Below are 117,943 nucleotides of genomic sequence, written 5' to 3'. Positions count from 1 at the left end.
TTCCAGAAGTCATTCTGGTTGTGATGTCACAACCAGAATTTGACAATCACGTCTAGTTATTTAATGCTGCACTAACTAAATACTTTTTACATAACTTTTTGATAGTTGACTGCAAAAATCTGCAGCTTATTCTCGATGTGACATCAACTTCTTATTAGCAATTTAAAAATAAATACATAAAATTGTATTTAGTGACCACTGAGAAAAATAGCCTGCCATCATTTTAAATTGTATATCATATTGTTAGATTGTTTTTCATAGCGTCTTTAGCAATCACAACAATAACAGCGCACTTATGAAAAGTACACTCCAATGCATTTACAGTCCTTACATTGAATTGCCTTTGGACCACATGCTGGGGTTCGTTTTTGCAGCCAGGTACTAGCCTAGCAACAGTGTCATACTGCCACTGGTTGTCATGGTAGTGAAATAAGCCTTCACCATTGGCTTCGTAGTCCTTTGTATTACAAAACGTCATTATTTCCCGCTCAATATTTCTTGGGGCAATTTGCTCCCAAGGAAGAGTGAGTAGAGTATGTACTCCTGTTTCTTTAACCCAGGGCAGAAGCAGTTTAAATTCCACCTACATTCGGTTAGGCTTCTCATCGATAACCCTTGATGGAGCTCAGGGCTCAAAAAAATGTTGAAATCGATCTAAGAAACCATTCAAAATGTACTTATTTTAGGTCTAAATAACTAAAATGACACTAAAAAAATCCTATTTAATAAACTGAGCTTTTTTAGTGGTAATGTAGTCTTGAAAAACATTAATAGTGCATAAAAGCTTCAAGATAATGAATAAATTCTAGAATTTTTTATTGCAAAAGCATGCAAAACGAACATTTTTTAATAATTTGTACTCCTCCCCCGAGCTTGCATAAAAATTCTAGACTAAACGTGAATTTTGACACTGTGTAAGCACACAGTATAGAAACGCTTTCCACAAATTAAGGGGGAATTGTACGCATCATCAACGCCTTCGTTGAGTGAATAAATGATGAAGGAGGGGGTGTTTTTAGTAGTTGGACGTGCTAGCTTTCTCCCATTATTTATTCCACTCACATGTTACATAGAAAAGTCAACGGGAATGCAAATGAAGGAGGAGGAGAGGAGTAATCTACAGCTGAGATTTATCACATCTCTACGGATTGTGGAGAAGGAAAAATCAGTTTTATTCTACGCTGGAAATTAGCGCTAATGGACGACATTTGGTTCAAAGCATAGTAAATGTTTAGAAACGTTTGAGAATGCAGATTCAAAACTAAATGATGCCTGCAAGAGACAAAAAAATTGCTTGTTGTCATTGAAAACAATGAACAAATTAGTAATTATTCAAATTTGGTAACCTCGGTCAATTGCCTCCCTTATTAGTGACTGCAATTATTCTTATTAAGCGATAAATAAATAAAAATGTACATATTTACTCACATAGAGAGCACTTAAAACTCTAAAATGTTCTCCAAAGTGGACAGAGTACCCAATTAGTTTACACTAAATTCAAGATTCTGTTGATGTTCTTGTATTACATTGCTTGCTGACTCACTATATCTATATAGTGAAAAGGCAATGCGCATGTGCATATAATTTTTAAGGCATGAAAATATTAGCTGTTGCAAAATGAGATCGGTTTTACATAAAAACATACTTTAAAAAATCCAGTACAAAAGTTGTATACACACTTTGAAATGATCAAAATACTTATAAAATACAGGAAAAACGCATAAATTACCAGGTATGATTATTGTTTAATCACACTATAATTGATAGAATCACCACTAATCCTACAGTCGAATTGAATTCAATGTTTTTATTGTCTTTATCCAACTCTAAAAACATTTCTTGTTTGTCTGCACATAACAAATTAGAGTACAGAACTCTGTGTTGATAATGTAACCTAGCTTCGGGGTTGGAATTAAAAAAAAAAACGATAATAAAATTGTGAGCATGCTGCCTTTTATAGCACGTCGTTAAAACAAAGTAAAATCAGCTCTGACCTTGTGCCGCTGAGTTATTCGATTTTTGTTTGATAGCAAGCCATCAAATTTCTCTACCACGCTTTGTCCACGCATAATTACCCAAACTTTTTTTCCCCCATTTAGTGTTGTCCATCTGTTATGGTAAGTACTTAATTAGTGCAATTTGTTATCTATTGTACATAGGACCAATAATAATAGCAATTGGTAAGCATCCCTAATGTTGTTTTGATTGATGCATGCATACAAACTCATTACATAGTATCTTTTTTACCCATCAATGACATTTCAACAAAAGGCTCCGCCAAACTAAAACAAAATGTCATCCCATAGCTACCGTTATACATTCTTTCCGCAGAGATAAAACACAAACACAGATTGTGAGATGACTTTAAATTAAATGCGTACATTTCCTAGCAGTATCTTTTTAAAAAACCTTCGGGATAGGCGAGCTTTTTTTTTGCAGATTGCCGACGTAAAAACCGAGACAGACGAGCGGTACAAAAGTCCCATAGATCAATACGCCGAGAGCCAGCGTGAAGATTGCAATCACTACATTTGCAGCTTCTATGTTATCGCGGATGAAGTTACACAAAGCCTTTTTTTTTTACAGAGATATTGGCTATACACCCAGCTTACAATGATGTTTCTCTACAGTGTTTTTCTTTACAGATGACAGCCAATCGCAAACTAAAAAAAACCCAAAGGATTTTAGTCAGGAGATATGCTGTTAACTGGGCTTAGGGGTGCTTGTTTTACCCATTTACTCGTCTTTGTTTTGAGGGGAAGATAGTTCTAAAGGTGGTTAAACTAATTGGAGGAGAGGGGAGGACGTCCTGAAGCGGTGGACTTTAGTTCAGGCAATAACGGAGGAAATCTAATATGGTGGAACTTTTTGGGTCCCAGTTGGATCACAAACCACATTTGTAGGTTTCCCTGCCCTACGCACACACACATAGTGATAAGTTCTTTCTGCCATTGCGCGGTAACTTGATTTCGATTTTTATTGGGTAGTGCCTCTGTCGAGCTAACCTTGTTTTGGCTGCTGGAAGAGCGAGTCAGCAATTTGTTCAGGGCGACATAGAACAGCTCTTTTTTTTGTTTGTTTACGTTCCCTAATAATTTGTAAGCATACCTCAAACAGTTACATTGATAATTTACATCATATGCGTCAAAGTGGCGGCCTAGGGGCCAAATTTGGCCGGTTATATCATTTTTTGTGGCCTGGGAAGGTAAATTGAGTGCTGACTTTCTGTTTTAGGATCAAATTAAAATGAAGAGTATAGATGTATGTTAAATAACCTGATTTTACCTCTTTTAAATCCATAATTGTAATTTTTTAATCATATTTTTCAGTTTTTAGCTCAAAAATCATTTTTAAAAATCTAAAAATATATTAAAAAAAAGCTAAATGAAACATTGTTTTATATCTATAAAAAAACTGAATATTCAGGGATTTTAATCCAGTTCTTTTAATCCATTTATTGCAAAAAAAAAATAGAAATATTATATCTAAAACACACAAAATCAAGTTAATATCAAAACAGCCCGTGAACCAACAGCCTTGATCTACATTGTGCATCGTTTTCAGTCACATAAATGACCATAAAATGAATCTGTTCAATTCATGTTGCCAAAAGTAACTTCTGTGCAGGGCTACATTTTCTGAAAGCCGATCTACTGGCATAGAAAAGGTGAAAAGGATTTTTTTTCCGTTAGGTCATACGCCTCTTCCTCTCTCGTCACACATGTTATTGTCACTTAAACACGAATTGATGTAGTCGCAAGCGGAAAGCAGCCTTAATGACTTACTATTGCATAATAGGAAGAGGGTGAACTGATATAATTTAATTCTCCGTGCTACATTTGGAAGCCGCTGGCCTTTGCGCTGATGCCCGTCACGCTTCATCAGCATGTCTGCCATGTAAGCACGGGACGTTGAAATTTGAAAATCCACCAATTTTTGCACTTGGCAGCAGATTGGATCTTAAGCAAAAAAATCCGTCTATTTTCTCCAAATCTCAGAAGATGATCCAGAATGTTCTCTTGTTTTTATTCCAGAAAACTGAAGGAGTGCTGAAATTGCCAATCACCATTGAATGGCAACATAGTCTCTTTAAGTTAAATTAAATTGCAGACTCCAAACAAAAACAACAAAAAGAATGCTTCTAAAATGCTTCTACTTTACCAATATATCCCCAAAATGCATAAATCGGTACAATATCAGTGTGGTTTAACCCAAAAATTAAAAAAAGGGAAGAAAAGGACATTCTCTGCTGTAATTGAGCGAAACAAATGATGCAACTGAAGCGCTATATCCACCCTTGATAAGAGAAAGTGCAGGTCACAACAACAGAAATTGAGACGATGAATATTTATTCTTGTTAGTACTCCATCTGGCGCACATTTAATACAGCCCACTGGCTTCACATTGCGAGGGCCTGTTTTGTAACTTTGGTTTCGGTATTAATAGCGACTCTTTGGATTGATGTGCAGAGTGCAGTATAAAGTCTATTGCAGCACAGATGTACTAATGTTGTCATTATAGTCATTGTCATGACTTAAAATGAAGACCTGGCAGAATAATAGGGACAAACTGTCCACGAACAGTCTTCTAGGCTAGCGGTGACTGGACATGTACGGAATATTTTCTGGCAGTGAGTAGACATCCTAATCAGATACTTTGCGGTGACAAAGACTGTGTGAGTTTGACATAAAGCACAAAGGAACAACTGTTGCAGGAAAAGGTCAGACGTGGAAGAAAAAAAATTCTCTGATTTGTAGTTTGAACTTTATTCGTGAGAAGGGCTGCAGATTTTGACTCAAATATCAGGATTAACACACTGGAAAAAAAACTGAGGCTTTAGAAAACCTGCAGACATTTTGTCGAAACATTCAGAACAATTCAGTTATATATATATGTATATAGTATATATGTATGCATGTAAATATGTTTATAGTATATATGTATGCATGTAAATATGTATACAGTATATATGTATGCATGGAAATATGTATATAGTATATATGTATGCATGGAAATATGTATATAGTATATACGTATGCATGTAAATATGTATATAGATAATATCTATGCATGTAAATATGTATATAGTATATATGTATGCATGTATATATGTATATAGTATATATATATGCATGTAAATTTTATATAGTATATATGTATGCATGAATATATGTATGTAGTATATATGTATGCATGTATATATGTATATAGTATATATGTATGCATGTATATATGTATATAGTATATATGTATGCATTTATATATGTATATAGTATATATGTATGCATGTATAAATGTTTATAGTATATATGTATGCGTGTATATATGTATATAGTATATATATGCATGTATATATGTATATAGTATATATATGCATGTATATATGTATATAGTATATATGTATGCATTTATATATGTATATAGTATATATGTACGCATGTATAAATGTTTATAGTATATATGTATGCATGTATATATGTTTATAGTATATATGTATGCATGTATATATGTATATAGTATATATATGCATGTATATATGTATATAGTATATATATGCATGTATATATGTATATAGTATATATGTATGCATGTATATGCGTGTATAGTATATATCTAGTCTTCACAGAACCTACCTGCTCTGGTCTTTTCTTCTAGACTTATTCCAGAATAAAACTTTGATTGTAGCATTGCGACGGGAAACTGATTACAAAGTACAACATAGTCCTTCTGTTTGTGTTTACAAAGATGACCCAATCATTTGAACCCTCTTGAATTGTCAGCCTGTCTCAATAATTGGCTTTTATAAACTTTATCCGGGTTGGCAAATGTTCCGGATGAGAGGAAGGCCCTACAGGGGGGATGGCGGAGGACGGACGAGGTGGGCCGCCCAGCATTTGGCCCGCTTTTCAATCGCTTCCCGCAGGAAAACAATTAGAAAGCATCACAGCTGCGACCGGCTGCCTGCGAGACGCTTCGCGGCTCTCGACGATCGGCGTAATGAACAGACGGGCGCTCGTGCATAAATCACAGCCATTTCAGCACTTTTCTACCATTTGTCAAAATGCCAATAACCATGTGAAAATGTTCTTTTAAAACTACTTTCTCCCCAGCTGCAATGCGTTCTTTAGGGTGCATTAGAGATGATTGGATTCCATAATTGATGGTAGTCTGTTTCCTTATGAGGAAATATTGGGCTTTGTTTTCACTCCAGATATTTTTTAAAGATTTGTTTTTAATGTACTGTATTTTCACGACTATGAGGTGCACTTAATAGTCTTAAATTTTCTCCAAAATAGGTCAATAAAGTCTTTCATTGAGGGTGCGCCTTATAATGCAGTGCGCCTTATAATGGGGTGCGCTTTACAGTCGTGAAAATACATTGAATGATGGCAGTTTTACATAGAAATATTCACATTTCAGGTTCTGGACAAAATATTACATGTAAATGTCAACTTTTGGTTGACTGACTGAGCCAATCATGTTTTTTTATAGGACTTGTTGATCAGTTAGTTTATCAATAGAGGACTTTTAACAAAAACTTATTGTATAATCGCCTTAAACAAGATCTACTAATATCATAACTTTTTTATGCTTCATAGGGCTAGTATGCACTGTATTTTGGATATAATTATATTATGACTGGCTAGAATTTTGTTTTGGATTCAAACTACCATTTTATGAACCAAATTGTTGTCATATGTCATTCAAATTGGCCTATTTTGACGTCAATATCAGAAAATTGTGTTGGGCAAATGCCATTTAGAATAAAATACTGTGTATGAGCCTTTGGCAACACACAACAGATTCTTAACATTTAAAAAAATGTTTAGTTGGCCATTAAGGAAACTCACTTTGACTTTACGCACTAAAGTGTTGTTTGCTTGGGTATAAAGAACAATCTGCCTTTTTAAATGAAGATTATGTTTGCTTACAAGCACATAAAAGATGAAATATGATAAAATGGAATGAAAGCTTGGAAGCCAAAAACGTTAGAAATAAATTACTACAATTCAGTCAATGTTGGCTTCAACAGAAAAGGTTCACAAGTCCCCTAGGTGACACTACATATAAAAAAAAAAAAACATGAATAAATTAAATGTTTTTTTTATGCCTGGATACACTTTTTGCCTTCTAGGAAATTTGCCTGTCCAGAGATGATATGGAAGAAAAATGCCAGCCTCCAAGTACAACAAACAGGTAAAATGCCACATTTATTCTCTTATTACAACATTTTTTCAAAATGGCTTTAGTTTTAGGCTATTAGTGCAAAGCATTTCTTCATCATCAAGTTTTTTTCGAGCACCTTTTCCAGTTGAGAAGCCTCCCAGGAGGTCTTAACCGTCTGTCATGTTAAAGTGAAAATGAAAAGGTCTCCCGCAGTGCTCATGAAGTGTACAGGTCTTGGGTCAATATGTGATTGGCCAGCGCTCTTCTTCCCGGCTGGTGTGAGCACCATTTTGTTGTAATTTCCACCTCATCCTGTTTGCCTAAAGCTCCATTTCCGCCGGCTGACATTTGTCAGTCAGGGGTTCCCAGCGGGCGTGCCGGGGCCGTTCTATCCGTCCACATTTGTAAAGCAGCAGATTAGCTTCCTCTACGTCTCTCAGGGATAATATTAGACCGGCTCTGGCACCGGGTCCCAGCGGGGCCTTCCACCTCGCGCTTTCATCAAGGCGCTAATGTACGATGAAGTTTTCTGTACGACAGCATACGGAGGTCACGTGGCGGGCTTGGCGTGACTCGCTCGTGATGTTTGCGTGTCAGAAAAATATGGGCAAGTCGTTTAAGTCTGGCAGACAGGCAGCGTATTATGTGGCCATCAAGAGAGAGTATTTTTCAACATGCATGCAACAGTACACATAGGGGCTGTTTTATTTAACAACATAATTGGTGGATGTTACTGTCATGAAGAGATACACAAAATAAAAGGGTCAGCTTTCAATTTGAACATTTCCACGAGTATATATGTGTACTATCTATGCGTGTATATGTGTATATATACATGTAAGTGTACGTATATATGTATATGTATACATATATAGACATATATATGCATATATACACACATATAGACATATATATGCATATATACACACATATATACACACATGTATACATACATGTATACACATATACATTTATGTATAAACATGTATACACAGGTATACATTTATGTATACACATGTATACACAGGTATACACATGTATACACATGTATACACATGTATACACATGTATACACAATTATGCACATGTATACACATGTTTACACGTGTATACACATGTATACACAATTATGCACATGTATATACATGTATACACATGTATACACATGTATACACGTATATACACATGTATACACATGTATACACCTGTGTACACACATGTACACACATATACACCTGTGTACACACATGTACACACATGTATACACATGTACACACATGTATAAACATGTATACACAGGTATACATTTATGTATACACATGTATACACAGGTATACATTTATGTATACACATGTATACACATGTATACATGTGAATACACATGTATACACATGTATACACATGTATACACATGTATACACAACTATGCACATGTTTACACATGTTTACACGTGTATACACATGTATACACAATTATGCACATGTATATACATGTATACACATGTATACACATGTATACATGTATATACACATGTATACACATGTATACACCTGTGTACACATGTATACACATGTACACACATGTATACATGTGTATACACATGTATACACATGTATACACATGTACACACATGTATACACATGTATACACACATATATATACTCATACATGTAACACAAACGGTAACAGATTAGGGTTTTGCAGTACTCATAAGATTTGTGGATTACTTATGAAAAAGGTATAAGACTAACAAAATATTCATAAGAATTTTCTTAAAGCAAGCAAGCTAACATCTTAATGTAATGCCTCGAACTTGTGGAAGAAGCTCCAAGATACCTTTTGGTGGGCTCAGCACTGGGCTTTTTTTTGGCTGCCGGTTGTGGCTAATTGTCCCGGCAAGTTGTGATCTCTTCTAGAAGATTATGGAAGACTTATTCAGAACGGCTCTTCGATTATCACTCCACAGTCCGTTGAAGAAATAAGCACTTGCAATGGCGGATGATGATAATATCAAGATTTCACGGGTGCAGGACCGAGCAATGGAGTGACATTATGAAGGGGCCATCCAGGCACATGATGGTCACATCCATCGTCTTTGCTTTCCTTTCACCGTTGATTAAATGAGCGTGATGGATCCCACCGCTATTAGGCGAATTGAGGGCTGCCACAAATCACTTTTATGCGCCACCATGGCGGCAAGGCGGCGACACTTTTACGGCTCCCGCAGTATTAATGGAGTGCCGCGTTTTACATGACGAGCCCACCCCACAACCCCACTGCTCTTTCAGTTTGTCGGACTCTGTCCGTTGGTTCTCTAGACCTTAGTCAGCACATTCCTCAGTCTTCCAGTGACTCATCATGACAATGTTTGCTTTATTTTGAAGAAGATCGAAGCCTCAGAAATAGCCCTAACTTTTGTTAGCGATAACAACTGTGAGTAATGAGCTTACCATATTTTCACGATTATCAGGCGCACTTAAAAGTCTTAAATTTCTTACAAAATACACAGGGCGTCTTATAATCCAGTGTGCTTTATATATCGAAAAAAAATTAAATGTGTCATTCATTGACACTGCGCCCAATAATGTGGTGCACCTTATAGTTGTGAAAATATGTTAATAATGGTGTTTCAAGGCCTAAACAATAGTTGTTGTAGTGTTTTAGTCTTTCTAGCAAAAAAACACGGTTAGTCCATTGGAAAAAATCAATTTGAAAGTCTACTTTAATTTTTTAAGTCACAGTCCATTACAGTAGTGGTCGATTGGGTTGCAATCTATAGAAATTAATGTTTTTTTTGCCTTGCCAAATGCTTCTACTGATTAATAAGTAATGTCAAACAGGAAATCAGCGCCCTATCTTGACCAACTCAACAGAAAATTCCTAGTCTGGCACTTAAGCTTAATTAGAATTTAATGTTTAGTAGTTTTGTGCTGAAAACCGAGACAGAAACCAAGACTTAGTCCTTAAAAATGTTTATATTTACTAATATTTTCTTAGTTATACAACAATTTATGTATCAAAATATTCTGACAATGCAAAAACAAGACTTTACAACATTTTTATTGCATCCAGATGTTATTTAGGGTAGAATGTGACCTGATATTGAAAGTTTAGCAAATCACAAAGGACTTGCAAAATACATTTTGTACTCAATTTAGTTTTAACGAGCCTTGTAACAAAATATGAACTAAATGTTACTTAGCGCCAACGATTGAATGATTTGAGGATGAGTGCCCAAGGTAATTGGATTTTTTTTTTAGTTTGTTTTCGTAGCAATTTAAAACGTCTTCCATTATTCTGAAGGTCATTCCACTTGTTTGCTTCTATTAGACTTGATACAAATGCATCCCATTTTTTTTCGTTAGTCTTCAGTTTGGCCCATTCATTCTCTATTTATAGGCTTCATTAACTTACTCTCAGTTTAGGCCACCAAAAAAAAAACTGCGACAGATTCATCACTGTAGGGAGTCAGGTCACCTTTCCAGGGGAAAATAGCATTACGCTTGCAATAAATTTACACCAAAAGCTCTATTTGCACACCACAGAGAACTACGTAAAGTAAGATAATGGCGCAATGGGTAGTCTTGACGTTAAGTGATGCCAAGCCAGGATTCCTTTGAGGAATCACACCCTCCACCTTTGTTGATTTGTAGCACGCTTGTAACATGTAAGACTTAAAATAGAAGATAAAAACTTTGCTGAAAACCCACTCAAGAATCATCCAAAAATACTACAATAGCTTCATTAATTGCAAAACCAACTTGCCAAACGTCAGGATGACTTCATATTTCCACCTTTACTTCAAATATTTTTACACAAACATTAATAACTAAGCCCATTTTCTTATTCTACTGTTCTTTGCGCTGTTTTTTGGGTACAATTTGCCTTTGGCTTGAATTTTTGGCCGCCATTGCTGGTTAGCCATGAATGATGATATTCCACTGTTGTTTACAGCAATACATGTTTTTATTACCTTTATATAAAAGTCTCAAACTTGCACCTAGGGTGCAAATTAATTACCTTTACGCAGAACAATTAGTTTCCATTAGCACATTTTATTTACTACAACATAACATATTATATTGTCTCTGAAATTATATATATATTAAATGCTATACACTGAAAACCATTGTATTTACTTTAACTGATTTAGACACCTTAAATACCACCTTGGCAAAAGCCCTCCTTTAATCAAATAATTTTTTCCACCTTTTTAATCAATGTGATCGCTCTGGAATTGCTTTTAAGCATTTAAATTTCCCTCTCTAAACAACACCTTTATTTTTACCTTTAATTGATTGTATGCTATAATGCTTTTTTGTGTTGTTGGTGGAAATGTGAGTTGGATTAAAATAGTGTAAATCCCCCCCTGAAATCCAAGCGAACGTATTCACAACCCGCCACTGCATATTAAAGCGTCAAGGGCAACAAAAACACAGCAGCCTTGTGAAGCAAATGAAAGACTAATAAGTGCCTTCAGGGCCCAGGGTACAAAAAAACGGTGACGGAAACGCTACATCACTGCAGACGGTACAAGCCAAACACCCACTGAGCCTATCTTGACTAAACATGACATCCGTCACCTCCCACGCCGCCGATCTTACGTCCCCAAAGACGCCAACCTGGGACGACCTGAGTCCTTTTTTTAAACGTTAGAAAAGAGCGGAGTAGATGTGGAGGCATAGCCATACGGAAGTCGGAAATAGATGGAAGTCGTTAAGAGAGTCAGTCATCAAAAATGAATGTTATTTTAGACATGGCAAGGATGGAATTCAAAAGAATGAGACTGGAGGTTTAGTTAGTTGATCGGAGACTGTGGTTTAGGGAAAAATACCTTGCGGGGATACATGATTTTTTTTATTTTTTTTTTAAATATTTGTTTGGTTTTGTGCATATGCGCATTTATTTCTGGGATGCTTATGCCTTCGAGGGTAAAGCAGTAAATAATTGACAGTAAATGGGAAAAAAGTCTTGGGAAAGTCGACTTTCTTTACAGTTATCATATTTTCACGACTATAAGGCGCACCCTCAATGAATGACATTTTTCTATATATAAGGCGCACTGTATTATAAGGCGCACTGTCTATTTTGGAGAAAATTTAAGACTTAAGTGTGCCTTATAGTCGTGAAAATACAGTAATTGCTATTGACTTCCAGGTATGAAGCACAGTCGCCTCTAGAGCCAGGCATTGTTGATGTTTTGGATTTTTTTTGGATAAAATCTTGCAGTGGGGTAGGAGCTATATGATGGAAGATGCTGTAAACTGAAATGGCATTTGCATATTTAACAGTATTGTTTCAGTTCAGGCGTTTTTGTTTTTTTTAATATCTGACAGTGTTCGTTTTTTGGTTTTCTGTTTTTTTTTATCCTTATATAAGGCGCACTGTCTATTTTGGAGAAAATGTAAGACTTTTAAGTGCGCCTTGTAGTCGTGAAAATACGGTAGTTTTTTTTTAACCTTATAAATAAGCAGAAGATGATAACATTATCTGTATGCATATTTCAAGATAATGAATAATATTATGTTTTGGTTAAAAGAATTCTTCTGGTTTTACAAGTGCTTGACAACATCAACTATTATTTTCTTAGCAAGAGTAATACAAATTTGTCACAAGATGCACCCCACATGCCAGCGTGACCCTTGATCAGAGTCATTATCGACCAAAACAAATACAATTTATCTTCCCTTAATCCTGCGTAAAGATCTGGTTGGTGGATTACTGAGGAATGGCCCTCGTTTTATTTCTTTCTTTTTTGTTTTTTTTCTTTACTCTTTTCTTCCCCTCTGCCCCGCTGGCAGTTCTTTCTCGTCTGTAATCCTCGCTTCGGCATCCGGGCTAGCGCGAAGACTGATGCAAGCGCCTCCTGCGCTGACAGGGCCGAGCATGTTTCCAGACAAGATATCGGGAGCCTCCATCGTTTATTTATCAGGCCTCGCTTCCAAGTCCTTGAGTGTCTTTTGTAGACTTTTTTGTTGGGAGAGGACAAGTAGCAAACTGTGTGGAGAAGATATTGCTGATTAGGGGTGAGTCTCTTTAGAGTTTGTTTCAGTTTAAATGATTTGGATGTCCACTGTTGTCAATGGCAGGTAGTTACTTAATTTTAAGGTATAGAATGGTTACTTATTACATATTTTGGGGCATTCCAGTGTTAGTTTTTGTCCATGTTGGATTGTTTCCAGTTCATTTTAAGGCTTTTCTGTGTAGTTATACTTTTATTTGTCATTTTTTGTAGATTTTAAGGCATTTCTGAGTAGTTTCACTTTTATTTGTCATTTTTTTGTAGATTTTAAGGCAATTCTGAGTAGTTTCACATTTATTTGTCACTTTTTGTAGATTTTAAGGCATTGTTTTAGTTCTTTGTAGTTTAGATCAAGTCTGGTTTTCTCTCAATTGGAAATGAATATGGTAATTTGGGGATGTTTTGAGCTAAAAACTGAGCAATTTTTGTCCACTGTGATCTGATATATATTTTTATTTTGAATAGAACATATTTGTTGTATTTTCTTAGCTCATTTCTGCATAATCAACAAGGACAAAACAAAAGCTGAGTTTTTTTGGAAGCAAAAACACTGACATTTTTTTTTGTCAATTAGAAACATGAAGGACCTCTTTCTTCTTCTTCTTCTTATATTTTTGCATTTTTTAGTTTTTTTCATCCATCTGAAAGCCAGTCATTTGCCTGGAAGAAATAGGAAATTGAAATATTTGTTTGTTTATTGAACAGGGTCAACTTCTATTAAAAAAAACATGTCTGTCCATCTACATTCCCTCTTAAAATGTTAATAAGCCATCCTTATTTATTCAACAACTGCAAATAAGCTAACCATGAATGAAATGGAGATTGAAGAACATATTTTATTAAAAAAAGCATTAAGGGGAAAATGTATTTTGTTGCACAGTCTGGTAACTAAACAATGTCACAGAGTCCATTAACGTCAAGCAAGGAAGGAAGCACTTTTTGTTCTTGGGTGGTAGTTTGAGGCAGCTGAATACCGAATTTAATGCTGATGTCATGGAGACATGATGCTAGTTAGGCTGCAGTCAGCAAAAAGCAAACATTTTTTCATAAGTGACAGATATAAACAAGAGAGAGTGAAAAGCCTTCGATTTTTCTCTCAATCTACACGTTTTCCAGATGCTTTGATTATTTTCAGGTTGGTGTAGAAATGGCTTTGCTGTTCCCTGCCGCTGACTTATGTCGACATTATTATCAAGTATGAATCATAATTCTATACTTGGATAAGGCTTGTCTACTTCATCGTTTTGCGAGCTGATGGTATTTTAGGATTTGGTCAAGTGGCATTAATGGAGTTAAGCATCTGCTCAATAAACTTAAAATCTAAATCCATAATTCCGACTAAGTATAGGATTTGGAGAAGTTCAATTTCTCAAAAAAATGAATCTATTACTTAATTAATTTCACAATTGATGATATAGCTGCTATCACCTCTCCAAAGAATATTTAAAATCAAAATGAAGTACCACATTTGTATCAACGCTATCCACTTTATATGTTGGAGTGATACTTCTTAAGAGACTATTAAAACTGTATTTTTTAAAGTATAAATCACACTTTTGTCATAGTTTGGCTGGGCCTGTAGTTTTTTTTTCTTCACTCTGGCTGCTAACAGATTGTTGTTTTTTAAAGGTTAAAAAGCTGTTAATGTGTTAAATTATCAGGTTCATATTTTCCTGTTCCTTATTTTACAACTACACTAGTTTATAATGTTGTATAATTTATACTCCAGTCTGATTTGTATATTTTCTTTTCCCCTTTCTTTGTGGATTCTTTGGCTACTGCGGCTTATACTCGGGTGCAACTTATATACCAAAAATGCAGTACTCCTACTCTAACATGTAATGTTGTAGAATTTATACTCTAGTGTGACTTATATATATATTCTTTTCCCTTTTATTGCGCATTCTTTGGCTACTGTGGCTCATACTCAGGTGCGACTTATATACAAAAAAATGCAGTACTCCTACCCTAACGTGTAATGTTGTATAATTTATACTTCAGTGTGACTTATATATTTTATTTTCTCCTTTTATTGCACATTTTATGGCTACTGCGACTTATACTCAGGTGCGATTTATAGTCCGAAAAAATACAGTACTTGAAATAATCTTTAACCTATTCTTTTTCAACAAAAAATGAGTTTGAAAGTAAAATACAAATGCATATTATTGCACCTAAACATGCAGAATCATTGCAGCAATAGAACCAAACACCTCCAAGATGAATTCCCCCACCTTCCTTGTAACTTTTCCCGCATAACACCCATGTGGCTTCCAGCCAAGTCGTTGCGGCGAATAATCGTCGAGCTGTGACATTTTTACTAGTGAATCTTGTGACTCTTCAGCTCCCTTTGGGAAAAAAAGCCGGTGTTTCGTTTTGTGGTCGGTGAATCCCGCTTTCCCCAGGCCATCTGTCGAATTTTTTTCCCCCCCGCCCTCATCTATATGGACAAGAGGGCACGAATTAGCATGGCTAATACAAGAGGCCTCATATAGGGCACATGCCCTTACAAAGTAGGGGGCGTGGTGCACCCAGGTTTTGTTGAGTTGGGGTAAAAGGATTCACGGGAAAGGGCATCATTATGTCCGTCAGCTTAACCTTGGCTTGTTTGATATTAACCCGCACAGCTGTGCGAATTCTGCCTAGAAACGTAAAGTGGCCAATCTCGGTGGAAATGGATTGGACGTCCATGGCAACCAATGAGTTCTAATGGATTGCTGCCATACATTAGTCTTTAATGCCTTGCCTTTTAGGATTAATTGATATTGTTGACTTGTAAACAGATTAAGCAACTCTTTGACCATGGGACCTGCTACTTTTGGCAAAATATTAATGGTAAATTTGCTTTTATTTGAAGTTCTTTTATCATTAGAGTTAGTTGTTGTACCTTGAATCAGAGAGGATGCCAAGGCACTAAAAAATATGCCAGTTTTTGAATGGATTATGCATTTTGGCCATTCACTTTTAGCTGAAATCCCATGTTACCTACTTTAAAATTCTGGAAGAAGTACCCTTTTCCAAACCATCTCATTCTGAAACTGCAGATGGCAAAATCGCCTTTGGTATAATCCAAGTCAGCGACATCTTGAGCCTGACAACAACACCAGGTTTAGACACATGGATGGATTTCTGCCATATGAAAAAAAAAATCCTCCTTCCCAAAGACTAGAAGCCACTCGGGATGGAAGTCCAATGTACCAACGCGGCCATCCGGCGGGAATGACTGCCCATATCCAGATGTTAGCGGTGTGGCTGCTGGCTGACGGATGAAAAAAAATGGGGGAAACGCCATGACTGCGAGCGTAGTTGTCAAGAATTCCTGCTAAATTTTTCAAAGGGCCAAGGGAAGGAGACAAAACAAAGTGGATATCAGAATCTAGAACAGCATTCCCCAGAGATAGCACCCCCCCCCCCCCCAACAAACCCAACTCCTGCTCCTTCTGCTGGTTACAACTGAAATAAAACCGTTTGAACTCAGAAACTTTGCTTCCTATTATCTCGACAGAATGAGCTGTTAAATAAAGAGCGTAAATATCATTAGTGGACGAATCTAACGCTAATTTGAATTATTTTTGTAAGCCTTTGCACTTTAATAGGAGGAACTGTTTGTTAAAATCTGTAAAGATTTTAGTTGCTAAGGGCGCTGTAAAAATAGATAATGTTGACTCCATGTTTTGGGAAGAGAGTAAAGCTATTTGCGTGTTGTTTTGGTAGTTTTAAAACTGACAAGACGCAAATACAGATAATGACTGAAATGCTTGACTATCCGTAAAATGTTTTTGATCAAAATCGTAAGGAATGTAATGGTTTAAATGTACACTAAGTAATAACAGGTTATGATCAGTTACCTGGCGTCAATTTTGGAAAAAAGATCACATAAGATGGGCAAAAAAAAAGCTATAAAAGAAAAATCCAATTGCTCAGTTCGGGAACTTATGACAAAGCCCAGAAAAAAGAGAATAGAAAAAATCATTATCAAAAGATGAACCTTGTCAAGGCAACACATTCTCACTCCACCATTGAGAAGACACTCACAAAATAGTACGAAATAAAATTGAATCAAAAATTAGCATGCAGAGCGAAGGTCACAAAAAATGTGACTAAAAAGTAACAATTTCTTTTCCATTTGGAAAGTAAAACACATTTCAGACAAGCTTGGAAATATGGTCTACTTATCCCCCCCTCACTCCCCAACGAATTACCATATATTACATTTTTCAAAAAGTATAATCAAATACACGCTTGGAAACTTGAGGGTAAACTGAAAACCCAACACGGCATCATAAAGCCAACACCTGTTTCCACATTGTTGTGAAATCTCGGAATAAGCACAAGAAACATCGCAAAAACACAACAATGGTGAAATCGAGAGGATAAATGAGAAGAAAAGACAAAGTAAAAAGGCTGTAAGCAAAGAACACATCTGTTTGAACCTGAGGATAAATGGCAGGACTCCAGACTATTGCTATATGTTCTCTTTCCAACCATAAAATTCAAGGTAGACATCATGTTTTTGGTTTTATCTGCTCACAAATGTGCATTGGTTAAATTAGTTGATGAAATGTTGTTTTATTTTTGGAAGGGAAACAAATTAAGTTAAGTTTTGATTTGGTTTGGACATGCAAAGGAACTTGAGTCTTGGTTTTTACATTGTATTGATTGTGTATTAAACTTAACTGTCAAAATAGTCAGTTTTGGATGGTTTTGAGATTGGTTTCCAGAAATATGGACGTAGACTCAGGATGAATGATGGGGAAAGTCGGGTTTTTGTTCTGTTTTGGTCAGTTTCCTTGTCTTGTTTTGGTCTTGACTCCCAAAAGTCTTGTTGACTTGATATTAGCAATTTCTCATTTGGGTCAAGTTTTGGTCTGGTCATTTTTCTGTCTTGGTTTCAGTCTTGGTCTTGATATAAGGTGACTTAACTCTTCATCCTGAACATAAATTCCCAAAGAAGAAAGTATTGCTTTGCAGGTCAGACCAGTCTTGTTTGGGGACCACATTTTGAAGGTCTGGTCCGAGTCTTGATTGTCTAAAGTGATTGACCGTTCTTGACTTTATCTCTGTAGTTTCCAGTTTCTGGCAAGTATAGATCTGGTTTTAATAGTAGTCTTGTTCACAAAATTGAAATATACTAATGTTGTTTGTTGCAAAGTCAAGATTGTCACTTGCCACAAAGTAATTTGTATCTCAAGTTTTCAATCAATAGGTCAAAGTCAAAAATAACTTGGACAATAGTTCATGTTTCATAAAAGTCGGGACAGTGAACTAAAACCTGTTTCCCAAAGAGTCATTCCCAATCAAAACATGTTTCCTTACTAATCACCAATTTCCCTGATTATGCATTATCGGCATTGCTTAGCTGCTTACTTCCCCTCAATCAATGACCCAGTAATTATAACCCCACTTCCTTAAACATTAACCTGTTTATCGACTAATCTCCCAAGAGGTCCAAGATTCACACTTTCCCCGTTTCCTTATCACGGATCAATCGGTTTATCAATATTGATTGCAGTTGCAAAGGCTGTTTTAAATCAGGAGAGCTACTTTTTCGCTCCCCTTTCTTTCGTTTTTAGTCCTACCCTTGGCTTGAAAGGGATTTCTTCTGGCGGTTAAGCTCTTGTTAATTGTCGGCAGCCGTTGGAGGTTATCGGCCGTACTGTGAAAAGAGGCTGAATAATAAGAAGAGCTCAACCGAGGGTGAAAAACAATTAATCCAAGAGAAGAAGAAACACAGTTCTTCGTTCTTGGTGAAAAGAACCGAGAGGCAGATGGAAAGGGATTTTAAAATATACAATTTGAAGCAAAGATAGGGCTGTAAAAATAGATCCATGTTATGTTTTTCATATGGTGGAGTTTGTAGGCTCTATGTGGGTTTTCTTTGGGTATTTCTTCAAAAAACTACATGCTTTGATTGAACACACCAAATTATCTGGAGTTATATATACGTGTTTTTTAGTCTCTCTTCTGCCTTGTGATTGGTTGTAGACCAAATCAAGGTTAAACTACCTATTGTTGGGTAGGATAGGCTCCAGCACCCCCTCTTTGGTGAAGATAAGCAGCTCCCATACTGAATGAATGAAGTACAAAGTATGCCTTTTTTGGGTAAATATGTATTTAGGATGAAATGTACTGTATATGCTATGTGGAGTACTTCTTTTTAAATATTGGAATACTGCTGGGTTATTTTGAGATGTTTTAGGGTTTTTTCTATGTGAAAGGGATTTTCTTTTAATGTTGAGGGGGATTTTTGTGGTTTTTTTTGGTCTGTATTTGATTTTTTTGTGGTTGTTTTGGTGTTTGGTGCATTTGAAAGGTATTTGTGAGAATGTGTGTGTGTGTGGGTATGTTTCTATGTTATTTTTGCCTAAAAAAGCACCTCCTAGTTTAGTGTATTTTGCTCACTCTGGCTTCTTTTCTTCCGCCTTCCAACAAGTCTAGGGAAAAAAGGGATGAAAAGGCCCGAGTTCATCGTTTTCTCTATTTTTTTCTCCATTTTTTTTGTCCTCAAGGATTGCCGAAAGATTCTTTTTTTGCCTTCCTGCTCTTTCATGCTTTTGTCAAAGAAGGCAATGCTCCTGTACTCATTCTTATTTATTTATTATTATATTCCCACTCCCCAAGCCATGAGAGACGGTCTTAAAACGCTTTATACCGAGCTTTTGGATATGAACATTTTGCCTGGGTTGCTAAGCCAACGTAGTAAATACTTTACGTAGGTAATCTTTGCAGTTCTCCCTGGAGTCGGCTAGAGAAATAAACGGCATGACATTCCCATTTTTTTTCTTCTGATAAATGGCCGTTTTTGTTGTGACTTTGAGGGCAGAGGGGAAGAAAGAAGGTGCAGATCGAAGAGCGGAATTGAGGCAAGATGACAAGATATGCTGTTTGTCTGATCCCTGAGAGGGGAGAGGTTTCATTACTCCGGGGAGGACTTTGGCACTTTTTTGCTCCGCCATGCCGTTCTCATTTCTTCTTGTCAGGCCCTGGAATTCGTGCATTTTGCTGTTTTGAGGCGATGATGGAGTGAAAAGTCCTCCCAATGCACCTGAGAGTCATTCCAGACTGCAAAAGCTTGCGACGTGTGGTGTGTGTGGGTCTTTGATGTCTGCAAAATAGGGCAGCCGCCAGCCAAAGTCGATTCGCCATCTATTATTATGATGACGACTTGACTAATCAGGGCACCCAGACCATGTTATTCACTTCTATTTTCAGCTAGGGCTTTACAATTTAGTTGAAAAAGTTGAAATATGAATACAGGGTGTCTCTCAAAAAAATGTAGTGACTTTTAGAATAAAATGTACTCACTTCACGTCACTCTGTGTTCATAAGGAAAGGTTTTCTGGTCATTCTAAAAGGGAGTAGATTTTATTCTAAAAGTGAGTAAATTTTATTCTAAAAGTGAGTAACTTTTATTCTAAAAGTGAGTACATTTTATTGTAAAAGTGAGTACATTTTATTCTAAAAGTGAGTACATTTTATTCTAAAAGTGAGTACATTTTATTCTAAAAGTGAGTAACTTTTATTCTAAAAGGGAGTACATTTTATCCCAAAAGTGAGTAACTTTTATTCTAAAAGTGAGTACATTTTATTCTAAAAGTGAGTAACTTTTATTCTAAAAGTGAGTAACTTTTATTCTAAAAGGGAGTACATTTTATCCCAAAAGTGAGTAACTTTTATTCTAAAAGTGAGTACATTTTATTCTAAAAGTGAGTACATTTTTTGAGACACCCTGTAGTATGGGATGGAATTATTTTGGAAATATCTTTTGCAAATATCTCAAAAATACAGGAATCTGGATCTGGCATGTTTTTTCAGGCTATGATAGTTCGTAATTATATATCTTCAAGCATGAAACATTTAAATATTGTTTTTTCTTTGTTTGAGTCACATTCTTTAAGTTTTCATCATATTCATTAGAAAATATCACTCATCTTCTGAACTGCTTTATCCTTATTAGGTTGGTGGGGGTGCTGGAGTCTATCCCATCTGACTTGGACACCCTGAATTGGTGGCCAGCCAATCACAGGGCACAAGGAGACGAATAACTTGTTGCTAGGGGCAATTTAAAGTGTCCAATCAGCCTATTATGCATGTCTTTGGAATGTGGGAGTACCCGGAGAAAACCCACACAGGCCAGGGGTGAACATGCAAACTCCGCACAGGTGGACCAACTTGGATTTGAACCCAGTTCCCCGACTATGACGTTTAAAAATACAATTATTAATCATTGTGCTTTGTGATTGGCTGGCCACCAATTCAGGGTAGCTACTACTGGGATAGGATAGTCTCCAGCACCCCTGGGGAGGTTATTGAATGAATTTAGCTACTCCCACTGACAACCCTGTTGTAACTTCATTTTTTTTTGTTAATGAGCCTCTTGGGGAGTTCATTGTCGCCCATCTTTGGAATAAAGTGTCTTCCAGGCGGGTTATGCGACCTGAGGGGTTCTTCGATGGTTTTGAGATGGCGGTGGGAAAATGACACGCTGGAAACGGGATGACTCGGAAGTGGAGCGAGCCCCTTGGTGCTTCCACTCTCCGTGACCTCGCTTTTGAATGTTCGCATGCATCACTCAAGTCTTAACGGCGACCTCTTTGCACTGCATTATGGGCTGCCGGGATGTTTGGAAATTACATGCCAACGTAGAGCAAGGGATACAGATGGGAAGCGCGCCGGGGTGCTTTTATGGGAAAAATACTTCACTCAAATAGCTTGGTAGAATTGGCGATATTTGCTACGCTGGGGTCACTCCAGACGGGAAATTGTCTTCGGTGTCAGTGGGTTACTGATTTGTTGATAAGGGTATGGTTTGTTACATTTGAAGGTAAATGTGTCTTGGGGTCTTTGATGTTTTGGAACTGGTTAGTTTTGGTTGTTGGAGATGTGTTAGAGGAGGTGATGGTGTTTTGTTGGGTTTGTTTACAAGATGTAAGATGTTTATTGGATTTTTGCATTGAAAATGAGTAAGTTGGATGGTGACTTAAGGGTCTTTGATGTTTTCAAAATTTCTTCGTAATGTTGTATAGTGAAAATACTTAATTTGCAAAAAATGCCATTTCTCAAATCCGCTACTGACCATTTTTTTATTTTAAACATTAAATTAATCAAATATATTTCCCCCCGTATGTTAATTGATTACTTGCATCTTTAATGTTTGCATGATTTTCGATTCATTGCATCTAAACTGCTTATTATGTTCTTGTCAGGTTATTAGTTATGAAAGGAAATCGGAGTATCCATCCAATCAAATCAAAGGAAACAAAAATTGTGCTTTTTGTTCAAAAGAATGACAAATAATTCAAATATTTGAATAGCAAAATTGCCAACAATACCAACATTGCGTTGTATTTTAGACGGATGAAACTGTCTAAAAAAATTAGTTTTTTCACTACCTGCCCTCCCAGCTGGACACATGTTCTTAACAAAAGTCAATTAATTTAAGTCTGATGATTTAAAAAAACATAATAATTAAACAAAAATATTAAATTGAAGCTCCAATTTGTTGTGCAAAACCAACCAGGCTAAGAAAATAATCCATTTTCACTTGCCTGTAATTTCCCGTTGATGTTAACAAACGATGCATATTCCCTTCCTAAAATGAATCCTCCTCTGAATTTTCCCTTTCATCAGCGCTATTTTCAAGTCATTTTTCACCACGAATATCCATTGGTTTTTAAACAGCCCAAACGGAGATTAATGACATATTTGTGGATGAGCTTTTCCTGCCCAAGATGTAACCAGCCGGGCAAATGAAAGGAAGCCATCGAAGAAGGAGATAAATTATCTTTCAAAGTCTCCAGGAAAGAGAGGCCACCTGTTGCTTGTAGCCTCGGCATTGGACCGTAGCGTCTCGTTATGCAGACCGATATTGCTTAAAAATATGACTATAAATATGTGCTTAATGTTCTGTAGATTCTGGTGTGGGGCAATGTGTATTTATGTGTGTTTTGCATAGACAAGTCATATGATGTTGCAGAATTAACATTTTATTTTCACCATATTTTCATGAGTTTACAAGGCGCACCACATTTTTAGGCGCACCGTCAATGAATGACATATTTTAATTTTTTTCCATATATAAAGCTCACTGGATTATAAGTCGCCCTGTCTATTTTGTAGTAAATTTAAGACTTTCAAGTGCACCTTATAGTTGTGAAAATACAGTATTTGTTTCCATGTGCTAAATGAACAGTCCACTGATAGTTAAAGAATTGAACTTGGTATTATTGGAGGAGAAAGACATGGAGCCATGGCGCCCCCTATGTTTGTCATTTAAACAGTTTGTGGATTAATCTGAGATTGGTTTTAGCTTTTAATTTGGAGTTTTGGTTTTAAGATAGTGGAATAAATAAGTAGTGGAATAAGTAGTATACAACTCTAATATTGGGCTCTGAAATATGTTTTTTATGAAAATAAACTGTCTTTATGATATATATCTTTGAAGTCGATATGGAAAAGACTTATTCTGGTTATTTTTTAAATCTCTAACTTGGCATTTACAATTATTGAGATGGTGGCGCTCTCTGCTGTTTGTCCTTTAGAAATGCAGCAGTCTTCCCAAATGACTATTTGGTAATATATGAATTACCTCGTTTTTATTAAAATATGTTTAGATTATTTCAATGTATGCAGTTTTTATTTGCATTTTTATTTCTTGCAGACATTTGCCTTAGACTTGCAATGTTGTTTATTTTATGCAAAATATACTTTGCTATTCAATTGAACCCAGCTTTCACTGACAGAAATGAACATTTAAATCCATTCGGAGTTGAAATGCTCGTCAAAGTGAGTTGAATCCACTGACCCTCTTAGTTTCCATAGAAACCAGGACTTGTAATTACAAGTACGTTTCCATCACGCAAAGAACTTGCTTGGCCTGCTTTTGAAGCGGTGACACGCGTGGATTAGCAATCGTGTTCCTGCTTGAGTGCCAAATAGACGAGGACGGAGACAAGCCTGATGGGCGGATAGACATCACACTTGGCTTTGATGGGTTTTTTTCGGGGGGTGGGAGAACAGGGCTAGCCTTCTTTGCGTGTCACTTAACATGTTAAACCCAAAAATATAGTTGTCTATCATTCTAGTTAATACATGTCGGATGTTTATTTTTCTGTCATTGGCGATGAATTCATTAACTAAAAGAGGATTTTTGGTGTGTTTTTTTTGGGGTTAGTCAAACAGTTTTTATGTGGGTTTTGTGGCAATGAATTAATTAATTAAAAGGGGATTTTTGGTGTGTTTTTTGGTTAGTTAAACACAGTTTTAATGTGGGTTTTATGGCAATGAATTAATTAACTAAAAGAGGACTTTTTTGTGTGTTTTTGGTTCGTCAAACATAGTTTTTAATGTGTTTTTTTCTGGAATGTATGAGAGGATTTTGATAAGGTTGTCCTTTCAGTTATATTTCGCTTTTTTACTATATTTTTTAGTGTTTTACTGTGATATGAAGTGATTTTGTGAAAATTGGGTGACATTTTAGGACTTTTTTAATGTCTGAGATTTATTTTATAGTATATTAGTGGTCTTTTAGTGCATGTTTGTTTCTGCACATCCTTATTTAGTGTTTGTGAGAGCTAATGAGATTTGAAGCCTTTTTGCGAGATCTTGTTTACTTCCTCTGAGGTCCCTCCCTCCTCTTCCTCGGCACCCCCCGCGCTCCCCCGGACTTCACACACACTCTACATTTGTGTCAGACTCACTTTGCGTACAACGACAACACACAGTGGAAGTGGCTGGGAGACGCTCACACTTTCCTCATGGCTCGTCATTATCGTTGCTCACTCAGCTGACGCACACGTAATACACACGGATATACGCACATAGAGTTGGAGGCAAAGGATGGGGATGCAGCCACAAGATAGTGTGTTGTCTGATTACCTGTCAGGTGAGAGCTTGTATCTATTATCTAGCTGTCCATTTGTGTCCATCCATTCTGGCATACTTCAGTTTTGTTGTGTGTAGTATTTTCGAGCTTTTGTTTTTGAATGAATGTGTCGTATTGTAACATTGAAGTGGGACTTCAAAAATATGATTTTGGGGGTTGGGATTGTGGATTTTAAAGTTTTTTGGGATATTGGGATTGTTACTAATAACTGATATACTGGTTTGAAGTATGAAATAATGGGATGATTGTTTGTAAACTTAAAAATTTTGGTCAAAAAGTCAGTTAAAGAAACTTGAAATCTAAGATAAAGGCTTTAAAAATAATATTATAGTTAAATAATTTGATCAGATTTTATGTTTTGTTCCTGCTTATCATTTTTATAGGGTTTTTTTTCTATAAACTTTGTAATTTTGCAGGAATTTGATTTGATCATTTAATCAAAAAAAATTTGTTATTCTAACAAAATGAAGTACTTTTTAAGTAGTTTTATGACACAAAATGCTTTAAAAAAGTACATAAAATATTTCTTTATTGCTTTTCTCACTGAATTTTAGGGGTTTATATTGTATCATTCAAAAAAATATATTTCATAGTTAATAATTCTTCAAAAAACAACTGAAAAAAGTTAAAAGAAGCTAATGTCCGTACTCAAATGTTCATGATTTTATTATTTATTTAGCCCTTTAAATCAGAGTTACAGTTAACAATGCTAGCTCAGCATTTTCTTTCTGCTCAAGCGTGTCGCTTGGCTGCCAGCAGCAACAAAGCAGGTGGCCAGGAAGATTACATAACTAATGTGGGGAACAGAGCGAGTATAACATTGCAAAGAGAATGGAAAAAAGGGCCATCACTGCTATGATCTTTGAGATGAAATCCATTATTCTATCAACTCAAAATACTCACAAAAGTAAGTTTCCCTCTTATAAAAATATTAGGAATACCATCAAAGATTGTAAAGCAAAAAATAATAATAAAATAAACCAAAACGAACTTGAAATTTGTGGGGCATTCGTATGTAAATTGTCAAAAATGTCCCAAACATGGCACCTTGAAACAGAAAAGGCACTTATTGATCTTGACGCCGAGAGTTCCGAGGCCCGGGGGCACCGCGTCACGCTCCGAAGAGCATCGCCACGGCAACCGTAGCCCTGTCAGCTGATTTCAGGTCAGCTCATTAGCTTGGCATTTCATTTTCTGATACAATTGAGTCGATCTTGACTGAAGCCGAAAAAATGGGACTTGAAAAATTCAATCGTTTTGATTACAAAGTTATTATACTTTTTAACTATTTAACTTGGTATTTTTTTGTATTCTATACACAATGTCTTCTTAATTATTATATCCATCTTCAAAAGTTAATGCACAAAGACATTTGCCACAATAGTTAAACATAGTTTTGGTCATGTGATTTTAATGGGCTGCTTTGACGCTTCTTGACCTGGACAATTTTTATTTTTACTTTTTCAGTTTGAAAACTCTTCTTCACTCGAAAATATAATTATTTCTGACTACTTCCCGAGCAAAACAGCTTAATTTTGCAAAACCTCCGTATTTAAAACTTTTATGGCAAAAGATGAGTCTATTTTTAGTATAATTGTTGAAGAATCCTCTCGCTCTGCAGTCTTTTGACAATTCCAGCCTGAGTTGATCATATTTAATATTTTAAACATTTGGAAGTATGTTTTCTTGTTCCAGCCTGGGAAGTATATTTATTTCATTGCTGTAGCTTTGTTTATAAGCAGCCTATAACAACACATACACTTTTCTGGGCGCACTTTCGACAGCAGGGGCGAATAAAATGTACATATTTGAACACCCAACTCAGAAAACATCTGCTTTTGCCTTACTAAAACATTTTTTTTAAGTCATAATGAGCTACAAAGTGTCTATGGCCCAAATCAGACCACCCAGTGGACCATTTCCGGCCCACGAGCCACATATGATAAATAAAAATTACAAAAAATCAGATCAAAACTCCCACCCAGATGCTCTCACCCAAAAAAAAACCCATCCAGGACAGGAAAAAGTAAAAAATCTACATAGCAACTGTGAGACATTTTCTCAAGCAAGGCCTGCGGTCCGGTATCTGATTGGAGTAGCGCTTATCTTTCCCACGCAGCGTAGCACAAACGTGCTCATGCATGACAGCAACACTGACATGCACAAGGCCAATGAATAGCCTGGCGTATCTCTCCTTGCATGCTTACCGTTGTTGAATTGCAGATTGGCCACGACAGAAAGCACACTTGAAAGCTCCATGTATGACACAGCAAAGCGCCTTGCAGTCAGATTAGACCAATGAAATGATATCTTAGAAAATGTTTGACTACAATCACACAGATGCATTTTTTTTGTCAATTCTTATCCTTTTTGTAGTTATTCACGTTGCCCGAACAGAATCATGTTTACGGAAAGTCGATCTGATAACTTTGGGAGGTCTTAGTTATTATTTTAGGCCATTTTTGGTGGAATTTATGATACTGGAAACACATTTATGGGGTTGAGGGTTCGATCCCAAGTAAGTCCTCACTATATGGTGTTTGCATGTTGTCCCCTGGGCTTGCGTGGGTTTTCTCCAGGTACTCCAGTTTCCTCCTACATCCCAAAAACATCCATGCTAAGCCTTTTTAACAGTAAATTTGCCCCTAACTATGACTGGTTGGTCTTTGTCTCCATGTGCCCTGCGATTGGTTGGCTTGTAGTTGACTAGGATAGGCTCCAGCACCTCCTGGGACCCTTGTGAGGATAAGCATTTGAGAAAATCAATGTATGCTGGTTTTGATGGAGTGGAATTATTATTATCTTATGACAAAAGTGTAGAAAACTTCGCTAAATGTCGCAAAAGAGCAAAAATATCTGCATTTTTGTCTATCTCATTGTGAACTTGGCTTATTTCTTGGCGTTCTCTCCACAGATGTGCGAACGCCATCGAGGCCCCGGTTGTCCAGAGGCAGATCTTTTGACGAGAGGAACGTGTCGAAAATTCGACGTGGCGCCGTTCGAAATGGTCACGATACGCTCATTAATGGAGAACAGGTATTTGGGGAGATAAGTAGTTGCAACACAGAGTTGTATTGTCGTACTTCTTTAGCATTTTTTAGAATTGTCATTCATTTTTGCAGTTTAAACAAGGGTTTGTCGATAATTGCCAAAGGATGGATTTGACAATGGTTTTCTTAGATATTCTACCAAGATGGTAGAAGACGTGCTACGAGTGGGGCTCGTCTTTTACGGCGTACCATCAGCGTGCCGGCCGAAACGAACTTCAACGAGCTGCTCAGCCACCCGTCCACTGAAAGCGGTAAGCTTAAACTCTTCAATCATTTAATATGCACTCTTAAATATTCAACGCGCTTGGTTATGTCATAGATTAAACTTCCACTGCTGGTGTTCAGCTGGAAGAAATAAGCATTTTGAGACAGCTTTGCTTTTTTATTAGTCAAAGGGGTTTTTAGCATTGGTTGACATTGATGACGGTAGGTGACCAATCCATTTTTTTTAAGATGAGACAAACTGGTAGTGTAATTTTGGGGTAGAAATTCTTACATACTTAGTTTTTCGCCATTTATGGGAAAGTGGTCAATCGAGGGCATGTTTGTTCAAAAGTTAATATTAGATATACTCATTTAGTACTCAAAGTATGTGCTGTGGTAGTTAATTTCCATTGTTATAACTATTTTATGTATTATTTAAACAGACGTTATAATCATTCAAAACTGGCACACATCAATATTCATGTTTTTGTTTGTTTTTGGTAGAAAAGTCAAGATATTTTTGTGGATTGGGTGAATTATATTTACTAGTATTCATGTATTAACCAGTAGAGGGAGACGTATAATTCTAAAACAAAAAAGTAAGGCGGCGTGCTGTGGTATTTAGGATTGTGTGGGTGTTTTTTAACACAGCCTAAAAAATCTTATCCATCACGCAATGGAAAAGCTACTTATGATACAAATTGCATGTGCAAATCTTTTTAAATAAAAATAGACACACTGCGTTCTAATCAAGGCCAAAAAACAAAGGAAATAATGTTTACCCTTCTGCACAACTTGCTCACATACGGGCTCGAATATAAGTCATATTTCCTTGTACAAAAGTACACAATAGAGGAGCATGTTTTGAGCAAAAATGAGGGCTATTTAGAACTGATATAACATCCAATAAATAAAAGACCGATATATTATTATTTTTTTTCTAGAATAGCCATCAGTGGATATATAGTTATCTATTTTTTATGACAATTTACCAACATATTGACCTAATAAATGCTCCTTTTCAACCAAAAAATAATAATAAACACCAGCTTAAAAAAATGTGAGTATAACCAATACATAAAATAAATAAATTCTTCTTCCAAAATCCTTCATCAGTTTAATCATATTAACTATTAATTCAACCCAAAAATCTCCCAAAAATATTTCCCTTAACCGTCTGCCCTTGTTAATGTAATCCAACAAAATCTGCCAAAAGTGACACCCCTTTTCCTTCAATTTCCCGGCGGCTAAATTTTCCCGTCGAAGGGAAAAAAATGTGCTGATCGGCATCAGAGTTTCAACCACCGGGCCAAAAACCACAAGCCACTCGTTCGCTCTCTCTTTCGCTTTCTCTCTCCACCCCCTTTACATGGGGAAACCACATTGTTGCCTCCTCCCTCCCTGGTTTTTCTCTCACACTGATACAAGTCGAGTTAGAACAGTTTAGTCCGCTGATCCCAACAAACCAACCCTCCAAAAAACCCACAAAAAAGTTGCATTTAGCAGGACATTTAGCCCTTTTTTTTAACCATGGATGTATGAGTTAACTATGGAGCCTGAAGTGGATGATCAGCATGGTGAGTGATTTGGAATACTACAAAAAACTCGAGAAAAAACTCAGATAGATCCGTAAAATACTTTTTAGGTCGCAGAAAACTAACATTGGGATGAAGAAATGATTTATAAGGCTATTTAAGTTCATTTTGTTCTAAAAGTTAAGATAAAAGTTCAGTTAATTTTAACTGGTAGCGACTATTCAAAATACTTCCCACTTTAAATAACAATGCAACTTATACTCCAGTGTGCCATATACTCCAGTGCGACTTATACTCCAGTGCGACTTATACTCCAGTGCGACTTATACTTCAGTGCGACTTATACTCCAGTGCGACTTATATATTGCCTTTACCCGTTTGTTGTGTATTCTTGGGCTAGAGCCACTTATACTCTAAAAAATATGGTGTGTCTTTAGTAGTATTTAATGAGAGTTCTGCTGATTTTAGATAGTTTCTTCCCCCTAGCCGTTGTTTTAAAATCAGTGTGACTTATGTATAGTTTTCTTGGGATGGTGCGACTTATAGTCCAAAAAATACTGCATGTTTTTGAGTTGTTGCGAGTGAGAATGTTGCTGATGCTGGATATTTTCCTGCACATGGCCTATATTTTGAAGCCAGTGCGACTTATATACTGTTTTTATCTTTTTTATGTTTTCTTGGCTCGGTGCGATTTATAGTCCGAAAAATATAGCAAGTTTTTGTGTTGCTGTGAGTAAGATTTCTCCTGATTTTAGACATTTTCCTTCACTTAGCTTATATTTTGAAGCCAGTGCGACTTATATATTGTGTTTTTCTGTTCGTTGTGTTTTCTTGGCCTAGTGCGACTTATACTCCGAAAAATACAGTATTTTTTGAGTTGCCACAAGTGAGATTTTTGCTGATTCTGGACATTTTCTTGCCCTTAGCCTATGTTTGTCCTCCAGCAGTATTGCTTCACGGTCTCTCATCCCTATTTGGATGCCACTCCCGCCCATTCATCAATTTTGTTCGGAACTAACGGGAATCCTGTGAGGTGTGTTACTCCTTACAAGCTTGTTTTGAAGCTTCGAGGGCGAAAAAAAGGTCATTGAACAGATTTTGGGGGTGACAAAAGAACACCTTTTTGTTCACGCGGTTGTTCTTTCGTTTGAACTTTACAGATTTTCCCAGATTTCATCCAGATGTGACGTACTGGTTACAAAGCACCGTCGGCACTTTTTCTTTGAGATTGTGCCAAGGAAGAATGCGCGTGGCTTTTTTTTTATGAGCGTGGCCTCGCTTGTTTTGTCATGTGCTAACCATCTACCAGTTTACTGCCGCGTGGAACGGGGCGTGTGTATTTTAAGGAGCAGGCCTGTCGTTTTTTGTATGTTTTTTTTTTTTTTTTTTAAAGCTGTAATCTGCTTTTAAAAGAGGGAAGACCATTTTGTGGCAGGCCGCAGAGTTAAATATAGCCTAACCAACTTGGGAGTCGTGAACTTTGTGAGGTCATAATCATTGCCGTCAATTTGGAGCAAAAACTCTACTTTACAGCCCTTCATTTTTTATCTGTCATATAATGTGAAATTAGGTGGGATTTTTAGGCTCTTCTTATTATGTATTTGTTGTTAATTCCGGTACAAGCATATTTATATATATTTATAAAATATATTCTTCCTGAAGTTAGCCTTAATATGTGCAATATCTTAATTTTGAATCAGGATTTTTTTTATATATAATAACATTATATAAAATATATTTTTTAATATATAAATTATTCAGACAAAATAAAATAAGTATAATTTAGATATTTGAACATCACATATGTATTTATGTAAGACACATGATATAGTAAATGTTAATATTGTTTATGTTAAATAACCTCAAAAGTTATACGCATATGAATGCTTCATCATTAAAAAAATATTTTTTTAAATTTTTACTTATCAATTTAGTCACTTTAAAAATTAACAAGTATAAAAATAAACGCAGGGTGAGACTGATAATAAGAAAAAATATAATGAAGCGTATGGAGAGGTAAAAAAAACAATATAAAACAGCCTAATAAATTAAACCATCATTTCACATGTCAATTACACTGACAAACCAATTTTTTTCCAGAAATATAATAATAATAATAATAATAATAAGAGACAATAAAAGTGCTTTTACAGTAACCAAGCCATCATCCAATGAGTTGTGTCCAATATAGAAATCAATTACATTAGTTAGATTCCCAGCTTGTTACTTTTCCCACACCTTCTCAGGCGTGACAAAATCATCGAGTGTGCGACAAGCGCTGCGGGATTAAGGGCAGGGCGAGGGCGGGGGACGAGGACGGGCGAGGAGGGGTAAAAAAGGGGCGTACCCGCCAACTCCGCCGCTACACTTTTGTGGCTTTTTGTAATTCTATAGGCTGCATACCACAACGTATTTGCTCACCATTGCGGCGGTCTTTTGTGGGTCTGCAACTTTAAACTTTTTGCCCCTTGGGGGTTTATTTTTCAAGTTATTTTTATATTGATTCATTTTCTTTTTAAATAATTTGGGTTTCATATACTGTTTTTCAAATTTGGAGCACCCAATGTTTTTCTGGATAATTCTAATTATAACAAAATACCAAAATATTAGCAATCATACCCTTCATTTAAAAAAATATGTACTTTTCCTTATGCTTATCCTTTTATATTTAATAATCAATATTTTAAAAGTAAAGTTGCAGGTATACATGAATGATATATATACATAATAATTCATATTTTGCCTCCCTGTTCATTGACAGTTTGATGGATTATAATCCATTGGTCTCAGTATATAGATTATAAATTATAAATTCCCCATGTTAAACTTTTCAGTCCCATGTAGCCAACTTTTAAACCCTGCTATGTTATCATTTTAATCTCCAATATTATAGTTTGTTTAAGTTTTGTGATGGACTGAGTGTTTCTGCTTGTCCCCGCGGTTTTTCACTCCAGCCGCAACAAAGCCTCCCATTGGCTGGACGCCGGTGTTGGAATTTGGCTGGCAACTCCTCCTCCTCCCACCTCCTGCTCCTTTAGCCCCGAGGAACGACACGACGTTCCCTCTACCTTCTTTCAACAATAAGGGAGGGACGCAGGGGGGGGTTTAGTGAATGGTTTTACTTCCTAACCGAAATCAGCAAGGACCCAAAGAAAGGAACAAGACGCTCCTGCTTTGTGAGAAAGTGTGTAGGAGGAGGAGGTGGTGGAATGGTAGAGGGGGGTAGGGAGGGTGAGCCCTGCAGGAGTCCTCAGTCAGGACACACATGCACTCTCTCTCTTTCAAACACTCTACCACACGGCCGAGGAGTTGCTGGCTTGGTCAACTCGCGGCCAGGAGTCTGCATGAGGGGCAAAAGGGACCAGAAGGAGAGAAAAATCCCATCCGGAGCTCCGATTCGTTGCCCGGTTTGGGATTTCGTCCTCGAGATGAGACCCTGAGGTAAGGCGAAAACCTCCCACGGGTCTGGCGCCGTCATCTTTTCCCCCCGCTGCTGACGTGTGTTTACATGTCACACTCAGGGCGAGAAAATCTGTACGGGACTTTAGACTGGAAGTTACTTTTTGGGGTTTTGCGGCGTAAAGTTTTTTTGGAGTGGTGGTGGTTGTAGTAAGTGTCTGTGAATGCGTGTCTGGGGGCATTGTTGTCCTATTATTAGAGCACCGGCAGCTGTGGGGAAGGAAGGAAGGCAGAGAAGAGGGATTATCGTTGGGGAAGGGGGTGGAAGAAAAGGGGGTGAATAAGAGGGTGGTCCGGAGTTGGGATTGGGTTTTTGGGGGATATGCTCATGGAATTGGGGAGAGTCAGAATGGAAGTTGAGATTTAGTGTTTGGAATTGAAGCTAGGTTTGGGAGATTGAGGATGGTAGAGTGGGTTGTGGTCTTTATCAAACAAACAAAGTTTATCACTTGAAATGGTGAACTGGGGTTGCTTTTATCCTCAGCAACTGGGGTGCTTTGTGTCAGAATTGTTGACGTTTGATGAATTGTTCGGGTGAGTTCCATCTGAAAGGTAAATAAATGTCAACTGTATGTTACACACCTTACTGCAAACATAGTGAAAGGACTGACAAAGTTTGAAAGGACTGAATTATCCGTCTAGTTATGTTATAGAATACCTGTTTGTTTTGATTGACCCTAATGTCTTTGTGATGGGGATTTGGACATGTCAAAACGTTCAAGGGTCTGAGTCCAAGTCCATGTATTGAAATACTTCACAAGCTCTCAGACTTGGTTGCAAAAAGACTCAGTTTTGGTTTCTGTTTTGAAGTCAACTTGGTCTCATTGGTTTCTGCCTTTAGGCAAGTCTTTCGACAATACTTTTTGTTAGGGGGCGTGTTCCGAAAATTGATAAGATATACTTTCATTTGCAAAGTTTTCAGCTTTCATGCTAACGTTAGGGGTCAAGAACTCTTTGACATCTACTGTATTATGTCGTAAGTCTTCAAATTCCTAAGTTGACTTGTTGAACTTGTATTAAAGCTTGATTACGACTTGACAGCTGCCACTCACGTTGGCGTCACTCGCGTCTGCAATCAAACAATTGTTTGTGCCATGGTTCAAAAAGTTGTGAACAGGGAACACTACATTACTTGTGTCAATAGAGGAATTTGAAAAAGTTGAAGTATTTAATAGACTTTAATTGGGTAGAAGGTGACATAATGTCGCTCAGTGTTTCTCCTTGTGGAGGTCTGGCCTCGGTTTCCCTCAGATTTCTTTCCAGGTTTTGACTAGCGCTTGTGTAATTAACCACTCGTAAATCCGGAGGCAAGTGAGGGTGTCTGACAACAGTATTTTGGTAAAAGCACGTCGTGGAAGGGCGGCATTTGTGAAGGCGTCAGGCGATTGCGTGCTAAGCATGTCTGGGCTGAAGACTTAGTATCTAGAAGTTGCTATAATTTGTTTTTTTCACAGTTTTTCGTCGTATCAAATGACTTTAGTGGTTTTTATTTTCAGGGCACTTGTTTAGGCTATAACACGATAACATGCCAGACGACAATGAAGACTTTTGTCTGAGTGGGAGCTGTTTTTAGGAGCTCACTGCCTGTTTGCAGTCAGGAAATCAACAGTTTTAAGGGTGTTTTACCAGACTTACTTGTCACTTTCCCGTTCGTTTTAGACGAATGTTGTGCTGTTGGATCAATGTGGTGGGTTGCCAGGTTTGGACAGGAAAGGAAAGGACAGACATTGGAGTGGAAGCCAAACAGAAAACAGGAAAGAAGGGAACATAAACTCAACTCCCTAAAGTTCCTCATACTCCCAACAAACTTACCTCATGTCCCGTCATGTGACCAGACAACAAGGGCAGTATTTAAAAAAATATGCAAAAACTGTAAAAACCTTCCAGTGAACTCTTTTATGATTAAATCATTACCTGGAATTGACGATGGAATCCATTTTGAACTCATTAGTCTTCCCAATTTAAAAAGAAAGCTAAGACAGCTATTGTGATGATTGGCAGTAGATATTTTATTTGTTTTTTTATTGCTAATTGGGTGTGCGATTGCACTTTTACTGGCTAGAGACCACTTAAAATGCACATGGCCATTTAGTAAATTACAGCTATTGATTTTGTCCACAATGGAGCCTCTGTTACTGCATGAGAAATGAAGAATTCCTCAAATTCCGACATAAGAATGCAGAGTATTACTCAATACAGTGAGTGGACATCTAAATCCACTATAATGCGACACCAGTCTTTTTTGCTTCAATGTCAACCTTGTGAGGGAAATCTTGCTGTTATGCAAGACTAGATGAAAGTACTACATGATAAATTATGTGCTCATAGTACTTTGTCAAGAAGTCAGAATGTTTGTAGTATTTTTACAAATATCTGCAGAAATTCCCCAATTATGTTCATTCTTTATTCCATCCCTAATTTTTTACATATTTTTTATTCATTTTATTGATATACATTACATTTATTTACCGTATTTTCAGTATACAAGGCACACCACATTATAAGGTGCACTGCATTATAAGGCGCAACCTCAATGAATGACACATTTTAGTTTTTTTTACATATATAAGGCGCACTGTCTATTTTGGAGAAAATTTAAGACTTTTAACTGCGCCTTATAGTCGTGAAAATACGGTAAATTAACATTATCCAAGTAATTTTGAGGTATTTTCTGATTTTCACATATTTTCTATTGCAAAACTGTCCTATTAGTTGTGTGAGATTATGCGTTTATGGTCAAAAAACATGAAGATTTTGATCAAGTTAAAGAAAAATCAGCTAAGGTGATTTTTTTTTAAGGAAAAAGCCAAGTTTCTGTTGTTTGGATGGTGACGTAAATGCATGGCATTGGGTTAAACTAGTGACATAATGAAGGCTGTGATCACAAATGTCCTTGGAACGACTTAAAAAATGACGTCAAATGAATGGCAATTAAAAAATAATGCTTTCCAGTTTGCATCAATCAATCAACCATCTTAAAGTGGCAAACTCTCCATATCTTCCCCTTCATTTTAAAGCAAGACTTTCTCTTTCTTCTTCCTTTTATGCCACGATGTCGTCTACCAGGGGCGGGGGGATTTACAAGGCACTTGGCTGCTAGATTAAAAAGGAACAGGATTACCAGGAGGAGGCGGAGGATGGCAGCTTTTATTTTTAAAGCGTGTACGAACATGCGTGAGCTCTCCGTGGGGATCAATGAGGTCCCGGCTCATCTGATTGGAGTAGAGATGCGCTATTGTCATCTTGTGTCACGTGTTGGTTTGATTGAAACACATTTGTAAGCATTCTCAATGTAATCCAGACATTGTGATGGAGTTGCTTTGCATGTGACTGACTTTGATTACATCTATTCAATAGTCAGTGTATTGTAGTGAATGCCTCACTTTTTTTTGCAGTTATTTGTGCATAGTAATGACATTTTGGTGGGCTTTTTAACTCCCCTGCAAAATTTCTCATTGCCATTAACAGCCATCCAAATTAGTTTTGTATATATTTTGGGGGAATTTAAAAAATAAGGGGATATTTCTTAAAATCTAAATATAAGTATCTGGTATATACTCACATGAGGCCAACCGGAATTCATTAATTATAAAATTTTCTTACACACTAACTTCCTAAGTCTCAAAATACTCCAAATAGCCTAAATATATTTCTTTAAAAATACAGAATATACATTTTTAAATGTTTCATTTGTTGGATTTTTTAAAATTCTGACTTTTAGATGACTAATAAAGATGAAATTTAAGTTTTTTAGCAACACAAGATGCAAATATTATACAACATTTAGACATCTATTGATAAAGTGACACCAAAAAAACATAATGTTGCATTTCAGACATTTTTTAAGCCACCAAACTGACCCACATTTGGGTTTTATACAGTTAATGACATAAAAACCATGTTTGACCTTAATTTTCAATATATGCCTGCTTTTGCTTAACCATTCCCATCTATCACTTGCCAAAAAACATTTAATCTTACTAATATAACATAACTTAATATTTTTTTCCTCTGATGGTTGGTAGGAAATTTAGGCATTACTAGTTAAAATGACCCAAAAACCTTTATATTATTGTTGCTGGTAAAAAGAAGCAAACAGGAGGCAGCTTAATGGTTAAGATTAGAAAAGCCCACCAAGGAGGGAGTGGAAAAGTAATGCCGGGTTACTATTCAGTGATCTTGAGCTTAACGCTTTAATCCCCCAGGCAGCCATTCTGTCATTTTTGCATTCGACTAAAATTTATCATGGACGATTAAGATGGGCTTGCAGTCTGTCAAATATCCTTTTAGGATCCATCTTTTCACAATTACAATCTATACTAAGTCCATTGGAGAAGATTCAGTTGTGCAATGCCAGCTTTTCCACAAGAGGGAAGTAGGAGACTGCATTCTTTATGCTAATTTATCGTGGTGGTGTTGTCAGGGATACTTTCCATTAAGGTTTTTAGACTTGTTGTTTTTGGTGCTTCTGTTTTGGGTGCTCAAACCACTTATTTTCAACTTTTTACTCTTCAATTTGCAAATAATCGTAATAGTTAGTCAATTAAATCATTGTTTACCGCAATACTGACCTTTTTTGTGGCTATAAATTGTATTTTTCCTCAATTTAATCCTTGACAATTCCCAGTTCTACTTTGGTAATTGTCCAAAACTTCCAGGTTTTCCAGGTTTTTAAAAAGTGACCTTATTTATTTTTTAAATTCCAAAAAAATGCAAACAGTAAACTCTGCTTATATACTGTACTTCAATTTTGTTGTTCACAATATTCAATTGACAGAATCGACATCAATATCAAGTATTCATTCATTTTAAAACAAAACAATCACCATTTTGGATAAAATTCTGCATGCCAACCACATTCATTGATAATATCCTATTTTTTTAAAGTATCTTTGTCCAGTAAAAGCAGGTAAACAGTGTAGTAGAGCCAAAATACTTTGAATTTTCAGAAACCCTGCACTAAAAAGCACTACGTCTCATTTGCTTCATTTTCCTTATCATGTGTCCACTTCCAGCCGGTCGATAGCTGAATAAACAATAGCAAGCCCATTTTGCAAAAGGCTTTCTTATTGATACAGGGAGAATAGAGCTGAGTGTTGCCAATCGATACTGCTCTTTTATTTATTTATTTTTAAATAAGATCCTAATCCGTGCTGTGGTAAGACCTCCATTTACATTATCCTGTGTGTAGGAAAACAAACCTTCTTAATTACAGATTAGTTGGAGTTAAACCTAGTGTGAAAACTCGAGGAACTTCATTAAATTGACATGTATTCGTGTTTTTGTGTAAATTTAGTGGCTAAGTTGAGGGTGTTGTGATAAGGTGAGTGGTTTATTTTGTAGAAATGAAGTCAAAATTCAGATTTTTTTAGGGGAATTGTGATATTTATTCATCCTAATCATTCCAGTTAGTTTGATCCGGAATAAGAAAAGACTACAATCCCGAAACATGTGATGCATGAGGGATTACTGTAAAATAAGAACATGTTTTTAAAGACTTAATGGTTGTTTAAAGGGAAGCTGTGAAGTACTATGAAACTCAATTTCAGTTGAACTTTGACCTTATCCATTGTTTTGTCTTGTTTTTGGTGTCGACCAGCTAAATAGTTTACTTAATCGATCTCATGGGTTTCAAGGCGCTTTCCTCCAAATCCGTTCCCCTTCTTTATTGAAGAAACATGACCTGATGAACTTAAAAGCGCCCTTAAGCAAAACCAGTCTCAATTCAACCTGGTAACCAACCCGTTTTACACCCATGCGGAAAACCACGCTGTTCTTTGATACCTCATGTCATCTCTTTCATGTCTTTATCTGCACTTGTTTGCTTTTTGTTCGCCATCTGCTACACTCCACAGTGGCTTTTTTATATACTTTCACTGCACCACAATGGGATCTTTCTATGTTGTATCCAACAGGAAACACTGTCTTTTTTTGTCCGTTTTTTTGCGATAAAATTCCTACGGTCTAAAACACTGGGAAGCTTTCCTGCTCGCCAGGATACACGCTCACACATGCGGTATTCCGGACTACCCGGATCATGTTGTGGGAAACTTTTTTTTGAAGAGTAAAGAGGGGGGTGGGAGTGTTTTTAAAAAGGTGGAGCTGTGTGGACAAGCAGGACCGACCTAGGCAGTTTGCAATCTCCTCACTCTTCCCTGTGGAATGTTAGGGACAATGGAGGAGTTTGAAAACAGGAGTGCTTTTTTATTAGAAGTTTGGACTTGAGGACTTGAATTTGGAGCGAGTGTTTCGGGTGTAGTGGCTAAAAGATGGCCGGGATTACAAGGAAGGGATCTGGAAGACGGTCTTACTACTACAGATTCTTGGGAAAGTCTCGGTTGCAGAGACAGCGTAGTCGATCCCGCAGTCGAACCCGGCCGGCTGCAAGCAGGGGTAATAAACGCCGCTTAGTAAATAAATGACAATTACAGGTCACTGCATTGATGTTCGACAGTTATCACTCGAGTAAAGTAGTCGTAAAAGTGTAGATATGTGGATTATAAGGACTAGTGAATGTGTGTAACAGCCATTTGGGATAATAGTGTGCTTTGTATTGGGAAAATATCAGTGTTGGTGTTTTGAGTGTTGGGTAAAACTAACTTTGTAGGGGGAAAATGTTCTTTTGCCGTCTGTTGTTGTTCTGGTAGATGTTCCTCAGTCAACAACATATTGCAAGGCAGGACATCTGTAGCCTAATGTTGCTTTGCACTGTTTGTTTTATGGAATAGCCACAAGGCATTTTCTGTTGTTTACTTAATTTGCTGCATGTGAGAGCTCATTATGGTACAGTAAATGTGCTTACAGAAAATAAATAGTACAATTACAGACCGAGTTATGTTTCTGATGTAATAAGTCGCTGTATTCACTTTACGGATTTGTCTCAAAATTAGAGAAATGCTTTGGTTATTCCCAGTTGTAAACAGAAACATTTTTACACCCACTTTTTGATGCAAACATTTGAAATGGCAATAGTTCCAAGAACATTTATTAAAATAATTTTGTTTGATTGATTTAAAGGCACACATGATCATTTTCTTCTCTGTAGTTGAGGTCGGTTTGCCATTGGCATTCACATACTGATGCTAGTAGGTTCATGTCGTCGTGGTAACAGTTGACAGACCATTGCTTGGGGTCAAACTGCCAATTGGAGGAGAAGGGGGAAGGGTTGGCATGGTTGGCCTTTTCGTTTTGGAGGATTTCAAGCTTTTAACAAATAATTTTGTTTAAAAGATGGCATTTTTCAATGATGATTTCACATAATGGGAGCTTGTTGACAGAAGGAATTCATTCCTAACAGAATATTGTCGTTAGGAAATGAGCATTTGTACTTTAGAGATGAGTAGATAGGAGATTAATGCCATTAATCGCGCCATTGGTTGGTCAGAACTTGGATTTTCATGGAAAAGTACAAAATCCAGGGTGTTATTAAGTGTTGGTGAATGAAAGATGTCATTTTTTACGGCTAAAGGTGATCATCCGTTCAGAAAAATATCCTTTTCTTTATCTTAGACCACCATTAGTGTATTAAATGGTCTTGACATGCTCATTGTCATGTGAGCTCATTGTTTTGTTTTGTATGTGGATGGAAACTCTGCTATCAGTCAGCTCCATTTCCCCTTTCTATCTCTTGCCACTTTGACAATATTTGCATGGGAAGTGTAAGTAAAAAAATGGCTTCAATAACAAAAGCTTAAATTGTAATACTATCTATCTGGTTGATTGAATCCTGAATTTTTTGGTGCTTGATTGCTGTGAGTCAGTAAATTCAACCAACTATCCTTTCCGGGTATTTTGGTGCTTAAGCCTTGAGTAAATGATGGAGAAGGTCCAGATGACTCAGTGCTTCTTCTGGGCTTGGAAATAAAGGAGACAGGTGGAGGCTGATCCTGCCTGTAATCCATAAATATGGACTCAGAATACACAGACGTGCTTCCGATCATGATGCATTTTCTGTAAATATAAACCTCCTTAGGCTAAAATCCACCACTTCTTCCAACGCCTGAAAAATTATCGAGTCTTGGACCTAATTCTGGTGTTTAATGTGATTCTCCACATATTTACTCATACTTAAAAGTCTTAAATTTCCTCCAATCAGAATGAACTAAATTCAAGATTTTGTAGATGTCACTGTATGACAATGACAGCTTGACTGTCTTAGTACATTGCTTGCTGACGAGCTATATACTTATATATTAGAGCCGAAATTGGTAAAACGAGATCGGTTTTACAATAATTATACTTAAAAAATCCCGTACAAAAGTTGTTATACGACGTACACAATTCTAAATTGTCAAAAAAGTGTATACAATTCAGGAAAAAGGTATGTAACTACAACCAAATCATAGTTTTTTCATAGTTTTTTTTTCTACCAACATGACTTTTAACATTAATCCTTACCACAATACTATTAAATTATCTCGACCCATTGTATTCAGTCAATGATTCAGTACAACTGAGTTATCATCTACCAGCCCCAAAAACTTTAACTCCGAAATTCAACACTCACTCAACCAATCAAGACTCATCATTTTTCGTCAACTGTCTTTTAATGGACGAGTCTTTTCCCCTGTTTTCCAGCCTATTGTCTTACATAACTCATAAATCTCTACGGTCAAGGGTTCATTTAGTTATCAAGAACACAAAAAATCTATTTTCCACTCACATGATCATGTTTTTCTTATTTAAAATGGCCGCGAGCATCAAAGCGGGACTAAAGCGTGCCCGAAATAAGCGCTACTTGTCTGACGAGCTCCATTACACGGATCACCGTTCAAGCCATGAGTTGCTAACGAGAGCGGCCAAATCGCATCGCATTGCATTGTTCCGTGCTTGACATTAATTCGAAGCATTTCAATTCAAGAGACGACGCACAAACCCGTCGAGGCGGGTCGTCTCGCGCCTGAAGGGTGGGCAGAAATTGTGGTGGGTTGGGGGGGGTTGTAAGGAATCTAGCTGACAGCAATTTGATTGTTTTATTTTAGTTTTCCAACCACGCATCCCTTGGGCCGCCTGCAGACGATCTAAACAACACAAGTTTTGACACTTTTTCAAGTTATTCTGTCAGGTGGACTGATTTGGAAATATGTTGCTGTTTTGGTCAACTTATATTTCTTTATCACCGCATCAGGTGGTGTAAAACAGGGTGGTCCAAACTTTTTGAACGTTTTCAGGATGCAAGGTCTTAACTTTGCTGTCACTCACAGTGGAAGTGAATTATGCAATGGGAGTGTTCACAGTTTAAATGGATGTGGTGTCTACAATTGTCAATGTTTGGGCTATAGATAGTGTTATGGTATTGTAAAATTAACAATGGAAATTGTAGAATTCTCTTGTTGTTTTTAAGTTGATTTAAACATGTTAAATCCCCAAAAAAGTGAACTAAACTTATTTAAACTCAATGATATTTTTAGAATTCGCTGTTCTACTGGCTGTAGTATTGACACTGTTGGTGTACACAGTAGAATATATACATTTCATATTGTCCAACTTATATGTTTAAGTGCATTTTATAAGTTTTTAATAATTTCAAATTGTGTAGGCTGTATAAAAAAAATTTGTACTGGATTTTTTTAAAGTATTTTTTGTAAAACTGATCTGGTTTTACCCATTTAGGCTCTAATCTGGATCATCTCGGTCACTATTTGCAAACAAAAACTGCTAATATTGTCATTTTTTAAGCATGGTATATGCATACACATTCCCCTTTTCATTATAAAAGTATATAGTGCGTCAGCAAGCAATGTACCAAATATATATTTTTTATCATTTAAGTAGAATTGCAATCATTAATAAGGGACTCAATTATCTGAAGTTAACAGGTATGCAATTTAGAACTAATAATTAAAAGAATATGAAAATGGAATGAAATATCATGAATGATTGACAACTCAAATAAAGCCAAATTTGTACTTAGTTGATACAAAACTTAAATTTTGAGGAATATCTCTCCAAAGTATTTTTCCTGCACCCTAGATCGTTGCCCTGGAAAAAAAATATAACCCAACAGGGATGCTTTGAATGTGTTTTATCAGTTCAGGCATAAAAAAAACTTGAAGTAATACGGAGAAAAGCTTAGTCACTCCAGTGTCTATTTAAAGATGTATCTTAAGATCCAAGTCTAACAACTTCAAAGTGTGCATGTCTGTATTCCTGTCACAACACAAGACTTCTCATTCTGCATTTTTCATTTTTTTTTGGTCCTGAGGGTGTCGGTTTCCGTCATTGCAAAGAATCTCAACTCAGACCTTGTTGTTCATTATCTTCTGGTATGTTATTTTCTTCATATAGCGTGCAACCATCTTTTTTTCCCCCCCAGCATTTGAAATTTTGCCTTCTTTTGCTCTAAATTTAGTCTTTTTCTCGTTTTTTTTTTGTTTGTTTTTCCGATGAGACGGGACAGCTGTTGTTGGTTATAAGCAGAAAATGGGCATGTAAATACAAGAAAAAAATAAAAAACGGCATAAAAACCTGTTTATGCAAATTAAATTAGCATTTTTAGATTTAAATAAGTACTCCATTCAAGTGCAAAACATCTACTTAAAATGGTTTGGCTATGATAACACATGCTAAATATGTTTAAGAATCAAAAAGTATCGGATATATTTTTAAATAGTTAAATATAAGAAATAACTGTTTTTGTAGAGGAAGAAATATGTTATAAAACCTAATAGAAAAAAGGGATTTTATGAAATGACAAAAATGTCATATTCACTCATTTATTATGCATACATTGTAAACTTAATTAGAAAAAGTTGCAGTCCATTTTTTAATTTTTAGGGCATTCTGTTTGCATATTGTAATTTTTCTCTTTTTGGTATAAAGCTAAGATAAATTTACCATATTTTCACGACTATAAAGCGCACTTAAAAGTCTTAAATTTTCTTCAAAATAGACAGGGCGCCTTATAATCCAGTGTGCTTTATATATGGGAAAAAAATGTGTCATTCATTGACAGTGCGCCTTATAATGTGGTGCGCCTTATAGTCGTGAAAATACGGTAGTTGTATAGTATTAGTAGTCACTGTATACTTGTTAAAAAACATTTATTTTAAACATGGACGTCTAAGGCAGCCGGGTTAAGCAAAAGGCATCGTCAATAAAGTACTACACAAAAACAGTAAACTTTTATTCCAAAGTAAAGAAGTCCATGTACTCGTAAAGAAGCGACAACATGAAGATAGCCAAGGGCTACTTGCGTTTCCAGCCCACGCCGCCCGCCGCCTCTCGTCTTTTCCCCTCCGCTTCCTTCCCTCCATTAACATTCACTAATATAGGTCACGCCGCACATTTCCTGTGTGTACAACGCCGGTTAATCCCCCTGGAGGCGGAGCCGACACGGGACATTCCCCTTTGCGAGGACCGTAGACGGAAAAGGTCGAGGGCCGTGAACGAGTCTCTTCAGCAATCAGACCCAAAAAACTGCAAACCAGCTTGTCTGGACTTGTTGCAAAATTGTCACAGTGACGAATCAGGCATACTTTTGGAATGACGAGTCGGAGGAATTGAGCTGGAATCTTTTTGACGTTCATGGAGATGTCCGTTCCATTTGAACTGGGAGGGTTGGCAGACAATTATTTCAATGTTGGGTCAGTTTTAGGTGGCCTTATGTGGAACAACAATTACAAAAAGATCTGTACTGTAGATATTTTATGATATATTATTTACACTGGTCTGGTGTGTGAGTGGTTTGCGAGTTTGCCTCGCAGTTCTGTGGTCGAGGGTTCGATCCTAGGTTACATTTTCTCAAATGGATTACGTGAGATAGCAAAACATGCACGTTAGGCTGCTTGAAGACTTTAAATTGCCTTGTGATTGGTTGTTTGTCTTCTTGGCATAGATTCTGGACGTTCTGTAGTCGTCTGGGATAGGCTCCAGCACCCCTTGCGACCCGTGTGAGAATATGTCTTCAGGAAATGAATGAAAAATCAAATAGGGACATTTTTGGGGGGTTTCCGCTTTGTGTGTGTAATTAACATAGCAACATATTTGCATGATTGGTCTTTAAATACACAATTTTAATTGATAAAAAAATCAGTCTTTGCAGATATTTTCATATTTTCCATGTAAAATTTGGAATGACACAACAAAAACGGCCCCAAGCTGCTGTCTGGGTTTGAATGAACCATTTTAAGTCTTGTTATGATGCCCATGAAATCTCCATGCATCTCGATTCAATTGAAGTAAGAAGAAAACCGTATTTCACAGTTCTAAATACTGCACAATCCAGATGGTCCAAATAGGGAAAAAAATGAGTTGTAAATGGCGTGGTTGGAGAATAAATCTGTTCCGTCTCGCATTTGCTGTCGTGTTTACGTTGACGCCAAACGAAGTGGGCGTTTTGCGACGGAAGGCGGCAAGCTGCGCAATCGGTAGCAGCCATTCATTTGCTCACTTTGCCAAATTACGCCCATTAAATGATACAATTTTTGTTGTCTTTTTTTGCGCAGAGTCGCCTCCTGAAAAGTCAGGGCACCGACGCAGCATGCCGGGCAGCCCACCGGACAAAACAGCGCCAACTATGGACGTCACGTCCGCCAGCAACGCTGCAGCCACGCCTTTTCGAGTAACCGTGAGTACTGTGAGTCCGTATATCGATATTTGTCGGCATGCTTTTTTAACAAAAATCAGATTCACCTTGTTTTTGACGGAAGTGGAGCCACCAAAATTTGACAAAAGCATCCCCATTTTTTTACAAATTACCCACATTTTTCCAATAAGAAATAAAACTATTAAAAACTAATAGATTGTCGATTATAGACCCCAAAATGCCTCAAATTTTAGAGAAAATTACCCAAAATATGCAGACTGAAAGCCAGAACTACCCAAAAAATCAACTAGACTCGATCCCAAATCACAAAATAATAAATTATAGCTACCATGAAATCGGTATTTAGTTTTTTTAACTAGATCTACAATGTCTTCTGTGTCTGTCTTGCTATTGCAACCAAAAAAAATCCCGAATATGGAGTCAAATGAAGTTCTAACCTAACCAAACTTAAAGAAATTTTGCTCCCATCTATGCTTCGTTTTAACCAACACATATTTGCTGCCATCTGGTGGAATCGCCAACCAATTTTAAACGTTTTTGCGGAGTTCAATGTCATTTTTTTAAGTGCAAACCACCTCTACTACCCTCAACCTCTTCGTCTGGCATCCAGATGGACACGATACGGCCCTCGACTAGCTTTGATGATGTCCAAAACGCGTCTTTTTGATGTTCACCGCCCAGAATTTGCGTTCGAGCGTGTCGGGGCAAGCCGGACGCCGATTCCGCTTTCATTCCTCGACATCAAAGCCGGTTTAATCCAGTCCATCCTGGCCTGCACGTATAAACGTACACATCGTGTTTATCATTCCAATTTCACAACAATATGCAAAGTGCCACATTTAATTCTGTCGACAAACAGGCGGTTAATTGTGCGTAAAATTCCGTGATGAGTCATCAATTTAAAACTAATTAGCAATTAGTGTTGGATATTTGCATAAATAACAAATGAGCAGGGAGGCGAACTAGAGGTGAAGTATAAATACTGGAAAGTGTATACTTAGGGGATGTGGAAATTTATTTATAAACCCATTGCTAATTTAAAAAATGCCCTTGAAAATGGCACGCACAATAAGCTTGAGTTTACTGTGAATTGTTATTAGTTTCCTGATGATCTGTGATTGGCTGGCCACTGCCTGTTGCCTGTAATGAACTGTGGTAGGCCTAATCATCTTTGATTTGAGTTAATATGAAAATAATACAAATGAATAATTAGGTTAAAAAAATATTTTTTTAAAAATCAACCAAAATTTTGAGTCAAATGACATTATTTCCGACCTAGTTGTCGATCATGGACATTCCGAACATGTAATTTTAACTATTTACCTCCTATTGACAGTGATAGACGTCCATGAAAATAATACAAATGAATAATTAGGTTAAAAAAAACAGTTTTTAAATTCCACCAAATTTTGTGTCAATGATAGACGTCCACCAAATTTCCATCAGTAGGTTTGATAGTCAACTTCTATAAAAATAAGCAGTATTTATTGACTTTAACTATTCGTAATGTATACACATTTGCATTGTAATGAACTTGGGCAACTTTATACAGGCGTTCTATAAAAACAATGGTGTATTTCTACTTTTAGCCAACAGCGATGGGGGCGGGGCAACTCATTTCGTCTTATTCTCTCCTCGCGGAAGAGTCGGCGGTAACATCTAAAGTACTCTTGAGCTAAATCTGTCAAAATGTTTTTCCGTCATCTTGTTGGTGGAGACGCTCGGCAAAAAAAAAAAAAAAAGCGGCGCCTCCTTCACTTTCTTCAAAACTTCGCATTCCTAAATTCGGATGGAAATTTAAATCACTCACGGTTAAGAAACATAGAATTGAATGTCAGAAAATGTCCGACAAAATACACAAACTGTAAATCTAGCAAAAATACCACAGCAAAAACCAAAGATTATTAAAAACTTAACATTTTATTGATCATTATTACATCATTTAATGTGTACCATCAATTATTTCCCATTACTTTTAATGTGATTCTTTTTCCATTAACTTTTTGCAATCAATTTTTCATTTATCTTTCTATTTCTGTCCTCTATTCCTTGTCCATTTCCCCAGCATGATTCTTTCCCCTCATTTCCATCCTCTTTTTTTCACTCCACTTGTTTCAGCCCTTTGACGAAAGCTAATTAAATGCACTTTGCAGCGTTACCCATCTAGCGTGGCGATGGCCTCCCCCGCCGGCGCCCCAGGGGTGCACGTGGGGTTAATGTAGGTGTCAGTCATCGGTTTTTAAGCCATTGAAAGTTAGAGGATAGGATAGTGACAGTTAATCATTGTCCATAGTCTGAAGGTAGGTTTTTGACATCGAAAAATAGGATGATGATGATGAGAAAATATCATGTCGGTAAAGTGATATCAGTGTCAGAAAATGGTGTTGCCATGTTGTGGATTTTAGAATTAAAGTATTCGAATAATTTAGATTAATATCAACAGCAAATGAATCAAGACTAGTATTGGCAAATCAGATCATTTGAGATCAATTTTATTAAACCTATTTTCATTTTAGATGTCTTTCCATGTTGTTTGGCAGAAAATAAATTAAGACTCTTTATCAAGTGAATTGAGATTAATCTCATTGTTTGAGTTAAACATATTTGTGACCAAAATAGCTTTATTTCCAGTTCAATTGTAGTCAATAAGATAAAACTTTTTGTAATGAGTAGATCACTGATTAATCTCCTCACCTATTAGAGATTAATCACTAACTACAAATAAATTAAGATTGTCAGCGATCACATGAATAGAGATTATTCTCATTGTGCATCTATGATTTAAACATAGTTGTGACCCAGATAGCTTTATTTCAAGTTCACTTGTAGCCAATAAAATAAAACTTTTTGTGATGAGAATAATGCTGATTAATCTCATCACCTATCAGAGATTAATCACTAACTACAAATAAATTGAAACTCTGCGATCACATGAATTGAGATTAATCTCATCAACAACTGGGAATCCACCTGGATTTCACGTTGAATTATAGCCAATAAAATAAAACTTTTTGTAATGAGAATAACGCTGATTAATCTCATCACCTATCAGAGATTAATCACTAACTACAAATGAATTAAAACTGTTAGCAATCACATCAACCAAGATTAATCTCATCAACCAATGGAGTCAATCACTGCAAAAATACTACAACATCGACAAGGCGTCTCCAAAAGTTCGCGCCACCTGTCATAACGTTGCTCTCTAATTACCTCCCGAGGCGACCTATCTCCAAGGCGACCATGACAAATCGAGGCCATTTGACTGCCATGTAACAACAACACAAAAAAAACAACAACAAAAGAGAAAATATGCAAGCAGAGACCTGACGGCGAGGCGAAAACCTCTCAAAATGCAGGAAGAACATGTCACCTTGCATTTTGAAAGCCACCTTTTTCACCATTTTAAATTCTTACAAACTAACCACTGCTAACAGCATTTTTTAACAAACAACACGTGACAAATTGCCAAATTTTGAGAGGTGTTTTGATCTACTCCAGGACCAAAAATAGTCATCTTTTGCACACGCTTACATAAACGTGCTACATTTAATTAGCGCTCACAATCATCCTTCGTTTTTTTAACCCAACCCACTTCATTCGCCCCAAAAAAAACAGGCGCCTGGTGTATCGGGTAATGTTGGCGTCGTCCTGACAGTTTGTTTTATTTATTATATATATTTTTTTTTAATATTCTTCCCATTCCAAATGCCTGCTGCTGACAGTTGCCATGGCGACGGGCAGGCGCTTGGGGAGCGCTATTGCAGATGTTGGACGCGGTGAAAGCGAACATATTCGAAGAAAGGCAGAGGGGGGATAAAAGAAGGAGAAGGGAAATTAGCCCCCCAATTACTGTGTTTGAATAGTAACCAGTTTGGGAAGAGATGGTGATGACATTAGCTGGGAAGTACAACATGCAATCAGCCAATAATGGAGATAGTAGGGAATTGAGTTGGATCTATTTTGTGTCCTATTTACATTTTTAATTTGCTGCCAGAGACGATGTTAGACGTTTAATTCAACCTTTTTTGAGCTGTGATTTAATTTTTTCTTTGAAAAAATCTGAAGGTACACCATTGACTGAAAATCTGATGTAAAATTGTATTGCTTATATTCAAAATATAGTCGTTTTAGTCAAAGTTATATCAATAGGAATCATATAAAGCCCAAAAATACTCCAAAATCTTACCAAAAAAAATTTCACTGACCTAATGTCACCAAAAGTTGATTTTTACAGACCTGGCACAACTAAATAAGTAATGTAACGGTTTTAATCTAATAATAGAATGACTTTTTGTTCCAATATTTCTTAAATCTTTTAATTTGATGACCTTCAAACCAAACATTTTACAATTCTAATATTGTAATAGTGCAATCTATGTATAAATTTCAATTTCAATCTCATTGTGGTCCAATTTTAATCATTTAAAATTAAGAATATTTCAACTCATGAACAACTTGTATGTTAAAAACTCATCCTCAGTTCAGATTTGAATATGATAACCATAATTTACCTTGAATCAGACATTTTATAACAGTTTTTTTGTTTGTTTTTTATTCTTTTAGGGCTTCCTAAGTCGACGTCTCAAGGGTTCCATCAAGCGTACCAAAAGTCAACCCAAGCTGGATCGCAACTCCAGTTTCCGACACATCCTGCCTGGTTTCAGGAACCTGGACAATGACAGGTACTTACACGGGTTAAAATCTGAGAATTGCTGTTGTCAAATTCATATAAAATTGCTGGGAACCATTTATGCTATTTGAGGAGATAAGCAGCAAAAAATCCAGACATTTTGACATGCGCCGTTTGTTCATTTGCCTCCCTTATGTGATGATAAAAATCACCCGAGAGGGGTTCACCCACCCACGCTGGGAAATGGGACACTTGCAAAATGGGAGGCAGCGTCACCCCGCTGGGCGACAATTGCACTCGTTGGGGTGATGAAATGTGAGAGGAGAAATGGAGGGAATTTTGTAACTAGGCATAAAAAAATGCTTGCTGTTTTGTGGATACGTCAGGGCATTTGATGGCTCATAATTTGCTTATTCATGCAAAAAGTGGGATTAGAAAATGATGAAAATCCAAGGTCAGAAATTGTATGTAGTATTTGCTTAACTGAACACACATTTTTTATATCAAAAAACATAAAATTGACCCCCAAATATATTTAAAAATTATATACCCCATATTTGTAATGGTATAAAACATGCAAAACAGAAATCTGTCCTTATTTAAAACCACAAAAATATGTTTTCTTCATTTTCTACTTATAGAATACCAAATTAATCTTACAATAACAAGTATTTATAGCATTAGTTTTCTGGATGCACAGAACACATAAATAAACATAAATATAAATATTTTCTTCCAGAAACCCCATCGCACTCCATTAACGATTAATTCCTTTTCTTTTGTTCTCAAAATACATAAAAAAATGATAAAACATTCCTCAAGATAGTCATTTTTTTAATGAAAACCTTGTTTTAGCTCCATTATACATGTCCCCCACCATGTAGTTAGTTTTATTCCATTTTTTTTCGTGCCTGGAACACATTTCTACTGCGTCAGTTTGCAATTTGTTGTTTCTCTCTCTCTTTCTGCCAAGCTATCGGAGCGTTGCCATGTTGTTTTCTGACGTGTAGCGGCACACCAATCAAGCATTTCTCCAGGCGCTGCGTTATTATGCAAAGGGGATAATATTTGTTTGTCGGCTCTGCAGCAGTTGATTGGAACTCATTTCGGCTTTGATGTGATTGGGCGCTTGCGTCGACTCCAGTTCCCTGGAGATTTTATTCCTTTTCTCCGTCACTTTGAAAAGTAAAACTCACCCACCCGCAAATGATCAAAAAATAATGTAGATTAACACATTTCTCATAGATTTTGGCATCAATTTGGCCATAAACAACTTTTACGATTTTATTTGGCAACCCAAACCAATCCAATATGGACCAACCAATCACAGCGCTTATAACAGGACTTTGTGATTGGTTTAAAAAAGGGGAGTGGCTTCCAATATGGGGCGTTTCCCATGAGCAATGGTCAGGTGTTGTCAGGTGGGCAATGTCATATTCCGAGAGAAAAATTGTAATATTATGAGATTGAAATTATATAATATGACGAAAAATGAGTTTATATTGGAATATTGCAAGATTCTAATTGCGATATTGGCAATTATGTAGCTTATTTTTAATGTAACGTGACCAGAAAATCACATTCAATCTGGAAATATCCAATAATGTGATGACATTTAGAGTTATTAAAATTGCTGTAAACACACTCCAGGTGCTGTGACCGCAATATGCAGGACTGAAGCGCCCCCAAATCCTGATTAATCCTTCATGCCCAGTTTTATTGACATATTTTATAGCATGATTTAGGAATATTGAGAAAGCAAAGATGCAGATTTTATACATACTAGTGTTTATCGTTTTGAAAATGTTTAGTTTTTGAAAGTATGTCGTTATTTAATTATCAATGAATATTGAAAGACTATTCATCTATTAATTTATCTTCAGGGTCGTTAAAAAACATTTAAATGAAGCTTGTTTTTTTGCAGTCTTTGAAGAGTGGTACTCAATTCCCTTTGAAAGTCTTAAAAATTACATAATAATAATTAATCTGGGAACTGAAAAGGTTAGCGGTGATTATTCACTATTTTAATCATTAGAAATCTCCCAAAAAATAAATAGCTTTCTTCAACAAACCCATGTTACAGTTTTTAAGAGCATGTATTTGTTATTTCCCGGGAACATCAAAGACGATTTAGTCATTTTTAGTCATAACTTCCTAACATTTTTTTTCCAATCCTTCCACAAAATCTGCTAGTGAAGCAATTTCGTAAACATCAAAAATAACCTTCAAATACCCTCCTAACATGCAGTATTTTTGGTGCAGTTATTTTACTCATATATCTTCTACCCCCAACCACAAGATGGGGGCAGTGTAATTAAACAAATACTGTAAATTTAAGGAAAAAAATGAAGAATGAAAACAGGGTATATTTTCACCCAACCCAGATTTTGCATTAATAACCTCTATACATATACACCTATACATATATACATATATACCTATACATAAATACCTATACATATACATATATACATATACCTATACATATACCTATACATATATACCTATACATATACATTGGCATATATACCTATACCTTTACATATATACCTATACCTTTACATATATACCTATACATATACATAGGCATATATACCTATACCTATACATATATACCTATACATATATACCTATACTTATATACCTATACATATATACCTATACTTATATACCTATACATATACATATATTTATACTTATACTGATACATATACATATATTTATACTTATACTGATACATATACTTATACATATATGGCGATATGTTAAAAATAAAAATATTGTTATTGATCATCACATACTGTAATTTCACATTTATCATACACATACTCATAATTCCATTACCAAATCATATATTCTTTTATTATTCTTGCCCCCTCAAAAACTGAATTATTAAATGAGTCATCTGTCTTAGACGTTTGTGTTCCAGATGTATTGACAACACTTTACATGGTGGATAACTTTTATCATCAGCAGTGACTCAGAAAGTGCTTCCAAAATTGTAGATTCACGATGTAAGGATGTAGTGGAGATGGAGTCATAACGGAATCTGAACGCACTCTTTCATCACCATCATTAAAATGTGAAAAGACACCACCATATCGCCATCACAGTCTTCAGAAGCGCGATGGGGGCTGTTGTGGTGATGGAGCATTTATTAAGCTTCAAACGGCGTTTTTTTTATCTCTCATCCTTCCCCTTCCGGAGCTCCATGTCTTTTTAACCGTCCTTTTAAATTTGTACTTTCCGAGAAGTGACTTTTAAAGGATAAAAAAAAATGAAAAAACACAGAAAGTTATAGCTTGAGTGCTACTATAAGAGAACTAATCCATTTTGAAGTCAATGGTCTATAAAATAAGTTATTTATTCATTATCCAACACCAAAAATGGGCAATATTTATTTATTATTTACTACAAATATGTATTTGTTCATTTAATTATAGTAGCCTCTGATTTTTGAATGAAATTAAAGCCTTTACAGCTTATTGCAGAGCCGTTGATTTGCAGCTTTCATTTTCTTAAGTTATGCATTTATTTTATGCTATTTCAACAAATAGTCTTGAATATACTTTAGCCATGTTTTAACACTAAGAGGCCATTTGTTAGCAGATCCTTTCAGGTTTTAATTATTTTTGTAAATTATTTCTTCTTCCCTCACATTCAGTCATAGCCTGGTTTATAAAGTCAGTATTTTCCTTTAAAAAAAATTAATACAATAAAACCAGTAAGCTGTTGTCCCTGTTGGGATACCATGTTTTATACTTATATGTTTTCCTGTATTTTATGCATTTTTTTTTGTCATTTCAAATTGTGTACGCCGTAAAACAACTACGGGAATTTTCCAAGTACATTTTTTTTTTTGTAAAACCGATCTTTTTTTACCCATTTTGCCTCTAAACCGGATCGTATCGGTCACTTGTAGCACACAAAAACATAATCGTCAACTCCTAATATTGTCTCGCTTTAAGCCTGATATGCACATTCGTCTTTTACAGGTCCTTATATAAATATAGCATGTCAGCAAGCAATGTACCCAGATGTAAGTGTCATACAGTACAGTACTTTGCATTTTTGACAGTATTAACTTATGCAAAAAGACTTTAAATCGATCTCCTGGATAACCATAAATCGACCTTAGTCGTCTTCTTCTTCCTAAATTGCTTAAATCTGCTCTACTATAGCAGAAAGTAGTACTACACTAACAGTCACAATTCCAAATTGGGTCTAGCCTTTAAACTACGTATGAGACACCATATAAATCACTCAAAAATATAGTGTGTGTCCCAATGATTTAACAAGATGCCTATTGTATTTTTATGTGAGCTCCTCCCATTGCTGCTTGCATTGTGTTGGTGTGCATACTCGTACTGTTTGTCCAGAAAAGAATGGGTTGGGTGATGTCATGTTTGATGACATCATTCAGCACGGACGTGCAGGGAGTAGAGATTAGCAGGGCCAGAGATTTTGTTTGTAACTGCCTTTCATCCGCCGGGTGGTGCTTCTACAAATAGCCATTGTCGACTTAGTTGGTTTTTTTTCACTCAACTTTTCAAATTGGATCTTGATACTTGCATTCTATTGAATTTAAATAACAACAGTTGACTGGAGAAGGGGCGGATTGACACTTGACAGGACAAAGAACACCAGTAGAGGGGGATGCTTGAGGGTTAGTTCTAGTATTGTGGCACATAGACGTGGATTTATAGATTTTAATTAGATTTTACGATGGCGGATCAGTTTTGGAACAGTTGGCATTGATTAATATAAAAGTACATTATAGAAGGAATAGTTGTGGAGTCTAGCTATTTAATAGTAAAGAGCAATTTTGTACTAGTTCTAGTTTGTGCTTTTCTGTGGCATGTTTAGACCACCTTGGCTCTTTAAATCAGGTGATCCATGCGATTGGCTGGCTACCAATTCAGGGTGTTTTCCACCTGGTGCCCAAATCTAGGCTCCATGTCATTTTGTCATACTGTTGTTGGGCTTTTAAGGGGAATATAAATAAATCATTTTACATTTTAAAAGCATACACTTATGACTTCACCTTACATGGCCACATCCAACATGGTGCAAACGTTCAATCCACTGCACAAAAAGGCATCTCTGCGTATTTGTCTATCACCTAGCCTGCACCACACATATATACCCATGTGATAGAATAGAAACACACCACGCCTCCCCCTTTTTTGCCTCCCAGCCTGCCCGTATACCACATCCAGGCTCCTCCCTGCACGAGGAGACAGCGATGGCGAGGTGCAGTCAATCACTGACAAGAGAAGGGAGAGGTTGAATCCGACCAGAGGACAAAAGACAAACCAACGCCGCCGGAATTTAAGAAAAAAGCGGGGTATGTTGAACGCGGGACTGGGTGGGGGGAGTCGTGGTAGCTTTTCAGCCGGGTAAGGAACCGCTAGGGAGGAGGAAGTCGAGCAACAAGAGAGGGGGAGAGGACGGACAAACAAAAAAAAGCATCCATTCCTCCCTCACGGGGGTTCTTCTTCTTCTTCTATCTCTCTCTTGCTCTCCCTTTTTTCTGCAACCCTCCTTCTTCTTGTCCAGCTTCACAGTGGCTCGCTCTTGGAATTCTAACGATGCCTGGTGAGTTTCATCCCGTCGCTTTGCTTTGCTTGCTTTTGGGTCTTTTTATTTTTTTTTAAGGGAGGGACTGTATTCCGTCTGTGTGTGTCAATATTATATAATTCCCAAGGGAAGGATTTTTTTCTAAGGGATTGTTTTTAATTGAAGTGGAGTCTGAAAAGGCATTTGACTGCAGCTGATAAGGGTTTTGCTTGCTATCCGTTCTTCTGGTGGTGCTAGCGGGCCGATAGGCATGGCACGTCACCTTATGTCCGTAGGGATGATTTTACTAGTGTTTGTCTTTGTGGTTTGTCAAGGTTTTTTTTTCTGGGTACCGATGATGAGTCACTCTAACATTTATAGATTTGTTATCTTCCGATTTGTATTTAGAGACAACTTTTGACTGTTCTAGTCATCATACCGCACCAAAACCCAATATTCTGTCCTTAGTCACCAGGTCAAGCATCGTCAAATAGACCATAAGACTTAAGTATTCTAGTTGGGAGTCAGTAAAATGACTCTTGTCATCAAATCGTCTAAATATTTGACAGAAAACTCAACAAAATGAGACATTTTTCCTCCCTTTAGCCGGACAGAGTCCACTTAAGGCGTCAATGTCTTGTCCTTAGAAATATGGTCCTCTAAAGAAGACTATAATCCTTAGAGACGTTGTAATATGTAGTTGCCTTTTGTGATGACGCTACCCGTCTTCCATACAGCAAAAATAATCACCCGCGAAACTAGACAAAGTGACGCAATTACATCATGCAAACCACACCAAGTTATGCTTACAAACAGATGCTACTTAAGAGAACTGAAACAAACAAACCAAAGTCTTAAAAAGGCTTTTTTATTGCCTCCTGTTCTGGCTAAGACATTTTTTTTAAAACTAGTACCCATTTCTTTTCTGTTCCTCGAACAATTGTACATTTCTTTAATCCAATCTGTCTTTATTCCAGTCTGTTCAAGTCACAGGTGTCTACAATTCCCTTTTTTCTAAAACAAAACCTTCTAGTAGACATTCCAAAGCTGTCAGAATCCCAAATTAGCAATCCACATCTTTAAAAAATGCTCTTTCTCGGCACTATGTCAATGTAACACCTTATATAAATATACATGAATCTGCAGGAGTAAACCTTGAGTCTAAAGGTCGAGTTCCTTTCGTTCCCGGGCCAAGCTGAGTGACTGAATCCTTATCTCCGATTACTGTGTACGCGTTGTTGTGTCTCAGTTCATTCCAACTTGGAATCGAAGTGAAGGAAGACGACGGTGCAGTCGTCCGTGTAAAAGCGGGAGTAATTGCTTGTAAGGTTCTGTTATGCTGTAATGGAATAGTCACTATAACAGGCAGTGTGCTGCAAATGTGCTGCCGATTACTTGAAGAACTGTTTGTACTCTAGTCTTTATGGGATTGAAGTATATTCACGCTAAAATAACGATATTTTATGGACAGTTTTTTTGAAATTGACTTCCGATATTTAATCTAAGTTGGTTGTTTTTGCCTGTGGATCCAATCCAATCTAAATTCATTCCTAAATTGTTTTTAAGGGTTTTGAAGTCGAGATTTAATCATGAAGGATCTTCCCAAACCCAACATTACAGACCTGGTAAATGTAGATGAGTCCCAAGGACTTTTACCAAGTCATCTCTTTGCATTGATTCCAATGGAAGCTAGCATTTGTATCAGGCTATTTGTATGCAGTACACCCCTCTGTACCTCCCCTTCCCCCTTTTCTCTCTTCACTGCCAGCCTTGGGGGTGAGGGGGGGTGTAGCGGGGCGCGTGAGAAAATGCTTGTATGCACATGAATGGATGTGTACAAGCTAAACGCTTACATGGCGTCCTTAGTCGGACACGGGGATGTGATGCGATCGCGCCTGGCGTTAAAGGGGGAGGGATGAGGACCACGGAAAATGAGGATGGCGATGAGATGCGAGTGACAAAGCAGAAAAAAAATGAAGGCGAGGCACACAAAGCAGCGATTCCATCACGACAGTTTTTCGGTTTGTCTGACTGGTGTTGTTATGCAACCTCTGTCCTCTAGGTTTATGCTATTTACTGTTTATAATTGGGTTCAGGATGGGATACAACAGTTTTTCTTTTAATATACTAGAGCCTGGCCTAATTGTCTTTGTGTGAGAATGACTAGGGATGTTCTGGATTGGTGTTTAGCCAATCACAGTCTGAAAAGAATTGCATTAATATACTGTATACAATGATGGATTGTTTAAACTAAGATGGTTTTGGGTTGGATTGGTTTCAAACCATTGGTAATTAGGTATGGTATGACCTTGGATTGGTTGCCAGTTGAACCTCTATTCAAGCTGTAAAACATTTATATCTGTAAAATGGCATTGAGTTCCAGGTATGAAGAGAGAAGGGAACTACATAGTCACCTCTAGAGCCAGCTCTTGTTATTGTGTTGGATTTTTTTGGTAGCTGGAAGTGAAGAAAACATGTTCCTACAGTACCAATTGATCAAATTGATCAGGTTTTTTCAGGATAAGCAACTGGACACCAGTATTGCAGTGACTATACTGATCGTTGGTATTGATAAGTGCTTTGCAAGGGGGTATTAAGTGATTTTATTTTTCGCCTTACATAGTCTCCTCCGAGTCTTAAATGTCATCTTAGGGCTCATTTGACCTTCAATGCTTGAGGATCAGGAGATGGCTAGATATTTGTTTTTATCTAGGTTTAAAAGCTATGTAGAACAGTTAATACTCTCTCATTGGTTTGTGATTTTCTTCCTTGCCGTTCAGATGAAGCAGTCAACTAGATTGCGTAAACGGGAGAAAGCAGTATGTGGGCCACTAAACTCCTATGAGTTAGCTTTTAATATTGTGACGTTTTAGAATTTAACCCCAATGTCATTTTTACCACTTCCACCATATCCCCGCCCCCATTTAATCCTCCCAGCAGCTGCACTGCCAAACAAGCCCTGTATAATCTATGACATCATCACAGAATGGGATGGAATGAGGAAATCCCCCTCACAACATAACAAAACACCCTTTTTAAATTACGGGCCTGTGTAGTTAACCAATAACCAGTCACTCTTCCACGCCAACATTTGTTTACCGACAACTCCAGAAAGCTGTAATTCGGTTTTTTTTTGCTTGGTTCTCCGGACATGTTTTCCCTGGCTGTTTCCTGCTGTGGCGGAACTATGGAGGGAGGGGCCCCACTTCCTGCAAGGCTGACTCGCGCTCCATATATGTCCTTGAGATCCACTGGTGCGTAGTGAACAGCTTTTGTAGGACTAGTTTTGAAAAAAGAGAGAAAACTTTGAGGTTGATTTATTTAATTAGAGGATAGCACATATTAATGAACATATTTATATTTATGATGATGGACATATATCTAAATATATAAGATTGTAGTCAAGGGCTATTTTCCATCTTTAATTTCTTGTTTAGGTTGAAGATAGATGATGGTATTTACAGTTTTAGACATAATTGGAATCGTAATTTTGTTTGTCTAATAGACAGGCTTTACGATGATTGGCCAAGTGGTTCAGATCGTATGTTAATGTGTATTGAGTTCCAGGTATGAAGAGAGAAGGCACTTTTTTGGAAGGGAATTACACAGTCACCTCTAGAGCCAGCTCTTGTTAATGTATTGGATTTTTTTGGTACAACATCTTGCAGTGTAGTAGGAGCTTTATGATCGAATATTTTGTAAACTAAGGTGGCATCTGTATATTTACCTGTATTCTACAATTTTCTGTACTTTCCCCAGTTGGTAATTTTGTGGAAAAACCGTCAAACATTGACCTACAAATTTGCCGTCTTTAAAGTTAAAGTAGTTGGATGATAAAGGGTTAGTAGACACTTGCAAATGTTAAATTTAGGGCCTTCTTTTTCTAGACATAGAAATCTGATGATGTTGCCAATTATAATGCCAATATTTTATGTTGGTATGGACCATAATAGCAGCTTACTGTAAACACTACCACCCTGAAATGCTCTTCTTCATTACATTTTTAGATATTAACATGCCCTGTCATGTGTTACATTAATATCAGTCATAGTTCCCTCTTTCACCTGTGAAAACATTGGCTTTTTTCCAGCTTTTTTTTCCTTCTTCCCGTAGTCAAACCATTTGGAGTGCTGTCTTTTTAAATGTTGAGAGGAGTGTTGTGTTGCTAGCAACGCACAACCTTTTGGGAACTGGCGTTTAGAAGGATAGAGGTTCTCTCTCTCTCTCTCTCTCTCTCACCCGTTGCTTTTCCCAGGACTCTTTGGAAGGCGAAAAAAAGCGGAAGCGAAAATACCAAACAACAGACATCTGTTTTTTTTGTTTTTTTTCTGAGGAATGAAAGCCACAAGAGCGACGCGGGAGTCGCGCTTCCATCCTGGAAACACTCCGCCGAACCATGTTTCATTTGTTCAGCAGCAGGGTGTAAGTGTACCTTCGTGTCGAGAGTTCATCTCGGGGTGTGGGAATCTATCGGGAGTTGAGGGAAAAATGTCAGTTCTTAGTCTGGAGGGTCGTATACTTGTATTTTTTTGTGTTGTATCGAGTTTTGTGCAAAAGAGCTAACAGGCTTTACAGCAGAAGGGAAAAAAACATGGCATGTTTGGACTTGATGGCAGAAATATTCAGCGCTTCAGGCCGTACTGAATAGAAAATCAGCTTGCTTAGCCGAATCGCACTTGTTGTCGATTCGTAACGTCATACCGAATCGGGAAACAGGGGGTTCGAGTTCCACGTTAACCCAGATCCTGCGAATCCTCTGGACAGCTGCCGTTACAGATGCGAGACCAGTTAATGCATTCAGGATATCTCTGCACAATCACATCATTCCACTCGCCTTGGCAATGGCAGTAGATTCAGACCATGAGGTTTGCTCACTCCAGTTATCCGATTCAGATGAAAATTCTTGACCTGAGCACAGTTTGACTCGTGATTTAACTCGTAAGAAAGAACAGTTTTCTTTCTCTGACTCAAGTTGGGTGGAGTCCAGGTTTTTGTAGACTTACATGGAAGAACTGTTGTTTTAACTTGAAAGACTTTTGAAATATTCCACTCATTTGACTCAATCCAGAAGTCAATTAATGACTGACTTTGATTTGACATTAACAGATTTTCATTAGAAACTACATTCTCCTTTGTTTTGCATAAAATACCCAGAAAATTACTACCATTTCTTGACTTAAGGGCATAAAGCAAAGTCCGATAATTCTGCACGTGGGTGTCCATACCGGAATAGTGAATGCATTAAGAGGTCAAAGATCACACTAATGACTGCACGCTTAAGTAGTGCACTAAGGCCAGAGGTCAAAGGTTAGGTTACTGATGCAACGTACCAATGATTGGCGCCATGGTAACAAGGTCGAGTTATATTCAGCATTAAAACAGCTTAGTAGATAATTTTTGGTTTGCATCTATTATTGCAATAGGTTTAGGACTATTTCTTCTAAGAACAAGGACGGAAAAAACCCAAACAAATGTTTTATTGTTGCATAAAACTTCACTTTTGCAACTTACCAGAAAGTGCTGTTGTAATGACAGCATTATAGCTTGAGGCTAGCACAAAGCGATTGGAAAGAAGAACGGAAATACTGCTTCTCACTTCTTGACCTGAATATTCAATCAGCCCTGTGGCACTGGACAAAGACAAAGAGACGAAAATATAAGCAGGACAGGCGAAAAGGAGGACACTGAATATCTTCCCACGCAATAGCAAAGGCACAAGACAAGTGCTCCATTTATTTGCGACTTTTACCATTTTATTCATGCTCTGCTTGTTGGCTTTTCTGACAATTGAGCATGTCAAGCATATTAAGTTGGCCTCAGTACTGGTATACTCAGTATCCAGGCATAATAGTCAATTTTATGTTCTCTGACCCTCGTCCAAAGGGTTGCTTTTCTTTCTGAATTCAGAAACCAAAGTCTCCAGATTTGATTTAATGAGATTTTTTCAGAATCTGTGCTGTTCACAGGCTTGTTCGTTAATTGTTAGCAGGCTCACTACAATTGCTGCTGAATCAGATGGTTCTCTTCCTTAAATTGAGTTTGCAATGTCTCACCACAAAGACAGAATCATATGATTTGCTTTGCAGAATCCCGTTAGTGGACTTGCCGGAAACACTTTACCGACTCCAGCGGCTTGACAGAAATAGCTATTAGTCCCACGCAATGCAATAGTCAAGTCTGACTCAACCAATTAATGTTTCCTCTTAGTCTTAACAATTTCTAGTCAATCAACTAAATCCACAATGTTCTCAGCAAATCAAAAAATCTTAGAAACCATAGTATTTCTCTGTATGTCTCCTAATTTAAGGCCTAAAACACCAAAGACTCAAAGAACCAATTGGTTTACTGCAGTACTACAACTGGCAATTCAGAAATATTAAATACTGTATTTTCAGGACTATAAGGCACACATAAAAGTCTTAAATTTTCTTTAAAATAGACAGGGCGACTTATAATCCAGTGTGCTTTATATATGGAAAAAATATTAAAATGTCATTCATTGAGGTGCGCCTTATAATGCAGTGCGCCTTATAATGTGGTGCGCCTTATAGTTGTGAAAATACCGTAGACTTGAGGTAGTAAACATCCGTTAGCAGTGTTATTTATCGTAAATTTGCTTCAATTTGACTGCAATAATTTTAAAAAAGCTCAATTAAAGGACATATTTGACTCCAATAGACCCAAATTTGTGCTTTTCTTAGGTAAGCCACTAGATTAGAATTTTTAGTTTGATTCTAAATAGTTCTAATCGTTAGTTCTTGCTCTTGAATTAGTTGAAATTCATATTTTTTTCCCTGTTCTTTTTGTTCTGGAGTGTTTTTATGTCACGGTATTGACATCTTTACTGTGGTATGACTGTGTTGCATACAAAAGGATTGCATTAAGAAGCCTCTGAAAGGCTGTCACGAGAAAACACTTTGTTGGCTATGTATGTATTAACATCGTCACCACACATGTTGCTTTCCACACGCCATCTCAAAGTACAACAGTATACTTTTCTTCTTGTTGTCAGGGCTTGGTTATCCGCAACAACGTGAGATGCATTGGGCAAACCCTCTCTAACGCGGTTGAGTGCTCCGACAATTACGTGAACACTACTTTGTTTTATTTATTTTACAATGCATAAGTGGGCAGGTTGCCACCCAGACACACTTAGGATCTATTACACTCCTTGACTTATACTCCTAAAGTGTGTTTCCATTGAATAGCCAACACAGAAAGGGGAAGTAGGCTATAATATTAATTCATCACTGGAAATAATATGGAAGTCTACATCTTTTGAAAACACTGCATTTTAAGCTGGACTGAAATTTGATGTAGCATAACATATATTTGCATTATTTATTTTGAAATACTTGAATTTTTGTTCATGATTCTAAACTTGATCATAATTAGAATAGCGATTAAAGTTTTTTATTTCCTTAACTGCATTCCACAATTAATGGTAGTAGTCTCAGGATAAGAAATACAGTAATACCTCGTTTATCGCAGTTAATATGTTCCAAGACCTTCCACAATTGGTCGATTTACAAGGACAATGTATAGACAGTGTTTTTATGGTGTTTATTTATTATTTTAAAGCCCTCTCATCTAATATTTAACTCTGAAGATACAAATGACCTTCCAGTTTCTAAGTAAAGAATATCCAACTGTTATTTCCATGTGATGAATACGCGATAGTCGATTGTGACTGTTTATATCCCATAATTCATTGTGCCGATACATAAAATATACTTTTTTCATACATGTTCATGTCTTTTAGTCTAAGAAAAATAACCCTACATATTGAAAAGTGTTGGAAATTAATCTGTGGATGATCTATTGTCCGCCATATATAAAAAGTCATTATATAATGATGAGGCAGTCGGGGATGGATGTTTCCCAACTAACTAATTCTGTTGATGTTTCATTTGTCTGGCATTAATGCTAATCAATGTGGGTTTGCTTCTGAGGCATCCTGCTTACTCATGCAATAGCCGTGCTACACCAAGTGTCCATTAGTAGATGATAATGACAAAGATGTCGCGCAAGGACTCGCTCGGAGGCGTCCTCACACTTTTGCTCCCACGCACTGGCGAGTGCTGCATATGCTCGCCCTCCCGTTGATTGTTTTCCTTTCTTCTGAGTCATTTCTCATCCTCTTTACGCTTCTTCTTAGATCTCATCTGATGCCCAGGCTCAAGGAGTCTCGCTCCCATGAGTCACTGCTCAGCCCCAGCAGCGCTGTGGAAGCCCTGGACATAAGTATGGAGGACGAGGTTATCATCAAACCCGTGCATAGCAGCATCCTCGGTCAGGATTACTGCTTTGAGGTAAGATTCGAGTCCAGGGGTTCCAATGAGATCTCACATGGGTCCAACCAGGTTATTTTTTGGTCCGAAAAGCTAATTTTCTTGGTGGTAGATCAGTTCCAAATCCAGATTTGATGATTCTATTCATCTAAGATGATGTTGACTTTGGTTTTGGCAGGTGACGACGTCCTCGGGGAGCAAGTGCTTTTCTTGCCGCTCGTCAGCCGAGAGAGACAAATGGATGGAGAACTTGAGGAGAGCCGTTCAGCCAAACAAGGTGACCTAGAAATCTAGTACGGAATCTGGGGATGATTGACAAATTTGCTTAGTACTGTCTCTTTAAATAGCTGGAAATGAAAAATATTACAGTAACCCTTCACTTTTATTAAGTGGAAACACTATAGCATAATGAGGAATACATATATCTATATTTGGACCTTTTTTTGTATGCCATGATATTGAAATTATGTAAAGTAATTATTTTAATGTCAATGTCAACAAATTATTGTATTTATAATATAAATTTGTGTGTGATTAATCATTGGTATTTTTTTAGATGTTTTTTTATATTTTATGACTAAATATTGTTAATCTTAATAAAAACAAGGTCATTTTTTAACTGAAAAAGACTCAGTTATCATCCTCATTAATACTCTAGGGTTAATTTAAGAAAGACTCAGGTATTATCCTAATTAATACCCTAAAGTTAATTTTTAAAATGCCTTTTAGTATTTAACTCAATGCCCACCATTGACAACAACAGAAACACAATTTATTTCACCCAGGCTTATGTATCATATTCCTAAAATATATTTTATGGAGAAAATGACAAAAATACCCCCAACATTTCTTAGAACATCCACCAATTTTCTTTTTAATTTAACTTTACCTTACAGATTGCTTCCTTTCATTTCCATCCAACAATTAAACCTTGTTAAAAATGATAAAATATTCCGCTACTCTAGCAAGAACCCAAATTTCATGAACATAGACATTTCCCCAGCACTTACTGTATAATTCCCACAAGATGTGCCAGTATATTTGACATGAAAAACACCCTTAAAATATTTTTTTCCCCTTTGTCCCGTATTATTATCACCACCTATTTGACAGCCCGACTAAGGCCAGAGTAGAGGGCGTAATAGTCACCATTCTCCCTTCGCCATTCACTCACTCAAGCACTTTTCCCATCACCGTTATATATCCACAGGACAACAGCAGGCGGGTTGAGAACGTGCTACGACTATGGCTCATCGAAGCCAAGGACCTCCCCGCCAAGAAGAAGTACTTCTGCGAACTATGCCTGGACGAGGCGCTTTACGCCCGCACAACCTGCAAACTCAAGACTGACAATGTCTTCTGGGGTGAACATTTTGAGTTCAACAACCTCCCGGCGGTGCGTAGCATCACGGCGCACCTCTACAAGGACACGGACAAGAAGAAGAAAAAGGACAAGAACAACTATGTGGGATTGGTTAGCATCCCCGTGGCGGCCGTGAGTGGGCGGCAATTTGTGGAGAAGTGGTACCCGGTCAGCACGCCCAATCCGACTAAGGGGAAAACGTCAGGACCAATGATTCGTATTAAGGCGCGATACCAGAGTATGAACATTCTTCCCATGGAGCTGTACAAGGAGTTTGCTGAGTATACTACCAATAACTATATGCTGCTTTGCTCCGTGCTCGAACCCGGAATCAGCGTCAAGAATAAAGAAGAGATGGCGTGTGCGCTGGTGCATATTCTGCAGAGTACCGGCAAGGCCAAAGTAAGTTGCGCCGTAAACAGAAAAAAAATGATAAAAAAATAATTGAGCCAAAAAGTCCCATTCATTTCCAATGGCAAAAACATTCAAAATGTATCTCATTCCACATTTTTTTGGTCTTTTGCTCATCCAAAAACATATTTTTTAACCCAAAAACATGCAGTCCCACCTTAATTTGACAAAAAAAAAGCCAAACAAGAAAAACGTTGTTAAAATAATTGACCCAAAAAGTCCAATTAATTTCCAAATGGCAAAAACATTCAAAAACATTGTCTTTTACTCATCCAAAAACCCATTTTTTTCCCGAAAACATGCGGTCCCACCTTAATTTGACCAAAGAAAAATACAAATATATTTCTAATATTATCAAATATGTCCAGATAAACACCAGACGTGACCTTAAAAAAGTTAACAAGAACCAACCCAAAAATCTCCAAAAATCTAAACCCCTAAAACTAATAAAATTCTATTAGTAAGTCTTTGCCAGCCTAAGAAAACAATAAATAATTAAGAAATCATTATCTTTCAGTCCCAATAATGGCCCTCAATGACCAATCAATTTCTATATGAGGTACTTACAGATCCCTTCTTTTAAATTTTGGGTCATTTTTTATTGATTTTGAGGCACTTTCCAAATACTTCTTGTTTATTTTTATCCTTTCCAACCCTCCCAAAAAAACGGTCCTGCACGATGATTTATCTCTTCATTAACTGCCCTCCACGAATAAGCAATATCTAGAAAACTGGCTATCCACAAGGTACGCTTCCATGGGGTGCCGTGTAGACGCTGGTAAAGCACTTAAAGGTTAAATATTCTTGCACCGTCTGCTGCTCGTGTGGTGAACTTTTCACCCGTGCAAATGCAATGCGGCTGACAAGACACCAGAGAGGCAGGTGAGTTCCACCTGCTTCCCCCTACCGCTTGTATTCCATTTTTAGCAAGCAGACAAAAGCCCTTACGTGCATCACCTCCCCTTGCGGCATATCCATAAAATTGGGCGGGCACAGTGCGCCAAAAGCGAAATAATAAGAATTCTTAATTTGATACAGTTTGTAAAGTGATTCCCTGTCATTGTAACAATTGTTACAATACCTCACTTTTATCAATAGAGTTAAATAAAGTGTTTTTTGCGAAATTTGCAATACGAGGAAAATTCTTGCCTTGAGATACGAGACAAAATTTGAGATAGGAGCATACGAAATGGTGCTCGTTGTGAGGCTTTCATTTTTTGTTAAACATTTTTTCTATCTCATCAGTTGACTCCAAAGAGAAGCTATCTAAAACTTTCTTTGACTTGTATTTCGCCAGCGCCGTGATATATTAGCGCTTAAGTCTGTCGTTAGCTGATGGATGAGGCAGAAGTCTGCGCTCCATCTCCCCCGCCCCGAGAGACGTTCACATTCTTAATTACTCTGCATTAATTCCCTCCTTCCGTGCAGGGAATTTGGAGTTTCGTTGTGCATCCCAGAGGGTGCCGTGGCAGTGTCAGTGCCGCCAAAGTCAAGGCCTTGTAGGGGTTGCTTATCTCGTCTTTTTGACTTTGAGTTATCTCGGTTTTGTTTGTTCAGCCAAATTGTGGACAAAATTTATTCAGCATTAAAAAAAGCATGACCAAAGTTAACATTGGCATCATTGTTTATGTTTGCCTTTAATGAAGAGTCTGAATCAGATTCAACTTAAGCCAATTGCTATGAATATTAATGATTGCAATTCAAATTTTACCCAAAAAACACTTAAAAAAAATCTGTACACAAGTTGCTTTCCATAAACATAAAATATGATAAAAACGTACAACTTTTAGGACAATATAGCCATCCATCGGCATGCCTTTTGAGTATTTTTGCCTTGTATAAGTCCCTAGAACGCATCTCTATTCATTAGATGCCATCAGCCGTGTCTTCTTCTTTTTCTTCTTTCCAGCTTGATGCCTGATGAGATGTGGCAGCTATACAAAGAGCGTTCCACTTATGCTTATTAGTGTCGAAGTGAGTGGATGGGGTAGAACGATGTATAGATGGAGGAGAAACTTTTAAAAAAGACGATTTGTGGCTTTCACAAAGAACAAAGTTAAACTAGCATGCCATTTCTTTCAAATACAATAACAAACATTTAAATCCTCTCGGGTAAAGAACGATTCTGATCAGGCAAGCAACAATATCAAGAGCCATGACTTTAAGAAACAACAAAAAATATTGCCAATAGGGAGAAAGTAACATTTCTCTGAGTTTGAAGTATTCTATTTGCGTGTCTGGTCTGTGTGTTGTCCATCTGTCAATTGTTTCAAGATGTAGCGCAGAATGGCGATACTCCAAAATCCACATAAACAACTCCCGGGAATTTCCCAGGGAAATAGAGAAGATAAGAGAGTTGAAAAGTCTTTAAAAAAAACATTGTTTATCCAGAAAAGGCCAAGTTATCAACAGTGTTTTAGGATGTATTTATTTAATGAAAGATGGCATATAATAATGAACTAATTAATGTTAATGAACATATATATTTAAGATTGTAGCTGAGGGCTAATTTCCATTTTTAGTCCCTTGTGTTTGTTGAATATAATTGGTGACGCATACACACACAAATAGCACAGTTTTAGACATGTTTTGATTGAGATTTTGTTCGTATAATAGCCAAGGCTTTAAGATGATTGGCCAAGAGGTTCAGAGACATATTTTAACTGGTATTGAGTTCCAGGTATGAAGAGAGAAGGTGCTATGGTTAATTTAACACTATTTTTGAAGGGAACTACACAGTCACCTATAGAGCCAGCTCATGTTAATGTATTGGAATTGTTTTTGTATGATTTCAAGTGGCTCACAATCTGACCAAGCTAACAAATGCCCAGGAATTTGACGTCAAATCTGCTCCATTAATTGTTCAAAGATGAGGACTGTTGGAATTTTGGTGTTAAATTGAGTTAAACAAAAACAGCTTTGACGATAGAATAATAGGAATTTGCTGGCTGCTTACAAAACAACTGTGTTCAATATTCTGCTAAAAAATAAACATTTGTGTACCATTCGGGAGGACTACATACCAGAATGGATAGCATAATGGTTAAAAAATAAGACTGCGTATGTCCCAGATTGCCGAAATCCAGATTACTGTACTGTACTTTTTCAAAAATGTATCAATAGTTTAACCCTCCTCCTATTTGTCCTTCAGGATTTCCTGACAGACCTCATGATGTCAGAAGTAGACCGCTGTGGAGAAAACGAGCACCTGATCTTCCGGGAAAACACATTGGCGACCAAAGCGATCGAGGAGTACCTCAAACTTGTGGGCCAGAAGTACCTTCAGGATGCTCTTGGTAAGCGGCCAATGTTTTTTCTGGCACGGATACTCAACTCGGGTTTACACCAATCTTGTAGATTGTACACAAGCTTGTTTGTTTTATGCTCCCTTGTCTCAATGGGATGATTGGCCGAGAATATCGGAGAAGCCTCATAAATGATGCATCGCCACGCTGGCGGGGTTTTCTGGGGTTTGTTCGGTATCAGGATAAAGTTTTGATATCTTAAGAATGGTTCAAATTCGTGTTTCTGGAAGCAGACTTACTGCGGTTTGAGATATTTTTCATTTTTGGTGCAACGTTATCTTTTACGTTGTATTCCAAAGAAAACAGTGACGTTTATCAAAACTGCCACAAAAAGCTAATGTATTTTTTTAACTGGTTTTCCAATTGTGTTTGTTTTTTTAAGGCGAGTTCATCAAGGCACTTTACGAGTCTGACGAAAACTGCGAGGTGGACCCGTCCAAGTGCTCTTCGGGGGACCTCCCAGAGCATCAGAGCAACCTAAAAATGTGCTGCGAGCTGGCTTTCTGCAAGATCATCAACTCCTACTGGTCAGTAGGGGGGACGCATCTTGCAATATTCCGACAACTACAGCCAGGCAGCCTAAAAAACGTTGTTGCCCTTTTCTCTTTCCAACCAGTGTCTTCCCGCGAGAGCTCAAAGAGGTTTTTGCCTCGTGGCGACAGGAATGCAGCAACCGCGGACGGCCGGACATCAGCGAACGGCTCATCAGCGCCTCGCTCTTCCTACGCTTTCTTTGCCCGGCCATCATGTCGCCATCGCTTTTCAACCTGATGCAGGAGTACCCGGATGACCGCACGGCGCGGACTCTTACACTCATTGCTAAGGTCACGCAAAATCTGGCCAATTTTACAAAGTAAGTACTCACTATAATAGACAGCTATTCTAAAGTTGTTATTTAAGAGTTTTAACAGGAGTGACTATTGTGGATCATTTAAAACAACTAAAATATCAGTTATTATTACTGTATTTTCCTATATTAATTTTTTTTCATAAATAAGATGCAGTAGTAGTGGCTGGTGGTAGTTGGGGATTGTAGTATACATTGTAGTAGTAGCAGTCGTAATAGTAGTAGCAGTAGTATTATTGTTGTAGTAGCTTTAGTAGTATTAATAGTTGTAGCAGTAGTAGTATTATTGTAGTAGCTTTAGTAGTATTAATAGTAGCAGCAGTAGTATTATTGTAGTAGTATTAATAGTAATAGCAGTAGCAGTATTATTCTAGTAGCAGTAGTAGTAGTATTGTAGTAGCAGTAGTAGTATTATTATTAGTAGCAGTATTAGTGGTAGTAGTAGTAGTAGGATTAATAGTAGTAGCCATAGTAGGATTAATAGTAGTAGCCATAGTAGGATTAATAGTAGTAGCCATAGTAGGATTAATACTAGTAGCCGTCTTAGTAGGGAGAGTAGTTGTAGTATTAAAAGTAGTAGCCATAGTAGGATTAATAGTAGTAGCCACATTAGTAGTAATAGTAGTTGTAGTATTAAAAGTAGTATTAGTAATGTTAATATTAGTAGTAGTAGTAGCAGTCATAGTATTATCACTAATACAATTCATAATAGTAGTTGTAGTAGTCATAGCAGGAGTAACATCAATATGAGTAAAAGCAGTAGTAGTAAAAACTATCCTGCTTACTTTCAGGTTTGGGAACAAGGAGGAGTACATGTCATTTATGAACCAGTTCCTGGAGCATGAGTGGACCAACATGCAGCGCTTCCTACTGGAGATCTCCAACCCGGAGACCATCTCCAACACGGCGGGCTTCGAGGGCTACATCGACCTAGGACGGGAACTTTCTACGCTACATTCCCTTCTCTCAGAGGTCGTTTCCCAGATGGACCAGGTACAAATCACATCTCGTAGATGTAGAAGTATAATAATACTAATATCCGGCCTTCCGCATGAACATGATTATGCCTTGACCAATGTCATTTCCTCTCATTGAAGAGTGGCAACTCCAAATTAGGACCGTTGCCACGCATCTTGCGAGAAGTCAGCGTGGCACTGAGCAACCCAGCTGGCCTTCACGTACAGTCCGCGGGGTCGCCGGAGCAGAGCGGCTTGTCCCCTTTGGAGGCCGGCTGCAGCATTTCTTCGGGCCTGCAGAAAATGGTCATCGATAATGACCTTACGGGGTAAAACTTTCCTCCCTCTGATATCCTAAGAATTTTTAGATAAATACTGAATTAATCCCGCTATGCTTACCGTCCCTCAGATTGGTGGACTTCACCCGTCTCCCCTCCCCAACCCCTGAAAACAAGGACCTATTTTTTGTGACGAGAACCTCGGGCATCCAACCTTCCCCCGCACGCAGCTCTAGTTACTCCGAGACAAACGAGCCCGATTCGGGCATGGCTAATGGCAGTAAGAGTCTGTCCATGGTGGACCTGCAAGACGCTCGCAGTTTGGAAGGCGGCTTTGGAGGTGGTGGCCCCAGTCCCGGAACTTCAGACAACCTGGTCGATGCCCCGGTTTCCGTGGGAGGCTGGTCGGCCAGGACGCCACAATCCAACATCCCTGGAGGTGGCACCATGTGGAAACCCCCTCAGACCCCGACCACCCCGAACACGGATGCCCCGCCGGGGCGCCCCGCTCAGTTACTCGCCCCGCTATCCTTCCAGAACCCAGTCTACCAGGTAAGTCAACATCTAAATAGTAGTAGTAGTAGCAGTAATGGTAGTAGTAGTTGTAGTAGTAGGAGCATTAATAATAGTAGCAGTTGTAGTAGTAGGAGTATTAATAGTAGTAGCAGTAATAGTCGTTGTAGAAGTAGTATTAATAGTAGTAGCAGTAATAGTCGTTGTAGAAGTAGTATTAATAGTAGCATCAGTAATAGTAGTTGTAGTGGTAGTATTAATAGTAGTAACAGTAATAGTATTGGTAGTAGTAGTATCATTAATAGTACTGGTAGTAGTAGTAGTAGTAGTATTAATAGTACTAACATTAATAGTACTGGTAGTAGTAGTAGCATTAATAGTACTGGTAGTAGTAGTAGTATTAATAGTACTAGCATTAATAGTACTAGCAGTAATAGTACTGGTAGTACTAGTAGTATTAATAGTACTAGCATTAATAGTACTAGCAGTAATAGTACTGGTAGTACTAGTAGTATTTATAGTAGTAGCAGTAATAGTACTGGTAGTACTAGTAGTATTTATAGTAGTAGCAGTAATAGTACTGGTAGTACTAGTAGTATTTATAGTAGTAGCAGTAATAGTACTGGTAGTACTAGTAGTATTTATAGTAGTAGCAGTAATAGTACTGGTAGTACTAGTAGTATTTATAGTAGTAGCAGTAATAGTACTGGTAGTACTAGTAGTATTTATAGTAGTAGCAGTAATAGTACTGGTAGTACTAGTAGTATTTATAGTAGTAGCAGTAATAGTACTGGTAGTACTAGTAGTATTTATAGTAGTAGCAGTAATAGTACTGGTAGTACTAGTAGTATTTATAGTAGTAGCAGTAATAGTACTGGTAGTACTAGTAGTATTAGGACCTGGTCTATCAGGTAAGTCAACGTCTCCTCACTAGGCTCTCTGACTAATCCCGTTTTCTCCCAATCAGATGGCCACCTGCCTCCCGGTATCCCCGCGGGGTCTAACCGACTCGGGGTCCGAGTGCCACAGCTCGGTCAGCTCCCACAGCAACAACGAGGACGGCCCGCCCGTCGGAAAGCACCCCTTCCTGAACCACGGCGGCGGAAGCAGCGGGGACGAGTACGCCCGCCGCTCGGGCGAGTTCAACCGTCGACAACTCTCACTCTCCGAGGCGCAGCACCAGCCGTCCGTCCCCCGGCAGAACAGCGCCGGCCCCCAACGCCGGATCGACCAGCCGCCCCCGCCGCAGAGCGTAACTCGAGGCCGGACGCCCCCCAACTTGCTCAACAGCGCCGCCTACCCCCGTCCCGGCTCGGGTGGCGGTATGATGACGGCGTCCCCGGATTGGCCAATGAGCGGCGCCCGTTTGCGGCAACAGTCGTCCTCGTCCAAGGGGGACAGCCCAGAGACGAAGCAGAGGGCGCAGCACAAACAGGTGACGTATAATGGGGCTCGGATGTTTGGTCACCGGACGTTTGGTCGCCGGTCGTATAATAAGCGCTCGGAAAAGACGCGGCGACCCATCGTGAGTGGGCGGTGCCACTCGTATATTTGTCACGCTCGGCGCTCTGGCTATTAACGTGTCATTCACGCTCAGGTGATGGCAGCTGGCTTGATATGCGAATGAGTGTGCGTTTGTCTGGGTGGCGGCTTCTTGATTTCATTCTTGACGCAACTCAATTTGACATTGAAAGCGACATTACAGGGATTATTATGGCTTTTATTGTTTATTTGTGCACATTCGCCATTGACATTTTCTGGGTGAAATACAAGGAGGATGAAAAAACAACATTGAACTACTCTATTTTATAGATAATCAATACATACAGTGAAATGACTGCGTTTTTTTGGCAACCCATTTGCTTACTGCCCAGCACCCTTTGCCTGGATAAGATATATCACAGGTGTCAAAGTGGTGGCCCGGGGGCCAAATCTGCCCCGCTGCATCATTTTTTGTGGCCCGGGAAAGTAAATCATGAGTGCTGACTTACAGTTTTAGGAGTATAAATGTATATATTACATTTCCTGATTTTCCCCCTTTTAAATCAATAATTGTCATATTTTAATCATTTTTGGGTTTCGTGTTTTTAGTTCAAAAATCATTTGGTAAAATATAAAAATGTATATTTAAAAAAAGCTAAAATAAACATTGTTTTAGATCTATAAAAAACTAAATATTCCGATCTTTTAATCCAGTTATTTTAATCCATTTATACAAAAAAAATATATATATTATACCCACCCCTGAGCTATATACTAAAACAAAATACCGAATATACTACCCTCTTCCCTCAAAAAATAATTGCTATAATATCATACTGCCATAATAAACTTAACAAACATAATCCGAACCAAAAAAACGAAGCATATTTGAGTGCGTCCATTCCACCGGCTTTTTGTGTTCCACTAAGTATGAGCTTCTTTTTGTTGTACCTGTGCTTTTGTTTGCAACTCCACTCCTTCCTCCTCCACGTGCACTCCGCTCATGTATGTTTGTTTTTGTGTGTGTGTGTGTGTTTGTGTGTATGTTGGTTCCCACTAGGCCCCCTCCCCCGTGAACCCCAGTGCGCTGGACCGCACGGCAGCTTGGCTTATGAATATGAATGTGCAGTATTTAGACCATGAGGCCATGGAGCACGACTCACTGAGGCACAGAGAGGATCTGACGCAGGTGCAGAAGGTAACCTGCCTTACCTCCTTTCACCCCTCCCCTATCACCCTCAATGAACCCCCCATGCCCCCCTACAAGCCTGCCCTCATAGACTGGATTTGACATATTTCCTCAATTGTGCCTCAATGAATTACTTCACTATAAAAATGAATGGCTCGACTCAAAAGGAATTTTAATGTAATTATTCTTATTCCACTTGAGATTTGTTGTTTAGTGGCACAGAAAGTTTTTTAGTTTAACTTATGAGCTGAATACTAAGCAGTTATTGATTGTAAGGTTGGTTTTGTTTGGTTGGTTCAGCATAAAATTGGACACAATAAGTGAATAAGTGGAAAAAATAGTGAATTATCTTATTTATTAGAAAGATATGTTGCCTGATGATATGTTTCTTTTTAATATTTAAACAATATTGTGATTAAAAATGCAGGAAAAAACACTAACATTTTAGAACATATCTTATTTAATATTTTAAATACCAAGTTGAAAAGAAACAAATGGGTAATTCTACTATTTGAGGCAAATGGACATCTGTGTGTGTGTTTGTGTGTGTGTGTGTGTTGTTGTGCACATATGCTATGCAGCTTGTGTGTGTCTGCATTTTTGTCAGCAATAGCAAAACAAGAAAAAAACTGTGCTTCCTTTACTATGTTTATCCAACCGGTGGCGCTATTGCAAATGAGCCATTTTCATAGTCGACGCATACCACTATAAAAAATATTGTTTCTTAAACTGGGGTCTGCATTAGTAATGTTATAATATTGAGTGTGCATAACATAAAGTCATAAAAAAAGATGTGTTCTTAGATGGACTCTTTCCTACAATCCAATACCGCATAACACTAAAAAAAAAAAAACATTGTTTGTGAAATTGGGGTCTACATTAGTAATATTAAAATATTGAGTGTGCATAACATAAAGTCATAAAAAAAAGATGTGTTCTTAGATGGACTCTTTCCTACAATCCAATACCACATAACACAAAAAAAAACATTGTTTGTGAAATTGGAGTCTACATTAGTAATATAATAATACTGAGTGTGCTTAACATAAAGTCATAGTTCTTACACGGACTCTTTCCTATGATCCAGTACCAGCAGGAGATTGCACTGCTGCAGGAGAAACTACGAGCCTCGGTGCAGAAACTCGAGGAGTACGAGGCTCGTCTCAAGGGCCAAGACGAGCAGGCTCAGAAGGTCCTGATGGAGTACCAAGCTCGTCTGGAGGAGTCGGAAGAGCGTCTGCGCCGGCAGCAGGACGACAAGGATCTCCAGATGAAGGGCATCATCAGCAGGTGAGGATAAACACTGTAAATCTCCAACTTGGATAGCGTCTTGACGGCAATTGCTTTGGTTAGATTGATGTCGGTGGAGGAGGAGTTGAAGAAAGATCACTCGGACATGCAGGCGGTGGTGGATTCCAAGCAGAAGATCATTGACGCACAGGTAGTAGTCGTGTTAAGACTATGTTTAGGGTTCCAGAGCCATTGTTTGATTGTGGAATCTAAATGGGTTTTTTTTTTCGTACTACACAGGAGAAGCGCATAGCGTCCTTGGACGCCGCCAACGCTCGCCTGATGAGCGCCCTAACGCAGCTAAAGGAACGCTATAGCACGCAATCACGCAACGGTATCTCGCCTACCAATCCATCCAAGCTGCAGATCACCGAAAACGGAGAGTTCCGAAACAGCAGCAACTGCTAAAAAGACGAAAATTGTGGATTGAAGGATTTATGACAGAAACTCTGAGGTCCCCAACCCCACACCATCCTCATCTGGATCCCCGGTGAGTCGAAAACAAAGACTTGAAACGATAAAACGTTGGTGAAATGGATCGGACTGTGTACATATGGACGCATACGTACAGAAAAGTTGTCCCCGGGGATGAACCACTACGTTTTTTTCGATGACCACTGACAAAGCGGTTGAGGACGCTTTACTAGCGCTTTAGCTTCCAGGTTTTTTTTTTTTAAAGAACCAAATAGAAGCTAAAAAAAAAAATCCTGACCTTTTTCCAGGTCGAAAAATGCCATCGGGCGGGTCCCCCGTTGTTCTCCCGACAGCCCCCGCTGGGGCCCCCTGGTAGTGCACTTTGCACAAAAAAGCTATTGGTACATGCAAAGCCTTAAGAAAAAGGATTGCGACTTTATTCCCCTATTTCAGCAAAAAAAGTTTAAGAACGAAAAAAAGGCACAATTATATACTGTGGATTTGTATAATAGGATAGAGCTTGTACAAACGTATATGTATTATGTAAGTAAATGAGATTCGTGATATTATATTGATGCAATTTATTATAGATGTATGCATTTCCTTTTTTTTTGTGGGGCTTCTAGAGTATACACACACACATGGCTATATTTGATAATGTCAAAGGTAAAAGCAGACTATTTAGGAGTTTTATTTTTGTGCTTCTAAAACAATGACTGAAGAGAGTGTGTAGGTTTTCTTGCACTGGCTGGGTGTTGTGCTGATGGACATGCTATACACTGGAATCGCTAGAACCGACCGTTCTTTACCTATCTGGTCATTTGCCTATCTCAAAAAAGATGTGATGTGTTAAAGCGGAGTCATTTTTCCAAGTTGTTGAAAAAGGCCTACACTTACCAAGTCAATCTAAAACCCCTACCAATATACCTCTAACCTCAAATAGTATCCCATCATTTGCTTCATGTATACACTACTGCATACCCTCCAGTTCCACTTTTAATAAAACTATAAAATCTAAAATGTTTTCTTCTCAATGTTAACCACAAACCTCTTAACTCCAAAGAATGCTTCACTTTAATTCCATATATTCAACATAAATATCGCCTTAACATTACAAATAAAAACAACAGGCTTAGTTACAACCTAATTTTCTATTCATATTCAATCAATCCTTAACCCAACACCCCAGTCCCTTCAGCAGCAAAGCATCCCAAACTGTTCACCTTCTGTAAAGCCAATCCCAACCCGAATACTATCCTTCCTACTCAGTACTACTCTTACCCAATCCCTCAAACTAAACAGAACTATTTCCAGACCTTAAATGTTTTCTCAGCAGCACTTTTGCCATTCAACATTCAAAAACTGAATGTGAAACACTTAAAACAAAACATTAAAAACCCAACACTACATCAACACTATGACAAATTTACCATAAAACTGATCCCACAAACCCTTCACCTCTGATCCAACAGCCCTTTTCTACCCTAATCTGTTTTTCAAAACCAGTTTTTCAGTCCCTTCCCTCTCCCAAAACAAACTGCTCCCTAAAAAACAGATACTTTTGTAATCCAAACTTCAATTTAAAGATTATTTCAACCTTTACCATTAGCCCTACCCAAATTATCCCCATAAACCCAATGTCCCTTCCTAAAATAAAACCCCAAACACTCCTTTAAACTCTACCACAACCCACCCTCCCACCAACAAACCAATTTAAAAAATTAAACCAAATAACAGTCTACAAAACCAAACTATACTTTAAATGGTATTCACTAAAAACCACAGCATACCATCACCCTACCCAAAGACTTTTCCCAGAACCAAACCTGTAAACCATCACAACAGTCCCCCTAAACCCCACAAAACCATAATAATACAAAACTTAAACCCACTCTAAACTTTCTGTTCAAACCCAACTAACAAACTCTATCATACTTAGTCATAACAAATTTTACAAAACCCTAAAAACGGCCTCAGAACCCGGAGTTCTCATGAATGTTTTAGTTCCTTAAACTTCTCCTTCTCTCGTAGGTTAGTAACCGCAACAATATCTTAAATTATTCGTTTGTAAATCTTATTTCACGCTGAAAATCTGCTGTATCGTCATTGTGGGCATCACGAACGGGGTAGTTTGGTTTGGGGTTTTGCATTTTAGAGATTGGCGAGCACAATCGTGGCTTTCTCATGGCTCAAATATGTCTATGCACTTTTACGTTAAGTGATTGTTGCGAGCTTTGTTTTTTTTTTTTGTTATATACTAAAGAAAAGGGAGCGCTGGGACTGCGATTGTTTATAAAATGTCAAAATATATTACATAAAACTTAAGCCAAGAGACTATGCAGCTTTTTTGCCTTCTGTTTTTACGTTGGTTCGGTATATTTTAATATTTAATTTATATTTGTCCATTTTGAGAGCAAAAGTCAGTTTTTGTCTGCTTACGCCTTTTTGTAGGACTTCTATTTACTTTTTGTTACCTGATAAAATTGGCATTAAACAGCTTTTTCTGTCCTTTAAGCAATTTTGTTGATATTTAATTGACATGCAGTGTTTTTTAATGCTTTGTGGCCAAAAAAAGCTGCACAGTCTCTTATTTCTCCTAAAAAAAAACGAAAAAAATAACCAAATAAATTCATTTGGATGCTTCTTTATAGACGAAAAGGCAATTTTGGTTTAATTTCATTTCAATGAGTTGGTGGCTATCCTACGCTAAGATAAAAGTGGCAAGTTTACAGTCAAGAAAAGCTCAAAGATGATGAATCAGCTATATAAATACAGCAAAATATGTTGTATGTTTTCTATGAACCTGTAGAAAAGACTTTTTGTAAGTATGTTGAAATGATCTGTTGAATTCCGTTTTGTTAAATAGTTGTGGGCTTTTATTCCCTTCCTTTTTTTGTTGTTGTTATTTGTTCTTTTTTTGGCGACATGTGACAAAACAATAATGTACAGAGGAACTTGTGTTGTCCAAAAAAGTGGCCGTGCAATGTATGTACATTTGCAACAAGACCTATTATTAAAGTTTTATTTAGCTATTTTAAGATACCACAGTCCCTCCCTTCTCTCAAAACAACTTAAACATTTCCCTTTTTATTCCTGTTAAAAACTACAGAATTCTAAATTCTAAACTAAGGTAAATGTAACAAAATGAGTCTTGACACTGACAATCAATTTTAACATTTTTATTTTCTCACAACTACTCGTAAAAAAAAAAAAAAAAATCAGACATAGGCATTGTCGTCATCATTGACTTGACAAAAAGCCTAGTAGTCATCATACCCTCAGCAGCGTATGACGAAATTGTATAGTGCTTCTCCACAAGTTCGTCTTCCCAGGCCAGACACATTTATGACATTTATTTATGACATATTCATACTTGTTAGCTCTCCGCCTTGAGCGCCATTTTCCGGCGACTACAAGTTGCCTCACCGATGCCAACAAGAATAAGATGGATCACTTACCTCTCAGTCTTTATACTTACCCTCCCTCAGTCATCCTGTGGAAGGTAGATCTGCACCAAACGACCTTCCTGTTTCTTCAATTCGACTTGACTCAATTTCATAGTAGGGATATGTGTAGTTGTCACGTCACGTGTTGCTGCAGGTTCAGAGACCTGATGGCAGTTGGGAAGAAGCTGTCCTTGAGCCTGTTTGTCCGTGCTTTGTAGGACCTGTAGCGTCTGCCAGATGGAAGCAACTGGAACAGGCCGTGTCCAGGGTGGTATGGGTCTCCAACAATGGACCCGGCTCTTCTGAGGTATCGGGGGTTGGCAATGTCTTCTAGCGATGGCAGAGAGCAGCCGACGATCTTCTGGGCAGTGTTTATCACTCTCTGTATGGCTTTTTTGTCTGCTGTCGTGCTTCCGGTATACCACACTGTGATGCCGTAAGTCAGGATGCTCTCCACAGTGGCTCTGTAGAAGGTTGCCAGAAGCTTGGTGTCCAACTTGTCCCTTCTCAGTACCCTGAGGAAGTGGAGTCGTTTCTGGGCCTTCTTCACTAACACTGTGGTGTTTGTGGACCAGGAGAGCCTATCCGTGACGTGGACTCCCAGGAATTTGAACGATTGGACCCTGTCTACACATACTCCGTTAATGAGGAGTGGGGCCAGGTCTGTGCTGCGCTTGCGAAAGTCCAAGATTATTTCTTTAGTCTTTCAGTGTAAGATTGTTCGCCGAGCACCAAGAAGACAGTTTGTCAACCTCGTCTCTGTAAGCTGACTCATCCCCGCCAGAGATGAGTCCGATCACAGTGGTGTCATCGGCGAATTTGATGATAGAGTTTGACTGGTGGGCTGGTGTGCAGTCGTATGTGTACAGGGAGTACAGGAGAGGACTCAGTACACAGCCTTGTGGTGAGCCTGTGTTTAGTGTGATGGAGGAAGAGAGGTGTGGACCCATTCTGACCGTTTGTGGTCGACCAGTCAAGAAGTTCTTTATCCAGCAGCAGATTGAAGAGGATAGTCCAAGGTGGTAGAGTTTGTCCTTCAGGATGTCCGGCTTGATGGTGTTGAAGGCTGAGCTATAGTCTATGAAAAGCATCCTCACATAGTTCCCCTGGTGCTCCAGGTGGCTCAGTGCTGTGTGAAGAGCCACGGCGATAGCATTCCAGTCTCACAGTCTCTAATGAACCTGAAACTGATAAAAGAGTCTACGATAATAAAAATCCTTGATCATTATGTAAAAAAAAAAGAACACAGAGTTATTGTTGGGTTTCTTTTTTAATAAATTATATCTAAACCACCACCAGATAACTTGTTTTTCTTTCCTGCATAGGAAAATGGATTTTATCATCCTGATAAAGCTTTGGTTATCAGGGAGTTTTAGATGTAAGTATTTTTGATTGGTATTTTTATTGATGTATAGGGGAATTCCATAGATGAGCAGCAAGATCCTCACTTTACTGTATGAGCGTGGTAATTGAAAAATTACGCCACGCCACAGGAGGGCAGTAGTTGTTGGCTGCAACAACAAAAAAACAGCTATTGTGCGTAGGCCAACCAGCTGTTAAATTTGGCACATGCGCGGTACCTCATTCTTTCAGGAAGCCATTTCTCTTCCGGCGGTCTAGACAAGTGCATCCGAACGAGGTAAGTTCTCTTGCGTTTTACGGTCATAAGTGCGTTTTATCACGCCATCGTGAGACTTATTAGTAATCGATTGAGCCCAAAACGCCGGTTGATCTGTTACTTTAATGCCAGCTTCAACACACCGTCGACAATTGAAGTTTGAGATCCTTTTCCTATCCAGATGTGTGCCGCATCTGACTAGCTATTTTAGCATTAGTGACACGACGACACTTTTCATTTGGCTTTAACCGTATTGTCCGTTTTCCGTCCATTATTCCGTCGTGTAGAAATACTTTTAATCTAATCAAACTAAGTCGAGATGTCAATGTAAGTATAGTTAGTTTGATGGTTAGATGACATCCAGTGGCACGACTTGTGTTGTATGTAAACAGATTTCACACTTGACTTTATTGATGCAAAATAGTTATGTCAACTTTCTTATAACTGTTATCGCTACTGTGTATATTTAATCGCCTTATCTGTACTAAACTCCTCAATTTTTAATTGTTCTGATTTCACTCTAAACATTATTGATGCAAAAATAGTTACGTCTACTTTCTTCTAACTGTTATTGCTACTGTGTATATGTAATCACTTTGTCTGATAAAGGGAGAAAAAAAAAGCACAACACGTCGCACTAACTTATTTTCATTTATTGGCTTGATCGTATATTACTAAGTTTTTTTGTCAGATTCATCAACATGAGTATAGTTAGTTTGATGGGTAGATGCTCTCCTAAATTACATCCAGTGGTACAACTAATGTTGGATGTAAAGATAGATTCCACCACGAGTGTCATTTCCAATTTGTAATTGTGCTGATTTCACACTATAAAAAATATTGACACAAAAATGGTTACGTCAACTTTCTTCTAACTGTTATTGCTACTGTGTATATTTAATAGCCTTGTCTGAAAAGGGAAAAGAATAGCATGTAGCAGTCACTAACTTATTTTCATTCATTATCTTGATTGTATATTATTAAGTTTGTTGTAAGATTTCTCCATTTTGCAACTCCCAACTAGTTTGGTTAAATCAAGTTCTCTCTTTTTAGCATCCGGATGCAGCTCTTCCAGAGTGCCCAGAACACACGCCCTCAAGGTTAAAGGAGAGGAGATTGGGCCAGATCAAGGTAAAATAAATTCAAAAGAAAACATTAAGCCTTTTTGGTGAATCTTGATTCTCTATATTAAGTTTTGTTTTCTTCTTTGTACACCTCAGGTCCATGTCACTTGTGACTTATCTGCACTTCAGAGATGACTGGCAGGCTTCTCAAAGGTTAACATATTTGTTTATTGCAAAGTATCCAAGTCTTCATCCAAACTAAATAAAAGCTTTAAATATTATAATCTTGTGGAACTCCATGATGTGATATCTGATCTTTATGGTGAGGTTTCACTGAACATAAGTTGGTGTTGTGACCTCTTATATAGGTAAAGTCCACAAGGATATTATTAAAGATTAGAAACTTCATTTGTTAAGGTAGATTTTTCTCAAGTACAAGACTAGTGTTTATTCTTTCTTCCAAGTGTTTACTCCCCTTGGTTTTAAAAAAAAAATAAAATCCTAAATATATATAGTTTCTCCAGCTTTATAAAAAATATATATTCTAAGTGTTAACTGCTCCAACTTTCTTTTAAAATAGGGTTTATTTCTTCAACTATTAAAAAAATGTTAAATTCCCCTTGGTTTTAAAAAAAAATAAATCCTAAATATATTATTTCTCCAGCTGTTTTAAAAAAAATCTAAATGTTTATTGCTCCAACTTTTTAAAAAAATATTATTTATGCCCCCAACTTTTAAAGAAAATATATGCTAAATATATATACCCCTGTTTTTGGATATTCAATTTATTCCCCCAGCTTTTTAAAAAAAATATTCTAAGTGTTTATTGCCCTTTTTTTTGTTCATTTTTTTTTCTAAGTGTTTGTTGCCCTTTTTTTTGTTCATTTTTTTTCTAAGTGTTTATTGCCCTTTTTTTTGTTCATTTTTTTTTTAAGTGTTTATTGCCCTTTTTTTTGTTCATTTTTTTTTCGTTCATTTTTTTTCTAAGTGTTTGTTGCCCTTTTTTTTGTTCATTTTTTTTTCTAAGTGTTTATTGCCCTTTTTTTTGTTCATTTTTTTTTCTAAGTGTTTATTGCCCTTTTTTTGTTCATTTAATTTTTCTAAGTGTTTTTTCCAAATTTAAAATGTTTACTTGTAAATAAAATATTTTAACTTTGATTGTGACTTGCATCTTTTGTTAAAGACAAAACACATGCATACATTTAAAAGCTTTTATTTTGAAAAACTTGAGCAAAATGAAGTAATTCCTCCAGTCACCAGCAGGAAATACAGGAAATAAAAGCTCCAGCTTTTATTTTGAAAAAGTTTGTAGATTGGTTCCCGTTGTTGGTCCAGCATCGTAAAAAATCGAATCTTCTCCACCCCCTGGTGGAGAAGATTCGAAAACTGAAAAGGGGGGGGTAGTACACAGTTAGTTCAAAAAACAATGAGAAGGGCTCACCTTTTATTTTGAAAAACTTGAAGTAGTTCCTCCTGTCACCAGCAGGAAATCCAGAAGATAAAAGCTCCAGCTTTTATTTTGAAAAAGTTTGTAGATTGGTTCCCGTTGTTGGTCCAGCATCGTAAAAAATCGAATCTTCTCCACCCCCTGGTGGAGAAGATTCGAAAACTGAAAAGGGGGGGGTAGTACACAGTTACTTCAAAAACCAATGAGAAGGGCTCACCTTTTATTTTGAAAAACTTTGTAGATTGGTTCCCGTTGGTGCTCCAGCATCGTAAAAAATCGAATCTTCTCCACCCCCTGGTGGAATTCTGGAAAACAAAAAAAGGGGTTAAGGCACAAAGTTAGTTAAAAAACCAATGAGAAGGGCTTACCTTTTATTTTGAAAAATGTCAGACTGGTTTGCAGAGAAAAAAATTTAGGCGTCTGAGGCTATCTGTTCAATGGTGGAATTCTGTAAAACAAGAGAGGGTCAATATATCAAGTTTAGGACAACTTTTATTTTGAAAAATGCATAGATCAGTGCTGGCTATTACACCAACACCAATCTATGCATTTTTCAAAAGGAAAGACCTTGCATGTGAGGTTTTACCTGACTTGGGTGGAATTCTCCAAATTCAGGTTAAACCTCACTTGCAAATGGTTGACTAAAAAATATATTCACAAGGTCTTACCTTTTATCTTGAAAAAAAATACATAGATCAGTGCTGGATGTTACACCAGAATTAATCTACATTTTTTTTTTTTCAAAATAAAAGGCAAGACCTTGCAAATGTTTTTTTAACTTAACCATTTGCAAGTGAGATTTTACCAGAATCAGGGAGTGGTGTAGTCCATCTCAACTTGGGTGGAATTCTGGAAACAAAAAAAGGGTCAATATACAGTTAAGTAAAAAAAACATTTGCAAGGTCTCAACTTTTATCTTGAAAAAATGCATAGATCAGTGCTGGATGTTACACCAGAATCAATCTATACATTCGCAAGGAAGGTTTTACCAGAAATGGGGAAATCTTTTATTTTGAAAAAAAATAAAACATTTGGGGCTACATACTTTTGCCTTGAGTTTTTCAGTCAATCATTTAAAATCTATTCATTCTTAAAAAATAATTATCTTAAAATGCTTGTTTTTCTCTTCTTACACCAAGAAAAAAAGTTATTTTACCATACGCGAGTCAAAAATGACCCCTGCACTATGGTTGAATAAATGCCTCACTTATATTTTGTCAAAACCACATTTAAAGTTAAAAGATCCAAGCCCTGAGGTCTTTAAGAAAGTTAATGGGGTAAAAGTACATGATTGTTTTAATCCATCAAATATTAGCAGTTCCACTACATGGCAGATGATTTATTTAAATTCAGAAAAATGTGAAAAGCTACTTCTCTATTTGCCACTATAGTATTTATTTTAAAAATTAAATTCAATATGCATAAACCTACTTTAAATTTTTCCTTTATGGCAACATGTCTGGTCTACATTAACCATGAAAATTAAGGGATTACCATTTAGCCTAGAGGTCTTTGAGAAAGTTAAGGGGCTAAAATTATATAATTTATTTAAGTGCTCAGTGCCACTGCATGGCAGACTACTTTTTTAAAATGTGAAAAGCCACATTGAAACTCAAGCAGAAGGTACTCTTCACTTGCCACTATAGTATGTTTTTTAAATTAAATTCAATAGGGATGACCCTAATTTAATTTTTTCCTTTATAGCAGCCATGTCTTTTATACATTAACCACGATAATCGAGGGATTACTGTTTAACCCTGAGGTCTTAAAGAAAATTAAGGGGCTAAAATTATATTATTTATTTAAGTGCCTAGTGCCACTACATGGCATATTACTTTTTTAAAATCAGAAAAATGTGAAAAGCTACCCCACTTGCCACTATAGTATTTTTTCAATTAAATTCAATTGGGTTGACCCTACTTTACAGTTTTTCCATTTATCACGGTCCGCGATAATCGAGGGATTGCTGTTAATTCCTTTCGCATCCACTAATGCATTTGTGTGGGTGACTTACCCACAGATTTTTGCAATTAAAAAACGCAAAGTCATTTAGTGATTTCATTCAAAATTTGAATGCATCATGATGAAAAGCGAGCCAATTGCGCAAATCCTTGAATACTGAAAGCTGAAGTTTAAATATTAAACGGAGAAAATCGGAACTATTCAAAAAATACCCCCTTTGTTATGGCGTCGACCAGTTGATCCTTTCTGGTCGTTTCGGCCACATTCTTGATGTTTCCCCAGTAGTCGGTGGTACTCGTTGAGGGACTGAAACACACAAAGGAATGATTAGTTTTAAAAGGAAGAGCGATCGGCAACGCAATGCAGCCAATTTGTTTGCAAACATTTTGCTGTCATGGCTGCATCACGCTAACGGAGCATGCTACCGTCAACGATCACTCATAAGATGAGAACCGGGGCTTCGAAATCCCCAAACGACGACATACAACATATGCAGCAACGTCTTGTGAGAAGTTTGTCAGCCATTCTTCGTCATATTGTCAGCTCTGAGCAGCTCTGCAGTGCACGCCCGTGCAGTCTCAATCGCCATTTTGCTGGATGACATCGACTATTTGAACTCTAACCTCGGCCACGCCTATTAAACATAGACAAACACAAAATAGAAATTGTTTTCATAATAACGTGCATTAGTCAGTGTGTGTATGTAAAAGATTATATTCCGAACTGCCTTCGGCATAGGTGTTGAAACGTTTTATCCAAGGAAATTGGGTGAAACACTTTTTGGACAAAATGCTTCATCCACCACTGAATACTTATACACTTAAACACTTAGGCATTTTAACTTATTCTTTTTAACTGAATATTTGGAAAATCTTTATCTTTATCTATACCGTGACTCCCTCTTGTGGCCACATTGTGAACTACAACTCAAATGACAAGCATATAGCAGAGGAACAAAGTAATCCAAATATATAAACATTCTACACCAAGTAAGACACTTAGCGTGGACAAATCAAATGGACAAACATAAATTCCTGGAGCATCTTTATTCTGCCACAAATAAAAGCCAGTAGTTCTGAAACAGGACCTTGAATATATTTTTTTTGTGTCGAAACTTGTCAAAAATCTAAGTGTCATTTTGCAGAAACAACAAAACAATAGAAGCTAATTTGACTATGTTAGGTTTAAGCAGACAGAAATGGAAAGTGGGTAAAGACATAGCATCGACAGGGCTTGGTTAGTAGAGAAGAACGTGAGGGTGAAAAGCAATGGATTGGGTGGACGGGTTTTAAAATATGAAAGACATTCTTTAGCATATAAGTGAAACAATGGAAATACACACTGGTTCTGCTTAATATACCACATTTATTACTTTGGAATTGATTAATAGAAAGAGCGGGGCAAGGCCACTCGCATCGCTGTCATTAGAAAAGGGAGAAAGAACAAAAAAAACACAAAAAAACAGACATTGCACATTTTTATAAACCAATTGCATGCATTTCTGTGCAAATAAGTCTTTGTGCAAAATTATTATTGAAAAAGTTCCTGAACGCATCACAGAAGTAGGCAAACGTTTGACCTTTAAGTTAAAATAACCAAAATTAACTTAATAAACAACGCTTGTGCATTTAACCCTACTGCACTTTTTCTAATTAAATTGAAATAAAATAAATATAACTACTTAAAATATTGTGTTAAAAAAACAACCTATGTACACCTCTACACAAAATATGTAAACAATTAAAATTGTGTACTTTCAATAAATTATCCAATTTAAAAACAGCAAATATTAGCAATGCTTACAATTTCGTGAAATATTAGACAATCCTCCCCCGTTAATCATGTGTGCATGCTGTTGCCAGGCAGAAATCAAGGCGGCACCGATTAATTATCGGCGTCTCGTGAGCGAGGTTCGAACCCTCGGCCTTCTCGGCTCGAGGCACGTCGCTGTGGGGGGAATCCGGGGTGCCGGAAGCGAGTACCTATCTTGGGCGCCCCTCCGCGGGATACGGCTCGACCGCAGCTTAGCGAGCGGCGCTCTTCGAGCGCTAACGGTGGCGTTTCCAACTGCGCCTCGCAAGCATCCAGGAGGGAAACTGTCTGTTCGCGGGCCGTCTGGGACTTGAACCTGCGGGCCGCCAGGTAAAAGAAGGCCTCCACAAAAGCCTGCAAGCCCATGCCTAAAAAAAGGGGGAAAAAAGACAAACAAATATTGAGTGTGCATAACATAAATATCGAGTGTGCATAACATAGTGCTAATGAAAAAATATATGGTTAAAAAGGGCTCCTATATATTTATCTTCTTGATTTCAAACTACTTTCTTCCGTAATAATAAGTTATTTTTTAGTTTTGAAGTATTTCTACTTCATTCCCTTCAGCTGTCGCTTATTTTCCTGAAACCAAAAGAGCTTTTCTTCTATTCTCTTCTTGCATTTTCCATGAGTTTTTTCTGTCGACAGCTTTTTTTTTTTCCTCTTTCTTCTTTAGCAAAACTGCCTTCGACTTTGTGCTCATTATCGGCAAGAAGAAGCGTGCTCCTTCTTTGAAAAGACCATGAAAGGTGATCCTTTCATCATTTTGGGGATTGAGCAGACTGTGAGGAAGCACAACTTGGAAGGGCACCAACGTGCTTCATCACAAGCTCAAATTTTAAATCCGCCCCCGTCTAACATAAAAAACATCTTTTGGATTACAGTAAGAATCCTTAGAATAGATTTCCAATATATTTATTTACACTACTGAAAGAAACTTTGAAAAACAATGTCTCATACAGCAAGAAAACTCAAATATAATAAGAACAAATAACCAACTATTTCGGAACACAATTGGTTTGCAAACTTATTTTGTGTTGCACAACTAACTTGCAAAAATAACAGTATTCTTTTAGGGGATTTGTTAAAACCACCATATTACTAATAACTCATTATAGTAATCCTCAAATATTGCAGTTAATGTAGACTAAACATGTTCGCAATAATTGAAAAATTGCCTATTTAAAAAATAAAATACATTTAAAAAAAATATCCTAAGAAGAAGAGTGGCTTCCGCTTACAAGTTCACATTTTTATGAACTTAAAAAAGAAATAAAAACGTTTTTTAAAGTATTTAATAGCAAAAAAAAAAATGTTAAGTCGTAAATTGGCCATAAGTGAAATTGCACTAATCGAGGGATTACTGTAATATTGGGATTGCTTAGTTCAAATTGCGGGAATCATACCATGTAACTCACTTGCCCCGCCCACTTACCAGCTTCCCTCGAATCAGGCAAAGCTCCAGACCAGCGTCGTGTGATGTCAATGTAGAGGATGTCCACGGATGCCATAGTGAAGTTGCTGCTACTCAACTTGCAGTTTCTGCACCCAAAAAGTCCTCATTGTTAAATTACGTTTCTCATATATTGACCAATCTTTTCCCATACCTGATGAAGGTTCGAAAGGCAGTGGGCCCCAGGCGCATGTTCCCCTTGACGCCGAGAAAACGGACGAAGAGAGCTGCGATGCGCTCCACCACACGAAGGTAGTTGAACTGCCGACTGTACTTGGGGTACACTTGCTTGAGGCATGGCGAGGGCATGGCGTCGGGGTGAATCCTCAACGCCGTGTCACCTGCAGCCTCCTCCGTGGCCAAAGACTTTCGCTGGGAACTTTTCAATGCATGGACATATTAATATCTATATATATTTCAAATAGGAACTTGTGATAGGAAAAAACTGAAATATTTGTTTATAGGGACTCCCTTGAAACAATTGACTTTTTTTGCAGAAAACAAACAGAACTATTTGCAGAATTTTTGTTATATTTACTAAAAAAATTAACAAATTTAGTAAAAAAAAGTGGTAGGGAATTATTTTAAGGTAAGTAGTGTTTTTTCAACACAGTATTTTTTTTATGTTCTACACTAGTTTTTGTATATCATTTTGGTGTCTATAATAATTCTAAATTGTCTTAACAACAGCAGAACTTATTAAAGCATAATTCCAAAATGTTATGTAAGTATCACCTATACTAAGTAAGAATTTTTAGTAAATGTGTCTTAAGTTTAAGTACATATATACCAAACCACAAAATGTAACATTTCGATTTAGGCTAACTGAAATTTTGCTCCAAACATTGAATAATTCAAGTTAGCACAAATTCGGCGCACCTTTTTACAGTGTATTTTTACCTTTTTACAGTGTATTTTTACAAGAGAGAAACAACTAGGTCAAAGAAAACCTCCTTTTTTGAAATTCTCCATCAACACACACAAAAAAGTTAATGGTGGCCAGTACTTACAAGGGCGCTCTCTTTCCTCTGGGATCCATTAAGCGTAGAGTATCCCTAATCACTCCTACTTTGACCTCCTCATCCACTGGACTGGGAACGCATTCAAACACGCCTGGCGAAACCTGGAGCGAAAACAAGGGTATTGAAAAATTCACCAAAAAAGTCACTCGACAACATCACTCGTCATACTTCCTGCTCGTGTTCGATGCGCATGCTGGGGTTGGCGTTGACCTCCAGGAGAATGGGCTTTAGATTCTTCATCAGGAGGATATCAAAACCTAAAATCTGTAAACAGACACGAAAATGCCATTGGTTGGATTTGTTACAGCTAGCAAACACATGGTTTAAATTGAAGGATTTTAGTTTTTTTTGTGGAACAAGGCTGCCGCCCAGTGGTTCTTTTGACATGCTAGAATTTATCTAGTATACTTTTTGGGTGATGGGGGACGTAGGGATATTCAAGTCACTATTTTTACCAGATAAAAACAATTTTAAAAATATTTTCTTGCCTTCCCCAATAAGAATTTTAAGGAAAAAGTATCCTTAAATAACCTTACTCATTGTAACAATTCTAAGGAAAAAAAAATAAATTTATACAGTAATCCCTCAATTATTGCGATTTTTTTCTGCTGTTATTTTTATTTTTTATTGTAAAAATCAATGTTAAAACTTGTAAGCAGAATCTACTCTTACAACTAGGACTTAAAGTATTTTTTTAACTATTTTTTTTTTAATTAAGTATGACCCTACTTCACATTTTTTTTTTAATTATCACGGCCAAGTCTTGCATACAATAACCGCGATATTTGAGGGATTACTGAATATATTTTTTGTAATTTTTATTTATTTTTGCTATTTCCAAACGAAATAAATAATATCTCACTTGTGTGTATTTGTATTATTTCTCAATATGACAAAAAAAAACCTGAAAACAGGAGGGTCCGGGCTTCCCAGGTGGTATGTCAGCCTGGTAGTAAACTTTAAGTTGAGGCACCACGGCGACCACAGTCTTGATGACCAGGGCGATGATGTCCGACCAAACCCTCTTGATGTCCACACCTTTGTCGGCCAGCCGGCGCAAAACACTGGAAAGGGTGCGCTTACTCCCCGTGCTCTGGCTTTCCGAGTGCACAAAGTTGACACTGTGCACGTTGAGTGAGTAGTTGGTCAAGTGCATGAACACTTGGCCCAGGTTCTTCTGGCTTGGCTCCTGGGGCACAAAAACATGCACGATTAACTATTATATTTCTTAATTCATTCCTTTTTACTTGACTTTGTACTTTATACTTTTTACTATAATGATGAGTGATAAGTATGTTAATACTTTAGTCCTTTTTTTCTGTTTATGTTTCATATGTACTGTTAACGGATGCACTTTTTTATATGTATCGTATCTTGTGCTGACCTGGGACCCATCTGTCAAATTTTTAAAGTCAATGTGGCCCCCTGGCCCAAAGGTTTACCCACTAATATCTTTATTTCAAGGCTGGAAAATGGCACCCACCTGGTAGGGCTCAGTGCAGAAGCGTGTCAAGCCTTCCTTGGCGATGTAAATCTCCAACGGATCCAGAGACTTGAGTAGCACGTAAAGACGGATGTCAAATTTGAGCTTGTCGACCAGGAGCGGCTTGTGGATGTACTCTTGGACAACTGCCTGTCGGATGGGTGAGCCAATCAGCGGTGACTTCAGCTCAGCAGGGTCGCGGATGAGGTAGATGCCTTCGCCTTGAGAGCCGCCGTCGGGTTTCACGATAAATGTTGGGTGGAGCGTGGCGTCGCTCTCTTTCACAGCACGAATCTGTCAGGGCGATAATGGAAATAAATAGGCGTTCTACATTCAGCAAAATGTACATACTTTTTTACCTATATCAGCTTTAAATTAAGATGATGTTCCCATCATTCTAAATGGTTGTGTTAAAATATTTAAAAATCCTGAGTTCTGTAGGGGAATCTGTTTTGTTAAAAAAATGTAATTAAATTTAAAAAAAAATAGAATAAAGTTGTTGTAAAGTCTATTAAAAATGAAAAATATTTTTTTCAAATGAGAAATACTTTTGCAGAAATACTTTAATTGAAAACTATAAGGTTGAGTTATGAAAAATAATTTTAAAAAAGTCTTTATTCCCTGACACCCAAGTTGAACATAGAAAAAAAATATCAAATTGTATCTGTTTCAAAAGCAGTAATTTTTAAAAATATTTGGTTTTCCAGACTACCTCTCCCTAAATTTGATACATTTCAGCCATTTAATTTTGTTCATGCTGAAATAAGACTAATTCCCTAAGAAAAACCCAAACTCAAATATTATATGTTACTACTTTAATTTCAGTAAAACCAAATGACATAACAATGTCCTTTGAAAATACCTGCGATACTATGTTTTTTTCAGGCATTTTTTGAAGACAGCAGCAAAATTAAAGAAATACCTCCATTCAGGTACGTCCTTTATACCCACCTGGGCAGAGAACTGTTGGTACTCATCAGGCAGAATCCACGACCGCGGGTAAAAGTCATACTCGACAGGGAACAGCTCTTGCATGATACGCACTGCCCGGCTCAGGTTTGCCTTCCGTGACATTTCCAGCATTCCTGTCAAGTGAGCAAGCATTAAAATGGACATCCACTCAATTGTAGGGGGACCACCATTGAGAGTACCTGGGAACTTGTTGACCTGGCCAGATGTGATGTTCTCATTGTCATGGAAGGAAACGCCGAGCCAGTAGATGTCACATGGGGCTCGTCTTGCTGTGGGAATCTGCAAGTAAGAATGAAGCATCAATGTGTTAACTTGTAGCATTTGAGGGATAATCTTGATTAACTGTAGCTAAGACATGTTACGTTGCAGTAAAAGCTGTCAAAGTGACACTAAGTGGAGGTTTTAAAAGGTCATTCCATCACAAGGAGACATTATTTTGTTAGCATGTCATTTAAAAGAAAAAAGACCAAAAAAGGAGAGCATTTTTTTCAATGTAAAATAAAATGGAGAGTATTTTTTTGTTCCATTCATCTTGATTTAAGTTATTTAAATGGTATAACTTCCTGTTGTCATGCCAGCAAGTTAACACAACTGCCTAAAAGAGGATTTACAGGTGATTGGATTAGACAGGTTTAATCTTATCATCATCTTTAGAAAGGTGCCATATGCCCCCCTGGAAACAATTTCAGGACCATGGCCAGCTCCGCATCTGTTTGAATGAGAAGGTGGACAGCGACGTGGAAAAAAAGGGGAATATCTATTGTTCTACCAATGAGAGTACATCCACACTGACAATTTTGGATTATGCAGGAAGAAGAGACTCAATTAGCAACCTCGTAAATGTTTAATAACACGTAGCTGTTGGGTTACACCTACCCCATGTTAATAATAAAGGGCTGGCACTGAAGTTTATCTCAATAGGTACTACCATTGAATGCTATTCATACAGTACTATAGAGTAATATTGTGTAACTATATCATTAATTTAAATTTCAAATCTGATGTTTGTAGTTGAATTATATTCATTTAAGTTTAAAAAACAAATGAACTAAGGTAACCCAACTTATTAGGGGTGTCTTGATCAAAACACTGTACTTTTAATCGTCCAACCTCTTTCCATTTTAGCTGTTTAATGCTGATCTTGAGCCCCTCCAGGGATGTTTTAGCTTTGGATATGTCCACCGTCACCGGCCTCCTCTTCTTGGTGAGTTTTTCTCCATCCTCCTGGCCCTGAACGCCACTCGAGTAGTTCCCATTTGCTTCCCACTTGACCCCCATCACTTGCCCAATGCTTTTAACGACGATCTGTTGTTGTACACCCCCCAGTTGAGTTATATTTGCACCCGTCCCTATAGTGCGGCATTCGAAGGCAGGAACCCCGGAATCATCCAGCAAAACCGGAGAAAGGGGTACAAGACATCTGTCGTTGTCTTCCGTGCATTCGACATCAGGCGGACGCACCGTTCCGCTTCCGCCGCAACAGTCGCTCATGATGCCTGATGCCGCCTGACTGGAAGCTGCAGTATCATCAACACGTCCGGTAACCCGACACTGCCGGATCGCGAAGTCTCCCGCATTGCTGTCTGTTTTGGGGCGGTTGTAAATCAATTTTGGGGGTTGATGGGGGGGTCAGCTAAGTGCCCAACAGTCCCGATGCATCTTCCGGCTCGTTATTATGCTAGCATTCTAACAATTTAGTTGATAAAGTTCCATATGGGACACTTGTCGGGGAATCTGGAGGTCGAGGTAAGCCTGGATGGCTACCGAGAGGTCCAGTATATAGATGGATGCTCACATTACCGGCATCGGCCTATGTTCCGTCGCGATTAGAAGGAGAGATCATCGTGGACTGGTCTGGCAGATGATAGCTGTTAGCCTGTTAGCCACCCAGCTTCCATAGAGCCGGGGGAGGGGGCTGTGTTGCGTTCAGGGTTCCTTGTAAATGTTGGAGCATCTTTGCAGGCAAATTTATCTGCAAGTAACTTAAAATTTGAACTATTTGGGGAAGTTATGGATATTTTCCTAGTTTGGGTACACTTTTTTTCTTTTAATCTCCCTCTATAGATTCCTTGATCGTGTTTTTATTATTAATAACACTGTTATTCACTATAGATTGTGCATCCAAATTTGACATTACTACTATATTCATTGAAATCATTCTCATTGTTGCATTGCAACACTAAACATAGTATTTAAATGCAATTATTGGGTGCACATTATTTGGGTCAGTGTCCACACTCCATTGTGAAATTAATTGGACTAAAACATTATTAGCCAATAATAATAATAACCATATAAACTATCAGTGTATGAGATAAGTTTAAAATACTACAGTGGGTTCATTATGTAATTATATATATTTAATATATTTCTAATTAGTCAAAATATGCCTTGATTCACCTGTAACCCATACCTTACTATAAAATATAATGATCTGAAGATACAACTTTTCATTGAAACTGTCAAAAAGTATAAGCATAAGGCATGATCTAGTTTAAAATAAGTTCTCAAAACAGTGAATTGGAGAAAACAGATCTTTAATGTGTTTCTGAATGTAATAAAAAAGTGAAATAAATGACATGGACATATTTGAAATGGGTCCTTTCGGCTGTGGTAACTCGCCAGGCAGGCAGCAACCGCCTTTAAGGGAGCTTCTCCACCCGCCCGGCAGTCGACAGCGCAAGCCCGCAATCGAGCTCCAAAGACGGCCACTTGAAACCCAACCACCGCTGTGTTCTTTCCCGGAGCTCACTAATGCGCACTCTTCGCATTTCTTCTATTTGCAATCGGTAAGTTGTTTTGACCTCGCCATCGCGGTTGTTTTTGTAAATGCACCAAGCCTGGTAAGTCCAGGATCTGGGGCGTCAATACAAAGGCTTTCTTAGCCGGAGAAAATGCCGGGGCTGCGGCATCGGGGAGGCCGCTATCCCGCCTTTCTCCTTGCCGTCTTCCTCCCCCCACCTTCCAGCTATGCCGATCTTCCACACCGCCAGACATAAGCATTCTCCCCTTTAGCCGTATAGTTTAGTCAGTAACGTGGTTTTGACGATGCATATCGTCATTGTCGGATAACTATGCTGCACGCCGAGAAACATGGTTGCGGTACGGCGTCTCGTAGCTCCTCCACGCCGAGCAACCGAGCCCTCAACACCGCTAGAGTGTGACGAGGAGAGCGAGGGTTGCTCTGTATCAAAACGTCCGGGTTTCTGAGCATGAAACACCGTAAAAGACGTATAAATATACTCTGGGGGGAACTTTCTAGCAAGTGGGAAGTAAAGTTGGGAAGATTATCGGATGGATTTTGCACGATTTGTCATGTTTTTTCACCGGGAGACTTGAGCGAGCTATGCCCGAATCGTGGACGTGGTTTCCGGCCGCATTTGCAGGGTTGTAGCTGGTCGTGAATTGCATCAAAATCGGGCCTATTTTTACCTAATTTTCACTGGTTGGAGTTGAGTAGTCATGGAATAGAGGGTTTTGATGTTAATTGTGTGGTTTTGTGGGTGATTTTTACGGGATCGATGTTCTTTGGAAAGCCCACTCATGGTGCATATATGCCGGCTTCCTAAAGGTGGGTTCTGGCCTGGGTGAGTAGTGGACATCCATATTGGAAATGATTCTTCTGCAAATCAGGAGCTACACATGAAAAAATAATAATAACATATACAGATCTTTTTCCATGGAAGGTGATTCAGTATTTCTTTATTTCAGAATATATTCCAGAATTAAATACATATATATCATACCCCCACCCCCCAAAAACAAGTTCAATCTGGATTTAAATAGATATTTTTATTATATAGTAATTGATGGTTGTTCAATATATTACAATGAATGAAAAATATGAATCAGTGACCAACTTAATTGACAATGATGTTGATTTTTTTGATGTTTAATGTTTTCAATTTTGTCTGTTATTTTTATTTCTTCAAAGGAGGAACAATGTGATCCCGACGGAGGCAGGTGTACTCCACAAGGTCCTCTCCTTCACCTCATTTAAGTAGAATGTACTTGATGAACGCACCCACTGTTGCAGCGCCTCACACAGAGTGGAGAACATGCGGACCACCTGGGGGCTGTAGCATTCCCATTTGCTTCAATGACTCGGACGCAGAGCTGTCAGGCCGCAATTCTTCTATCTCAAACAAGGTCCAGATGATCATTGATAGCCTAAGGACCAGTCAGTCCTCATTAGAGATGGACGACAATGTGTCTCAGAGGCAAGATGGTCCTCCCCAGACCTGTAAGGCAGTGGGCGAACCGCTAACCACAGACAAGTCTAAGACAAAAAAATGTTCCACTTGTGTTCCTTTTAAAGATGGAGACCAGTCCAGTGATACTGATGACTCTGTGGACCAAGGAATTGAGGAAGCCATCCTTGAATATCTGAAGGAGAAGGACGGCCACAAACGTAAGAAAGAAGCTTATGTTCAGTCATCCAAGCAAAACGTTAGTGAAAGGAAATCAGAAAGCCAAGCTTTCTCCATCATGAGAAGCCATTGTCCTCAGAGCGTCATTCAAGCACCCCCAGCAACTGTACCAGTGAAAAAGTACATCAAACACAAAGCCTCGCTTCAGGAAGAAAATGTCCGGAACTCCGAGTTGGCGCGCCTCATGATGATGAACCAGACGACCAACACTATGAACGCAAACCCTCGACCATGCAAGATGGAGGACCGTTCCAACGACTCCAGCAGTGATGATGGCATCGAAGAAGCCATCCAGATATACCAGCTGGAGAGGTTTGAGGAGCAAACCAGGGGAGAGACTTTCAAACCACTCGCCTCGGTGGAGGAGTCCGACTCCTCCAGCGATGACGGCATCGAAGAGGCCATTCGCCACTATCAGCTTGAGCAACTCCGTGGGAAGACTGTACGCAAACCACGATATAAGTCTGCATCAAATTCATCCACAACAACGGGAGTTCCATACCCCAAAAGAACCACACTCAAAAAAGACAAGAAACGACCTGAAAAGACAGTGCTACCAACTCTACCAACGCAACCACCCCCTCCACCAACTCCCACTCTTTTCCAAGCATCCCTAAATGTTAACCAAAGAAGCCAAGGAAATGAGTCTCTCTTATTTAGAGTTGAAGGGTTTACTGACCAGCCTGCTAAAATCCTTCCGAAAGCCAACACCACCGCTGAGCTCATGTGCGCTGAAGCCATTCTGGACATCTCCAAAACAGTCATGCCTGAAGCCTTTACATCCCATCTGGACTTCAGTTCCCACAGTTGCAGCCCAGTTGGACCCACACAGCCATCTGCAATTGTGGAGGAGAATGGCGATGTTAGCTCAGTTGACAGTGAAGAAGGGATTGAACAAGAGATTATGAAATTTCTTGAGCAAAAGGCACAAAAACTCAAAAGTACCACAGAAGAATCCAGCACACCAATGACAACAAACAAATCCAGTCAAAAGAAACCTTCCAGGTTGTCCTTAACGCAGAAACGTAAACATAAAGCCAACATGAGTTCCAGCCTAAACGAGACGGATATGTCTACCGAAAATCTTAAGACACAAACCCCACCGATGGTCTCGCTAAAATCACATCTCAAGACCGAACAAAGCGGAGACAAAAGCAGCTCGCTGGACAGCGACGAGGATCTGGACACGGCCATTAAAGCCCTCCTCAAGACCAAGAATAAACCCAAGAGATTGACAAAGTCTGTTCGCGATTCCAGAAAGCGCCAAATGGAAGAAGCGGAATCATCACGAGGCCCACTCAAAAAGGCAAAACCCCTTCCTTTATCCAAGCCAACTGCTTTACGAAAGTCCCACAAGAAAAATAGCGTCTCAAAACACACACCACCACCTTTCAAAAAGACATTAAATTCAGTTACCAGTAAAACTCAGGTGAAAACCCCAGACACTCAGCCCAGAAGTGGTTACTATATAAAAGAAGACACCAGTTCAGTGGACAGTGACGACAGCATCGAACTGGAGATCCGGAAGTTCCTTGCCCAGAGAGCTGAAAAGATTCCATACCCCACACCCAACAATACAGAAGAATCTGGCAACATCGCCCCTTCTGTCGATTGTACCCCATCGCCAGGTGACATTAAAGAGGAAAATCAGCTGGCTGAAATTCCAATAGAAACTGTCAGTCCTTCAAGTCAACCTCAGGACCAAGCCTCAACAACATCACCCAAGACCTCAACCATCCCTTCAGGTAGTCCGCAATGGTTCTCCACCCCCAGAACGCCAGTCTGGCCTGCTCGATCCGAGCAAAAATTATCCACCCCCGGCACCCCCATCACCGAACAAACCAAGAATCCTCCAGCCTTGGATCAGTCCATTAAGTGGCGACAGAGTTTCGGACTTCCCATCATCGACCCCATAACCTTATTTCGCATTAACTCCTCCAAAACAACCCTAACCCAAGCCTCTCCATCACCTAAAAACAACATCGAGCTCAAACCATCCCCTCCAGTCAATCTTTGGTCTTCCGCCAGACCGGTACTGTCTTTGGACAATACTACCCCAAAGCCCCCATTGGCTAACCCGGCTCCAAACCCTTTCTCGGTCGAGGTTCCTGCTAATCAGGGTGCAGCTAGCACGGTACACATGCCACCAGACAAGAGTGTCTTTGTCGAATTGGAGTCAGGTCGGACCAATCACGTCCAAGTCCAGAGCAGGCAAAGCGATGAGGGAAAGGCCAGTACAGACCAGGACAGAGACGATAGAGACGTACCACTAGAAGGAGCTGTGGAGGTGTTTGTAGACGAGTCTCAGGGTGGGAGTCCAGAGAAGAAGATGAGCACTTTTTAAGTACCCCCCACCCCTCTATTTAGCCCATGGTGTCCCACACAGTATCATGATCTGTGTCCCTTATTAGTTTATCGTTTAAATTTGATCACAGGGATGTTTTTTTTTTTGGGAAATGTGCTGACTATAGTAATTATGTCTGTGTTTTGTGCCATGAAATTATATAAAAGAGCAATAGAGCATCTTAAGCAAGGTGTCATTGTGTCTAGAGATGAATATGAGGAATATTATTTCTATTTTATGGTGTCATCTACACAATTAATCTATATCATGTTACTAAAATCAATCAGCTTTTTTAAACAAACTATACCAACCATATTTTTATGGGCTCGGGTGAAAATAACTTTAAAAAAAGGAAGCTTGGGACTTTTTATTTTATTTATCCTGGGGGTATGGTATACTATTTTTTGGGGTCATGTCTGGCTTTGTTGTTAAGTGGTATCTATAACACTAAAAGTGTACCATTTAAAATGAATTGATGGTCTAAAATTAATTAAGAGACATTTGGTTTAAACTGCAGGGTATCTATCACCAACATAAAGGCAAATATTTGCTTGTATATACAAAAAAAATATTCTGACTTTAATCCATACAATTGACCAGTTTCTTGACATTTCTGTCTTATTTCTGTACAAAATTTTACGTCATTTTTGCTAAGACGTAACTGCAGGTCTTCTGTTCATCCATTTTTTTTTGTCTAAGACATAATTGATTCCATTGAGTCATTTTCTTTTTGACAAATTCAATGATTTTGACCCCTGGAATGAAATGATGGGACATGCCATTAATTCTTTTCATTTTTCAGTACCAGCTTTTCTTGTCTTTTCTTGACTTCACCAGAAAAAAAATCATGAACAAATTCCAGGATGCCTACAAATTTTCAAGACGTGCGTCAATAATGTTCAAGGCCACGCAATCAACTTCAACACTTATATTTCTTGACTCTTGCTTCTTATCAGCCAACTGCAAACATTCACATTCAGGAAAACCCACAGCAACCATTTTGTGTCTTATTCCTTGACATAATCAACTATATCTAGCACACAAAAAAACTTCTTTAGCACCTGATACATTTATCCCAAACTCCTCCTTCTTTCTAGCCACCAACAAAGATATTCTTATGCTATGACATATCTGTGGAGCTTGTTTCTTTTTACCCACTTTATGGCATAAATATGTATAATTCCTTTCTTTTCAACACTGTCCTTCCAATCCACTTTAATGTCATTTTCTTTGCTTACTGTCTTTTCCTCCTGTGTACAAAAACAAAACAAAAAAACAACAAGGCTATTTATTTTGTTTATTAACAACGAAAAACAAAAATGAACATGCTGTGCATTACCAGTGATGTAAATATTTTGTAAGAATATTTAGTTCTTTTGTTTCCAAAGTCCATTTTGTTGAGTTTTTGCTGTGTCTCTCTCTCTCTTTCTCTCTGTAATAAAGCGCAATCTAAGCAACAAGTTGTTTTCTATTTCTGATATTTTTATTTCTGACGATCTTTGGAAGGGTTACAGTTAATGTTCCCTATAAACAGTGCAATTCCGCACTATTCTCGTCTTCTTTGCGCAGCAGCAATCATATGGCGCGCAGTAAATAAAATCCAAACTTTTTTGTATGTTTTATTTTTTTTATTTACCTGTCCACTTTTATGTTTTTAGTGTTTTACATGAAAAATTAGAAGGAAACATTGACATGCACCTGCTTATAGCAGGTATGATGATACAGGTGTGCCCATGGCGAGCAATGATGATGTCACTCACTGTTACTAAGTGCACTCAGGGAGTTTGTCTTTCTGCCCAGACCAATGAAAAATTATTGGGAACATTGGTTACAGTGAGATCGAACAGGTGACTTTGACGTGTTGTGCCTCGTTCGTGCAGGTCCATGTTGAGCTCCATCGACCCTGGCTTTGCATTACATCCATACATCGCTCTTTCCACGGCGGACCGCAGCCACTTGTTCCACAGCAGATCCATGAAAGAGGTATCCACCCTTTTTAAAAAGAAAAAAGTTGATTTACTTGACACCAAGCAGTCATAACATGTTCCAGGTTTCACCAAAATATCCATTTCTGCTCTAATATTATCATCATTATACAAAAAGACCTTTTTCTTGTCTTTCTATGGTGTTTTTATTATAAAAATTGCTAAAATACTCCAGAAAAAGCCCAACTTGTTGACTTTGATGGCAACTAAAAAGCTAATTTTAATTGACCATGAAACAAAGTTGAAAAAATAGACATGTAAGAAAGCCTCACATCATCATAATGCAATTTTAAATAAATCCAACATTTTTTTTTTTTTGGTTTTGCCTTATAACAGTTTTAATAAGAAGTGATTTGTCAAGATAATTTTCAAAATTAAATGCAACATTTTCAGGAATTGCACAACTGCACATCCTTGGATTTTCATCCAAGTGCAATGCATTGGTACTATAATATTGTTAAATATCAAATTGATATTTGGACTGTACCCAATAAAATGTACTATTTAAACACTGATTTATTTGCAGGCAAATATGATGAGGCCAGGCAGTAAAAGAAAGCTTCAGTTTGTTCCTCCACGCAGGTATGCTATTCATGTGGGAATCATTAATGGCTTCTTGATGCTAATCATCTTATCTTTTTTTTACAGGAACCATGATTAAAGTGGAACCTGCACCCTTATCTGTTAAATACATCCTACTGAATATTGGATCAACAAGTTTGGTGTCCTTTCCAGTTGACTGTCAATGTTTACACATATGTACTATTACCTCATGTGAGATGACAGTTTTCCTTTTCAGTTCATTGCCAATTTCCTGGTGATAATGTGACCTTTGTATTCAAGTTGCTGCTGTTTTGATGCACTTTATGTTTGCTGTGTAGTTTTTGAACTGTTACATTTTTGTCTTGGTTTCTATATAACTGGTTATATAAAAAAAAAAAGCAAATTTCTGACCAAAATGTTGAAAAGATTTCATTGAAATAGAGCTTGACAAATGAAAATAGTAAAATATACATATACATTATTATATAGTCAGATAATACAGTTATCTATAATAATAGACAGTTTAATATTTTTAATTACTGTATATGATATTCCAAATTCGAGTATATGAGCCAAAATGTACATAAGAAAATTATGAATTCACTCATCTTAGTAACATTAATCCTCATAAAACTCCCAGAGTTAATACAAATATAAATAACAGTGAAAAGAAAGATTTTCAAAGAAAATAGGGTGACATGTCCACCCAAATCCTGCTGTGGCCAGTAGTGAGCTAACAATAGGGAGTTCTTCTCCAAGAAGAAGACAAAAAAACAACGCATGCGCGTTGCACTGACCTTCTGATTTCCCAGCAAGCATGACGACCCGTGCTTTACCAAGAGGTACAGTATTAATGTATATTTAGTGATAGCAAATAAGATCAATGCTTCGTTTAAGTAACTGGCGTCACAAATAGACTTGTAATAGTTTGGAATGCTAAAGATCTTTAATTTCAGGGCTATGGGCGCTTCTAAGGCATCAAAATTCTCATTATTCCACGGCAGTGTCAATCAAATCGCCCCCACTACTAAGCGATCAAGCCACTGGTACGTGAACTCAACACAATATTTTTCCCTTACAAAGTTCCTGTCATGATTTACCAGCGTTGTTTTGTTGTCATGTGCTCTACAAAAAGTTAATTTCTGCACAATATTATTTTTACAGCCGGAATTATGAAGGCTCCTCTGCAGAAACCTGACTTTTTCAATGTATCTGAGCTATTTACAACCAAAGATCTATTTGATGCCAGAGTGCATCTTGGTCACAAAAAAGGATGCAGGCACAGGTCAGTTAACCAAAATATATATGTATATAAATAAATCCTGAAATGTCAGATTTATTGAATTATATTGTGCATCTCAGGTTGATGGTTCCCTACTTGTATGGATGTCGATTAGATCAAGATGTCTTGGATTTGGACCAGACCGCAGAGCACCTGCGTCTGGCTCTAAACTTCACGGCCCACGTTGCCTATCGCCATGGCGTCATCCTCTTTGTCAGCCGACGCCGTCAATTCTCCCACTTGGTGGAAACCACGGCGCAGGAATGTGGCGAATATGCCCACACGCGGTATTGGCAAGGCGGGTTGCTCACCAATGCCCACGTTCAGTATGGCGCCGGCGTGCGTTTACCCGACCTCCTGATTTTCCTGAGCACGCTCAACAATGTGTTTCGCACACACGTGGCGCTGCGTGATGCCGCCAAGATGAACATCCCCACAGTGGGGGTGGTGGACTCTAATTGCAACCCCAGTTTGGTTACTTACCCAATACCTGGCAATGATGACACGCCCGTTGCCATGGAGCTTTACTGTCGCCTTTTTAAGATGGCCATCGGGCGTGGGAAAGACAAAAGGAGGCAAATGGAGCTGCTACATGGTCTCACTGAGCCCAACTTGGCTAGCCCTTGATTGTATTGAAATTGTTTTCTTTTTTATTTTCTGTATATAATAAATAATAAATGTTTTTTTTTCAAATCCACTGTGTTTTGGATTCATTATTCATGTGCATTTTTTTATGGTTATTTTGTATTAAATTGTATACTGAAGAATAATAAATGTAAGAAATAATGTGACAATTTGCATATTACATATATATATATATATATATATATATATATATATATATATATATATATATATATATATATATATATATATATATATATATATATATATATATATATATATATATATATATATATATATATATATATATATATATATATATATATATATATATTTATGCACATTGGAATATTGATGATACATTTTACTCTGTTTAGATTCAAATATGTTCACCCATTTTACTGTAAACAACTTTTTAAAATTTAAATCAAATTTCAAGAATCAAATCTTAATCTGTCATAAGTGTAATGTGTACTATGAAATTTCATTGCAGCTTTTGGCCCATACAAGGAGACAAAAGACAGTCAAATTTAAAAAGAAAAATATATGCTCCTATAAATACATAAATACAGTACTTCAAAAAACATTGCTGTACTGAGTAGAGAAAACCAAAAGGCTGCACATTTGAATGTTATGTTAATATTGCATGATATATATTGCTATGTGAATGATGTATTATTGCAGGAATGTTAGTAGTTTGTATGGTGAGGTCAAAGGAGGTCAAATGTCTGATGCCACAATCCACCATGCTGGATTGACCAAACATGCAAAGTCTTATGTTTTGTTGCTGTTGTCCTCTAACAGAAGCTGAGAGTCCAAATTTTGTTTGGAGTATCTTCAGGGCCTTCTTTGCCAGGAATTTCTGGAGATCAACAATAACTACTGGTGTTCAAGTTGTGATCAGTGCAGTATTTTGGTAAGTACAAGATGTCTCTGGTGAGTCTCATTTTCAGATATGATGCTGTCATTTGCATATTCAATAATGTGTGCGTGATATGACCATTGAGGCCATTGAAATGTCATAAATTGACTATGTTTTTCAACTGGGTGTTTTTAAAGAACAGTTTTTATTATTTTTCTTATGAGTTTAATTTAAAGTTCAAATTTTAATGGTGCATTGTGTTTTATTATTTCGGCATCAAAACATGTTTTGATCAACTAAAAGGCATTTTTACAATTATAAGCCATTCACATTCATCTGCAACTCTTCAGGATTGTTGCATTTATTTCCATTTATCCTTCAAACAATACTCTTTAAACATTTCACAGTGTCAAGTTTTGAATCACATTTGATTGTCTATAACACTGTCCACAACATTGTTCTATATAAATGTTGACATTAGTGCATGATCAGGTATAGTATAGTATATCATTTGTTTAAAAACACTAAGTAGTCAGCAGCAGTGGTTCATTTGCCTCTCAAAAATAGGGACATTCCTTCAAAGATAATCAAATCCATTTCTAGATTAAGACCCTACCATTTAGAAAGAAGCTAAAAGGTACTATGTAAAATTTCCAAAGCATTCTTAGCATTAGCTATCATCCGACTATAACAATATCCCGAAGAAGACTAACTGGTATGCAGGACGGTTATTCCGCAAACCACACCTAAAAAATAAGAATTGAAGACCTTAGATTAGACCTTAATCATGTCCAAAGTCCACTTGCCGCAAAATCCTCTTCCTAGACCTTATGTTTATTACAGAACTGTTAGTACACACATAATACATAATTTTGTTTTGCAACAAGCACAAAGGGTAAAACAGATGCAATTCAGGTAGAACATCTGTTTGCCTCTTTTTAAAGCAAAATGCCTTAGTAAATCAGACCCTTTAGTCAAGAACGAGTACTGTGTTCCTCAAGAATACTGCGTATTAGAGATCGTCTTCCATAGAAGTGTCTTAAGGTTGTTGAGGACCAGGGAATGGTGCACTTCCATCTGGCTAGCGAGCCCACTGAGGGTGATGCAGGTACGTAGTTGTCTCTCCAGGTCCCCCTTCAGCTCAGGTGGCGCCCCGAAGAGTAGAAAATCCTGGAGAAGTGTGCATACCTTAGCCAGATTAGGCTGAACCACCTCAGCATTGCAACGCTTTGCCAATCGGTCACAGGTGGCGGTGCAGTCTCGTCCATAGGTGCAGTCGGCGTTGCTCTCGCAGCGCCGACCCTTCAGGTGTGCCCGCACCGTGGCTTCCGAGGCTACTGCGCGTAAATCGGCTATCTTACAGTCGTACTTGGCGTTGTAGCCGACATGGCGTGGGCTGGAGTCGCAGATTAGGAAACTGCCGTAGGGTCCGTGGAAGACCTCCTCTACGAATTCTAGCAAGCCGATTGTGATGCGTGCCCGGCGAGGCCAGGCTGGGGCTAGCCAGCGGTTTAGCCCGGAGACCAGGGCTCCGGGGACCAAAGCCTGCATGTAGGGGGGTACCTCTAGCCTGTATAGGGAGGTGTGCCCAAGTGGTTCTGTTACGTATAGGTCCCCGCAGAAGCCCAGAAGTTTGGGAGTGTGCTCCTTCTCCTGGAGCGCCACCATCAGTAGGAATTCATTGACGTGAAGGAGAGCCCAGATGGACTTGGCTTCAGCCAGGGACAGTTTGCTGTCCTGGTTGACGTCTGCTAGGGAAATTAGTCGATCCGCCAAAGCACTCAAGGATGGTTGTTCCCCGAAATTAGCCTGTAAAGAAGTAGAGAAGGAATTGTGTGACTTTGTTAGGGTGGAAGTTAAGGGGCTTAGCAATATGGTCTTGGGGTTTTATTTTGGGTTGGAGTCAGTTTGAAAGACAGAATTTCATTTGGTAATATAGCAGAATAAGATGCATAACATTTACCTTGAGAAAGTTTTGCAGCATCTCCTTAAACTCATCCATAGATGTTCCTCGTGTGGGTTTGTCGAATAAGCTTCCCTGGTGTCGGAGTAATGAATCGGGACCAACGTCCGTTTTGGTGTCCTCCTCGAGGCCGCATTTGATGACTACTGGCCTCTTCTTCCAATGGCCACCATACACCTGCAGGAAAGTGAGGATTAGCGTTTTTTTCACGACTTTTAGGCACACTTAAGTCTTAAATTTTCTACAAAATAGACAGGGCGCCTTATAATCCAGTGTGCTTTATATATGGGGAAAAAATAGTGTCATACATTGAGGGTGTGCCTTATAATGCAGTGCGCCTTATAAAGTGGAGCACATTATAGTTGTTCAAGTTGTTTTTAGGTTGTATTTATACTTATAGTATTTTTGTCTATACTTCAAGAGTGGCATACCTGATGTTGTGAGGAAGTGGACATACAGTGGCCCAGCGTCAGAGTTTTTTGCTCGCAAAGAGCCTTGCAATATGACCCGGAGATGACGCCCCGGCTGTAGTGGTCGCACTGATAGAGGAAACGGGATGTTAGGCGGAGGAAATGAACCGGGGGGCTTCTCAAGTGTTGTTGTAAGGAGTTCGGATTTATTTTTACATGGTTGAGTTGGAACTTTGGTAGATTTCTATGGTTGTGGCAACCTTATAACCCAATGCAAATTGGCTATACATAAGCAGAATGGTAGAAAGGTGGTATACTTACGATGACTGCTCGGCAGACATTTCCGCGGCATAGTTCTGAGTAGGAAGCGTACTGCATGTAGAGCACCCAACTGGCCACCAGAACGCCCAGCCATGCCAGAAGGAGGTACTTCACCTTGATGGAAGGCAGGCGACTCTTTAAATGTAGTTTTTTATTAGTAAAAAAAAGTGTATCTTCTACTCTACTACTACTGCATTTAAAAAAATCCCCCATCACATTTACATATAATGTCAAATTTGCAATTATGCAGATTTGCATGAAATGATGTTCAGATGAAATGTAATATTGAACATTTTAATGACTACCATATGAATTAAATATTTCATACGTGCACATTTTAAAATGCAAAATCATGCATTTACAAAACTATGCTATTTATAAATATATCTCCAATTGCATGTATCACCATTGTGGTAATTATGCATATTCTACCAAAACCCTATATTCCTAATTAAAACCCCATGTTTTTTTTTTATCTAAAATTCATATTTTGACTTAAATTTGACATGCACATATTGAAATCACATGCAATCGCTGCACACCTATTTTGATGACTTTATTGACACATAGATAGACAAATTAATGAATAGACATCCATAAATACATGCAAAGTATATGTACCTGCAGGCCTTTGGATAAAGGGCAGAATAGCACCAGATGAATGAACCTCCGCAGAGCTCTGGCCATGTTGGCGTAGAACCGCAGAGGCCGGTAGCCGGGTCACCCCCGTTGCGTCCCCTGCACCACCTCCAGCCGCCTGCCCCTCTCCTCCGTCCCCTCTAGCCGACGATCGCGTCCTCTACCCGGGCGTTATGCACGCATACCGAGCCCTGGTGCATTTTATCCACGCAGCAACATAATAACCTTGAGCCCGACTTGTTTAAAAAAAGAATCAAATAAAAGCGTGACGTCAATCTTCATGCACATCTTGCGTCACGTGACATCCCGAACGATGGCGTTAAATCGGGTCATATTAGATTTGAGAAGTAAAACGTTATTAATATTATTTTAGAAATAAAGGTGCCGGTCGTTTCTTCTCACTGATACCCCGCCCCTTTATCCCCTGAGACCCTGCTTCTTAAAGGGGAAGTAAGTCTTAGCCAATATACAATGGGGCTTTTCACCTGTTATTACTATAAATACTACTACTACTACGTTTTTATGCAGGTGTCATTTTTACTATATACATTGCAAATAGTTTATTTATGTGACCATTAATTAATGTTTACTACTTATCAATGTTGATGTAGTAGTCATCATAGTGAATAAGTAGTAGTCTACATAATGAATAAATAGTAGTACTACGTATTATATAGACCTCTACTTATTGTAGTAGTACATTATTGTACTACTTATTCATTATGTTGACTACTGATCAATGTTAACTACTACTTATTCACTATGTTGACCACTACTTATTATGTAGACTACTACTTATTCATTATGTAGACTACTACTTATTATGTTGACTACTTATTCATTATATAGACTACTACTTATTATATTGACTACTTATTCATTATGTAGACTACTACTTATTATGCTGACTACTTATTTTTTATGTAGCCTACTAATTATGTTGACTACTACACCAACATTGATAAGTAGTCAACATAATGAATAAGTGGTGATGACTTTATTGACACATTATGTTGACTACATCAACATTGATAAATAGTCAACATAATAAGTAGCAGTCAACATCACTACTTATATAATTATTATTTATTGATTATTTATCTCTTCATTCATTTGTTGTTGCTATTTGTGCATTTTGTGATGAAGCTTTAGCTCTCATTTTACTTGTACAATGACAATACATAAAAGCATTCAAGTCAATGCAATTCTTGGTTTTACATGCATTTACCCACAAGACATATTTCATCGATAAAACACTAAATTATAACTCTCTCCACATCTTACATTAGTTTTAACCTCTCCTGTCACTCAACCACACCCCAAGCTAGGCCTCCTATAGACCCAGGAACGGCAAAACTGACCTTAAGTCTGATTCTGAAATGGTAATAATGATAAGTTAATAAAGCCATTTTTCTCAAGCGGCAAAACCCCCAAGAGTAGAAAAGCTTAATCTCCGAGTTACTCACAAGACACTTTGAGGAGTCTTAGTGATAGAGGCCATGATGTCAGACAAGAGAAATGAAATCATCACCCATGTCATAAAGCACCCAGCCATCAGTACCCATGTTGACGCTCTGGGTGGAACCCCGCCCTGCTCCGGCCCCCCGACCTCCCCCCATGACAGTTACCCTCCCAATCAAGATGCCGTTTCTTTTCCTGGGTTTTGCTCTGGGAGCAATGGCCACAAAAACACTGAGGAACGCCGTGGGAGGCCTACCCTGCCGGCCCGCTGGTACTAAAAACACCACCAAATCCATCACATCCGCTAAGGTTAAAACCTTACCTGTTTTAAAACGTGCTGCTGTTTTGCCCAAACCAACAGTTCGGGCAGGCAGCCACAACCTGTGGACCGATGAGATCCCTCGAGGGGCTGCAGGCCAGAAGAGCCCTCTCAAGAAGATCTGCCGTTTCGCCAACTACTACAACAACTGCTGGATGAACGCCGCATTGCAAGCCACTCTTAACCTTAACGCAGTACGGCAAAAGCTACCTAAGCGTATCCAGGAGTTTGTGACTTTACTCTCGGATATGCCGGCATTCGCCTGCCTCTACCTTTATGCTCTGGAGAACCCAGGCGTGTGCTTCACGGCGGCGGAACTTTGCGTGGCGTTAGCCGAGCTCTGTGACGGCATCCCCGCTTTGGTTCAGTACGAAAGAAACGACTCGGTACATTTGCTAGTACCTATGTTGTCATGGTTTGACCAGTGCGGGATCCAAACCCGGATCAAAGTGCGTGATGTCAATCGCTGTCCACACTGTCTCCTAACCACCTCGTCCATCTCGGACTTGGGAAATGTGGTAACTCTGCCCAAACCGCTCAATGGCGAGACGTTGGGGTCATTGATCAAACGTGCCACGGGTGGGCGAAGACGCCGATGTAAGGGTTGTGGACATAAAACTGTCCGAAAGCAGTTTTGGACCCACCCGGATATACTGACCTTCTTCGTCAACCGGATTTCCGGTGATGGATTTGTCAGTCATGACCGAATCTACTCGCCAGAACATCTGGAGATGGATGTGGACGAGAACACCAAGCAGATATACCGTCTGGCTTCGGTTATTTGCCTGACTGGCTTGAAACGGAATAGCGGACATTTTTGTTCCTACTTGTTCTCCAATGGCGTTACAATTGAAGCCAATGATACCTACTTGTCCTTCACGAACCATGGACCCCCTGATAAGGTCTACAACAATGGTACCATGTATCTTTATGAAATCTAGTCAGCAACAATGACTAGATTCTGACACCTCATGTTGGGTTTAATCAACATCGCAAGAAATTGTAGTACAAAACAAACAAGGACTCTGCTAGATGAACTTTCTACCATAAGGTAGTGACCGCCATTCTTAAATGGCTTTTTGTTCCCCAGTAGCCATTCAACGATCTTCCAACATTGTTATTATTTTTTTTTTTGGAATAAAAGCTTTTTGTGCATGTTTCTTCAAATGTTCTTTTAAAATATAATAGTCAAGCATAGATAGATAGCATAGCAGACAATTTATGCTCGTACCTTTTCAACGTATAAATTTTTCCTGTATGATATACATTATATAAGTTTTTTGATCATTTCAAATTGTGTACTATTTATAACAACTTTTGTACTGGGAAGAATGTATTTTAAAAAGTACTTTTTTATAAAACCCATCTCGTCTAGGCCATTTTAGCATCAATTGGTAATGTCATAATTTGAGTCCACCCTTTTCACTATATAAATATAGCGTGTCAGCAAGCAATGTACCCAGACTGTTTGGGCTCCCTGTTCACTTTGGGAATTTTTTGTAGACTTAAGTGCACCCTAAGAGAGTAAATTGAATTGAATTGAATGCTTTTATTGTCATTATACAAGTATAAATATGCATTTATGCAGTTTACTATCACTTGAAGTGAATTGCCATCATTAAAAGGCCGAAGTTGACAAAGTATGCACACTTGACCTCATACTATGCCGCATTTGGATTAGTTTGACACAAATCAAATGATATTTTCATAACAAATCCATACCAAATATATGTGATCCTCCAGATGGCAGCAGATATCTGCCATCTTGCTATTTACTCCAGTTCAGCTAGTTCTTAAATATACAATATATGAACAGTTTAGGAATTAAGCAGGGACACAACAAAATTATAATGCAGCAAAAATATTGATAGTTACTTATTAATGGAATGATGGAATATGCCTATGGGAATTGCAGATTGCATGAGAAATCTGACCAGCCTTCATAAAACATAGTCATGTTGACCTTTATACATGTGAGGGGGAAATATGGAAATCTCAGAATGCATTATTTTAAAAAAATGATCAATAAATACTAGGAAAAAAACTTGTTAGATTCAAGGGAATGACTGATGCGACCTTAAATATGTCAGGAAGCTCACCAACATAAACATTTGTTTTCTCGTTCCCGCTTGGATGTCATCGTGGCCTCCCCGCGGACTTGCCACGCGTCGCTAGGGGAAAAGTGGAGGCGCCTGTGTACTGGCGGCCTTATTTTTGAGGTCGAGTTGTTGTTGACGTTGTGTGTAATTGTGACTTTTTGACCAGGATACCCCTTTGTAGACTGTAAAAGGAAAAATGAAGTAAAAGGTTGTCCATAAAATATGCATGCAACAGCAGGCCCTGCTGGCTTTATCGGTTTTTATGTGGGTGTGCATGTGTGTTGCATCAAGGGGAAGCTGAGAAGCCTAAAGTCAAGTTATAAAAAAATATTTTTGGTATAATGAAGCAGCTGGAATGATTCAAATGAATATGCAAAAGACATCAAGATGGATTTGCATATTCAGAGTATAGCATTGATTCACTTGGACTGGAAGGGGAATTAATCATGTTGTTGGATTGATTTGTTGTTAGATTCAATTTGTTTATTAATATTTTAACTAGATAGGATGTTGGGGGTGTTTTATATCATAATTGGATATATGGAATGAGGTTAAAATCATTATTGGTGGAAAAGTTAGCACAGTTTTCAATGAAAGTCTTGAAAATGACAATGAAAAAAAAATTGGGTTGGAAAAAAAGTGAAAATAAGGTTATGAAAAATGTACCAGAAGCCCTAAAGCTAAATATAATAAAATAAGCTGCCACAACAGTGAGAAATATTGATATTTTTTTAGTTCAAATCCCAGTTAATTCTATCTACCGCCCTACTAGTGAATGCTATTCTTTTAAAATATATATATTTTTTACTCTAATAACAATACACCTTAAATTAGATAATAGTTTTGCAGAATGCTGTATTTTTTCCTCAACTGGCAACCCTTCTTTTTTAATGCTGGTTGCTAGGAGACAACACTGTACTGCCTAAAGGTTCTCTGTCCTTTTTTTTCATTATTTTTTTTACAGCAAGAATGTGGATGAAAAAATGTTTTTGCCATACTATATATTTTTATTTAGACAGCTTGGTCAAACTATATAAAAAATAGATTTCACTGTCAGGGTTTTTAAATGGATCAGATCCACAAATCGGAATATTTGGGGAAGGGAACCTTCATCTTGTAGGGGGTTTTCTTGGGATTGGTCGCCAGGGACCAAAAAAAGTCTGGCCATGAACCCATTGGCCTTTTTTTTAATCATTTTTTGTTTTATTTCTGCTAACAAGATGAATTGGGACTTGGGGAACTGGCTCAGGTTTAATGTTAAATCCTTGGAGAATTCAGGACCAACATGTATAGAGAGACCAAAAAAAAAAAGGGATTTATCTATTGGGGGAGCAGCTGTTTTTCTATCAAATAAATAAATAAAAAGGAGTCTAGTTTAGTTATTCCAGACCACAATACCTAAAAACACATACTGTATTTTCATGACTATAAGGTGCACTTAAAAGTCTTAAATTTTCTTCAAAATAGACAAGGCGCTTTATAATACACTGTGCTTTTTATATGGAAAAAAATAAAATGTCTTATTCATTGAGGGTGCGACTTATAGTTGTGCAAATACGGTAATATAAAGTATCATGATGTAATTTTGAACTATAAAATGAATTTAAAACAAATTGAAGTCCCTCCAATCACACTTTAATGTTGATTTTTTTCATTTTTTTTTGTGATTTAGGTCAGCATGGTGAACGTCTCCTTTCAAGTTCTGCAACCAAGATTTTAATTGCTAGTGGCCATATGACTACGTGGGTTTTCTTCGGGTACTGCTCTTTCCTCCAACCAAAAAAAAAAAAAAGGTAGGCTTCTTGTTCACTCAAAATATTTGTGTGCATGATTTGTGCGATTGATAAGCAAGCAATTCAGGGTATGACCATAATTGGCTCGGATAAGCTCCAGCACCCCCGTGACCCTTGTGAGGACAAGAATAGGACTGACTAAATTACCTAATTTCATGACTATAAGGCACACTTAAAATGTTATCCAAAATATACAGGGCGCCTTATAATCCAGTGTGCTTTTTATATATAGGAAAAAATGTTTGTGTACTTTTGAAGTTTTTGAGCAAACGATAACTGCAGTCATAAAAAACATTAATGTATTATTCAGATCTTATGCAAATAGTAAACGAGCACACAGTGTTTGTTGATCAAGAAAAAAAGTACATGAGAACATTTCCTTGGCAAAGCTTCAAGCAACTCATGCACTTTATTGTTGTTGTTACAGATTTTTTTTATTTTATAATTAGTACCTCAAACTGTTCATCTTCAAAGAAATCTTTTTTTTTTTTGCCAGTCAGTTCTTTTGCAAAAAAGAAGGTTTTTGGACATTTTTTTTGTTGTTGTTGGCGGGTTAAGTGAAGTAAATGGCCAAATGATAGAGCTAAAAATAAAAAGGGACTGGACGCTCATTAAAAAGACAAACAAACTGCCAACAAACACAGGTGAAACTTTTAAGAAGACAAAATGCAACCAAAAGAATACTTTTGCATTAAAATGCCCCCCAAAAACAAAAAAAAATAGTTTAATTTGAGTTTTTTGCTTCCAAAAAAATTTTAACTTTAAAATAATTGCATTTTTTAAGACTTTATAATGGAGACATTTTAATATCAACCAAAACAATGTTTAGAAAATACTTAACTAATTTCAAATTAAGAAAAATAACTTCAGGCTGTCTTTAGTGTTAAAAAAAAACTACCAGATGTATCTTTCTTATCCAAAAATATCTTGTAAAAGACAATAATAAGTAAAGTGTTTAGCAGAGCTGCCTCACAGTCTGGAGATTTAGGGTTCAATCCCTACCTTGTGCTTATGTGGGTTTTGGATGGGTATATATATTATATATACTTGAAGTTTAAACACATTGTCTCCAAGCTCATTATCTCTTCGGAGTTGTCCCATTTTCACGTCTCCAACAGTAACAAGACAGAGAAAAAAACACTTTGTGAAGTCTCTCCTGTCAAAAAACAAAATGGAAAACAAGTGAGATTGTGACCGAGATTACTTCTTCATTGTGATGAGTTGCTAATTTTCCTCCTTGCACACAACGCTACTGCTAAAAATCCATTTTAATCACCATCTCAGGCCTAGAAAATCCGATTTTTTTACCTAAAGTGTTGGCATTTTTTGGTAGAAAATCTTGCAGTTGAGGAGGAGCTTAGTTTTGGATTATTTTGTAATGTGTGATATGATTATTGTGTCAAAGTATAGTTTTGCTGGTGCTATATTGTTTTTAATGAATCTAAAATTGGGGAAATTGAACTACCGTATTTTCATGACTATAAGGCGCACTTAAAAGTCGGAAATTTTCTCCAAAATAGACAAAAAGCCTTATAATCCAGTGTGCTTTATATATGGAAAAAAATTAAAATGTGTCATTTATTGACGGTGCGCCTTAAAATGCAATGCGCCTTATAGTCTTAAATATACGGTAAATTTTATTCTGTTGTTTAAAGACAAGTTGAGAGTCAAGATGGTTTTTTATGACTTTTTTGGTGGGGTGAAGTAGACAGACCGAGTTATGAGAGCAGAAGAGGTAGCGCGTCCTAAAATACACCCGAGCTCCCAGAATTTGAGAGGGATGCGCATTAGCTTGCGGCGCAGTAAAATGGAGCGCCGCTTTTATCCTCCATCATCGGGCGTCATTGCAATCGCAACTTTTATTATTAGACTTCAACACCAGTTGGGGGGCTAGACAATATTTCATTCTGATTTTGTGGATGCCACATTTTAAAATGGGAGGCTTTGCAGTGATATAACACTTTTATAATTGTTGTAGGTAGTGTGAGAAAAGTGATAGGGAATAGGGGTTTTGATAGAAAATGTTGGTCCTCTTAATTGTATGTTTAAGTTGAAAAATGGGGAATATTTTTTTACTTAAATGAGAAAATATCACAATTTTTATAGTAGGAAGATTTGTTGTCTTATTCCAAAAGGAATGTATTATTTATTTTACTTTTTTTGCAATGCAAGGAAGTTTTTATGCCTTAAAATGATAATTTTCCCTCATAAATTTCCCTTTTTTAAATGGAAAAAAACTCCATAATCTAAAAGTATTATGCATGTATTATGTGCTAACCTTTATATTAATTATCTTACATTTAATCAAAATGCAGCCAAATATTTTGCACGATCCATAATCCATCAAATAAAACAATTTTACCTTAGTATTCTTATCAGAGTGCTTAATAAACATAAACATATCCCCTATACTTAACATTAAAAACAAACAAAACCCAACAAAATACAATAATTTCACTTGCCAGTCCAATTTGCAACTTTATGTCGATCTTCCCATGGGTTTTTTTCCTCCAGATTTTTCATTTCCACTTGCAAAATCGCTCCCATCCTCCGAGAGAAACATTTTCCATTTTTTTTTCGCACCCATCATAACGTGAAAATGTGCAATGGTCTGGTTCGACGTGGCGACACGTCGGAAAATAGCATCGCACCTTTTCTGACAGGTGAGCGTGGGTGTGTTCTGTGCAAGATGGCATGCCACAAAAAAAGGACAGCAATTACGTCAATTTACTGCCAAATCTCCTTGTCCAAATGGGTTAAAAGACCTTTTCTGAGCAGCCTGACACAGAAGGAGGGCCAGAAAGAGGGCAGATGGCCACCTTACGCCATATTTGCCAGCACACAGCTACCGTTTCTCGCCAAAAGCTTCTTTTAGCAAATACACGCATGTGGCATGTTTACACGTCATGTTTTTTTGTCTTGGTTAAAAAAGTCGGCAGTACTGGACATGATACTGGCACTCATAGTATTTATGTATTTGTTTATTTGGGTTGGTAGTGTTGTAACTTCCGTGGCAAGGCCACATTTTGAGGGTCTTGAGCCCAAGTTTTTTGGTCGAATGAGGGTTCAGTACATGGTTTATAGATATTGTTCTTTTGTAGTGTTGTAGTATAAATGTGCTGCTTCTTTTATGGTATAAACAAATTGTTGGGGTGCTTCAATTGCTCTTTGTAGTAGTGTTTGTTCTATTTTTGCTATCTCTAGCACTGGGTTTAGTTTTGGGACCAGTTGAAGTACTTTTGTGATATTCTTTCTAGTCCAATTTGCATAGATGAGGTTTTTCTATGCTATTTTTGTCAGGACTGTTTCGAATCGGTCTTGTTTTGATTCCTGCTACTTTTTCTGTACTGTTTACACTAGGACTGGTAATAGTTTTGGTACTAGTTCCAGCTACTTTTTCTGTACTGTTTCAACTAGCACTCGTAATAGTTTTGGAACCAGTTCTAGTACTTTTTTGATATTCTTTCTAGTCCATTTTGCATAGATGAGATTTTTCTTGGCCTATTTTGTCAGGACTGTTTTAAATGTGTCTTGTACTGATTTGATTACTGCTACTTTTTTCTATACCATTTCCATTAGGACTACAATTAGTTTTGGAACCAGTTCCAGCACCGTTTGCTATTTTTTGTAGTCCAATTTGCAGTACTGGGGTATTTCTATTGCTATTTCTGTCAGGACTGTTTCAAATGTGTCTTGTTTTGATTTGATTCCTGCTAATTTTTCATTACCGTTTCCACTAGCATTGGTTTTAGTTTCAGAACCAGTTTCAGCACCTTTTATTTTTTTTGAAGTCCAATTTGCAGTACAGAAGTATTTTTTGTACTTTTTGTGTACTGTTTTGACAAATCTGTCTTCTTGTTGACTATAATTTAAGAATGTTTCCTTATACAGATCCTAGAAGGTCTTGGGACTAACCCTAAACCTGTCCCTGCAGTTTTTGGGGGGGCATTCAAGTCAGCTTGAAGAAAGACGTTAATGAAGCAGAAGCTGGAGTGGTGGTTAGGGGCCTTTTATTGGTGTATGTGCACACATAGCCACAGGCTAATGGATCATTTCCATTATTAGTATTCGCTAACTCACCTATGCCGTGTCCAGCGGCTAATGAGCTCCCGGGGGATACGTACATTAAGACAGAAAGACCAGAGTGAGTTAGCGATTCGGGATCCGTTTAAATGCGCTTGCACACAAT

The 117,943-nt window shown here is 37.8% G+C and overlaps 6 protein-coding genes and 2 long non-coding RNA genes across 26 annotated transcripts; 5 read left to right on the top strand and 3 right to left on the bottom strand.

Moving 5' to 3' along the window:
- Nucleotides 1–24,893: 24,893 nt before the first annotated feature.
- Nucleotides 24,894–79,442, top strand: dab2ipb (DAB2 interacting protein b). Of its 11 annotated transcripts, none has more exons than XM_077737114.1 (19): nt 24,894–25,074; nt 27,989–28,110; nt 28,255–28,375; nt 45,769–45,890; nt 50,436–50,554; nt 64,220–64,373; nt 64,531–64,629; nt 65,563–66,117; nt 69,278–69,422; nt 69,814–69,958; nt 70,048–70,284; nt 71,070–71,271; nt 71,376–71,563; nt 71,644–72,064; nt 72,993–73,460; nt 74,568–74,705; nt 75,784–75,986; nt 76,050–76,137; nt 76,227–79,442. In XM_077737114.1, exons 1-19 carry the CDS (start codon nt 25,029–25,031, stop codon nt 76,392–76,394), a joined length of 3,741 nt encoding a protein of 1,246 aa, XP_077593240.1. In that variant the 5' UTR covers nt 24,894–25,028; the 3' UTR covers nt 76,395–79,442. The 11 variants fall into 11 exon arrangements, with proteins under 11 accessions (XP_077593240.1, XP_077593239.1, XP_077593242.1 ...); XM_077737113.1 differs by having other exon boundaries at nt 45,769–45,899; XM_077737116.1 differs by lacking the exon at nt 74,568–74,705 and having other exon boundaries at nt 45,769–45,899.
- Nucleotides 79,443–81,442: 2,000 nt separating this feature from the next.
- Nucleotides 81,443–83,325, top strand: LOC144210814 (uncharacterized). Its single transcript, XR_013329466.1, has 3 exons — nt 81,443–81,485; nt 82,518–82,595; nt 82,685–83,325. It is a non-coding gene; the product is annotated as an uncharacterized LOC144210814 (long non-coding RNA).
- Nucleotides 83,326–83,725: 400 nt separating this feature from the next.
- On the bottom strand, nt 83,726–86,546 carry LOC144211053 (uncharacterized). Of its 5 annotated transcripts, none has more exons than XR_013329513.1 (6): nt 86,423–86,546; nt 84,562–86,243; nt 84,344–84,423; nt 84,193–84,280; nt 83,970–84,137; nt 83,726–83,914 (listed from the first exon to the last, which is right to left on the bottom strand). It is a non-coding gene; the product is annotated as an uncharacterized LOC144211053 (long non-coding RNA). The 5 variants fall into 5 exon arrangements; XR_013329514.1 differs by having other exon boundaries at nt 83,726–83,893; XR_013329511.1 differs by having other exon boundaries at nt 83,726–84,137; nt 84,562–84,824; nt 86,150–86,243.
- Nucleotides 86,547–86,964: 418 nt separating this feature from the next.
- ttll11 (tubulin tyrosine ligase-like family, member 11) lies at nt 86,965–94,575 on the bottom strand. The gene is made up of 10 exons (XM_077737095.1): nt 93,790–94,575; nt 92,859–92,958; nt 92,659–92,792; nt 91,708–92,001; nt 91,129–91,413; nt 90,393–90,488; nt 90,213–90,325; nt 89,357–89,581; nt 89,185–89,291; nt 86,965–88,117 (listed from the first exon to the last, which is right to left on the bottom strand). Exons 1-10 carry the CDS (start codon nt 94,168–94,170, stop codon nt 87,822–87,824), a joined length of 2,031 nt encoding a protein of 676 aa, XP_077593221.1. The 5' UTR covers nt 94,171–94,575; the 3' UTR covers nt 86,965–87,821.
- ppp1r26 (protein phosphatase 1, regulatory subunit 26) lies at nt 93,834–100,913 on the top strand. 4 transcript variants are annotated; one of them, XM_077737094.1, is made up of 4 exons: nt 93,834–94,219; nt 95,305–95,468; nt 96,614–96,922; nt 96,998–100,913. In XM_077737094.1, exons 3-4 carry the CDS (start codon nt 96,685–96,687, stop codon nt 99,451–99,453), a joined length of 2,694 nt encoding a protein of 897 aa, XP_077593220.1. In that variant the 5' UTR covers nt 93,834–94,219; nt 95,305–95,468; nt 96,614–96,684; the 3' UTR covers nt 99,454–100,913. The 4 variants fall into 4 exon arrangements, with proteins under 4 accessions (XP_077593220.1, XP_077593218.1, XP_077593217.1 ...); XM_077737092.1 differs by having other exon boundaries at nt 93,835–94,219; nt 95,309–95,468; nt 96,614–100,913; XM_077737091.1 differs by having other exon boundaries at nt 93,835–94,219; nt 96,614–100,913.
- Nucleotides 100,914–102,713: 1,800 nt separating this feature from the next.
- On the top strand, nt 102,714–103,902 carry mrps2 (mitochondrial ribosomal protein S2). The gene is made up of 4 exons (XM_077737556.1): nt 102,714–102,823; nt 102,938–103,027; nt 103,146–103,266; nt 103,344–103,902. The coding sequence occupies exons 1-4, from the start codon at nt 102,799–102,801 to the stop codon at nt 103,888–103,890; spliced, it is 783 nt and encodes a 260-aa protein (XP_077593682.1). The 5' UTR covers nt 102,714–102,798; the 3' UTR covers nt 103,891–103,902.
- Nucleotides 103,903–105,080: 1,178 nt separating this feature from the next.
- Nucleotides 105,081–109,540, bottom strand: dipk1b (divergent protein kinase domain 1B). Of its 2 annotated transcripts, none has more exons than XM_077738055.1 (5): nt 108,065–109,540; nt 107,444–107,578; nt 107,144–107,251; nt 106,713–106,889; nt 105,081–106,558 (listed from the first exon to the last, which is right to left on the bottom strand). In XM_077738055.1, exons 1-5 carry the CDS (start codon nt 108,128–108,130, stop codon nt 105,746–105,748), a joined length of 1,299 nt encoding a protein of 432 aa, XP_077594181.1. In that variant the 5' UTR covers nt 108,131–109,540; the 3' UTR covers nt 105,081–105,745. The 2 variants fall into 2 exon arrangements, with proteins under 2 accessions (XP_077594181.1, XP_077594182.1); XM_077738056.1 differs by having other exon boundaries at nt 107,444–107,557.
- A 153-nt stretch (nt 109,541–109,693) lies between these two features.
- On the top strand, nt 109,694–111,049 carry LOC144210829 (uncharacterized). The gene is made up of 2 exons (XM_077737741.1): nt 109,694–109,814; nt 109,905–111,049. Exons 1-2 carry the CDS (start codon nt 109,700–109,702, stop codon nt 110,801–110,803), a joined length of 1,014 nt encoding a protein of 337 aa, XP_077593867.1. The 5' UTR covers nt 109,694–109,699; the 3' UTR covers nt 110,804–111,049.
- Nucleotides 111,050–117,943: the final 6,894 nt, after the last annotated feature.

Source organism: Stigmatopora nigra, chromosome 17 (genome assembly GCF_051989575.1).
Source record: "Stigmatopora nigra isolate UIUO_SnigA chromosome 17, RoL_Snig_1.1, whole genome shotgun sequence".
Taxonomy (NCBI): Eukaryota; Metazoa; Chordata; class Actinopteri; order Syngnathiformes; family Syngnathidae; genus Stigmatopora; species Stigmatopora nigra.
This window is presented reverse-complemented; position numbering and strand designations above follow the sequence as displayed.

Bases quoted from the DNA above. Each gene is read 5' to 3' on its own strand.
- dab2ipb (XM_077737113.1), top strand. From the start codon at position 25,029: ATGGGGATGCAGCCACAAGATAGTGTGTTGTCTGATTACCTGTCAG. The intron at 45,900-50,435 runs GTGAGTCCGTAT...TTATTCTTTTAG, and splicing joins TTCGAGTAACCGTGAGTACT to GGCTTCCTAAGTCGACGTCT. The intron at 66,118-69,277 runs GTAAGTTGCGCC...TTTGTCCTTCAG, and splicing joins AGAGTACCGGCAAGGCCAAA to GATTTCCTGACAGACCTCAT.
- ttll11 (XM_077737095.1), bottom strand. From the start codon at position 94,170: ATGAGCGACTGTTGCGGCGGAAGCGGAACGGTGCGTCCGCCTGATGTC. The intron at 89,582-90,212 runs GTAAGTACTGGC...TGCATTGAAAAG, and splicing joins AGAGGAAAGAGAGCGCCCTT to TTCCCAGCGAAAGTCTTTGG. The intron at 88,118-89,184 runs GTAAGTGGGCGG...CCCTTTTTTTAG, and splicing joins GCCTGATTCGAGGGAAGCTG to GCATGGGCTTGCAGGCTTTT.
- ppp1r26 (XM_077737092.1), top strand. From the start codon at position 96,685: ATGTACTTGATGAACGCACCCACTGTTGCAGCGCCTCACACAGAGTGG.
- mrps2 (XM_077737556.1), top strand. From the start codon at position 102,799: ATGACGACCCGTGCTTTACCAAGAG. The intron at 102,824-102,937 runs GTACAGTATTAA...CTTTAATTTCAG, and splicing joins GACCCGTGCTTTACCAAGAG to GGCTATGGGCGCTTCTAAGG. The intron at 103,028-103,145 runs GTACGTGAACTC...TTATTTTTACAG, and splicing joins ACTAAGCGATCAAGCCACTG to CCGGAATTATGAAGGCTCCT.
- dipk1b (XM_077738055.1), bottom strand. From the start codon at position 108,130: ATGGCCAGAGCTCTGCGGAGGTTCATTCATCTGGTGCTATTCTGCCCT. The intron at 107,579-108,064 runs GTACATATACTT...CTACATTTAAAG, and splicing joins CTTTATCCAAAGGCCTGCAG to AGTCGCCTGCCTTCCATCAA. The intron at 106,559-106,712 runs GTAAATGTTATG...ACTTCTTTACAG, and splicing joins TGCTGCAAAACTTTCTCAAG to GCTAATTTCGGGGAACAACC.
- LOC144210829 (XM_077737741.1), top strand. From the start codon at position 109,700: ATGACAGTTACCCTCCCAATCAAGATGCCGTTTCTTTTCCTGGGTTTT. The intron at 109,815-109,904 runs GTACTAAAAACA...CCAAACCAACAG, and splicing joins CCTACCCTGCCGGCCCGCTG to TTCGGGCAGGCAGCCACAAC.